The sequence below is a fragment of the Abramis brama genome, assembly GCF_963993115.1.
Source record: "Abramis brama genome assembly, chromosome: 2".
NCBI classification, from domain to species: Eukaryota; Metazoa; Chordata; class Actinopteri; order Cypriniformes; family Leuciscidae; genus Abramis; species Abramis brama.
Genome location: NC_139964.1, coordinates 55,845,275 through 55,989,453, shown reverse-complemented (window position 1 = coordinate 55,989,453; position 144,179 = coordinate 55,845,275). Strand labels below are relative to the sequence as shown.

The window sequence follows — 144,179 nt, the reverse complement described above, 5'->3', positions numbered from 1 at the left end:
ACCCAATGCGTATCTCGTCATTATCCATAAATAGAGAAAAGATGCTCCGGCTACTTTGACGCATGTATGGTGTGGGAGTGGCAAAAGTTATTTGTCACAATGAACAAGAAAGGTTGACATGGAGCACGCTGAACCTCGAACCTCCGGGAAATCACCCTTTTTAAAATAAATTCGGAAAAAACAGAATGCTAGAGGGCCAAAAGTTACATAGAGTGCCTTTAATAGTAGATACATTGGATTCCCATTCATTGTATCCATGTAACAATATTTCCAATGCATCAAACAAATAACATGAATGTTTGCTTTTTCTGGTGTAGATTGCTGGTCCTCAAAAGTTGTCATCCACCTATATCATCTACATTTAAGGAGAGACATTTACCATCTTCAACAAGCCTAAAGACACTCCTTGGCAACTAACTGAAATAAGTTTAAGTACTAAAAGTACTAAAACTGAAAGAAATCAAAATCAGAAATATTTGAATGAAAACCACTATAAAATGACAAAAGCACATAACAAAATGACTCATGCTAAAAAATACAAAAGTAGAGGCTAATTTAAAATATGCTACCATAATTGTATAAATAATACTAGCACTGAAAATTATGCAACCTTCAGAAACAGTTTCTGAATGAATCAGTAAATTGATCTGAATTATTCTTTTTGATAAACTCATTCAAAAGATTCAAGGCACGAGGTATAGAAGAATGCAATGCGAACAAAATATTGTACCATGAAATGGGTGATTTTCGATCACAGTAATGATCCATATCACATTATACTGTTGTAATCCAAATCTGTAAAGCTGCTCTGAAATGATGTGTGTCGTGAAAAGCTCTAAACCTGATAGTGTTGAGTGTACAGTATTCATTCAGCCAGACAGTGACATTTAGATCTACAAGGTCATGTTATAAAGGCCAGATATCACTGAAGGCATCCGGAATGATACCATTTTGAACAGCCAGTAAATAAGTCTTTACCCTTTGCTGTCAGGAATGCTTACATGGATGCTGGTTTAAATCTGGTCTGCATCATATCTCAGTCCCATTCTCCTCTTGCAAATCAATTTTGCTGGCTCTCTACACTATCCGATAAAGGCAAAAAACTCATAAATAACGTTAAAAAAAAGATATATTTTATGAGCTTTGCCGGAGGGCTTAAAAGCTGAATAGAAACACAGCCTTATATGCTATTCACTACTGTATTAAATCCGCTGTAAATCCACAAGGCAGACATTAGCATCTAACAGCTTGTGAAAAGCAGAGTTGTTTGTTATTCATGCATGAAATGAATTTCACACGGGTTCAAACCTTTGCTAAATTTGCAGATGTGCATAATTGAGAATTTAACATGCTAATTGACGCCTACTATCATTCATGGGTTCATTTCAGAGTCTTTTCTCAGCAGATGGGAAAGTTTGTTACCTACTGACTCAGACTGATCGATCTTTACTGTCAATGCCTTCATCCGCTGTGTCTCATTCAATAGGAAGGTACAAAAAGTGCTGCGAGAACATCGATTCTGACCCCATCTCAAAGAAACAAAGGAAAAGGCTCATGTCTTGGGTTGCTTTCCCACGCACACTGATGGATGCGCTGATATGTGAACTGCCTGAAACCTCTGTGACATTCATTCACTGTAACAAATGTGCATACAGTGCACAGTTGGATTTTCAGAAGATTATGATATTTTGAATATATATGCATACTGTATATAGCAATTAAATGTTACTGTGTGCAATTTGCATATATTAAGACAAAAAAAAAAAAATAGAATTCATAATTCTGTTACCGGTGACAAATTTATTGTCGAAGTGGGTTTTCATGATATTCAGCAAGTCAATCGGCTTCAACGAGGCGACTGTCATTTAAACAATCATTCAAATGTTTTCAAATGCAAATTTCTGTCTTTACGTTTCCAACTTTTTAATGTGAAAAATTACTCTTAACCCTCGGGTGCTCTTCGGTCATTTTTGACAGAAAAGTATAACGCTTTGGTTTTTAAGAATTTTTTACTTCATCAGAATGGTACAAAACATGGTAAAAGTTTTGGCACTTGGTATGTAAACGCACAAGAAAATATATATATAATGGACATGATTCAAAAAGGTTAAACTGTCCTGAAAAAAATAGTCACACTTGTACTCCTCAAGGTCAAAAATGGCCGCACTGGAAATGAATGGAAAACATATTACTGGTACTGCGCCCAAACAAAATCTTACAGAAAGCTCATTTTATTTTATCATTATTTTTGAGATAAGGGAAAGAGTAAGGAAATCCACTTAGAATCAAGCTAAATAAATCAAATACCAGAGATTTTTGCCTTTTTTTTTTTTCTTTTTTTTTTGCAATCTGGTTTTTGCCAGTTACAATTATTTTGAGTAATTCTAGCTCTCATTGAATGTTGAATAGGCAGGCTGCAAGAGGCTTCACTGCAGAGTGAGTTAATTAGTTTTGAGTTGCCAGCGAACACGGAGGAAATGCACACCCAAAACACACCTTGTTTATTGTCTTGGCTCATCGTCTGTGAAACATTAGCATAAATGTTATTTTCCATTCCTCTCTCAAACCGATCTGTGCTTGAAAATTTCTGTTCCTAACAGCCCGTCTTATTGTGTTTCAGTGTCTCAGAAGGGAAGCCTCTTTGATTTGAATCAGGTATAAATAAATTAAAAATCTTCAGATGGAGTATAACTAGCTAAAGTTTGTGTGGATTTATTGTTTACTCATACATACTTAAAGTTCAGCACATAACTCTGGGAATGATGCCTCATTCTGTGCTGACAACTTCATTGTAAAAAAAATACATATTTTTCAAAAGTTATAAATTAAAGGTTTTTGGAGAACATTTTACAAGAAAATACTATTTAATTATTTCTACCTCAAAATTTCATGTTTTACTGTTTCTTTGTAATTATTTGTGAAATTTACAAGCAGTGTCTGAGTGTAAATTGTTTCAAACTAAACCCTACACTTGTTTTCAGTGTTGGTGAAGAGATGTGTTTCACCCTTTTGTTAAAGGGTGAAAAAAATCCTGTAGACTTACATTAAAGGAGTGACCTAAGAGACCAGAATATATAACACTGCAGGAAAAATCCAAATTTTTAGACCTGTTGTTCAAACTGCAAGTTATATATGGTTTATTCAAGTTCATGTGTTCATGTTCTGATCATACTGTTTGCTTTGCTCACACAACTCTGCAGTGGTTGTCACTGAAATACACAAAAAATATGTTTTCATGCTCAGACTGAAAATGGATTTGAGTCAATTAGGCTAAAATAAAATGTACATGAGACTTGAAAGGCTTTTTACACTTGGACCACTATGAAATCACATAGCAAAATGTTTAAATGCTGAGAAACTCAGAAATTTTACTTAATCCATGGATCTCCAATTTGACCTCTGTCATTCTGTCATTTTGTGACAGAAAGACTCATGTTTTGGAGAGATAACTGTGTCTCTTTTATCTCTGGTTTTGAGTCTTATTGAATCTATCAAGTAGGAAGAAGAATTAATAATGCATTTAGCTTTGGGGAGCCTCTGGGCCTGTCACTCTATGACAAATGAGGACTGTTCACCCATGACACGTGAAGATGCGGATAATATAATGCAAGTTACTGCTAAAAGCATGTTGAGCTCCTTTTACTATTTATCTTCTGTCATCAGGCTCATTCTGTGGAAAGAGAAATAATGTCATAGCTGAAGGAATCCAATTGATGGGGAATTTGTAAAAGAAAAAGAAAAAAAACTGACTGATGTACCCATAATAACCATAAAAAAGGAATATAATATGAAAGTGTGATACTCTGTGACTTTTCATGCAAAAATGCTTACTTGAGTGTGACCAATGGCTTCATAAACATCTTCCTCCAAGGAAGATATGAGGCCCTTTTTTATGAAATTTCTTGTGGGTTTGACATCAAGTGACCAAAGCAAAATGAAGATCATTTCCACACAGTGGAAGCGCTTGCTTTGCAGTGTCATCTTTCAGGAAAATTGATGAAACGGCACTAAACTCTGTTTTTTTTATGCCAAAATTGGTTCTTTCAATAGCTAAAGTCTATTGCTCTTTTGCCCATGAGACTGAATGGGGTGTTTTAAAATCATTGAGGGGATGGTGCTTTTGAGATCACAGACCACTCTCGCTCGCTCTCACGGGCAGCATGCTATACGTGGCTTGTGTTTAAAGATGGCTCATAAAGTGTTGAAACTGTGATAATGGAAACTGCCTCTGGCTGGCATTTTGACAAACAAGTGTTATTAAAGAAATGGTTTTATCAATGTGTTTACCACTTACAGTCCTCAGCCTCATAACTTGCATGTTGAGGTGACTCAAGTGCTAAATGTGTTTGCTTTCGTCGTCTTCTTTCTCCTTCTTCTTCTAACATGATGGAAATAAAAGGGTCATCCTTAACCATTACAAAATCATACTTGTAAACAGACTCATGCTTTGATCTTCAGGGGAAAACTTTTTAAGATCTGTCAGTGTCCATTGCATCATTACCTTTATTTGCTCACCATTCCAAAACTGAATGACATTCTTTTTCTTTGGAACACAAAGAAAATATTAAGACTATTTTCCATGTCAATTTATTTACAATACTGTACGTACCCCCCAGATTTAAGCTTCAACAAAAAAGGGGGTGCAAAAGCAGAAGTAGCATAAAAATAATCCATATGACTCTGTTTCTTCTGAAACTATTGCTTTGTATAAGAAAATCGAGTCATTGTTCGCTGAAATTACTGAACCCGAGAACCGGATCCTATTCGTGAGCAAATTGTTCAAGCTGGGGCTGCGTTTAAGTCCAATTTTTTATGATCTTCCCTCTCTAACTTCCCTCCGTCTCGTTCACTCAGATCTACTGTAGGTCATTGCTTACATGTTTAAATGGAACACCCTAAGCCCTTGCAGATTTAATATTTACAGTTTTCTTTCTTTATGAATTTGTTTTATACACCATTCTATGAATGCTTGGGATGTTAGAGAAAATATATATATAAAAAATACAATACATTAAACTATAACTGTGTAAAAAATTGTCAGCTGAAGCTACAAGTATTATGTGGTTAAATGTCAAAATAACTGGTGGATATCACGATTTTATGTCTGTTTCTCATACAAAAGCTATGGCTTAAAAAAAACTTGTTTTTAACCTTGAGCACTTCAGTTCATTGTAACTGTACAATGAATAGAGTATGTAAAACAGTCTTCACATTTCTTTACATTTAAGTTGGGTTTTGTGGAAGATTGTGGAAGTCATGCAGGTTTGGAACAACGTGAGTGATTATTAAATTATGTGTGAACTATCCCTTTGGTGATGTATATATGAATTAAATGGCTTGAACAAAGTGAATTATTTTGTTCATCGGGAATTGATTGGATCTTTGTGGTTTGCTATTGCTGTGATCTCATGTGAGTGACAGGTTGTCCTACTCTTGCGCCGAAAAACACGTCATCAGAGATGACGGACGGATCTTTTGTGACAAATACTGCAATATTCCATGAACATTTTTTTATTTGATTTAATAGTGACTTTTAATGAAGACGAGCATATTATATGCATGTTGCCTGTTTTCTTTGATGCCATATGAGGCCTGTGATCATTCGCTGTTGTGATATGACAGGAAAGCTCTTTGGGGAGTTGGTCAGTGGGGTCTCTGACTGCTTCCTTTCTACCAGTGTGTCTTGTCAGTAAAGTGAGTGACGGTTTGTTTTGACATGTCTCCTGTGAAAGGGCCATGGCATATCGATATGTCGCATTTCAGTCTTGACTTGATGGAATGACAGCCTTGCTATTTCTGTGCATGTGTGTGTAAGGAAGATGGTTCAGATGTGGATTGTGTGATGGTTGCTCGGTCAATAGTGACTGACAGACCGACTGCCCCCAAGGAAAAGGTTGCGGTTGACTGTACCTGCTGCTAGTTAGTCCAAAAAATAGACTGCCGTCTTTCAGCAGAGGTCAAGGACCAGTGGTTAAAAGCACAGGGCAGAGTTGAGCCAGTGCGCATGACAATGCATCTTGTTCAGCATCTCTGTGCACAAACATTTTACATGTACATCACACATTAAAGCAACACTAAAGAACTTTTCCTCTTCGGTCGCCCTAAAGGTTTGAAGCGGAATTGTCCATTACCGCTGTCGTAAATAATTTAGCCTACCGCAGCCTACTGTCGCACGCACGCTCGCTGTTTATCTAGCACCGGCTTTAGAATGAACGATGTCCACAGACAAGGTAGTCTGTTGCATGATTTTATGAAAGTATGATGTATTGCGACATCAGAAACGAAGAAAAACAAAATAATGACTATTGTAACGCTTGCCGTAAAGCAAGTCAAATTTGTAGTTTCTTATGTCTCATTCGAAATACAGAAACGCAACCCGATCTGGCAAACTTGCATAGTGCGGTTATAGCAGATATAGGGCCGCAAAGCGAATGCAGAAGTGCCTTTCACCCTGTTACGACTTGATGAACCACTGAAACGATTTTGGAAACATTATTTTAAGGTAAAACAAAGTTCTTTAGTGTTGCTTTAACCCACACTTGTGGTCTTGGCCACTTGAGAGCATGTGCGCGCAACTGGAAGTAAGTGCACAAGATTGTCCCAGGTCGGAAAAATGCCAAAGCTTAGTGCCCTAAACGCACACTGAATCCACACTATTGGTAATACCACTTTGTGCTCTGAAATCATCAGAATTTAAGGAAAACCTTCCAGTGCAAGTTAGGATAATCAGTAAGTACAGTTGTGGTCAGAATTATTGGTACCCCTGGTAAATATGATCAAAGATGGTTGTAAAAATAAATCTGCATTGTTTATACTTTTGAACTTTCATTATAAAAATTCACAAAAATCTAACCTTTCATTGAAGTACAAGAATTGAAAGTGGAGGGAAAATCACATTATGAAATAAATGTTTTACTAAAAACATGTTGGCCATAATTATTGGCACCCTTTTATTAGATACTTTTTGCAACGTCATTTTGCCAAGATAACAGCTCTGAGTTTTCTGCTATAATGCCGGCTGAGTTTGGAGAACACCTGACAAGAGATCAGAGACCATTCCTCCATACAGAATCTCTCCAGATCCTTCAGATTCCCAGATCCATGTTGGTGTTTCTTCTCTTCATTTCACTCCACTCATCAGGTCAGGGAACTGGGATGGTCAAGACAAAAGCTTCATTTTGTGTTCAGTGACACATTTTTGTGTTGATTTTGATGTTTGTTTTGGATCATTGTCCTGATAGAAGATCCATCCACGGCCCATTATAAGATTTCTAGCAGAGGCCGTCAGGTTTTGATTTTTTATCTGTTGGTATTTGCTAGAATCCATGATACCATGTATCTGAACAAGATTTCCAGGACCTCCAGCAAAAAAATAGGCCCACGACATTAAAGATCCAGCAGTATATTTACAGTGGGCATGGGGTACTTTTTATCCCTGTTTGCACCAAACCAGTCTGGTGCGTTTGCTGCCAAAAAGCTCTTTTTTAGTTTCATCTGACTATAGAACCGGTCCCTTTTAAAGTTCCAGTCATGTCTGACAACTGAATATGCTGTTTTTGGATGAGCGAGGAGGATTTTTCTTGAAACCCTCCCAAACAACATGTGGTGATGTAGGGGTATATATATATATATATATATATATATATATATATATACACACACTGAACAGAATTATAAATGCAACACTTTTGTTTTTGCCCCCATTTTTCATGAGCTGAACTCAAAGATCTAAGACTTTTTCTATGTACACAAAAGGCCTATTTCTATCAAATATTGTTCACAAATCTGTCTAAATCTGTGTTAGTGAGCACTTCTCCTTTACCGAGATAATCCATCCACCTCACAGGTGTGGCATATCAAGATGCTGATTAGACAGCATGATTATTGCACAGGTGTGCCTTAGGCTGGCCACAATAAAAGGCCACTCTAAAATGTGCAGTTTTATCACACGCCATAATGCCACAGATGTTGCAAGTTTTGAGGGAGCGTGCAATTGGCATGCTGACTGCAGGAATGTCCACCAGAGCTGTTGCCCGTGAATTGAATGTTCATTTCTCTACCATAAGCCATCTCCAAAGGCGTTTCAGAGAATTTGGCAGTACATCCAATCGGCCTCACAGTCGCAGACCACGTGTAACCACACCAGCCCAGGACCTCGACATCCAGCATCTTCACCTCCAAGATTGTCTGAGACCAGCCACCCGGACAGCTGCTGCAACAATCGGTTTGCATAACCAAAGAATTTCTGCACAAACTGTCAGAAACCGTCTCAGGGAAGCTCATCTGCATGCTCGTCGTCCTCATCGGGGTCTCGACCTGACTGCAGTTCGTCGTCGTAACCGACTTGAGTGGGCAAATGCTCACATTCGCTGGCGTCTGGCACTTTGGAGAGGTGTTCTCTTCACGGATGAATCCTGTTTTTCACTGTACAGGGCAGATGGCAGACAGCGTGTATTGCGTTGTGCGGGTGAGCGGTTTGCTGATGTCAACGCTGTAGATCTCTCTTATTTTTTTATTTTTTTAGGCTTTCTGACCCAGAGTCTCAACTAATCTCTGCAATTCTCCATCTGTGATCCTTGGAGAGTTTTTGGCCACTCAGACAATATAGACACAGACAGATTCGTAACATCTTCAGTTGATTGGAACTTCTTAATTATTGCTCTGATGGTGGAAATGGGAATTTTCAATGTAAAAAATGTGTAAATAAAGTTCTGTAAAAAAAAAAATGTAATCAAAAGGTCTTTACACTTGCGGAAAACTTGAACTTTGGAACACAGAGAATTCTAAAACTTATTTGCATGAGCTTGCATTTCCAATCTCCTAAGTCAGTAGAATGAGGAGTGTAGTGTAACCGCTCCTTATTCCGGATTCATCAACAAAGCCCACACAGCTGTTTGGAATTTTTAACCATCTTTTCTGTGTATATAAGTGTGCAATTTATATAAATACGACCATGTGGCATATTTTGCATGATGGAATCATGCCCTAATGCAAGTGAACAGTCCCAAAACTTTTATCAGATGATAAGAAACAAAATCTAGTCTAAAAGACTAAAGGCATTCCAGGTGAAATTCAACCCATCTATATAAGTCCATGCACTTCATTTGAAACCTGACAGGTTGTTGATAAACCAATTCAAAATGCCAGCCTCTTCTTAACTTCTAATCATCCTTAACTTCTAATCATCCCACTCTCCTGCCTCAGTTGTCGTGGCTTTAAATTAAAGAAAAACACAAACCCCATTATCTGATTACAGTACAGAACATCAGCCTCATGTATGCTAATGAGGGAGAGAATTAGTGGAGTTGTGAAGTCTATTACAGTAGAGTGACACTGCTCTTCATTCGGATAAAGTTAGCTCATTAGCACAACTTCAAAGAGCTTTGATGTACAAAATAGCAATCACTAAAATCTAAAGCAGAAGAAAATCACCTTTTTTAAAACATACATACACACTTAAAGACCACACACACGTGTGCGTGTGTGTGTGTGTGTGTGTGTGTGTGTTTAAGGTGAGAGTCTATCGGATGTGTGTGTTTAAGGTGAGAGTCTATCGGATGGTGATACATCTCTGTCAGTGATTTCACATTAGAGGGAAGTAGAGGTGAACACCCTGTGACTGGATATGGCCTTTACTCCTCCAACACACTGAACATAGCTTGACAACATTCTTTCACCAGCTTTACAGCTGTGTCAGATTGCATTGCTTGAAGCTTTGCTTATTTTTAGAGCGAACCATTGTTAGACATTTTTAATGACCTTCCCACCCACATGAGCATTATAATTCTGCAACCATATTGTCATTAAAGAGTACTGTATTTGTGTGTGTGTTCTCGATATCCATCTTTTTCTCCAGCTGTGTTTGGAAAGGAATATGGAAAACACTGTAAACTGCACAGTATGCACTTTATACTGAATTGTTAGTTTTTTTTTCTTGAAACAGTATTATGCTAATAATTTTAGACAGCAGTACAATGTATTATCTCATTAAAGTGCGTACTGTATACTATTTTAAAAGTATTTAGTAAAACAGTATGAATTATGCAATGCTACAAATGTCAAATTACACGTTAATCACGTGATCTCTGTGTTTGAGGGGAGGTATACAGCCATGATTTATCAAATAAAAATATTGCTATTTTCAAAAACACATTAAAATAATTTGTTAACAATGCTAATGATAATGCAAAGGTAAAACTAAATATGCTAATAATACTATTTTGAGTTTTTTTAAAAGTTGTGATAAGTCAAAATTGTTCATATTGTTCAAAAACAACATTTATGCTAATATTACCTGCCTGTAATCCAGCAAGCGCCATCCAGATATTATCTTGGGAATATAAATTATTAAAAAAATAATAATAATTCAAACACACATACACACACTTACACACACACACACACCTCAGCTGACTCCAGTTCCGATTCATTCATCACACTGTAAATGGAAGTTCAAGTCGAGTGCTTTGCACACTTCTGGTGTTTAAAATAAATCTTTTTTACCAGCATATCATAACTCAAAATGGCCTGTTAAAGGGTTAAAGAGACACAATACATATATACATTTGAAATGTCGGATTTAAGATGTTACATCTTGTAGAATAGAAAGACTAGGGATAGAAAGACTGTAAAAAGCTCTTTCCATAGTGCCAGTCATCACACACATAGACAAAATGTCAGTAAGAGAAGATCATAATGAACTCTCAGTCAAATCTTTTAAACCTATTAAAGACTGATTTATAAAGTGTTTACCACAGGTCTTTAGTATGCCACCTAATATCAGAGAGATCATAAAAGACAAGGTGCACTGATGAAAGTATGATCTATTTCGGAATCATGCTCCTCATTAACTGCTCTGAGACGTTATAGCCGTCCTGATCTTTCCATAATTCTCCAATTAGCATAATCATACAATACATCAGTGAATATGTGGCAGGGGGAATTGATTTCCTTCTAATTGCATATTGTGTAAGGAAGTTGTTTGGTTTTCATTGCTCTTCAACCGAAGGAAGGAGGAACTACTCCGAGGAAGCAGGGATGAATTATAGATTATAGCTCTTTTCATATGGTGCGCTGGTTATTGGCCGTTGAAGATGCAAGGGAGTTGCCAGTCATGTCTGGTGACGCTGTGGATCTCTCTAATGGCAAAAGACTAGCTTCACTAAAACCACTCAGAAACACACAATGTGTCAGAATTTAATGTCAAAGACAGAATTTTCTGCTGGCATAGTGTGAAAAGGGTCTGCCATCCAGCGAAATCTCTTAGGAGGTGTCACATGCTCGAATTTAATACACCTTAAGTTTGCATTTCTCCGAAATTCTGTTTGCAAATATGCTGTCACAACAGAAAGTGTCCCACTGAAAACATTTGCCGTGGCCTCCTCCCCACATTATCCGCCTTTTCCATTTCCATTAATTCTGTTGCCTCGGCTGGAATCAGTTTAGCCCTGCTCTTATGAAATTTCCAAACCTCTGAGGTGAGGAGGTTTTCTCAGATCTAGAGCCATTTCCTCAGATCTGGAGGCATTAATGTCAGATGACATGCCAGTGATGGCTGCAAGAAGAGAGATTTGTCACTTTGGGAGCCACTATATGGCATCACATATGTACAGAAAAATGGAAAGAATTGGTACTGAATGTCAAGAGAACTTCTTTTATGTTCTACTAAAACCAAGGACGCCAACACGTAACAGAAAGAGAAAGAGACAGCACAAAAGAACATGGTCAATGCAATAGCCTTGCATCAAATACTAATATATTCTTGAGATGTATTTCACATTTTAAAATAAAATTAGTATTAAAGCTTATGAGTTAACATTTCTCTCCCTCGACTTTCCTGATCTACATTTTTCATGGCTGGTTGCCAAGACAAGAGAGATAAGGCGAGGATTTAAGCAAAGACGGTGTACTTTAATAATCCATACAAAAGACTAATTCTGGGTACACACTACAAGATTTTAGCCCTTCTTTTGTGTGTTTGGCTGTGAAATGTAGTTTGTAGACCAGACAGAGTTGTCAGCAATTCTTCCTTTTGAAATATTGTGTAATGTGTGACCCCCTGTCACCGATCTGTCATGCAATATATGCACACAACAGCAACTATTGGCACCCCAGACAGTCGTGTAGTGTGAGAAGAAAAGCAGTCCGACAACTTTGAAAATCATGTAGTGTTTTCCGGCATAAGGCACTCAGGAATACAGACAGGAGCCCAAAAAAACACAAAAAAAAACACCATAAACAATGAAAACAGACAGAACCAAACAGGATATTATAAAAACACAAGATAATGAGGTGTAAAACAAGGCACAGGTGGGACGGTTCAATCAGCCAATAAGTAATGGTTGGGAACCAACCAAGTACACAGGGACTAAACACAGGTAAAGAAAATAAACTCAAAGAACCAAAACACAGAAAATATGTAAAAATCAGTGTTCTATATAAAAATAACATGAATAAATGTAAAACAATAAATCAAAAATCAATAAGTTTGAAGTAGTTTGCCTGACCATGTCATGACAATTGTAGCTGTTGAATGTAGCCATGTAGAATACAATCTACATTCTAGAATAATTGCTTTATTTCTTTATTTTAATATTGGGTTTTTTTGTATTTGTATTATGTGGGGTTTTTTTTTTTTTTTTTTTTTTTTTTTTTTACAAAGCAACACAGCATAACCTTTCAGCAAATTACTACTTCTACAAGGGGCATGAAAGCATCTATTAAGTGATTTTTTTTAGTGACCTTCATATTTGTGCTAAGGAATTTGTCTAAGGCTGATCATGATTTTAAGCTTTTATTAGACTTACTAGATCAACACAGCATCTTAAGTCTGCCTGCTGCATGTTCCATTACATCTCCAATGTAAATGTTCATTTTTTTCTCAAACCTTTCTTTGTCACGCTAATATTTTTTTTTATGCTTTGAAGCCGCTTCAGAAAGATCTTATCTAACATCTTCCCAGTGTAGATTCCCAGCCAGCCTCTGAAACAGCAGTTCTTTTTCATGTGTCTGCAGACTGCGATTTGTCTTTTCAGGTTTCTTTTTCTAGTTTCCCCCTGAAGCCGTACCGTTCACTGACTCTATCTTTCCCGGTCACGAGGCATTCGAGCTTAAAGTGCACAAATGATTTCTTTTTTTAATTTAATCAATGGTTATTAGTCACCAACTGTTACTTCCTCTTCTGCCGAATGATTCAAGCCGGGAATAGTTTTCTTAACTCTGGGAAAATGGTAGCATGGCTCATGAAGTTGGAACCCACTAAGAGTAATTGAAACAAACCAGGAAAGGTAAACACAGAAGTAAAAGTGATTAATGATGCTTCTGGAGCGGCGCACTATCCATTTTTCTCACCGGTACGGGAGACCTTCGCCCCAAGAGAGAGCTATTGCAACGTTAAGGTATGGCTGAACGCTGTTAGAGAGTTTTAGCTCATTGCTCAATTTCATTCACACTGATATCACTTCAACAGAGAGTCCACAGGAGATATATGGTGGCCATTGTAATGACCCTCGGAGGTCACAATGTTGCATTTTCTTCTTGGTTCGATTCGCTTTCACAAGACATCACTTCAAAGCTCACCAAAATATTTTGATTCAAGTCACATGTGAGTAAACTATCCTCTCATTGGTCAGAGTACTATCTTTTGGGACTCTGTTCATATAGCGTCATCTATTAAGATGTATTGACAAGTTAGCTCTATACAGGCTTTTTATGGATTTATTTGTGGCTTTCGTAACACGTAATGTAGCATATATATATATATATATATATATGTTTGGGTCAAATATGTATATGTATACAGGTGCTGGTCATAAAATTAGAATATCATCAAAAAGTTGATTTATTTCAAGAATTCAACTTAACAGGTGAAACTAATATATTATATAGACTCATTACATGCAAAGTGAGATATTTCAAGCCTTTATTTGTTATAATTTTGATGATTATGGCTTACAGCTTATGAAACCCACGAAATCAAAATCCCAGAAAATTAGAATATTACATGAAATCACACAGTAATTACACAGTGATACCATGGTCATTGAACCAGGTTTTGGTTCTTTTGGCAGTGTGGGCAGGTGCAAATCCTGCTGGAAAATGAAGGAAGCATGAAGTGCTCTGAAAATGTCCCGGTAGACGGCTGCGTTGACTCTGGATTTAATAAAGCACAGTGGACCAAAGTCCTCTTTTCTGATGAGAGCAAATTTTGCATCTCATTTGGAAACCAAGGTCCCAGAGTCTGGAGGAAGAATGGAGAGGCACACAATCCAAGATGCTTGAAGTCCAGTGTGAAGTTTCCACAGTCTGTGTTGGTTTGGGGAGCCATGTCATCGGCTGGTGTTGGTCCACTGTGCTGTCCACTCAACGCAGCCGTCTACCAGGACATTTCCAGAGCACTTCATGCTTCCTTCAGCAGACAAGCTTTATGGAGATGCTGACTTCATTTTCCAGCAGGATTTGCACCTGCCCACACTGCCAAAATATCCCAAACCTGGTTCAGTGACCATGGTATCACTGTGTAATTACTGTGTGATTTCATGTAATATTCTAATTTTCTGGGATTTTGATTTCGTGGGTTTCATAAGCTGTAAGCCATAATCATCAAAATTATAACAAATAAAGGCTTGAAATATCTCACTTTGCATGTAATGAGTCTATATAATATATTAGTTTCACCTGTTAAGTTGAATTCTTGAAATAAATCAACTTTTTGATGATATTCTAATTTTATGACCAGCACCTGTATATATATATATATATATATATATATATATATATATATATATATATATATATATATACATATACATATTTGACCCAAACATATATACATTTTTCAATGACAGAAACATACTCTAATCTAAGATGTGAATTTGTGAGTTTTAAGGCAAAATCTAAATATGCAAAGTCAGGAGGAAAGGCTTTGTGTGTGTTGTGCACTTTTTCTAATATAACCTCTGAATTTTAATGTGATTTACTTGGCAGACCAAACTTTTTTTATATATTATTGACAAACACTGTACACAGTGTTTTAGTACATACTCTGCTGTTTATGATATCTGTAGTCTGTGAAAAATATTATAAGATTGTAAAGGCCTGGAGCAATGCTAGTGTTGTGCTGCATTTGCAGACTTGATTTACTAATAGTATGTTTTTGAAAAATGTATTTCATTTGAACAAAACTTTAATTGACTACGTTGTGCAGGGAATCCATTATGTACCTACTTTATATTCATGTGTGGTGTCTTTGAGGATGGGCATCTATTATCTTTAACCTCTAAAACTTATAGTTTGAATACAGTCAAAGAATAATAAATTAAAATATGAGTAAAGGTAACCATACTTTTTCTTTCATCTTCTACATTTTTGTAAACAATTTGTACCTACTGTGAAGAATATGAATGTGTGTTCAATCGATACTAAAATAAAAAAGTAATATTCCATTTTAGTATTGTAATAGCTGCCAGATTACACTAATAATATTTTATTGATTCACCAGAGGACACATTTTCTAGAATTTACCTTTAAGCAATATGAAGTCCAGTTTCTGTTGAGACCCTTTCAGATTCTCAAAGCTTGTGTTGGAGAGAAATTAAGATGTCTTGATTAAAGAGAGCTCAAGCTATCAGAATGATTCTCGGTTACTTTTCTTGCACCACGGCACATAACACACTTACTGGAAAGGAAGTAATACCTTCATTTTCAGGGTCCCATGCACACGGATTCTCACACGGAAATGATACACGCTTGAGAAAGGCTTGTTCCGGGTCCTGAAGGCTGATGTATCTACCAAGCATGACACCAAACAACAGATTTAATCTCTGCCTAGGGCTAGCATTTTATTTATATCTCAATGGGAACATCTTACAATACACTGGCAGTGCTAAAACCAATGTGCTTTGCCATTGCATGGTCATTGTGCATTGACAAACCAGTCACTGATTCTTGAAATATGGGCTGTTTGGAATTTTTACTGTACCTGCCATTAGTTCTGAAAAAATGTTTCTTAAATAGATAGTTCACTTAAAAAAAATGACAATTCTTTCATCATTTACTCACCCTCATGTCATTAAAAACCTGTATGCATTTATGTATGCAAGTCAGGGGTGTCCAATGTTGTATTCCTTCAAAACTATCTTTTGACATAGTGAATGACTTGAGAGTGAATAAATTATGAAAGTATTTGCAACGGTCGAACTATCTGTTTATATATTGGCCTCTGCATACTGTGGGTTTATGAAATAAGTGACTACACACTATTTCTTTCTATGCAGCCTATTTCTAATATGACATAGAATAAAGCTTGAAACTGAAGAGCTTTAATAAAACAACGAAGACCACCATTCCAGTTCCAGAAGTGTTGAAAAATCCGATACGACTCATTCAAAGCTGATCTTTGTTTGAAAGAATAAACTTAGCAAAACTTTGAAATGAAACCTTGGAGATTTCAGCTCTTGGCTTAGTGAAAAATCCGACACGTTTTATCATGCACTTCATTACAAGAGTCACTTTCACAAAGTGAACAATTTTCAGAGAATCAGAATTAGCAGTCGTTTCTGAACACCTCTTTTAAGCTATAGTTAATATGCTAAATATAACATACATGCACTTGCATTCGGGCATATTAATACTTTTGTAAAATATGTTTTTTTTTTTTTAACTACTGTATATTTCTAATGTGCATGCTACATTATTTGGAAATCATCTTTATACCCCAGGCACTGATTGCATATTAAAATTTTGTGTGTGTTTTGCATGCATGGCGTCGAAAGAAACACGTCAAAAATGTGTTAGGCAAGTCTTTTTTATGCATGCTCTTAACATGACCGACCGTCTGGCTGACCTGAAAACAGCTTTGCTTTGTCTGTCGTAACGGTGAAGGTTATGACTTGTGGGACCCGATCGCTGATCGGTGCCAACAGGCAATATCTACACAGGGGTTCTGTTGTAAGAGAGATGTCCATATGCTGAGCCATATGGGAGCTTGAAAAGAGCTCTGTAATTCAGAGCGAACATGTCTGGGCTCTTCCCTGTGAAACCGTCTATTTTTAAACCACATGACTAACTGATTCTAATTCAGACTGCCAGAAACAAAACAGAGTTTTGTTATTAGCCAATAAACTGAGGAGTTTAAGCTTGGTTTTCCTGGATGTGAACTGACTGGTGTGCATCTGGGGAACGTGACGTATTATTCACTAAGGTCATAATGGGGTTTTTGTGAACATATGTCATCATGCTAGTCCCAATGTGCTTTAGTTTTCTCTAGCTATATATGTGAATGGAGGCTCTACTGGAATCTCCTATGACATCCATTAAGCTGCAACTCAGCACAGATTCAGGAACGTATGCTCTCTCTACCAAAAGGATCCTTTTGAGAAGAGCAAACATTTGTGACACTTTGAAAAGCCAGCAAACCCTTCCTTTAGGATTGCAAGACAGCTTTGCTCAGAGGCTCCAGTTTGGATGTAACATGTGTGAGGGAGATAAGTAGCCCACAGAGCTTGAATATATGAAAGACATTCTCTAACATATCACTACTTACCAGATTACTTTTTAAAAATAGTTTTCAAAATACCCTACAGTGCCTTGAAATGCTTCCAATGTTTTCTGGCATTAGATTTGCCACCCACATTAGGTTTCAAAGCACTCTCAGTCTCTGTAAACTGTGAATTCCAATTTTGACCATGCTTGATCATTACTAGCCTAAACAGTTACACTCTTTTTCTTTTTGATTAGATCCATAGTCATCACAGATATACTCGCTTGGATTCTGTTCCCTGAGACCCTCTGGAGAAGGTGAAAGTCTTCCCACCACACACACTTGAGCACAAAGTCCAGCATTGCATTTGTATGTGTTTGTTTTGTATAATCCAACACAATCTCTTGGCAATTCATAACTATTTTACATTTTGGCGAATTGGTGGCTAAATCATATTCGTACATTTTCATACAATCTGCCTACGCCCCAGTGACAGTTATGTTTAGGGATGGAGTCAGGGGTGGACCCTCATACGTTTCCGTACAAACTTGTCAAAAATCTTATTTTTAGGGGATTTTACGGTACTGAATTATATTTATGAAATAGTTATAATCCATTTATTACCTTTTAGTAACTTTTTGAGCATAGACCTGAAAATGAAATTTCCAACTTAAACTGTCGTAAATGCTTTGGAGCACAGACTTAAGTTTGCTCTTTTTTTGAAAGAAGACTCTTGGCAGATTATTGCTGTTTAAGATTATAGACGTTTAAGTTTATCATTATAAAAAAATGCATAAAATACTATTTTTGAATTTTCCAAAACATGTTTTACTGTGAGAAAATCAAAGCCATGAATCTAAACAAGTTGAATGAGCTTTTCAGGCCCATTTAACCTTTTTGAATTATGTCAATGTTTTGTGTGTGTGTGTGTGTGTGTGTGTGTGTGTGTGTGTGTGTGTGTGTGTGTGTGTGTGTGTGTGTGTGTGTGTGTGTGTGTGTGTGTGTGTTTAATAAACATCCAACAGGATATACAGACAAACACAAAATGAGACCCGACAAACAGTGAAGGTGAGGAACTAATATACACATGGTGATGAACTAAGTGACAAAAAACTGTGATGAAGATTAGTGTCCATGGAAACAGATGAGTGGTGGGAAAATTCAAACAAAGGAAAACATGTGATGAATGAAAATAAAGTAAGAGTCCATGAAAACGAAACTAACAAACACATACCATTCCAATGAAGTTAAACAAATGTAAAAATCCAAAACAAAACTTTCAGTCAAAAATGACCGGACAGCACCAGAGGGTTAAATATATCGATTAATTAGGAGATATTCCTAAATATATTAATTTTTCAAAATTATATTTTCTTGAGAATATTGGTTTAATTGATAATTGTTTCATTTAATTTACATTATCTTATTATTATTTTTTTAGTTTTTTTTTTAAAGTTTTTTTAGGAATGTCCCCTTTAAAGCAGGTTCCTTAATGACATCATCCTCCAAGATGTGACATCATTTGATGTCACAAACATCAGTAGCCGCGTTTCCACTGCCAAGTATTAGCAATGAATTTGATGTTTGAAGTCTGTGATGTTTTGTAGTTTTAGTTGGTTTGTCCCACTCTAAAACACTTCACCATTTTAGATTTTCATCATCATATTTCTGTAAGTCTTCTATACCCTTTTATTGAAAATTATTTAAAGCAAAACACATGCATATTCAGTTTTTTTATTTTTTTATTAGAAAGTTCAAAAGGTACTGCATAACAGGAATAACCCTGATCATGCATGATTTATTAGTCCATGATTCCTCAAACATATCTTGAAACACTTCATAAAAAACGTGGAGGATAATGGCAATATTTCATTCACAATTACATCCACAGGGACTGAGCTCATTACTGTTAATCATTTTCTGGTAAGGGGGCTGTCATGGAAACTCAGGAATAATGGAAGTCAGAATATTAAGCCACTCAGTTCACACTCCATGTGAGGGTCAACAACCACTAGACGTCCACAATGTAGCACCATCATCTGTTCGCTCGCATTCCAACATGCACTAATTACTTGAAATTTCAGTTTTAAAATGAATTCCCAGCTGTTATGATGAGGCAAGGACGAAGCAGAGAGAGAATCCATACGCAAAACTAATTTAATGAAACAAACAGGAACTCAGAACTCAGGACAGGAACATGGAAACAGCTACAACAACCGACAAACAACAACTGAAGCACAGAGGTTTATATACACAGGCAAACAAGCTAAACAAGATAACAAGGGGGTGTGGTTAATCAGAAACACCTGGGGAGACTAATAAACAAGAAAAACTACAAAGGACTACAAAACATGGCACAGGACAGGAAATAACAAAAGTCCACACAAGACAAGGGAAAAACAGGACAGGAATCATGACACCAGCAGTGGAATAAATTATTATGTTCAAGCCCTGAGAAGGCTAAGAATGAACTCAACAAGGATGAATGGTAGATGGATTATCAATGTAATTTATTTTCCTTCGTTTTGTTGAGCCCTACTTTCTTTGGCGCGAGTTTATTTGAGTGACTAGGGAGTTCTTTCCTCCCGGTTTGACTGTTTTTTTATTTTATTTATTTTATTTTGATTTACTTTCTACTTTGTTTTCTGTTCTGTGTATCATATTTTAAGAGTGCGAGTGACTAAGGGAGTTTTTATCCCGTTTTTTTTATTTATTTTTTTTTTTTATCGAACGTTTGATCCATTTGCTGTTGTTTTCTGAAGTTTTTACTCTATTAATAAAAATGTATTCATGGGGAAACCATGTCTCCAACCATTTATTTGTTTATAACAAACCTGTGTGCATTGAGTAGATAAAAGCCTGTGGCTTATAGTGAGTTCCTGGGCTGTAAGTTCCTAGGTGGCGTAATTGACATAAAAAAATTCAATTCTTTTCAATTATTTCTTTAGATTAAGTTGACTCCTGTCCTGAATAGTTAGTTCTTCCAATGTTTCATTATCAGATTTGCGCTTGGATTGATATGGTAAAATTGACGCCATTGTTACTGTTTGTTACTTTGACGATGTAACAATCGTTGAGGTCTGAGGAAGCCTCCTGAGGTTCAGTTATAGTGATGGGCATTTAGCTTCCAACAAGCGCTGTAAGTGGTAGACCAAGCAGAGTAGGCTGGTGGAAAGGAGAGATTTAGAGAGACTGATTCATCCGAGTCGTTTGAGAATCAATTAAAAATGTGGTGATGTGCAACCTAACCTTAACCTTTACCTAACAAGTATTTTTATATATTTATTTATTTATTGGCTGTTAGGGGCTCAAGATTTTTTGTACTAATGTAACCCTTCCGGTTCTACTTGCACCGTTCCAAGCAGGATTCGAACTGGCATCTTCTGCACTGGAGGAGCACATGCTAACTAGCGCACCTCTTGAGGCCAGGGGAGTGAGGTTTACTCGCACAACTCTTACTAGCTGGCCTCTGTTACACTCACCCCCCTAAACCTCACTCCCATCCTGTTCTACTCACACCGCTTCGAGCAGGACCAGCGAACCAGCATCTCCAGCATAGGATGCGGGCATGCTAACAAGTACGCTAAAGACAACAGCCTATAGTGTCAGTCGCTAGTGTGCCTCTTGAGGCCAGGGGAGTGAGGTTTACTCGCACAGCTCCTACTAGCTGGCCTCCGTTACACTAACAGGTTCATCAACTTCCTTAATGGAATCCCTATGTTAATGCATGGCAAATTTAGTGTGAATTGGTGGAACAGAAGGCAGTGCTGTTGCTTCTGTTTGTCTTCAGTGTTGAATTATCACATTCCATATAGACACTGACACTGATGAACTCCTGACATAGGTTGTATCTCAGTTTGTCTAATTATAATATCCAATCAGCAGCATGTGTGAGTGATGGCAGGGTGGAAGTACTGAGATATATTAGAGCTAGACTACATAAATCACATGTGTACACATTCATTCAAAGTCATACAACAGCACATACAACATCTGGAGGAGTTTTTTGCCAGACACATAGCATCTCTCTTCAATTTGCCTCTAATCTCCCATTGTTTCCTCTGCCTCTCTCTCTTTTTTTCTTGCATTCCAATTCTACATTAACTTGATCTCTCCATCTTTTTGTCTAAATCTGTTGCTGTAAATGGTGACATTTGTGCTAATTCTATGTTTTTATTAATAACCATTCTCTTTGGTTAGTTAGTTAGTTTCTGTTTAGTTACCAAAATTTCAAGAAATATATTTTCCCACCCAAGTACTAGGGATATAACAGCCATTTAAAAGCTCAGCTTACTTTTCTTGTAAAAACATAATCAAAATTGAAGACACCATGGTGACCCTGTACATGTGATCAATTTTATTTCCAGCCAACTTGAGTGAGACAGTTATGCAATGATGTTTGATAATGGCGATTTAATAGTTTGCAGCAGAACACAAAAAAAATGATGCGCAACAAATTTTTTTTTCTTGTGGGAAAACTATAAGAATTATTATTATTATTATTATTATTATTATTATTATTTAAATTACCTTTTTATTTAAATGAACTTTTGTTATGCTCATATGACAAGAAATGTAATTTTAAAAATATTATTGATCAACTAGTATTATATATATTTTCAGATTCTTAAACAATTACCTACACGATATTTACAGCCTTGCTAATGTAGTTATTTATTGTTACTGTTCACTAATTACTAGTTTGCTAATTTTCCTAGTAAGAGTAAGCTTTCTTATGAGATATCAGAATTTTTTTTTTTTTTTTAAATGACCAACTTTTGTTATGCTCAGATGACTAGAAGCATCATATTAAAACAAATTGTGTCAACGATTGATTGATTGATTAGTTAACTATTTGCTACTAATTACTTATTTAATTAATTAAATAACACAACGCATCTCCACAACGCAATTACCCTCGGATTCGGCGAAGGAAGGCCGACCATCGTTATCTGCGCTCGCTTCGCAGATCGTCTCAAGTTCAACGAGAATCTCCACAGCTCAGGATGGCGCTAGCCAATGCTCGCTCCCTGGTCAATAAAACTTTTATCTGCAACGACTTCATCGTTTCAAATGATCTGGAATTCTTTTTTGTGACTGAGTCATGGGTAAAATCAGGTAACCTAAGTCCTTTCTCTGAACTAGTGCCCCCTAACTTTTTTAATACCCCTCATCTTACAGGTCGAGGAGGAGGTCTTGTGATGGTTTACTGCTGACTACCGCTAGTCCTACAAGCTTTGAGGTTCAATTGACTCATTTGAATTCCTCTAATTCTGTATTGATCATTTTAATCTACCGACCACCAGCATCGAATAATTTTATTGAAGAATTTGCTGACTTTTTGGGGGACATTCTGACTAAATACGATTGTATTTTAATTGTGGGTGATTTCAATATTCATGTCTGTTGTGCCACCAATGTCTTAGCAAAGGATTTTTTAAACCTCATATCTTCACTAAACTTTGTACAATGGGTAAACGGTCCCACTCACTGTCTTGGTCATGCATTAGATTTGATATTGACTTTTGTTTTATCTGTTGCTGATGTTGTCACTAGTCTTCTTGTAATGACACAATCTTGTAATGCATTTTCTAATATGTATCTGGAAGAATATCAACCTCTTACGAGTGTTGATGGTCAAGTGCAACTGTTCAATAGTAGATGCTGTAATATTTTAGATGTTATTGCACCTCGAAAGCTTGTTAATCGGAAATGCAAATCCCAACCATGGATAAACAATGATCTTCGGGAACTTAGACAGCAATGTCATCAGTTTGAACGAAAGTGGAAGAAGAATGGGCTTCAGGTATCATATTAAATACTGAAGGCCTCTTTGCATAATTTTCAAAAGGCTGCCAAGATTGCAAAGGTGAAATATTTATCGGACCTCATAGCCAAAAATCCTTACTGTTCTAGAATTTTATTTTCAAAGATAGATTCTCCGATGCAGATATTTCCAGAGGTTTCATTTTCACTATGTGAAAACTTCCTTAAGTATTTCCTAGATAAAGTTAAAAATGCACGGGTTCAATTATCTACAATATCAAATTCTATTTCAGACCCCATGTTATCCACTACTCAATGGAGACGTGTAAAGAAATCGCTCTAAAATTAAAAACCACCTTTTCTCCCCTCAATGTTTTGCCCTCACAATTTGTAAAACAAATTTTTGACACCATTGGTCCTAATCTAGTAATGATAATAAACAACTGTCTTTTGACAGGGACAGTTCCAGATTGCTTTAAATTAGCTTCAGTGCCACCAATCCTAAAGAAGCCTTTGCCTGATCCTGCAGTTTACTCAAATTTTCGACCAATCTCCAACCTGCCGTTTTTATCAAAAATTCTAGAAAAAAAAATGTATTTATGCAGCTACAAAATTATTTGAATAGTAATGGTATTTCAGATATTTTTCAGTCTGGTTTTAAAACCTTGCACAGCACAGAGACTGCCCTTTTGAAAGTTTTTAATGACATTAAAATGTCCACTGATGCTGGTAATACCATGGCTTTAATGATGTTAGATCTCAGCTCTGCGTTTGATTTTGTTGATCACAGTATCCTGCAGTCTCACTTGGAGCAATACATCGGTATAAGAGGCACTGTACTCGACTGGTTTTGGTCCTTCCTGTCCAACAGAAGATTCTCTGTAAATATAGGGAAGCATTCTTCTTCTGTAGCATATGTTATATGTGGTGTCCCTCAGGGTTCAACTTTAGCACCGTTGCTGTTTTCTCTGTGCATGTTACCCATGGGTTCTATATTTAGAAGATTTGGTGTTTCGTATCATTGCTATGCCGATGACACGCAGCTTTATATACCATTTAAGCGCAATGACAGGTCTGCCATAAATCAATTGATGGACTGTCTTGATTTGAAAGCATGGCTAAACAATAACTTTTTCCATTTGAATGATGACAAAACTTAAATTGTCCTGTTTGGGCCTACCAAGAAAACTGATTTGAGCAATGTTGACTTGGGTTCTCTCACTTCATATCGTTCTTTTGTTGCAATGAATCTGGGTTTTACACTGGATAGTGGCCTAAAATTGAACAAACAAATTAATACAGTTGTCAGTTCCAGTTTTTACCACCTCTGAAGATTAGCGAAAGTTAAACCATTCCTAAGCAGGAAGAGTTTTGAGATCGTAATTCATGCTTTTATTTCATCATGGCTTGATTACTGTAATTCACTATATCAAGGGCTGCCTGTTTCATCTATTCATCGACTTCAACAGGTCCAAAATGCAGCTGCACATCACGCCTATTCTACGTTCACTGCACTGGCTATTCAGTATCGTATTGAATTTAAAGTTTTGCTGTTTGTGTATAAAGCGTCAAACAATATCGCTCCTCAATACCTTACTGAGTTGGTTACGGAACACAAACCAGTCAGATTGCTCAGATCACAGACCAATCATCTACTACGAGTACCCAGATCCAGACTGAAATGCAGAGGTGACAGAGCCTTTGCAGTAGCTGGCCCAGGTTATGGAACAAATTGCCATCATCTATCAAAACAGCATCCACAGTGTCTGAGTTTAGAAGTCTTTTAAAAACCTATTTGTACTCTTGTGCGTTTAATGTCTTGTGAATGTTTATTTTTATTTTGGGGATGGATCTAGATATTTCTTGTACAGCACTTTGGTCAACTAAGGTTGTTTTAAATGTGCTTTATAAATGAATTAAACTTGAACTTGAAACTTATTTAGCTGTCTCTGCATATTAAGCTGTGATAGAAAATGGTGGGCATCGGAGCATCGGCTTTAAACACTATTGTTTGACCTTAAAATCTCCCTTTTCTCTTTTCTCAGCTAGGAACAGTTGCAAACTAAGTCACTCATACAGGTAAGCTGATTTCTGTTCCAGTCTTGCATCAATTTGAAGCAGAATTACCTGCTTTCATCTAAACAATGGCTGACCGAGCGGAAAGGGACAGTAGTGTTTGGGAAACAGGTCATTATTTTTCCAATTTCGTTTGGTTTCCTTAGTGGTGCATAAATTACACTCTACAGCTTCAACAGCTTCTGTCCCTGACACAACTAACCTATTCAGGTAACGCACACATTTGTAGAAAGCTCAGGCTGATGCAGAGTGAAGAGGTCATGGTTTAAGTGCAGAACCTTTAAGTGTTAGATTGCAATCTTCATTAATCCCTGAGTGCTGGAAAGTCTACTAAGAGTCCACAGCTTTTCCTTGAGGAAAGATTGGGCCAGTGCGTATCTGGCCTTTTCAGTTAATGAGGGCCTTTCTCTCTCTTTCTCACTCTCTCGCTTTAGGAGGCATCTTTCATGTGGAACAAGATGGAGTGAATTTTACTTAGCTTTCCATTGTGCTCTGTTTCAGACAGCCTCTGGGCTCTTTGGCTTGTTTGCATCCTGCTCTCTTCTGTCATCAGCCTGCAGCTAAAGCACATAGCTGCTGGTGCCAATTGATTTTCTATGTCGTTTGTATTGAGAGTCTTCTACATAATTTATTTTGTAGCATTGTGATATGTCATTGCAGTGGATAAAATGAGTTTGAGTCTGTATTTCTTTCCACTACATATCCTAGGAAATGAATTCCTCTGATTGTTTGCAGTGTTTTGTACTTTATTTTGAAGATGAATGTGTTTAAGACTATTTATTTTGCCGGATCTGATCAGGGAGTGTGTGCGACTACAAATGTGTGTTTACTTTTTAATTGCCTTTTTTTCCAGCCAACCTCCATCTTGTCTCGCTGGTGCCATTAAGGAATCATTCTGCAGTTAAACATCCTCAGAGACCAGATTCTCATCTTCCACCTATCCGGTTTTTAGACTCTAAATCTAGCCTCTAAGCCCCTGAAATCATCACCAGAGACCCCCTGCAGCATAATACCCTTTCATTCACACCTCCCTAGTGTCAGTGAGTTTATGGTCTATCCATAATCTCTTGCATTATGTCTTGTATAAAGCATGGAAGAGATTATGAGTAAAATTCATGTAGCATGACATGCTACATCTGTTTCAGAATTGTTCTATCCATATCTGCACATTCATTAAAACATGAATGCATTTTTGTATCTTTTGCTAAACATTACTAAACATTAAAAAAAATCACATAACTTAAAGTTGTTGTGACTAAATAGAAATATTCAAATTTGTTGAATAGGAACATCGCAGATGTAAAGTTAATTATGCTTATGCTCATTTCAACAAATGATGAACATTTTGATACTATTTTTACCTTATTTCATTGATTTAAAATAGATTTTTTTGGATTCCTTTCGAGTGGAACTCCACGCTGCGTCATGACGTTGTGACACTATGGGAACACCCCTGCGTGAGCCAGTGTTTGCAGCACTTGTGGGAAATGCCAATTATGATTGGCTACAGCGTGGCCAGGTGATGTAGCATCAACATGTCACCGAGACCATAGATAGACACCAGAAACACATGTCGCCATCTTCTTTGTCTTCAGGAAGCCATTGGTTTGCAGGCCCGGGGTGGGTAATCGGGAGAATCGGGAGAATTCCCGGTGGGCCGCTTCACTTTTGGGCCGGTCGAGGATTTATTTATTTTTATTTATTTTTTACATTTGTCACGTTAGTTATATTAGGCTACACACGTTCCGCATTCTGACACCGCAGCGCACAGCCTCTGCATGGGTTGTACCATGAGAGGGAGTTCTCCCCTCCCCTCCCATAGAGTTGGTTGGGTCCATAGCCCGTCTTTTCCAAAACGTTTTCTCAGGTAGGCTACCGCGGCACCGCCGGCGCCTACCGATAGCTGGGCCGGCCCTATGGCGGCAAATTAATGACAAAATTAACGGAGCGCACAACTGATGCTTGGCGCGCGCAGTAAATGACATTCGCGAGAGGATAACAGATCCACAAGCGAGGAAACGGGAACTCGCGAGCTCATTCAACCCTGCGCGCGCGCATGACATCTCCTCTGCACGCAATACAAGCCCTCCCGCGCGCATGATCATTCCCCACGCTCGTGATCTCCTGCTTTTGCTCGCTCGAACACTTTTATTTTTGGCAGTCGATGGGCGGGACTTACTGTTTTAATAACCTCAAATGTCATTAGGTATCACTTTTTTTATAAAAAAAGCATTATTTTTGAATATTTTTGAATACAAATAAATCTGTAAACATTAGTTCAATATTCCTCTTTGTGGAAGAGTGGGATACATTTCAAATTCTTTCTTTCTTTCTTTCTTTCTTTCTTTCTTTCTTTCTTTCTTTCTTTCTTTCTTTCTTACTTTCTTTCTTTCTGCTTTTGTTAATTTATCAACCTATCCTTGTGGAATAGTGGAACATTTTTTGTTAACTTCTCAGCTTAAGTGAATTATTATTTAACCTTTACATTATTTGTTGAACCATGTTATTAATAAAAACTACACAATGGTAAGAGCTGAACTGTTGCTTCATTTATCCAATTTGGAAAAAGTGCTCATTTGGAATTCCACCATGGAAAAAGAGGGCCGGTCTTGGGCCTGAAACTCCCGAAAAGTGGCCCCACTCCGGCCCTGTTGGTTTGTGTGTGTGAGGGAACTCTGTGTCCCTGTGTGTTAGGAGTTTATTTAAAAGAAAAACAAAAGAAGTTTGTCTACTGTCTGTGTTTGAAAGAGAAAAGAATTACAACCAGTGTATTCAGCCATGCTCTCTTTACATCACCAGATATGACGAACATGATGTTTGTGTCATCTGTTTGGGAGCGGAGCATGCTTGATCGGCTCTTGGGGAGCTGATTACCCTCATTGTGAGAAGCTCACTTTGAGCTCTGCTCCTCTCTGGCTCTCTTCACGAGCAATGGGAGTCAGGTGTCTGCACCCTGTGGCTCAGGTCCCGCTTCTGCCTCTGCGACGCGGCTTCATGGGGTCTCCAAGGGCCGCGTTCTGGATTCGAAAGCTCACTTAGCGATTTCTTCCGATCCGGACTAGGACCTACTTTTTATTACCACGGGTTCTGAAGAGATCGGTGGTGATCAAATTGCCACGAGTGACACTCGCACGACATTGAAATTAGATTTTTCATCTAATGAGTTGTTAGAAATGGTGACTTGCACTGTAGACAAACTAGGGTTACAATGGCCAGAGGAGAAGAAAGAAGTAAAGAAAACCAAATTAGATTATCCCTTTCTTTCTTTCTAGTGGGGCAAGTCATCAGCCTCACAGAGATCTGCCATTCTTTCTGGACCTCCATGCTGAGGCATTGAGGCCCTGAGTAGAAAATACTTGGCTCAAGTCCATGTTCCATTAATGTGAAATTACGCCTCCATCGTGGGGCTTGGGGAATATGGGTATGCCATGGGCCAAAGAGACACTCGCGAGTTGTCCCCTATGGCAGCTACATCTTTAAAGGAACCCACACTGCCTTTGAGGCCTTGCTGAGTGACATCCGGCCTTGTGGGCAAAGCACACGTGTCAGGCTGTTGCGTCGTTGCACACTATAGCCATTCTCCAAGTGTACCAGGCTGACCTGCTCAATGACTTGGACTCTGGTGAGGCTACTGACCGTTCCGTTGGCCATGCTATGGCTGCTGTCATTGCCATGGAGTGGGGTACCCGCAGTTAGATCAAAAAGCAATATCAAAGTGTATTCAGGCACTCGCCTCCCTTCAGCTGGTCAGGCACTCCTGCCTCAACGAATCTCTGATGATCGAAGTTTGGTAGTTTCCAGCCACTATGCTGTTTCAGGGCCCCGGACAATGTTCCTCCCTGTTGCAAGTCGAAGTCGAGAAACTAACTCCTCTTTCAGAACATTTGGCAGCGTGGAAACTTCTTCCAAATTTATCTCAGTGGGTTCTGCATACAATCAAAAATGGTTACAGAATTCAGTTAGGCTTTTGACCTCCTTGATTCAATGGAGTGCATCCCACTCTTGTGAAGCGGGATCAAGCTCTATTCTTAGTACAGGAGCAGCATTCTCTGTTGGCGAAAGGGGCCATAGAATATATTACATTTCCCTTAACCCTTTTAAACCGGGTATGTCATCGCCGACACATCCAACCAAGCTGTATTCATGTTACCATAACTCTTCAACCGTTTGCACTATCAAAATAATTGTAATTGCTCCAGACAGTAGACAGTATGTACTTTTCTGCAATATATGGCATATTACAGTACTTTACTTGGAGAAGGTTCATGTTTGAGCCTATTTACCAAACACATCCTCTTATTATTTGCATTTGATGGTTTACCCCAGGTTTGTCTCCAATTGGTAACTATTCTTAGACCATGGGTTTTGTGCTTGTCCATACTTCACAACCTGATTGGTCAGGCATGCCTTCAGTATGTCAACATGGGTATTAACGTTCCCATAGCGTCACAACGTCATGACGCAGCATGGAGTTCCACTTGAAAGGGAATGTCTCAGGTTATGTATGTTTCTGTAAATGTTTCTTCCATACTTCATGCAATGGCTGAAAACATATTCCTTCAGAAAATTACAATCTGGTGACGCATGTTTCTGGCATCTATTTAGGGTCTTTGGTGACGTGATGATACGTTTCCCACACATACTTCAGACACCGGCTCACGCAGGGGCATTCCCATAGCGTCACAACATCATGACACATCGTCTCAAGTTTTTACGTGACAAGTTTTTACGTTTTTCATTCAATTAGAAATGAACTTTACTTGTGCATTTAAATATATTCCAAAGAAGTGGTTGTGCATTAATGAATGCAAGCCTGAACAAAATTGTCATGGCACCTCGATAAACCAGCTAAACCCCTGCCATAAAGGGAGTTTGTTATCAGTTTCTACATGATGTTGCAGTCTCTCTGTGATAATGAGTTAGCAGGCGATGATGTTTACTCTCATTAAGTTAGTGAGCGTGTGTATGAATCTCTGCAGGAGACAGGTGAAGCAGATGGCGGTGGCTGTTGGTGATGGTGATTGGTGGACGAGGGAATCAGAACCCTCCTCCCTGAGCCTGCCTCTGAAACCAGTTGGAACACCAAATAATAGGAGACGACCAGGGAGAGGACAACTGTATACCATCTCAATTATAGAACAGGTCATTACAAACTTCAGACTGCACTTATTATACACAAATCAGTAGCACTTCAACATCAAGTAACTATGTAGCTATTTAAAACTGTAACTGTATTTTATGTATAGGCAGATCATTATAAGACTATGTCTTTATTTATCTGTGACCATGGGAAGGTGGTATAGATGCAGATTTCATGTGGTGCTGTCATGCTAAGTTACAGGATGTTCCTTCTGCTGCCTGAGGTTTAGTTTTTTTTCAAGGTCACAATGGGTATAATTCAGGAATCACGCCTTGCAGTGTTTAAACTTTCAACCTTGATCTTCAGGGACCAGCCCGGATTGTTATGAAGCATTCCAAGTGGTCCTCAAATAGATTCTGATTTTAAAAAAAGTTTAAAAACAGTTTAACAGTTTTTTTTCTTTTTAGTTTTATAATATACAGTACTGTTTCCACAAAACATATTAAGCAGCCCTCTCTTCGGACAGCACGCCAAATTCGCATATTTTATACTATATATGATTATATGTAAGTGTGAACTCGTGAAATGAGCAATCTCTTCACAGTGGATGGAGGCACATTAAATTCCACATTAAAATATGGAACGTGAAACAAGAAAACCCAGGATTCTGTTTACCTGGGGTTTAGAATGGCCAAGGGTTAACTGCAAGTGAAAAAATACAGGGTTTTTTGTTTTTTTATCAAATCTTGTGCTCTGACTACCTTGCTAACAAAAATATGTTGAAAGAACTTTTTGCTAACGTTTCGATTAAGTATAATGAAAACATTATTTCTAAATGCTCTCTGAATGTTCAAAACGTTCCAACAAAACTATCGTTTTGCAACCATTATGGGAGTGTTACTTTTGAATGTTCTCTGAATATTCTGAAACAAGTAGCAACATTTAAAAAACGTTCGACGAACGTCCAACTAAAACATTTCAGAAAAAAAAGTTCCATGAACAATATAAATAATGTTTTTGTGCTAACGTTTTGAAACATTATTTCAAGACCAGATAACTTTGAACAAATGTTCTATTAATGTTACTGGAACAACATCTATTCTTTGAGAGAACATTGACAGAACGTTAGCCAAAGCTCTGAGAACGTTCCCTGTTAGCTGGGTAGATTCTTAACATTCAACAAGCAATTAGAAAATAAAGCAGATGAACACAAGAAAACATCCTGCATGCATAAAAGAGGTTTAACTTTTTTTAAACCGATCCTCAAGACAGCTGTGTTTTGAATCAACTGTTGGTGAACACAAGAATGCGTCCTGTGTAAACGGCCCCTTTATAAGGTTCTTGTGCAAGAACAGTGCTGTTGTACAGAGTTTAGCCCATAATAAATCTTCCCTGTGAGTCTGCACTCCATTAGATCGGTCTCTTACAAAAGAGCTTGCCACTCTCTTGAGAAAACTAATCTAATTTTCAGATCAAAATATATTTAATCTATGAGTGAGTCTGGTATGAAGGAAGTCATTAGTCTTCTGTTCCTCATTATTCAAACGCATATCCGATGTACAAAATCTAATGCATTTCGAATAGATATTCCTAATTGATGCTGGAAGCTTTAGACATAATCAGGATCAGTTTTCTACAGTCATTTACTGTCACTCAAGCCTTTCATCATTCAGATGTGTCTTCATCTCATAAGAATGTCATCCTCACAGCAATTGACAGCACCTGAAACCCTTCCATAGCTCTTTTCAGCGTGAGATTTATTTGAACAAATTAAGGCAATCACCATTTGATTCCCAGTTCGCATGCCATATTTTCCTCCATGTCCTCAAATGTCACCCCTCCCACTTTGAAACCTCAGAAATACTGTAAAGTTAATTCACTTTGTATAATCAGGGTGATAAAAATGTATAAGGAATAGGCTGAACTCTTGAACTCGTTCTCTTTGCAGTGGACGGAGGCACATTAAATTCCACAGAAACTTTGCCACCTCAGCAAAACACTTCACGGTAACTCAATGTGTGTCTGCTCATCATGTTGGGGAAGAATAGGCAGGAGTGAAGAGTAATCTTAGATAAACTGAAGGTAATGTGTCTACACTAAAAGCTAAAAGAATTGACGCTACTAACTTAAAGTGACCATGATATTTTTTTAATGAAATATTTCAGTATAGGCTATATTATAAATTATCTGTGCATATAATTATTAAAAAAATGTAATTCATGTGCCCTCGTAATCGTTAATCAAAATAACTTCCCCCCTCTCTCTCAATGACATCTCTTCTCTGATGATGTGTTTACTGGTGCAACCTGTCACTCACATGAGATCACAGCAATAGGTGTGTTCGACTTGAAGCTGCACTGTGCAGACCTATAGGTGTATGATATCAAAGTACCACTAGAACGATTCGAAAGCATATTATGGAGCCGTCTGCTCTCTAATAGCTCTCGCAGAGTCTCGCGGTACTTTGATGTCATACACCGATTAGCTTCAAGCTGAAGACATCTAGTATAAAATGACAAATTAATTCCTGATGGACAAAATCAAATCGCACCCAACATTTTTTTTTTTTTTTTTTTTTTCTCGAGAAGCCGTTTTACTCGAATATACATCACAAGGAAGAAAAGACTATCACAACTTATGTTGTAATGTTTCATTATTCAACGTCCAGTAGCGTGATGGTCCATTGTTGTGCACGCCTCTTTACAGCCAAACAAGCCTGATCTAATGTAGCCTACTCTTCCTATAAAAGTCTTGTCACTCTCTCATTTAGATTTCTGTAAAATAATAATAATAATAATCTTTTTCGGTTTATTCGAATGATTCAGTGATTCATTCATTGATTTATTGATTTATGTTCGACGGCCATCAACTGCAAGTTAGGCTACATCGTTACGCCAGTAGGTGGCGCCAAGCGACTGTATTATGAGTGGGTTATTAAATCGTTAGATTCTTTCAAACGACATGGACGAATTCAGAAATGGGGAAAGTGAAACTCCACTTCTGTGCATGTGTTGCTAACTGTTTTGGCTGCGTGGAAATCTTGTATTTGATGGAGCAAAAAAAGACCAAGTATTGGAAAAATGTAAGTCACTCAGTAGTCAGTAGGATGTGTTGTTGTTTGAATAGGCTTGTACACTTTAAATATGTTGTTGTTATGTCTGGGCTTCTTCACGTTTGTGATATTCGGAACAATAGCGCTCTTGAAAGTGTGATACTCGTAAAGTTATATATTTTTAAATGTTATTGTAGCCTACATTTAAAAAGTTTCAATGTAACCTGCTTCTTTTTGTTAGCAACTTGTAGTTGAACTAATGTTTAGTTAGAAACCCTAACGTTTTCAGAAGATCTTGCTTATTTTCAAATTATGATGACCATGAATTACCTATTCAAACAAGAATGCACCGATACAAACTGTCCATTGCCTGCTAGACAAGGTGCACAGAAATAAACACACATCTGTTTGTGTTGAGGGTAACAGGCAGGTTGACTGAGTGTATCCTAGTGGTTTATTGACATTGAGCCAAACCTCCCACCCAGCTTGAGAGCGATGGAAAGCAATTTCACCTCTCTCATTCTCATTCTCAGGTGATGCATTTGTTGTAGAGTGATTATGTTCACTCTGAGGTGGCGTCCATTTTCCCAGCAAACTGTAATCAATAGAGATGACTGGTTTCTCGCAGTCAGGGATGCTTCGGTCTTCTTGCTCTCATCTGGCTTTTAGTGGAGCACTGTGATCCTCATGATAAATACCTGTTATGAGTGAGGAGCAGGCCCAGTTGAAATATGTGGACTTTGATTGCATTTTCTGTGCAAGTATTAAAGTGAAATTTGTGGTAATATGTGTTAAATGGAGCTAAAAAGGTAGCTGAAAGAACAATCAGATTAGCAAAATATTTATTAAATGAACATTCAGTAGTTTTATGAATGACGGTAATTCCGAAATCTTTGGTGCTTTCTCTGGAATTTTCTAGGTGCAAATTCCACATGGGCCTGGTGATGAGCAGAGGAAATGAGAAAGCATGTGAAATACAATTAGGTGTGTGTGTTTGGTAAATTCTAAACATAACAAAATAAAATAATCATGTTAGCAGAAATTTTAATGAACAGAATAAATTAAAAAGAGGTAAAACAGAAAAGCAGAGCAGAGAATTATCATGCTTAAAATGTTTGTTTTTTTTGTCACAATTTAGAGAGCAGCGAGTTTCCTCCAGCCTTTGATTAGATCAAATAAAAATTGCATTTAAAGGCAGCATGAAACAGAAATTGTGATTTATCTTTTCTTCTCTAGAGTGAAATAGCTTCACAAACGAGAAAAAATGTAGGGCGGTTTTATCCATTGGGAATTTATTGGATCGTTTGGATCTGTGTTGTTTGCTAATTGCTTCAGTCACATGAGTGAGAGGTTACGAGGGCACATGAATTAAAAAAAAAAAAAAAGATGTGCACAGATAAATCATTAACAACCCCATTTCCAGAAAAGTTGGGACATTTTGTAAAATTTAGTAAAATCAAGAATCTGTGATTTGTCAGGCCTAATTCTCTTTTACCTTTATTTAACTGTCAAAAGTACAAAGAAAAGATTTTCATTGTTTTCACTGACCAACTTGATTGTATTTTGTAAATATATTCAAATTTGGATTTTGATGGCTGCAACAGACTCCAAAAAGTTGGAACAGAGGCATGTTTACCACTGTGTCACATTACTATTCCTTTTAATTACACTTTTGAATCATTTGTGAATTGAACAATGATTCTAAATGTTGCAGTTTTGCTTGTGATTTTTTTTCCAATCTCGCCTGATACAAGACAGCTGTTCAATAGTCTGTGGTCATCGTTGTCTGATTCTATTTTTCATGATGTGCCATACATTTTCAATAAGAGACCGATATGGACTGCAGACAAGCCAGTCAGGAATATCCCTTCTATGGCGTAGAGTGTCTAGAAACCACTCTGATGTTGCAGATGCAGAATGAGGCCTGGCATTGTCTTGCTTCCCAGAAAAGTTGTCATCTTTGATGACATTTCTCTGTACAATCCCAATATAGGCCTCCACGTCAATGGTACCTTCTCACATATGCAAGTCACCCATGCAAAGACAGACATTTGCACCTGGATGGTCCCTTTCATCTTTGGAACTGAGAACTCAATGTCTGTTTTTCCCAAAAACAAGCTGAAACATGGACTCATCTGACCACAGCACACATTTCCACTGTCTTTTGGACCATCTGAGATGAGCTCGGGCCCAGGCATCACGTGCACCTGCGCAATATCATAGCCTATGATTTCCGAAACTAGTGATGTCATCACAAGCACTTTTGAGGAATATGCAACATAATTTAGACAATTGTTTTTGTCATATGTAGGCCCTATTATAATAACAGACACTAACGTTATCATTTCAGCCGCTCTGTGCAGCTCAGCTTCGCGGCTGAGACATGAATAGTTTTTAAAAAATAAAAAATAAAAAAAATGCTGCCACACTGCCGATGTCTTTGTTGACATGGTAGAAGAGGACTGACTATGAATTAAACGCTCTCACAATTAAATAATATTTCGCAAACCTTCTAGTAGCCTACTTTCTTCAGTCTGTCTCTCTTCTCCGGTGGGTTGGGCTAATCCAAAAGAAGTGAAAACAAGGGGGGTGTTCTGAAGACAGACTGTTACCTGGGAAACAGGGGTGCTCTGAAAACACCCCCATTAGCAATTAGTGCTTTCCACCTGATGAAATGAACGCGTCAACGCGGCAAAACTGATGAAATGAACGTGGCAAAAAATTGACCAATCAGAATTTTGGTCGAGCCAGAACGTATCGACCAAATAATCGACTAGGAGATTACAGCCCTAGTAGCATGATGGTTTCTCATGCAAAGCCATCTGAGGGCTCGAAGGTCACACATGTTCAACAGAGGTTCCTGCCTTGCCCTACACGGACTGAGATTTCTCTGGATTCTCTGAATCTGTTCAGAATATTATGGTAGATGGTGAAAAACCTAAATACTTTGCAATCTTACATTGAGATTTTTTAATTGTTTAACAATTCTCTCATGAAATTTGGCACAATGTGATGAGACATGACCCATCTTAGCTTGCAAAGACTGAACCTTTGGTGGATGTTCCTTTTATACCCAATCACAATACCCTCACCTATTACCAATTCACCTGCTTATTGTTGACGGTTTCAAAACCGTTTCACTGGGATATTCTGTAATCTTTTCACGTTTATTTTGCCTCCCTCCCAACTTTTTTGGAGTGTGTTGCAGCCATCAAAATCAGAATTTGTTTAATGTACAAAATACAATTAATTTGTCTCAAGACGAGAAGTTCAAGATCAAGAGAAGACATGATAGACTCTTTATATATATATTTGGGTAAATGGGATAAAAATTATTTTCTTTTTTTTATTCACTCGGTTTAGAACAACACAGTAAATGATGACTGAATTTTCCTCCCTATCTCTACTATCCCTTAATACATGCTAATAATACAGACATGTTTCCATCTACGTATTTGTTTCTAAGTGTATTTTTGTTTAAAAGAAAGTTGGAGTGAGTAGCAGATTGTAAATGAAGTGAGAGAGTTGGGAGGCGATACAGGTTGTATTTGGAAGACAGGAAGGATGTGAGCGAAAATGGCAAGAAGAGAGAGATGGAATGAGTTCATTAGTAACGGAACAAAGATTCTGCAGTTTGAGCAGAAATTCAATGAGGAAATAAGAAGGGAAAAGTAATACACAGAATGACTGTCTTTGTCCAATTACAGACTGAAACAACATGCACAGATTTGCATTTAAATAATTTATCAGTGTTCTGATTCCGATTAATTTGTGTAATGACTTTTAAAATTATACCTGCATCTAATTAAGGGGACCTATTATGCCCCTTTTTACAAGATGTAATTTAAGTCTCAGGTGTCCCCAGAATGTGTCTGAACTTTCAGCTCAAAAAATACCCCATATGCCATGTTGTAAATGCCCATTTTTGAGTGGAAAGGAAACATGCTGTTTTCATGAATATATCTTTAAATGCAAATAAGCTGTTGCTCCCTACCCTGCTTTCCAGAAGAGGTTAGAACCATTACAGCTTGTGCCTCAGACACTCTGCCAAAAACTTCTGTTTGGTTTTGATTATCATCTTTATCGCGGTCACCGGTCACACTCACATGACATTGCAGTTCTTCATCATCCTGAAAGTTTATTATCTGCATGTGTTTTTAAGCCATATCAGTCTTAACTTCTGATGTGGTTTTCTGAGCGCACACATCCGAAGCACACGCCCAGAAAGCTAGATGTCAGACGGCGCGTCCCGTGAGAAATAAACGAAGTTCTCTTTCACGTCTTATTGCGCTTAAACTGTCAAATACACACAAGGTTATGTCAAAAACACACAAAATTCACATAAACACAGACGGTTTTGTCTATGAACGTAAACAGCAAGTAAAGAAGTCGCTTGTGAATACACCCTGCCGACACACATTTATGTTCAAACACCATGCAAAAGTGAATTTTGCATAATAGGTCCCTTTTAAGTCTTGATAATGTTAGAATTATTTCAATATCTCTCAATGCTTTCTACAACTAAACTCTTAATCTCTTCAGCTCTGAATGAACATGTATGTTTGTTCGTGTGTTTAGAGTATCGAGTATCATGGTTAGAGGTCGATGGATTTGTTTTGGCTGAGCAAAGCTGACACATAAATAGGAGTAACCTGATAGTGTTTTTTTTTCTCTGAAGAGCTAATATATATGTGCGTGCATGTGCATGTGCCCTCAGGCCTGACATTCTTTGCCCCTCAGCCATTACTCAGTAAATGAGTGTGTGAGCAAAGCTCTCAAACCTTTAACTCTACCATTAACACGCACGCACAAACACGTGTACGTACACACAAACTCATCCTGCACTTATTCTGATCAATGATATTGGGCAAGAGAGTGGTCTTAAGAGAGACAGAAAGATACAGAGCGAGATACGGAGATAATGGTCTTTCGAAAATGACTTTATTGCCTTTGAATGATGATTTTAATCTCTGGCTTTAAGGGTACTATTAAGACTATTACAACTCATCACATACCTTCACAGAGACCCCATTTAGTGTGGATACTGATTGATATAGATTCTGTTATGGTTGCATATACCGTCTGTCTGTATTGACCACGTCTGCAAGCACATCATTTTCCAATTCACAGCACAAGGCTTCAATTCTGGTCAAGCTTTTATTCTAGATTATATTTTGAATTTTACGAAGCTGTTGAGATACACTATACCATTCAGAAGTTTGGGGTCGGTAAGATTTTTTTACTGTTATGCTCTACAAGGATGCATGCCTTTAGTCAAATATACTGTAAAAACTGTAATATTGTGTGAAAATATATATAAAAAAAAATTAAAATGTTAAAATAGAAATTCATAATTTATTTATTAATGTGATGGAAAAGTCGTCAGTGTTACATGATCCATGAAATCTTTCCAATATGCTGATTTGGTGCTTAAGAAAAATCAGTGTTGATGTGTTTTAATGCTTAAAATTTGTGTAGATCTTTTTTTAGGATTTTTGATGAACAGAAAGGTCAAAGGAACAGCATTTATTGCATTTCTTGTGTTTTTAAACATTTGTTAAACAAGTTTACGTATAGCATTTCTATATTATTTCTATTAATGTTTAAGATACTGAGGCTATATAGACTGAATTATATATTAGGCTGAAATTCTGCACAGTAATGTAATAAACTCATGAATTATCTTTCAAGCACAAGAGTGTGACGAATTGCAAAATGTAGGCTATATTGTTTATTTTAATGCTTGGAAAATGTTAGTAAAAATGTTGTCTCCTTCTTGCTCCAAAAATGTTTCTGCCAAATTTTGACTTGCCAGTTATATTTATTTAAATATCACCTAGAATGCACAGAAAGTCGAATTACAGTGGATATAGCTGCCAAATACAAATCGGAATATGGTATATACCTGATTGCCAGTTTATTATGTAATCGGGGTGTTTTTTACAGGTAGCTTAATGTGAACATGACCGTGATGTGGTTAATATCAGAATATTCTTGTTACTAAAAACAGGCAGTGTGTTATAGACTGGTGAACAAGATCCAGAACACATGTTAGTGGGCAGGTATGCTGTTCTTTTCAGCAGGGAAGTGTACTGTAAGTTGTTTTGGTAAAAAAAAAAAAAAAAAAAGTTATGGTAAAATTGTTATTTGTTTAGTATATCAGCTGCAAAGAACTGTATTATCTCAACAATTGTGTTTGGAGTATTTGTCATTTCACCTTCTCTTGCCTTTGATTGTGTCCATTCCTTTCTATCCTGCAGCGCTTGGAATCCACCACAGCAAAATTACCCAAACGTCTTGCCTCTCCATGCCCTGGAGGCAGTTTGTTCTTGCCCAGCACCGACTGCTTTGATGGGTGTTTCAAAGGCCAGTGGGAATGAGCCAGATGTCCGCAATGCTGGAATCTCTCAGTGGTCTCCTTGCCGATCCACTTTCCTGTGGTTCTGCTCACTGCACGAACACCTACCACTCTCCGCCTGTCAGCTGTGGTGTGGTCACACTCGGCCTTCTCTCCTCATTAGATTTCATGCCAGCTCATTGCTCTCGTGTTATAACGTTAGCTAATTTATGTTGACCTGGGGGTTGTTGACTTTCAGACTCCCTATTTTGCCACCGGGTCATTTGATTACACGCTACTTTCTGTTTCCAGGTCATTAGATTAAGGTATGTCAACACATCAGAGCCGCACTGTAATATCTTTCCCGGCTAATACGATCTTCACAACTCCATCAGCTACCGCTCAGCGCACTTCTCTTTACTCCTGGAATTCTGCCACATTCGATCATCATTTCCTGTTTGTTCACATTGTAGGTTTAGGTGATTCAATTTGGGTAAGATGGATATTCCCACTTGATATCTATGACTGACCATGTAGCGCTTTCTTGTCAGATGCTTGGAAGATGATTTATAAAGAAATAAAATGACAAATAATGCTAGAATTTGTAATATATAATGTAGCATGTTTTATATGCAGTACTTTTCTTGTGTTTTTAAACATTTGGAACAAGTTTTAATATAGATTTTCTAAATTATTTATGTTCATTTTTAAGACATAGACTGAGGCTGGTTTGGTTTCTGATTTCTGTACTCATGCACTCCACTTGTATTTACTTTGCACCAGCAATTGCCCAGGGTGCCAGACACTAGAGGGCGTCGCACCATGACGAGCATGAGCGTATCAAACTTGTGAAGAACTATCTGCGATCGTTATCGCGCAACCAAATAAATGACACATTAGTAATCTGATTGGCGGCTCAATCGGACTGAAAAGCCTTCATGTAAACACCAGAGCGCTGGATTGTATACCCCTGGCCCTGCTTTGCACCACTAAAAGAAAAATAATCAAGTGCTTTCACCATAAGCAAACCCAGGGTCTGGGGAATGACTTTAGCACCAAGCTGGATTTGTGGATAAGACCAGTGGATTTCCGTGTTGCTTATTTGGATTCTAGGAAATAAAGGGCTCTGGTATGCGGCATTCCAGTCAGATATCCCCAACTTTCAACCTTATTTCATTACATCTGCACAGGAGATGAAATTAAACAACATGGTTAGCTTTACTGGAGTGTAAATTAAAAATGATTATTACTGTAAACATCTGTAATTAGTTGTAATGTTCGTGTGACCTCATAAACTCGTATTTCTGCAAAACTGTAATTGTGGATTTACAAGTCTGAAGTCACAAGTGGTGTTCTATTGCACTTTTTTTCGAGTTGGAAGTTGGTCCCAATTCACATACTTATGCACTATTCTATGCCATTTTGTAGTGCACTGTAAATAGTGTGAGAAATACTGTAAATTGTTATTTTTCAAGATTATTGGAGTACAAGAAAATACTATTTCAGCATTGGGGCTATCAGGCACTATTCAAACACTAGGTGCTAGAGTATATAGTGCATATTAAAGATACGTTCAGGCTACAAGTAAAAGTGGCCTAAATAATTGTTTTGTGTGACTTTTCACATTCAACTCTGAATGAATTTTTCTGTTCCCTTTCGCAAGGGAACTCCCGCTGCGTCGATACTCGACACTTTAGGGAATGCCTTCGGCATGATGCGTCTGAAGTCTGTAGTGGAACTACTCCAATCTTGATTGGCGCTGTGTCTTTCGTCACTCGTGACGTTGCATGTGACGGTGATCCGGAAGCTATAAAAGGACACCGGAACATAGTGCATCCCAGTGCATCAGGTCCCGCGTCTGTCGAGGCAGCGCGCCGCTTTTATGCATGGGATTCGCACGTGGGGCTGGCATATAATACTGAGACGGTTGCGACCCTTTCTCAGTGTTTATTAACCGAGTTTGATCTCAAGTTTGGATCTCAAGGTACTGGAGCAACCTCCGAGGGGGTTCAGATTCAAGATACCGACTGTCAGTCAGACCAGCTCCGAGGACTGGTCTGTCGTGATAGATCCACAAGCTCCTTAACTCCTCGTTCCCTTCTAACCCCATCACAGGAAGTTTCCGAGATCCGCTTCTGGGGGAAAAGCGCATCAGTTCCAGACTCTTCCATTCGGCCTAGCATTGTATCCCCGCACCTCCTCGGAATGCATGGTCACTGTCCTAGCTCCATGGAGTCTTCAGGGCATCCTCATTCCCGTCCATTGACTACTAGAGCAGACGGTTCAACACCGAGGTGTTGTTCTGAGTCTCGTGAGGTGCTCAGGAATATGGCTCAGAGTCTAGGAAAAATCACTAGTTCCTCTTCAGAGAAACCGATTCCTGGGGGCAGTGTAGGTTATAGTCACGATGCAGGCACAATTGTCTCCAGCTCAGACATTCACCTTCCTGACCATAGTCATGAATATCAAGCTAGGCCAGGCCACCACTATATGACCTTATCAAAGAGTGGGCTCGCTGGCAGCAGTGTTCAAGATACTATTCTTTGGCCTGCTGTATGTGGGGGTCCTGTAGTAGTGGCTCAGGACCAATGGGTTTTTCCCGAGAGGGAACCCACTCCGCATGACCAGAGTTACGCGCATATGCCCTCGTTTTCTGATCATGGAGAGGAAGTTATGGTTTCTGCTCCTAGAACCTGTGTTGGAAACACAGGGTCTGAGGAGATTTCAGAGAGGCCATCAGGTTCTATTTTTGACAGACAATACGTCGGTGGTCTCTCTGATCAAAGAGGGGGCAGTCATCCTGTCGAGGCAGGGGCTGCGGCCTGGGGATTTCAAACTCCACCTCAAGTTGGCTTTAGCCGGGATGGAGGTCGGTTTGTCGGAGGTGGTCCCGTTTCCCCTTCATGCGGACGGCCACCTTCCGTGCCACCTCTCCCGTGCTCTTCCAGCTCCGCTGGGTCTGGATATCATGATACAGACATGGTTGAGGCCATGTCTTTGTATGTTTTCCCCGATTGTTCTGCCCCCAGGGGTTCTAGAGTGCAAAAGGGTTCTGCAGTACGGGATCAGCTCCTCAGTCCGAGGTCGTGATATTTCACCCTTGGCTGAAGCCCAAGAAGCTGCTGGATTGGCCCCTGAGGGGGACCAATTCACAAATTCTGGTCTCTCAACCGAGGTTGTTGAGACCATTCTAAACTTTAGGGCCCCCCCCACGAGGAAATTTTCCATTTAAATGCATAAAGTTTTCATTTCATGGTGCAGAGAACGTCAGTTGGACCCAGTTAACTGCCCAGTGGCTTCAGTGCTGGAGTTCCTCCAGAATCGTTTCTCTGACGGGCTCTCCCCGTCCATGCTTAGGGTCTATGTGGCGGCTATATCAGCCTTCCACACGCCTTTAACGGTGGGCACTCTGGGGACACACCCACTCATAATTCGTTTCCTTCGTGGAGCCAGGAGGATGAGGCCTGCCATCCAGCCTAGGGTCCCCATGTCGGACCTGGCAGTGGTCCTCGAAGGGTTATCCCTGGCACCCTTCGAATCCCTGGATAAGGTGTCTAAGAAATTTTTATCCTTTAAGGTAGCCTTCTTGCTTGCTATTACTTCCCTGAAACGAGTTTGCGACCTGCAGGCGCTATCTGTGGCTCCCTCTTGCCTCGAGTTCGCTCCTGGCAGAGTGAGAGCCATTCTCCACCCTAGACCTGGCTACGTGCCTAAGGTGCCCACGAATGTGGCACGGTCTATAATCCTTCAGGCCTTTCATCCTCCACCGCATGTGTCAGCTGATCAAGCTAAACTACACTTGTTATGCCCGGTCTGGGCTCTTGAGGCCTATGCACATAGGACCTCGGGCTGGAGGAAGTCGGACCAGCTGTTTGTGTGTTTTGGGTTATCCAAGAAGGGCTCCCCGGTCTCCAAACAGACTATTAGCAAGTGGATAGTAGAGGCTATTTCTTCAGCTTACGAGGTGCGCAATCTGCCTTCACCTCTCCTGATAAAAGCCCACTCAACTAGAGGAGTGGCATCCTCTAGAGCTTTGCTAGCTGGGGTTTCTCTTTAAGAGGTCTGTGATGCCGCTGGCTGGGCCTTCCCACACACCTTCATAAAACATTACAGTCTGGATCTCCCCTCTACACCAGGTTCACAAGTTCTCATGTCTTGAGTGTGCCAAATTGCTTCACACCAGGGTGGGGTCTCTCAGTATGACAGCGTGGGTATTCGTTCCCCAAAGTGTCAAGTATTTACGCAGCGGGAGTTCCCTTGCGAAAGGGAACGTCTCGGGTTACTATTGTAACCCTCGTTCCCTGAGTAGGGAATGAGACGCTGCGTCCCTCGGCCACACTTTTCGCGCTCCTGAGAACGACTTTCTTCGACCCTTCAAAAGCTGACGTGGCTATGTTCCAGTGTCCTTTTATAGCTTCCGGATCACCGTCACATTCAACGTCACGAGTGACGAAAGACAGCACCAATCAAGATTGGAGTAGTTCCACTACAGACTTCAGACGCATCATGCCGAAGGCATTCCCAAAAGTGTTGAGTATCGACGCACTGTCTAATAGTACAATAGTAACCCGAGACGTTTTCTGAACAACACTGTTCACACACAGCACAAACCACATGGAATCTGATCTTTTCGATTCTGATTTGGGCCACTGTCATATGTGGTCCTAAATCAGAAACAGGTCTGATGTTTTGCAATGCGACCTTAGTCTGAAAAGTCATATCGGAATTCATGCAACTTTTACGTCACTCTAGATCAACATTCGCCACAGTTCTGCGCTCTTTGGTCATCAGTGAATATGGAAGATGGCAGTGAAGTTAGTCAGAGAAGGGACAGTGAGCTGTTAAGGCCCGTTCACACCAAGAACGATAACTAACTCTAACTATATTAGGGTCCACACAAACGTTAACTTTTTTCCAGGCTGCAGTTTTGTCATCTGTCATGTTAAATACTCTAGATATTTAGAGCAGGATGGATTCTGATTGGCTGTCAATGTTTATATCGTTTTTCAGATATAAAAAGTCGTTCTGAACGTGATTCAAAGGATATCATTCCTCTGCATCATTACTGTTCGTTACTGTGTCGTAATCGACTCTGCTATTCTTTTATATTGAGAATGATTTTTAATATATCTTTATTGTTATAGTTATCGTCCTTGGTGTGAATTGGCCTTTATACTCACAAGCAAAACTTGGAAAAACTTTGCTCTCCGTCCATCCTCGTCTGTGCCCTTATCATTTGTGCACAAGTTTGCTGGTTTCTGCGGCCCGTCACCTTATAAATAAACACGTAAATGCCGATTGCAGTAACCTCTGCAACCCTCTACAATGCAAGTAAATTTCACACTAGGCTGTTATGTCATGCATGTATTACGTGTACAGTCTTTAGGCGCATAGTGTTTCTTTACAAAGTAACATCGCCAACTACTGGCCTGGCATTCATAATACAACGTTTTTAGCCATTTTGTTGTCTGTACGTGAAAAACTCAAAGGAAAAACTTTTCTGTTTTTAGTACATCGTTGTTGTGTAAACGTACCCTAAGTGAAATTAAACTTATTTAATGGGCTTCAGTATTCACATATTCAGGATAAACAGAAACCGGAAAGAATGTAACTCATAGACATAGTCAGAAGACAGTCGAAAGAAGAAGCATAGAGCAACTGTGTTTGGTAAACTTAACTTGCATTTGGTTTTTAAATTTTAAGTCTATTAATACACACTTTTACTCTCTCTATTCTATGATATGATGGTGTAAAATAGCTTTTGTGTGGCACTGCACCAGTCAGTCTTATTGACAGAAATAGCCTTGGCATCTCTTTGAGTCAAACTCATTTAAATTGTAAAAAGAACAACTAATGCAATGATAAAATATGTGCATTTTCTCAGACCTTTTTTTCTCAAGGCCATCCAGCAAACTGTTATACCATAGAAGCTATAAAAGAAATGAGTTATAAATACTTAAAATGAAATTCATTCAGTATGAACAGCAGAGCTGTCAACAACATCATGAGCTGCCAGTTTTGAATTGTTAGCTTTTGAGCTCATATTATATAACTAAATAACCAACTTTACCTTTACTATATCCAGAGTTTCTTAGAGTGCGGTCATTAGCATTGCATTGCACGAAGCTAGTTTCCACAGACCTCTGTATAAATAAGTGGAAGAAAGAGTCATGCCCTCTAAGCGGTCAGGAACAGTCACCCCACATTATGCCACAAATTACACTGATTGTGTGTGAAATCTGCCACCCGTAATGAAGCCGGTTAAAATGTGATAAAAACGATCAACTGTTTGTGTTGTAACTGAATAGATCGTGTTGCCACAGTAGGTGGCTGATTAAAATGACTGACTGACCAGTCCCTTAAATGAGATGCCATTTTCCCAATAAAGGTGGCTGAGATGAGGTATTTCATTAGCTGTTTACACAATGAAAAAGATAACTTGATTATTTTTTTTTATTATTATTATTTTTTACAAATTGTGTGAATTGTATCACATCAAAAGTTTTAAAAAGTCAAAAGAGCAGATATTTATTTGACCTTAGCAACAGGATAGTATAGGTCACAAATCAATATCAACCTATTTTCAATTTTTCTATATATTTTTTATACAAAGTATGCTCATGTAGAAACCTTACAGTGTGTAAAGGCGTCTCTTGCTCTGTAACTTTTAATTCAACTACTTTCCAAAACTTAATAGAAACATGTATACTTTCCTCCCCGTAGCCATAAAACTGTCAAAAGTGCTTTCCGAATCAAGAACAACCACCATGTTGCGTGAAATATTGTTCCTTGGAGCCTTGCCTAATGTGCTTGTGCAATTTCAAACTTCGAGAAACTTTTGTGATCGAATTTTACTTCCAAATCATAATCCCACGCCGAAGAACCACGTTAGGGTTGTTTTGAGTCTCGGAGCATCGCAGTGTGACCGCCGCAACTATATCACATATACAGCTTTCATGTTGGAACATGAAAATCTCTTGGCTCCTGCAGATGCATATGCAAAAGCAATGCCACATCCTCCTACCCAACCCCGTAAGAGCAGGGCATAAAGGCATCATTTCAGAAGGGGGAGGATGTTTAAAAAAAAAAAAAAAAAAAAACGGAAGCAATTTTTGTTTGAAGAAGCCAGCCCAGGAGATTTAAAGAGGTAAAGCTTCCTGGCTTCTCCATTATAATGTCTAGGGATTGAGAGGGTATTCTTTTTTTTTCTGTTTAAAGCTCGAATGGGAGTGAAGTGCATCCCGGTCTGTTTTATATGTATGATTCTTCAGTCACCTGTATTTAAGACACACATGTGAGAGGAGACTGCCCCAGTGCTCACTGGGACTGTTGTCATTCTTTCATCTTCTCGTCTATGACTCTCTCTCTCTCTCTCTCTCTCTCTCTCTCTCTCTCTCTCTCTCTCTCTCTCTCTCTCTCTCTCTCTCTCTCTCTCTCCTCTTCTACATCACTGTTTTTCTAATTCTTTTTCCTATTATTTGGTTCACTGGGCCTTTAGATGAATACATCTATTTGGAAGTAACTCTCGCAGATACGCCTGTGGTTTTCACTCGCACAAAACAATATCTTTCAAAATGACTGTGGCAAGTTCGGTCCATGATTCATGATTCAGTTCCTCCTTTCATGCTCATGGTACGCTGGCAGGGTTTTCACCCACTTGACTTCTGCCCTGTGTATTAATCACATACGCTTCATTTTCAGTATAATGGTGCCACCTACCTCCAAATAAAGAAACTGAATGGCACTTTTCATGAGTAGGGTACAAAATTGTTGAAACAGATGTTTTTTTATCTTAAAAAAAAACGTTGATTGTCAACCTCAGAAGCTGTTTTATTTTCTGTTCATATTAAATTAGGTTTAATTTATTATACTTATTTAATTATTAATTTTTTTTCTAGCAATAAAAATTAAACAACAACATTTATAAAATAAAATGACTACAAAGCCACGTCTCAGACAGCACGCAAATATTGAATTCTCTTTTAAGTCTTGCGCTTGAACGGACAAATTCACACAAAAATTGCCAACATGCCCAGGCTAGGCAAGTATCCTAGTAAACATAGTAGGTTATGTCTGGTGGACGTTGTGGACGTAAACAGTCGAGAAAGACAACGCATGTGTATATCAGTGTACTCGATCAGTGCATTATTTTTAAAGTGACAGCAGCCTAAAATCCCTGCTGTCTGTGTTTTAAATGTTCATCAAACAACAAAAGACATGGAAACCACTCGCTGCTTTTGATTGAATAGATTTTGTAACTTTAATAATGATTAATCTTTATTTAATTTGCATACAGTGAAGATTATATGCAATTTTGTTTTACATTTGATTACTTTATTCAATTTAAAGCACTGTTTATTTTATTTGTATCTTTGCTATATTGTATTTCACTGTGCTGTTGCTTGTAGTTTGATTTTTTTTTTTTTTTTTCACTGAACATACCGAACCGTACCAAAATCATGTCCTAAAAGCCTGATAACTGCCCCTAATATGCTTACATATAGATACACACAAGCCTCAAAAGGATCTTCTAACAAATATAGAACCTAAATGTATGTGAATGAGTGTTTTTTTCATAAATTATATTTGGGAGTTTAAAGTTATAGGCTGCATTTGTCAGTTGACTGCACAGTGCTGATAATTCCATACAGCTGGCTGAAAGGCTAAAAATGATTTTCATTTTAAAATGTTGATAGTAGGCTACTTTGTGTATATGATAAGCAACATAAATATAATATTTAGTGTTAGGTTCACAATAAGATCGTGTTATCACTCTGAAGAATGTTCAGTCCAAAAAAATGTTATCCAACCGCCGCAGACCTCAGAAACTCCAACTCCTTTTTTAAATGATTTTTCGTTCAACACATTGCGAATGCTAACATTACTGCAAGGGCTTGCTTTGGTTTGTTCTGTACCATTTGAGTTTCACGTCCCATTGAGGATGTCAGCACATGCCACATTTGATGAGTGTCTTAAGATGTACAGTACCTTTTTTAAAAGTTTAGGGTTGGTTAAAAAAAAAAAAAAAATTTTTTTGAAAGGAATATCTTCTGCTCAGGCTGCATTTATTTGATAAAAAATACAGTAAAAACAGTAGTATTGTGAAATATATTACTATATAAAATAACTTATTTTCAAAACACTTTACAATATATTACTTAATCTGTTCATCTTTATTAGTTGCTGATGCAATCTTTAATGAATGGTTTGTTTCTTCATGAGCCATACATTAACTCATAATTATCTGTGCATTAGTTAAGCATGAATTAATGCATAGTGCACCCGTGTTGTAAAGTGTTTTTTAAAATTTTAAAATGCTGATTTGGTACACAAGAAACATTTATTATTATCATCAATGCTGACAGTTGTGCTTCTTGAAGACTGTGCTATCAAGTTTTGTGACTAAATTGTTTCAATGCACGTTTAATTAGGTCTAATTAGGTTATTTGGTCAAATTTCTTCAGTGTACTACTATAGCTGTTCAGACAGCTAATTCTCCTTGTAAAACATTTTTCACCGTCTCTGTCTTATGCACTCCGGAAGTTTCATAGTTTTATCCCGGATGTGTACAGCAAGCTGTGAACCTGCCTTCCTGCACACTTGGACTTGACTACAATATACTGTTCTAGAGATGAGGTGAGGACTTCCATTGAGGAGATAGAGAGGAAGAGAGTGAGAGTAGCAGGCTGTTTTCACAGCACCATCTGTCTCTTGTCAGAAACCCTTCGATCGTCTACTGTGCTCACATACAACCTTCACTACAGGCAGAGAGAGAGAGACTCTGCTGCCATGCAAGATAAATGTCTTTTTCTTGAGCTACTGTGACCCACTTGAAGGTAATCACTTTCCCCACCATCTCTGCCTGTTTCTTGTTTGTGATGAAAACATTTAATCATCACAGTTGTTGTAAAGAGAGGTGTCAGCGATCTAACACGTCAACCAGCACTGAACTGTAGAGAATGACACAAAAGCATCTTATGTGCTACATGTAAACAAAACATTTTTTTTTTTTTTTTTTCTGTGCAAAGGAAGCAGTGTGGGAAGAAAAGTTCAGAAAGCTCAAGGAAACTCTTGACATTACTCAATGAAAGAGACACACATGTGAACCTGTTGTTCAAAAAGGAGAAGCCAAGCTGTCACTGTAACCCCGGAGTACTTTTTATTATTTCTTTATTTTTTTAGCCTCTGTATTAATATTAATTATTTAATATTTGTTATATAACAGCCAGTGAGGCGAATTTAGAAAGAGAAAAGGATATGAATATTCTAACTTGAAAGGTTGAGACTGTGAGTGTGCAAAGTCAGCCATAATGGATGTACTACTGTACAAAAAATAACTAAATATCAGTGCTACAAAGTTGTTGTTGTTATTATTATTATATTATTATTATTTTACATTTACACCTTATGCTTACAACTATTATCCAGTGGTATAAGAAAATAGCCTACATTTAAATTAAAATGCTAAAACAGTTCATTTTAAAATGTACACAAATAATTCTCAAAGATAAATTTAACAGTTTAGTAAATGGGTTATTTTTGTGCAATTTGTGTTGTTTGCCATTTACATAATTTCTTGTAAAGCATTGTAAAGCAGTCTTGTTTAGTTTTTGTTGCTGGTAGTCTTATTCTAGTCTTATTTTACACAATATTGGCTTACAAGTTTATATAATATTAACATTTCTATAATATAATGTCATATAATATATATATATATATAAAAAAAATTTTTTTTTTATATTTTTACAAAACTGTGCACAGAAAAAAATATATAAGTATTATGTATCAAGAAAAGCAAAAGGTGGATGGGCAAAATTGCTGTTAGCCCTTCCAGCCTCAGACTTTTCATTTTTTGCATTATCAGTCCTGAGGCAGGTTAAATATTTAATAATTTATCTTGCTTTCTGTGTCTATATATCTCTTTTTGTGGTGTATGTATTCTGTAACTCCTGTCACTAACAGATAGCTCCTTTGCGTGTGACTCATTTGGGAGATAAGACTTCCCAACTTGATGATCTTGACAGCAAGACAGAGAGACAGACACTGGATCAATATTACCTGTGAAACTGTAGTATTGGTTTTCACATGGCTCCATAACACTAGTCTGGCTACAGATTCCCTGTAGGATTTGTAACAAGTCCCAAGCTGTGTGTCCTATCCTGTCCCAGACAGACATTGATTGACAGACATTGTTACTGTGTTAGCACTGTGTCTGATCTTAGTGGCAGTATTCTCACAGACTCCTGTACATCTTTAATATTTTATACTTTTTTACCCTCCCTTTCTCAGCTGCCAAGAACACATTTAGTATTCGCTCACATTTATCTTTTAAACCATCTGAGCGTGTGTGTGTGTGTGTGTGTGTGTCTATGTTTGATGTAAGGTGCCTTCTTCCATTTTCATAGTTGCAACGCATGCACTAATGTGAATGCCATGTATTTAAGCCCACTGGCAACTATAGTTGCCACAGTGTATAGTTGCCATTTTCCTTTTGTAAGTATTTTTCTAGATCTTATCCATGTTTTATATCTCAATGACATGCAAGCAAACAACCAAATAAAGGATTTCAAGAAAAGAAAAAAAGGTTTTCACATCATTCCTGTCACATGAGGCTGTCAACTTCCTACACCTATTTCCAGGAAGCATGGCGAAGGCAAACTCTCCCAAAGAAAGGTCATTTTAATGTTACTAATAAGTATTTTTTGTTGACATATACATAATCATGAAGGTCTCTAGAATCATCCAAACAAAACAAATCTTACAAGAGATCTATAGTTTTAAGATCTTAAAGGTTCAAGCGGCAACTATAGTTGCCGGTGGGCAAATGCCTTGTACTGTAAGTACATATATCATGGGGAAATTGGGTATACTGTGATAATAGATTAATAAATCAAGGTTATTTGGTCTTGTTTAGTGTATAAACATAACTTAACCATTTAAATGGCATCTCTACTGTACAGAAATTGTCTGTATACACTGTTATTTATTCATTTTTAATTTTTTATATATATATAGATGTAATTTTTTCTTCATTCTATTTATTTTTATTTATTTATTTTCATTTAACTTTTTGATACACAGTGCCCTGTTATGGCTGCACTTTGTTCTGCACTATGTTCCACCCCTTGTGCGCTGTTCGTTTGCGGTTTACAGTCGGGCTGTTTGGGGTCTCCAGAGACCCCAGGCAACAAAATGTAATTTTGTAACAAAATAATATATATATTTTTTAAACAAATGTAATTTTACTCAGTTTATTACTCCACATTTGGACATTTTTACTCCACAAACTAAAAAATAAATAAAAAAATAATGTAAAATTCACTTTATAAAAGACCCACATTTCTATCTTTCATTCATGGGGATAACATGGATAATTTGACATGGTTAAGTGTAATATTTTTGCCCATCTTTTGAAAAAATGTAAAATGTTTTAAAAGTAAAATATTATCACTTTAACCTGTAGATGGCTGCAGAGCTCCACTATCTGCTATTTGACTAACTAAATTACATCTTTTCACAAGTTTGTTTCCAGTTGGATTCATATCTACATATTAAGAAATCACAATTATAACAATAAAAGTTACTTTTTGTCAAGCTTTAGCAGTTTTTCAAAAATGTTACATAATGTTACAGCACACAAGGGTTAAGACAAATGGATTTGTTGTTTGTTGTGTTTTCATATTAGAGAGATATAAGCTAGATGCAGCTTTTTTGGGTTTGCATCGAATGTTCTTTGACTTTTATACATAATTCATTTGTTTATGAATAAAGATTGATCTGTTGAAAGCAGTTATTTTGAGTTAGATGCCAAATGTTCTCCTCCTATTCAAATTTGACATTGAGGGGATGCATACAACATATTTGCCCACCGGCAAATTCAAATACGATTTTCAAGAAAAGAAAAGAAGAAAAAACCTGGGGAAAATAAATGCAGAACATGTTCACATAGGACACTATTAACACGACTATATGCATGAAACCATTCAGAAAAATTTGGGCACAAATGGGTCAAATCTGGCATGAACAACATGTCAAGTTGCAATTCCACCTCCACAAAAGAAGCAAAAGGCCAAGAGAGTTTGTAAATGTGTATGTGAGAGAGAATGTGAGATATGCGCAATACAACTATATAAAACTTTACAATAAGGTAGCATTGTTAACATTAATTTATGCATAAACTGACAATGAGTAATACATTTTTTACAGCATTTATCAACCTTTGTTAATGTTAATAACTCCATGTCCATGTTAGTTTACAGTGCAGTAACAAATTTTAACAGATACAACTCTGATCTTAAAAATGTACTAGCAAATGCTGAGATTAATTTATATTGTTCATTTTTCATCTGTCATACATAAATCTTTACTTGTGTGTTGTCCCAGTTTCCTCAGTTGCATTAGTTGCTGATTTGTTGATTAATTAGTCCCACCTGTCCCTTGTTATCTTCCTCATTGTTCTGTGTATTTATACACCTCTTTAGTTCACTCCTGTCTGTTCTTGTCATTGTTTAAGTTGGTCAGCCAAATCCTTCTCTCACCTTGACTTAACCGACCATGACAGAAGAACAAACCAACATATGGATCTACCAAAAGTACAAGTCCTCTTCCTCACGCAGGGGGACTGCACCCTCGTGGAGCACATACACGAGTACTTAGATCTGTCATGCATGGTTCACTACCCGGTGAACTCCCTCTGTGCATTCTTCTTGGCAGGGCTGAATGCACAGACCAAAGCAAGCCTCGAGACAACTACTTTCCACCTGGGGGTGAAAAGGAGGAGGATCTCAGAGCCCCTTGATTCAAGTCTGTTGGTCCCAAGTCCGGGAGTCCCCAGTCCAGTGGGCCCAGAGATTGAACTCATTGATCTACACACCCTGGAAATGACTCCCACCCATGTGCCCAGCCTCAAACTCCCTCTTGCTCAGCTTGTCCCATCCAGCCTTTTGGACTTTCTGGTTCCTAACAGTTCCCTGGCCCTTCCCCCTGTGCTGATCCTGTGCATCTCGGGCTTCCCGTCCTCAGCTCAGCTGAGGTGCTCGGCCTGTCGACCCATCGGCTCCACCATGGTTAGTCTTCTCTCAGGCTCAGGAATCACCCTGGTTTTACCACAGACTTCCGAGTCTCCGCCTCATCCCTACACCCCTTAGGCTCCATTGAGCTCCTTCTTACCTCCGGCTCCTCCTTCGTCCTCACTTCCACCGTGTCGGCTTCAGCCTTCCGAGCGCCCAACTCCACCTTGGTTCCCCAACCCTACGGCTTGGCCCTCCAGACCAGTGGCGTCACCCCAGGTCTTCGCCCCTTCGGATCCACCTGGGTCTCCACCTCTCCTGGCTTCGCCTCAGTCAGACAATTCCCCTTTGTTCTGCCCTGACCCACTACCGAGACTCCACCCTGTCTCCTCCCTCCATCAGCTTCGCCATGGTCATCTCCTCCACAGCTGGCCTTGTGGTGGTCTGATCCTTTGTGGACTCTTCCTTCGAATTTTTTCCATGATTCTTTCCTCTGCTAGTCTCGCCATGGACTATGCCACCTGGGGGTCCTGGCCCTCCTTCCCACACCCTGCCCCCTGCTATGTGTACAGCAGGGACCAAGGAAACGCTATTCTGCTGCTGTTCAATATGCGCCACCTACTGTCAGAGAGTGAATTTGCTTTTTCATTCAGGCCGTTTGCTACTTTTGTTTTGTGCAGGAATGTTTTATGTAGTATAATTCCACAAATCTTAAATCAGACCATTCTGTTTTTGCTTTAAATCTTGAAATTATACAATCTAATTTAAATTAAAAACAACTGCACGTTACATGTATGTAGCATCTATGTTTGGATCGCGATTAAAATGCAGTGGTTGCCTCTTATTTCAAATGGCTACAGATATTTTTTTTAAGGCTGGTTTGACCTGTAATAGAGCAAATAAACAAGAAAAAAAATCAGCAACCACTATTGCAATCAGCCAATTTGCTTGCCAAAATTTGGCAATCGGAATCGGCCATGAAAAATCATGATACTTACTAATGTAGTTAACAAATGAAACCTTATTATAAAGTGTTACCAATACAATTAGATGCATTGTTTAGTCCATAACTGTTTCACAGAAGATACTTTCTTACTAAAACATTTAATAAAATAAAAATGTTTTAACTTTATACCTATTGTTATTATTCATAATTGGTTTTTTTTAAATATTTGATATTTAATCATGTTATATTCACTGTATCCCCTTGTGTAATGCATGTGTTTTTTTTGCCTTTGGATATTTTTCTTTATTTTTCATTAGAAAAATTTCCTATAGCAGCTATAATTTGTCAAATCCTATTTATATCCAATAAAGTTCCAATTTTAATATCACAAAGGCTTCAGTTCAGCTTTTTCCACAGGCGGGATCTTGCTCAAAGTAAAATTGGGTAGCCTGACAGCAACACCTTTCATTACAGGAAAGCCAGGTGCACGTAGTGAGGTATTAAAAAAATCCCTGTGACCCTGGCAGACAATGTGACCCCTTAAGGGTGCGAGACAACCTTCATCACATCAGGTGATGAGGTTGCCGCATAAAAGTGCTGAGTCGGGTAACACTGATGCATTATGGGGGTGTTGGCAGGCGGCACACGTATAGAGCGGGCATTAATATTGTATTGGGGTTGAAAGTGCCCCCTACCCCAAACTTCAGATGGAAATGTGAATGCCCATGCAGTATAGAAGTCATTGACTCTAGGTGAAGAAGCATTTAATGCTGTATATAGTCTTCTTAGATCTGCCTCACTGAGGTAAAACAGCTGAAAAAGTATGCAAACACAATTTTACACATGAATTATTTAATTTTATTATTCACATAATTTGGGTGATTGTGGGGATTGCATCTGTTGTGGTAATGTGGAAATTGGTTTAATGGTTGTGTTTAACTTTGTCAAAATGTCCCCACAAGTATTCAAGTATATTAAAACCAGTAAATTGTGATCTTGTGGGGACATTATTTGGTCAAACAAGCTTATAAATCATACATGATTATCTTTTTTGAAAATCTAAAATAGCAGAACGTTTTCTGTGATGGGTAGGTTTAGGGGTAGAGTTAGTGTAAAGGGAGAGAATATACAGTTTGTACAGTATAAAAACCATTATGTCTATGGAGAGTCCCCACAAAGATAGTAATCCAGAGGATTGTGAGCGTGTGCGTGCGTGCGTGCGTGCGTGTGTGTGTGTGTGTGTGTTTTTGAGGTACAATGCTGCCCTCTGTTGATGTAATGACATAATTACGGTTTACGGTTGTTTCAAGCTTCAGAAATTTGCACAGCTCACAGCCTCCTGAAAGGGCAGATCCAGTGGCAGATGTATCTAAAAGTGACTGTTTCTTGCTTTACAAGCCATTCATAGGCAGCAGATTTATTTCCCTTCATCCTGCGCTGCATTCATTACTAGGACTTTATTTTTATCAAACCACCAGATGGCAACAAAGTCCTTCCAAATAACCTTTTTTTGTAATCTGTACATCATTTTTGTATTTGCTATTTCATCAACTTTGTTATAAAAATTATTTTACCTATAGTCTATAATAAGCTGTTTAATTACATTTAATTCCTATTAAGATGCCTCGTATACACTGTAGTGTGACAATGGCCCTTTCAACAGCTTTGTCAAGAGTCAAATGTAAAAGGCCTGTGTGTGTGTACTTGTTTAACATGCATTGTGAGGACCAAATGTTGCACTGTGGGGAGCAGCCCCACTAGGGAATTGGATTAATAAACATACTAAATTATACTTATTGGAAGATGTAAAAATGCAAAAAGTTTTCTGCAATGAGTAGGGTTAGGGTTAAGGGATAGAAATACAGTTTGTACAGTATAAAAATCATCATGTCTATGGAGAGTCCCAAAAAAGACAGTGAAATCTAACGTGTGTGTGTATTAGGGCTGTCAGTTAAGCTTTTAAACCATTCAAGCGTGTTAAGACGCAAAAAACTCTGTACTGTACCGCTTTGAATCAGCTCTCTGTGAAAGAAAAAAAAAAAAAAAAAAAACGAAACTTGTGCACAGAATGCGCCTTCAGTTATCTTTCGCGCTTGAATGAACAAAAACACACAAAATAATGTCAAAATTCCAGTTTTGTCAAGTATCCTCGTAAACAGTCTTAAATAAGTTAAAAAGAGTTAAATGAACGTAAAGAGTTGTGAGAAAATAAGATGTCGGGTGTGTCAGGTTTTAAAGTGACAGCAGGGTTAGGGTGTGTTCACACTTGACATGTTTGGTTTGATTTTTCTCGTCATAGTCACGATGTTGCTCATCACAGTTCGGTAAAGGCATCAGAACCGTGTTTCCTCGCAACATATCTTCGTTGTGTGTGTGACGGAGGGATTCCTGCCACTGTTTTGACTCCTTTACACATTTTATAAGCTCTTCGAGTTCTCAGCTGGTAAAAATACCATCAAATGTTGGTTACGCATATACAACAAGCGCATTTATCCCAGCACACAGCATTGTTTTGGATGTGTAAAGTTACGTCTCGAAATATACTATACTAATTAGGTTGTGAACGTGTCCCTATGCCTTTAGGTCCGATATCTTTAGGTTCTGTGTTAAAAATGCCAATGTGAATGCTAAGCGGACCAGGACTAATTTTTTTTTTTTTTGGTCCGTACCAAACAAACCAAGCGAACCGAACAACGAGTGTGAACTGAATAACTTTTGTAGCTTTAATAAGGATTAATATATATTCAATTTATAATGTATACAGTGAAGACTAATTATTTGACTGATGTTAGAGCTACCTGAAAATCTTAAAGCACTGTTTACAATTACATGGGTCAAAAAAATAACTTTGTTTGCGCATTTTAGCAGGGCAGATATATGTAAATTATAATGCTGATAATGATATAACTACAGTTAGCTGTTGCTTCAGGCTTCAGTCCTGAAATTGCACAGGCCAAAGCCTCTTTAAAAGGCAGATCCAGTTAGTGTCTAAAAGTGACTGTATCTTGCTTTACAAGCCATTTATCAGCAACAGATGTACGGTAAGAAAGGGGTTGTGGGAAACATTTGTTTTTAAAAAAAAATGCATGTGTATATGAGAATTTCTGTTTTCATTTCATGTTTCATGTAGTGTAGTTATGTTACACTAAACTTGCATACTATTTAGTAAGGACAGTAGGCCTATGCTGCCCCCTGCTGGTTTGGATGGTTACAAAGTATTCACTGTGATACTAACATTTAGTGGCACTATTGGGAATCATTCTTACATGTCCAAACAATGCTGACACAATTATTATGAATAATAATTTGTAATAACTTATAATATGACATTTATTTTGTCTTGTAAAACAAATATGCTAACAGTGCGACTATATCTCCTCCAACAGGAACAAATCAGTTCAACGTCTGATGAACATGGCTCTCATTATCTCTAAACCTGTCACAGAGTGCATGTCTATGGCAACATATCAAATTGCTGGGCAGGAAACCATATTACTGAGATGTAATGAGGCAGCATGGGTCACGGAAAGGAGTGGTTGGAGTGTGAAATGGGAGGAATGAGAGAGGAGAAGGACATGGGTATTAGGTAGGTCTTTCCCCTCTCATTTACTGTTCAGTAATTGACAGGAAGTGCAGAACAATGGCCTATTTTAGAAAGGTGTCTGACCTGTTCTCAACTTACTTGCAATATACAAAAACTCTCTAACATGAACACATACAAACACCCAAAGAAAGTGTCTTTTTTTTCTCAGTATGAAAGACCAAACTGTTCAGAGCTGGAAAAGGTAAAGGCATTAATCTTCATAATGGAGTAAGACAGGCAAGGGTAATACAGACAGAAAGATTCATCTCTGACAGACAGTGTGGTCATCATTATCTTACCTTTAATGGTGTTGTACCTCTGTATTTTTGTCTATGAACTTTTTTTTTTGTTGTTGTTTTTTTGCTATCTATTTTTGAAAGACTGTGAATAAAACTTTTTTCTTTAACTTTACCATATGGAAAAATTGAAATTTTGTGTCAAATCGTAGTTTTATAACAATTACTTGAACATTGTAATATAATACTGTAATAAGGGATCCACTGGAGGCAAGTTGTAAATGAGAACCCAAGTGCAGTTTATTTGAAACAAAACAAAACAAAACATGAAACAAAAATATGACGTGGCATGAACATGAAACTTACACTACAGCAGAACTACAGGAAACAATACTTGACAAAGACACATGGCAAACATGAGGGCTTAAATACACAGACTAATGACAAAACAAGGGACACCTGTGAACAATGATCAGACAATTAACCAATGACAAGACATGGCAGGATCACATGACAAACAGGGAATCACATGACAGACATGGAAACAAGACATGACACAGAAACATGACAAGAACAAACCCAAAACGTGACAAATATTGAAGGAAAGATATTGAAAAATTGAGGAGTACAATGACATGTACCTACCTGTATTTATCATTTTTAGTAGTGCTGTTCTGTTTAAATTGATTATTTAAAAAGGATATGAAACATGACTGATGCAAGGGAATGAAGAAGAGAAAGAAGGGGGGATTTTTAAAAATGCATCCCATATTGGTTAATTTATTGGTTGGTACTGAATATTTATGTAGCCTATATGCTTATTTTCTCTATTTTTACATTTAATCACTAACAACATAAAAACACTGATAATTTAATTGTAATCTGTAGCAAATCTCATAATGAGTATTCATTTTTCATACTGGACACTATAATGTTGTGATTTACTTGTGGAATTTAACATGATTAATTTTAGTTTATTTTTAATTTATTTAGACAAAATAGTATTGCTTTTTGGTGTCCTGTCAGAATTTGAATATGTGCTGCCAATTGTGAATTCTAATGAAGAAATATCTTCATGGCATATTAGCGAGGAAGAAATTAAACCAGATTTTCATAATGATCTTTAAAATTGATCAATTTAGATGAATTGTGATTGAGCAGTCAAAGGTAATCCAGAATTGCTTTAAAAGGATATATGCCCAAAACATATTTGGGAATGATTTTTCTATATTTTTGTTGTTTCTTTTCACCCTTTTTTCTTGTTTTGTCCATCAAATGACTCAAGTTTTCTTCAAAATATCTTTTTGTTCCACCGAAGAAAGAAAGGAATACAGGTGTACAGGAATGACATTGTGGTGAGTAATTTTTTTCTTCTTCTTTTTTTCTTTTTTTTCTTCAAATTTTAATTTTCAAAAATTAATTAGATTAATTTGTTTAAATCACTTGCATGGTCTTTTTCTCTCTTATTCTTCCTCTGTCTCCCTCAGTCTTTTATCCAATGTCCCTAATCATCATAACTGTTATCTAATGATGTCACGCTCCTCATTCTGTCATTCTCTCACCCAGTCCTTCCCTGCCTAATTGATTTCTATCGCTTGACCTCAAGACAATAAAACAAATCCAATATACAGGCACCTCCTCTGACAGCCATATGCCACCCATTGGAGGTCAGAGCTGTTCTTGTGAGCTAACACGCATTCTGTCCGTGTTCCCAGGCTCAATGAGGGGCCTCACTGCAGCCCAGTGCTCAGGCTAGGACAATAACTGCTCCTGAGGGACATATCAAGGGCGGGAGTCTCCTGGCCCACCCAGTAAATCAGACCTTACTGTACAATATGCTGGGGAGGAACAGGAAATGTCTGCGAGGGTTTGCAGAGGTACGTGTTCACAGGAGGCGAATGAGGAGTCAAGGTCTGCTGAAGAGGAAAGGAATGGCTGGGTTAAAGTCACCATGACATCAAAATTGGCAGTTCCTATTTTTTTTTTTTTATGGAATATTGCAGGTTTATCATCAATTATTTATCAGTGTACGTCATTATTATAATTTTTTTAATTCATGTGCCTATGTAATTTTTAATCAGACAACCTGTCACTCACATGAGATCACAGCAATAGCAAACCGTAACCATCCAATCAATTCCTGATGACGTACAAAATCAAGTCACAACCTAAATTTTTTCTTGTTCAAGAAGCCATTTCAGTCAGATATACTGTACATCACAAAAGGTAAGAAAATACTATTGTGACTTCCGTTTCATGCCGACTTTAGAGAATTAGTTCAGCTAAACCTTAAAATTATGTGACTTAATTTTATTCTGAGGAACATAAAAGTAGTAATTTGTAGTGCAAATAGATTTACCGTTTACTGCACTTTGATATTCTTAGTTTTTTACCTAAGTGATTAATGAGTCAGAAGTCTCACACATTTAAAGAAAATACTTTTTTACTTCCACATTGCAAAATAAAGTCCAGTAAGTCTGGAGGCAAAACACATCTTGCTCAATTGATCATTGCTGTTATATAAAATAAAAAAATAAAAAAAAATAAAAAAAAAAAAAGTTTGTTAATTGAAATAAAGTGGAAATATAAATAATAGATGGAAAACTTAACAAAAAATTGCCATTGGAACTAATTGGTATAAAATAAGTTTAAGTTAAATTACTACAATAGACAAATTAAAACTAAATCAAAATATAAAAAAGAGAAAATAATGACAAAGCATAAAAAGTAAACTAAATATTAAATGAAAACTGAAAATATGAACAGTTACATTTAAAATGTTTAAAAATACTGTACTGGTATATAAATTATACTAAAAGAACATTGCCATTGATGATATTGATGATTCAAAAGTAGCCAATCCTTTTTGCTAGCGACATATGAATTTATATTGTAATTTAATATATTTTTAAAAGCATTATATTATATTATATTATATTATATTATATTATATTATATTATATTATATTATATTATATTATATTATATATTAGTAATCATTTTGACCTGTGTTTTGGTATTTTTAATATAAAAAATATATATATATATAATTTTTTTTATCTGTAAAAAAAAAAAAAAAATTCCCATACCTTTCAGGTAGGCTACATGTTCTTGTGGTATCTTCAGCCAATCAGCAATGGCATCTAACAGCTGAACTGAGAACTCAAATTGAGCATCTATGAGGAAAGATAGCAAAATTAAGTGGAATGTAGGAATTTACACCTTACAGAGCAGAAAATGTATGTGACATCAGGAGCAGACGGCCAGAATGTGAATGCGAATGCAAGTAAGTGCAAGTGTATTAGGCTGTTTTCACACTGTGAAATACTGCAGTGGATCAGCAGATGTCTTTCTTCAGATTTGTCCCTGAAGAGTTCCAAGCTCTCATCCTCTGTCTCACATGTACACACTCTCACGCACACACTTACAAACGCTCACAGGACTCCTCATTGGAAATCATTGGCATTGATCCAGCCTGATCAATATAGACACAGATATACTGCCGCTCAAAAGGTTTTACTAATACACTCTATGCCAGCCATGACCTGCACACACACACACACTGTTAGTGCACTCACCTAGTGTGTTTATACCAGGGGCTTTCTTGTCCCAGGAGGCTAGAAATGACTTGGTTTTAATAAATAGTGTGTTAATATAAATTAAGTATTGTTTGCTAGTTGATAGTCTAATCTTTATCAGGCCAACGACCACTTGCTTAATAGAGCGATGGAGCTGGCAACACCATTAATCATTGTATAAAACTGAATTGCATTACATTCATATTTTACAGTACCATTCAAAAGTTTGCGGTCAGTAAGACTTTTTTTTTAAAGAAAGTAATACTTTTATGCAGCAAGGATGCATATTCATCAAAGAATCTTTTTTTTAAAAAAACATTAATTGGCGTTTGTGACCCTGGACCACAAAACCAGTCACATGGGTCAGTTTTTGGAAATTGAGATTTATACATCATCTGAGAACTTAATAAATAAACTTTCCATTTATGTATGTTTTGTTAGGATATGACAATATTTGGTTGAGATACAACTATTTGAAAATCTGGAATCTGAGGGTGCAAAAAAATCAAAACATTGAGAAAATCTCCTTTAAAGTTGTGCATTTATGTTCGCGATTGTGCGGCATTCACTCACAAAAATAAATGTTTTATATATTTACGGTAGGAAATTTACAAAATATCTTCACGGAACATGATCTTTACTTAATATCCTATTGATTTTTGGCATAAAAGAAAATCGATAATTTTGACCCATACAATGTATTGTTGGCTATTGCCACAAATATACCCGTGCGACTTGTGACTGGTTTTGTGATCCAGGGTCACAAATGTAATGCTACACAACTGTTTTCAATATTTCAATACAAAAATGTTTCTTAAACACCAAATCAGCATATTAGAATAATTTCTGAAGGATCATGTGGCACTGAAGACTGGATTAAAGGGATAGTTAGCCCAAAAATGAAAATTCTGTCATTTATTACTCACCCTCATATTGTTCCAAACCCTTAAGACTTTCATTCCTTTTCGGAACACAATTGAAGATATTTTCTATTTTTTTACGCTTCAAAAAGTTCATAAAGAGATCATAAAACTAATCCATATGAACTGAGTGGTTTAGTCCAAATTTTCTGAAGAGACACGATTGCTTTATATGATGAAGAGATTTAATTTAGGCTTTTATTTACATATAAATATTCATCAGCAAACACATCAGTTGTGGTAAACGGAAGCTCAAACATTTTTGCTTGACGTGTGAGAACCAATGAGGTTCATTCTCGTGTTACGCAGCACGTTTGAGCTTCTGCGAGAACCAATGAGGTTCATTCTCGTGTTACGCAGCACGTTTGAGCTTCAGCAAGAACCAATGAGGTTTATTCTCGTGTTACGCAGCACGTTTGAGCTTCCGCAAGAACCAATGAGGTTCATTCTCGTGTTACGCAGCACGTTTGAGCTTCAGCAAGAACCAATGAGGTTCATTCTCGTGTTACGCAGCACGTTTGAGCTTCAGCAAGAACCAATGAGGTTCATTCTCGTGTTACGCAGCACGTTTGAGCTTCAGCAAGAACCAATGAGGTTTATTCTCGTGTTACGCAGCACGTTTGAGCTTCCGCAAGAACCAATGAGGTTCATTCTCGTGTTACGCAGCACGTTTGAGCTTCCGCAAGAACCAATGAGGTTCATTCTCGTGTTACGCAGCACGTTTGAGCTTCCGCAAGAACCAATGAGGTTTATTCTCGTGTTACGCAGCACATTTGAGCTTCAGCAAGAACCAATGAGGTTCATTCTCATGTTACGCAGCACGTTTGAGCTTCCGCGAGAACCAATGAGGTTTGTCCTCGTGCATCAAGCAGTTTTGGTTGAGCTTCTGTTTATGTTCACTGATCAATGCTTCAATGTGAATAAAAGCCAAATTTCTCTTAAACACAATTATTTAAAAAATAAGATGAAATAATGCAGGCTGACAGCTTTAACAGAAGCAAATACATTTGGTTAACAACCTCGTTACTCACAGAAGGGCTGTCTTTAAAGGGTTAGTTCACCCAAAAAGGAAAATTTTCCCATAATTCACTCACCCTCAAGCCATCCTAGGTGTATATGACTCTTCTTTCAGCCAAACACAAATATTAAAACATATCCTGGCTCTTCCAAGCTTTATAATGGGAGTGAATGGTACCTTTGATTTTGAAGTGCAAAAAGTACATTCATCCATCATAAAAGTAATCCATATGGCTCCAGTGGCTTAATAAAGGCCTTCTGAAGTGAAGCGATGTGTTTTTTTAAAAAAAATATCCATATTTATAACTTTATAAACTATAACCACTGGCTTCCGATAACCGCCATTTGCAAGTCTAGTTCCGGCGGAAGAGTGACCTCTGACCCGACGTATGAACGCTAATAGACAGCTTTCTCCAGGTATTGTGAAGTACCTTGGTTTATAACCACAATCTACTATTCCCACTTGAACCCACAGCGTGGCAGCACTGAGCTCCAGTTCAGTGTGTGTGTGTGTGTGTGTGTGAGATCCTCTGACAGAGATTTACATCTCTAGTTCATCTGTTTGTATCTCGCATCAAAGAGCCTCATCATGTTGGCCTGCGGGAGAGGGAGATTACCAGCATGCAAGTGTGTAAGAGCGAGCGAGAGAAAATCACTAGCCTGTGGCTAAAAGCAAGCCTCTTTGGTAATGACAATCCACAACTTCCATTTCTATTCTGAGTCATAATGTGTGTAAGTGAGCGTCTGTGTCCCTGTTCATCTGTATGTCTGTGATATGGGTGTGCGTGTGTGGTGACGGCTATAGCCAGGTGGGTGGGCAGTCGAGGCTCTCTGAGAACACACTCAGCCCAGCTGTTGATGTGATCCTGGCTCTCTTTGAAGTGCGGCTATCACCCGCCCCTGTGCACACCCTCATCCACACACACATACACACACTCACCGGAGAAACTTCCAGACCTCTCCATGTCAGTCAAAGCACTAATAGCTGTTTTGACTTTATGTGCAGGTTTGCGTGTGTATGCATGTGTTTCGGTGTGTTTCTGTGAATTTGTGAGTCACATTTCAGTGTAAAGGATTAATTAGCACAGGTTTTTTTTTTTTTTTACACTTTAGTTTTGGGTCCAATTCTCACTATTTACTAGTTGCTTATTAGCATGCATGTTGCTAGGATATTGGCTTTATAAAGGATACATATAAAGCACATATTTATGCTTCATTCTGTATGACCATATTCTACATCCCTTAATCCAGCCCAGTTCCTACCCAATACCTAAACTTAACAATCACCTTACTAACTATTAATAAGCAATAATTAGGAGTTTATTGAGGCAAAAGTCGTAGTTAATAGCTAGTTAATTGTGAGAATTGAACCCCAAACTAAACTGTGTCCTTTTTTTTTTTTTTTTTTTTTTTTGGACTAAATTAATATAGTCTAAAGTTTGCAAAGTGAGATATTTTCAAGGTATCTTCAAGATATTACCAAACTAATTTTCTGGATTGCAAATTTCATTATCCTCAGATTATCTGCATTCATTTTATAGTAATTACAGTATAAAATGGTCTTTATACATGAAAATATATCTTTGCCTTTTTATTTTAGGAAAGGGATTTTTCACAAGAGGACCAAAGTTTTTTGAGTTTCCTTGGCATGGATTTGGTATTAAACTTTGGTAAGTAACTCATCTGCTGAAAATCATACTGACCACAAACTTTTGAAAAGTAGTAAATGTATGATGTACATTTATAAATGTACAAAACTATATGGAAGTATTTTTTTTTTATTTTTTTTTTCACAAAGCCCCTAACTCAAGTTTGAAAACCCCTGGTCTAATTTGATCAACAATCTGTTTGGAGTTACATTGTGACTCTTATCCATGGGTGGGATATGTTCAGGTCAGTGGGTTGTGTGTGTGTGTAGTCTGTGTTTCCATTCTTGTTGCTTTATGTATGCATGCATGTTTTGTGCACATAATTGCGCCCTTAGTGTGTCTTATTCCCATCAACTGTATCTACTGCTGAAATCTCTCCATACCTTCTAAGCATTAGTGTCTTATCGTGTTACCATGCACTTCCCAAAACTCTCTTATCTCCCCCTCTAATTCGGCACTAGCAATGCATGCTAATGTAGCTTTAAAAAGCTCTTCTCTGAGCCGACATGATACCTGGCCTTACCTGGGCCCCCCGGCTCCCATCTGCCAGTGGTTCCCAGCCTTCGTAACCCCGGTGAAGAGGCCTTTTGTTGGGTCGATAAACCCGTCATTGTCTCCCGTTCCTCTGATTTGCGAACCACCAGAGCTATCAGCATTCAGTCGCCCCTCATCATCCACAACAACGAGGGTTCCCTTGTTGCCTCTACTTCTTTTTCACATTTACCTATTCCCTCAATAGCTCTTAGTCTAACAGAAAGTGATGATGAGATGGAAGGGTAAGGAGGGAAGGAGAGAAATATTTCTGGCACAGGCCTTACAATAAGTATCAATGGCATTCCATGGTAGTCCAAGGTAATTCATTATCATAGTTCTTTAAAATATAAATCAAATGTATTTTTTTCACAGTTTTATCATCAACGAGGTAGAAATCGCACATATGATCACATAGAAAAGTAATAGCACACCTCTCATCAACAAACTGCGCAATTTGAGGTATCATTCATTGCTATAGCTCAAATATGCGAGTTATGCATATTTGCACAGTTGAAAGATTAAACTGGGTAAAAGATTTCAACGAACCTATAATCGTAAGTATGAGCAATATATTAACTCTTTCATCTTTGCCTGAAATAGACAAGATTTTCACGAAATAGATAAATGACACAACGCTTCCCGCCATTGACAAGTTATTCCTGTAATTCAGCTTTTTATTTGAAATGTTTTTTGATGAAACTTGCCCTCATTCAAGTGTTAATAAATAAAATGAAGCTAGAATGAATTCTTTCTTTTAATATATTCTCCATTTACATATTCATACAACAAAATATTCTGGGGACCATGAAAGTTTTGTGAATATGATCAAAAATGCTGGCACTGGCTGTCAACTTAAAAATAAAATGCTGGCGGTGAAAGAGTTAATAGTGATGATTTATAGCCAAAATAGTTAGTTGTGGAATGGATGGTTGGTGTAAAAAGTAGGCCGATGATTATGCTTGGGATCGAGAGCCAAAGCTCTAGTTTGCTCTTAGTTTGCTTTAGTTTGCCATTGACTAGCTTTTACAATGCTGAGGAATTGTGAGAAGTTGTTGCCACTACTATGTTAGTTCTTTATAGCATGCAGGTGGCACCAGGAACACTTCAAAAAGAATACATTCTTCTCTCTTGACTTTGAATTTCACATCGCAACAACTTGGGAAATGAGTTTTGTAAGAATGTGCAACCTTGGCTTTCTTAGATCTCGCTTTTGCTCGCTATTGACTTGCAATTTAAATTCCTCACTTGAACAAATAACAGAATCTTTGCTAAATTCCCTCTCATGGCCTTTATTGGCTTTAATTCACTGGTTCTCAACTGGTAGGTTGTGACCCAAAATTGGGTCACAGGTCTGTTCCTGTTTTGGGTTGTGTTAGTAAAAACATAAAATGCAACTCACTGTATAAACACAATATAGTAACAAATATTACATAGGCATATATTTTAAAAGGTAGGAGGAAACATTTCCAATATCTGTTGTTGTATTTCTGTCAAATATTTTGATATTTTGGTGCAAATTCAGTTCATGGTAATATTAATACATTTCCATGTTTTTTTTTTTTAGCTTTTTAGTTCATTTTTATTTCCATATAATTGTTTAATTATAAGCTAAATTATTAACATGACAGGCTGTTATTTTCTTATTTAGCATTGTGTCATGTTAAAGATTTTATATTGAACAAGCTTCATGATATTTAGATAAAAATGCGGTTCATGTTAAATATTATTAAATGTCCATGTTTTTTGGCATTTGTGTTTACTTTTGTATGATTTGGGTCACCACTTGATTGTAAAATCAATTGTAAAATTAACCACAGCTTAAATTTTTTAGCTGTCTTTTTCAGTCTTTTAAGAATTTGGTAATTCATTCTCAAAATCAAACTCACTTTTATTTTGCACCTTCTTTTGACCTCAAAATCCCCTGTTGATGTCATTGCAAGGTCAAAATTCACAACGCATCACAGCCCCATCGAACTTTGTGATCCCAATACTTCAAAGCGAATAAATCCATACGGGTAACCAAGACTGATCGCTTTCGGCATATCACCCATATGCCTACTCCTGGAGAAGCCCCATTGGGCATAGACTGTCAGTAAGACAGATGTGTTTAACAATCTTTCTCTTTTGTGAGTGACTAGTACACTAATGTTTAGAGGACATTTGACATTGTCTGAGGCTTGCTCACTCAGCATTATAGTTACTGGGCTGAACAGGTTCTGCTCATAGGGATGTTGCACACGGGACGTCTCTCAAGAGTGTGTCAGATTGGTGTGTATGCCCTTGGGTGACTGTTATTGATAGATGCCTTGTCCAAAGAAATTAAATATTAATGATTTCAAATTGGAAATGCATGCATGTGTGTTTTCAGCTGATGAATTTCTTGTTACCTACACAAAGCCGTCCCCACCCACCAGAAGCATCTACTAATTTCCATCAGCGTGCCGTGTACTTTTGTATCTTTCCATTAGAGCGGCTTTGTATGTAGTACAAGATATACATATTCCCTTGTTCTGCTCATCCTCAGGCTTTGATTTATGTGTGTGTTTAAATTGAGATCTTTAAAAGCACTATGTGTGTGTCATTACGGTTTGTTTTAAGATCTGCAGCTCTCCAGGGCACCAGGAATTTCCCTTAGACACTAATGTATTTCCTTCTCTCTCTCTCTCTCTCTCTCTCTCTCTCTCTCTCTCTCTCTCTCTCTCTCTTCCACTGAATGTGTGTACTGGCATGGCAGTTTGGCAGGCTGCTGTCTTCTTGTATCTGTTTGCAGTGTGATTTGTTTGTGTCTGTGTGCCCAAGTGCGCGTACATGTGTATAAGATTCTCGCAACATGCCGAGGCCACGCCGAGGAATGTTATGCGTTCGACTCAATAACACACAGTCTCACACACAGAAAGATGACATCATTGCTTCTCTGAGATGAAAATGTGTGATTTTTCTCCATTGTTTGAATGCTTGATCTTCTTGAGTAGTTCACTTAGTTCGACCTGTGGCAAACAGTCTGGTAACCATTGCCCATTGGACAGGAAAAGACCACTTGATTGACATGGAAAGTGGCCAACCAGAGTTTTTATGTGTGTAACAAGGTTAGTTGATAAGGTTGAGGAGGAGGCGGGAACCAAAGAACATTTCACAAACCTGTAATATCAAAATAAACAAACACAAAACGAAAGTAAAGCGGCAGCCCCTCAAGGATGACTGCAGCATAAAAACATAATGAAAACACAACATAAATGTCCCGGCCTGGTCTTCTCTCGTCCTTCACTGTCACTCCTCCTTTTATCCTCCCAAAACTCCTCTGTGAGATACAAGGCCGGTATGGCATGCAGGTGACGCTTATTAGCAGACCAGCCCTGCTTGCCATAGTGTGCTTTTAGGGGCAGGGTTGTCTGAAAGAGATGGTACCACAATTAAACTGGCACAAAAAAAGGCATGCACAGATGTTTAACTGATACAGACAATTATTTTCAAGTTATGGCCAATCAGCGATAAATAGCCAATATTTATTAGTATTCTACACTGTTTTGTCAATATAAGTTACAAATAAAACACTAAAATTAGTGTTAAATGTATTATTATTGGCGTTATTAAAGATCAACTTTAAAGGGGCTATATGTAAGAATTTATTTAATAAAATTCTTCCCCGACTTCCTAGATTGTCTATGAAAGCCTTTAGACTGATTTTTATATGAAAGGTTCAGGCCGTTTTTGCCGGGAAAATCTAAAGGATGTGACATTTACGCGCACTCCTGAGAGCCTCTCTTCCATTCTTTTATGCTTAAACAATCTTCAGGATAATGCCAAAAGAGCCATTCTGTACTGGAATGTCAATGTGTCATTCAAAGAAGAGGGATTAATTAAAACTATATTCTCACATAGCTAGATCTATATAGTCTATAGCAGGGCTTAATTTGAGCCGGAACACGCCGGAACATGTTCTGTCACCTCCGACATTGGATCCGGAACCTTTTTTATTGGATCCGGCACCTCCTGTGTCACTAAAATGAATTGCCTAAATGAAAAAAATAAAATTACTGTTTGTGTAGTGTTCAATGTTTGTGACACATGACTTAAGCGCTTGTTGTACTAGTTGAGATTGCTGTTAGCCTCTATCGTTTCACTCAGGGGAAAAATGTCAAAAAGACAGAAAAGTTTGCTTAACTTTTTCAAATACGCTGGCCAGTCAGATCCCAAACAAGCAAAAATCGTTTCCGCTGATCAAGAAGGAGACCACGGTGGACACAGCAGTAGTATCGACATAATATCTCGTTATTTCGACATAATAAGGGGACATTCTAATCTGCGTTAAGCCACATTAAGCGTTCTTATAATGGTTTTCTATGGGAGGAAAATGCTTAACGTGTAAATGCGTTCATATTCTGGGCTCATATGATTTTTTGTACATAGCATAGCCTACTTTGTTATGATTTTATTATCATAATGATTAATAAATGCACGCACAATTATCCGTGAACTTGATTTGAACAAATGCCTTTCAACTTGTGTGTGCAAAATTCAGAATTAAATGAATGTGCAGCAATTGTTGTTTTTTTCCATTTATGTTGATTTATGAAAAGTGAACAGCACGACCGAGTAAGATAGGATGCGCAATATGAGACATGGAGCGGGTCAGACATGATTTTGACCACTTCATCAAGTTGTTTTGTAGAAAGCCTTTCTTTAAAGTGAATTTCGTTTTGTATAAATTGTATCTTAATTTTAATCAATTTTTCATCAACCAATTGCCTGGATTTAATGAATAAGAAACAAATATAACAGACAATCATGGAGGCGCCCGCGCGGTCACTTGCATTGTACGTGAACTGGAGCACATCCTAACTTAACGAAACTCAGTGTATGCCTCACACAGACATGAAAAATACATCAAATACACAAAGCTTGAAATGTCTTTAAACGAAATAATTCAAAACGAAAAAAGAAAAAGGCTACTCTCTGATTATGTAATCCATTAGGCCTATTTATGTGCATTTCTCTATAGGCGCATTCACACGGAGATGGCGATCGTCAACTTCATCTTTGCAGCCGAGTGACACTGTCAGAGAAAACACTTGTTTATTAATTAAAATCAATACAAGCGTCACCGGATTTACAAATGCACGCACACATATTATGTCGAAATAACGAGATATTGTGTTGAAATAACATTATTATTAATAATAATATCTTTTAGAATATTTGATTGAATGCTGAATGTTGCGCTTGTTCAATTTAATAAAATTAAAACTTTAATTGTGATCATTAACATAACTGAATATTAAATATTTAGTGGCCAAGTTTTGCGCAGCTCCCCCCGTCAATGATCTAGCACCCCCTCAGCACATGCGTTAAAAATTATCTGGCGCTGTCCCTGCAGAGAAGCTACGTAGGCAGTGTAATTTTTTTTGTTTGTTGTTGTTCCGTTACCTCCAACCCCCGTTTTGAGTCGCCGGATCCACCCCCCCTCTGCGCTCCGGGACCTCCCACTTTACAAATTAAGCACTGGTCTATAGTGTCAAATATATACTTTAAAATCAAACTAACATAACAGTGTAATTTTAAATTACCTCATCTGTCGACACAATGCCAGTGAATTGCAGAGCTTGTGCAGTCGTATTTACATCGCTATGATCAGATGCTTTCTTAACTGCTGTTTTCTCACCTCTGTTATATTTTTATTTTGTTATGAGAGGAAAATGTGCAGCACATATTACATATTCAAATAAAAGTCGCTCTCAGCTCTCAGCGCTCTCCTGAAAGCAGCCGGTTTGGCTGTTGGTTTGGGGGTGATAGCCAGAAGACAAGCTCACAGAAACTGCAAGAAGATAAAAGAAGGCTTCCCAGACACGAGAGGTGAATTGTGAGCCTCCATCCGACACAATGTATTTTGGTAACCCAAAGTTACGAAAGACGTTATGAAAAAGGGCCTCGGCAGTTTCCATGGCAGTGGGTAAGCTTTTGAATGGGATGAGTTTGCAGGCTTTGGAGAAGCGGTCGACAGCTACTAGGATGCAGGTGTTTTCATCGGATGGAGGTAGGTCAGTGACAAAGTCTATTCCCAGGTGAGACCATGGATGGTGAGCAATGGGTAGAGGATGGAGCTTGCCTTCCGGTAGGTGTCTGTGTTTTGGAGATGGCACAGATAGGACATCCTCGAATGAAGCATTGGACATCCACCAGTAGCGTTCACGGAGGAGCCTTGAGGGTTACACGCAGGTTAGATGGAACGTAAGTGTGCCCCTCAGGACCACCCGACAGAGCAGGCTCTTCTCTGGTAGCGGCTGTGATCTGGTCATTAAGAGACCATTGGATCGGACTCACGAAGAAGTGTTCTTTCAACTGGGTGAAGGCTTTTTTGGCAGCTGAACTCCAGGAAGGAGACTTGGGCCATTACGGAGTGATGGGCGTGATGGGCGAAGCAATTAGGCTGAAGTTGGTGATGAACTTTCTATAAAAGTAAGCGAACCCCAGAAAACGTTGCAGCTCCTTAATGAAAGAGGGCTGAGGTCAGTTCTTTAACGCAGTTAACCAGGAGGTGGACGAATGGGCGGTGAAACATGCACTTCTCCAGCTTAAGGTAGAGTTGGTGATCTCTAAGGCGTTGAATGACCTGCGCAATGTGATGGTGATGTTCATACAGGTTACGGGAATTGATCAGGATATCATCAGTGTAGATGATGACAAATCTTTGGTGCATGTCTCAGAATTCCTTGTTCATGAAGCCTTGGAAGAATGAAGGTGAGTTAGCTAGCCCGTACGGCATGACCCCTGTATTCATAGTGCCCAGAAGTTGTGATGAAGGCTGTCTTCCACTCGCCTCCCTTACGAATACGGATCACTGTGCTGGTCCAGCTTGGAGAAGATGCAAGCACCTCTCAGTTGTTACAGGGCAGATGGAACCAGGGGCAGAGGATAACGGTACTTGACTGTTTTTTTCTTTGAGGGCTCTGTAATCGATGCACAACCTCAAGTCTCTGTCCTTCTTTGCAACAAAGAAGAAGCTTGAAGTGGGTGATTGGATGAAATCTTGTTTAAGAGCTTCCTCAATGTATTAATTTATGGCCTGTGTCTCTGGGATTGAAAGAGGGTAGATTCTACCTTTGGGCAGTGTGGCATCAGGTACCAGCTCGATGGCACATTTCCATGGCCGATGAGGTGGAAGTTTAGTAGCCAGCTGTTTACTGAAAAATGCCCTGTATTCTTTTGGCACCCTCACGGTGGACTGCACTTCTGGACTTTCAATAGTGGCGGAGTGGAGATCAACAGTGGATTCAGGAGGTTGATATGAAGGATCTTTCTGAGGAAGATGTATAGAATGATCGGAACAGAACTCACTCCACTTGGAAACTTCTCCAGTGGACCAACAAACAATAGGTGGATGGATCTGCAGCCAGGGGCTGTAGAGCCTTCTATCACCAGAAACAAGATCTCCTGCCTATGCAGGTCTCCAAAACTGAGCGTGACGGGTGGTGTACAGAGTTATGACTCCTCGACCAAGCAGCTTACCCAGAATAGAATGGATGCTCAAGGTTTGAGAACAGGAGAGTTTCTTGATGCGGAGATGTTTGAGAAGTTCCTTTGAGATTAAATTCCCAGCTGAGCCTGAGTCGATGAGAACTTGAGCTAGAAGGGAACATTGAGGAGTAGTCATTGACAATGGTGTGCGTTTCAATGTAGAGATGGTTAAGGGAAATTGGACAGCACTCACCATTGCCCGAGGAGGACAGACAGTCTGGGATGAGATGATCTTTAGAGCCATGGTATAAACACAGATTGTTGTGGATACGTCATTATTACTCAGTTTGGGTAAAATGGAATAAATCAACCTGCATAGGTTCGCTAGGTAGTGCTGCTGGAGCGGCTGATGGTAGAAATGAATAGGATTGCAGCAGTGGTGAGTCCAGTTGGCATGCTGAAATGCATTGAGCAACACGAATGGATCGTTGAATCAGATTTTCTAGTCCCATGGTGTCATAAAAAAATCGCCATTTGAAGCCTTAAATCTGGGGAAAGACCTTGACGAAAAGCAGTAATTACCTTGACAGAAGTGATAGAGTTGATCGTGGATCGAGGTATGGTGACTGGTCTGACTAAACACTTCCTTAAAGTGTGCGACAAAGCTGTCAAGAGAGCGATTGAGTAGGAGCGAATATTGTAGGAGAAATCCACTGCAATCCTCCACCGCTCCAGAGAAGGTCGCTGGTTGGGCCATGGGACTGAATGATGTGACTACTGCCAAAGGTGTGGCAGGTTAGTATTCTGGTGATTGGGAACGAGTAGGTGGAGCTGAAGACCTGGTGCTGATTGTGTGTTGGTTGAATCTGTGACAGTGTGCTCGAGTGTGAGCACAAGCAATAAGTTGCTGGCTGCAGTTCACTTCACTAATAACAAGGGTTTATGAATTCTAGGCCCTTTAAGTAAGCATTATATGACTGTAAAGGTAGTCTGAATGTAAAAATAGATAATGAGCATGAACAATTTATTATCCAACATCGACCAGATAAATGAAAAATAAATACATATTGGCCTATAACCAATCTGCAATATAGTTCATCCCTTGAAAAACATTTATAAAAAATTCAAATACTGTAAACATTGTCAAAAAATGTATATAGACTTTAAAAATTAAGTGATTATTTCTTTCTTAATTGTTCACCCAAAAATGACAATTCTGTCATAGTTTACTCACCCTTATGTCATTCTAAACTCATAAGACTTTCAGTCATCTTTAGAATACAAATGAAGATATTTTTTATATTTTTGTCCAGCCGGTGAAAGATACCACATACTGAATCAATGATCTCTCACAAGCAAGCACGTTTGAACTTCCATTTACCATTGATGTGCTTTATGTATTTGTGTTGATATGTGCATAAAAAGCTAATTTAAATCTGTTCATCATACTGCATAAAGCAATCATGTATCTTCAGAAGGCTAGGATTAAACCACTCGATTCATATGGATTACTTTTACAAAAAAAAATGTGTACATTTTCTATGCATCAAAGTTATGGTTACATGGACTTTCCATGAATTGAAAAAAATAAGCTAATATAAAAAAGTATCTTTATTGTTGTTCCAAAGATAAACAAAAGTCCTTTGGGTTTGGAACGTCATGATAATGAGTAAATTATGACAGAATAAAAAAAAATGTTTTGGTAAACTGTTCCTTAAACATAATTAATCACGATTAAAAATATGCGCACTTACTCCTCAAAGAAATGTAAAGTCAGTCAATCAGAATAAATCAGTGTTATGCATCAGATGGTCAGTGAACTGAATGTGGGTGTGCCGTCTAAAGCTGAGACCTCTGCGTACTTCACTTCAAAAACTGTCTGTGTATCTCTGTGGTCTCTCAATATCGCTGTCCTTTTTTCTCATCTCTATTTTGATCTTTCTTTTCTTAACCCCATCTTTTGGTCTTTGTCTCCCTAGAGTTCTGTATCTCTCTCTCACCCGCATCCTGTCACCTCTTCACTGCTTGTCTGTCTCGGCGGCCGCATCTCTCTTTGATATCCGAGACCAGCGAGTCTCCTGCACAAACAAAGGCCTTCTTTGTGTGTTTGTATGTGTGTATTGGCAGCTCTGTCCTTCTGTCTGTTTGTCTGCTAGTGAGGTCCAAACCCATGCTGTGACGTAGTGGTCCAGAATCGCTGTGTAATCTCTAGGCTGCATGGGAGAGCTGCTACCGAATGAGATTGGGATCTGGAAGCACGGAGTCTGAGCATAGAGAGAGCGTAGGAGGTCAGACCACACCACTGTGTCTGTGGGTTTGTGTGTGGTATGATATAAAAAAGCTATATTGTTTTGTAAGTCTCCGACTGACTGGCAGTGGCATACTGAGATTCAGAACATGCAGAACATTTGATATAGGTAATGACATCAAACTCATTATAAAGAATGTAATTTAGCACTAATAGAGGATGTTTTGGGTTGCAGCTCCTCAGCAAAACCAACGTGTGTGTGTGTGTGTGTGTGTGTGTGTCAGCCAGACAGAGTGAACTTTTCTGTGAAGTTCGCTTTAACAAACTGTTTCTCACTGCCACAATGAACAATAAAACGAACTTAGTTTTAGCCTTATTTTGTTTGAAATTACATCACAATTCGTTATTTGATTTCGATTAAAGTATAAAAAAAAATAACTTACTGACCCCAAGCTCTTGAATGTGGTAGCATTTAATATGTACATATATGTTTAAATATATATATATATATTATTCAGCAAGGACACATTGGTCGAAAGTAACTCTAATGTAAATCTAATTATGATTGTGCTAAAGTTGATACCTCAATACTGAAAATGAATGTTATTAAGTACGAAAGACCTACATTTGAGCAATTTAAATTTCCTTTAGGCTCATGCTACTCAGAACGACAGAATAGTCGATAGGTGTTCAACCTCCCCAGTGTGTGAATGATGCAGAGTGAGAGGAGGAAAAACACATTGCTTTGATTGTCTTGTTTGATCTGATGCAGTTTCACAAGGTTCACACAAGCTTGCTCTCTCTCTCTCTCTCTCTCTCTCTCTCTCTCTCTCTCTCTCTCTCTCTCTCTCTCTCTATCTCTATCACACACACACACACACACAGAGACACACTTGCTCTTCCCCGAGGCTAAAGGTTGTGCAGGGTGGAGTTGGAGTAGTCGTGCTCAGCTGTTTGCTTCCTCCCAGATAGACATGTTTGTTTTCACACAGCAGGGCTCGGTATGAAAAGACCTGTACTTGTCATAGCAAATATAACATTTATCCAGTCTGCCCTTGCTCAAACACACACACGCACACACAGGTACTCACACATGCCAGCACACAAGCACACTCTCGCACTTTGTTTTCTCCTGGTAGTTTGAGTCCAGGGATGTACAGCGGGATCTAAAAGTCTGAGTGTGCATTGAAAATCTGAGATTCTAGGTCTATAAATAAACAGAACATTTCAAACTATTTATTGGTTCTGAGTAAATTACCGTGTAGAATCCTTTGTATAGACGGTTCAATGTTCTTGCTTCTGTTGAAGCACAAGATGCTCAAGCCAAAAACGAATTCTCGAATTCATGTTAATATTTCAGTGAAACTTAAAAGTCTATGACTGAATCATTATTGCTGTGATTATTATGTTTCTAGCCTGTTATATGTTTGGCAACAGTTCTTCTAACCCTAATTGATGGAGTGTGTAGCTTTTCATTTCTTAAACAACCATGTAGGAAGACACATCATGGCCATATTCCAGGATGACAAAGCCAAGATTCATCAGGCTCAAATTGTGAAAGAATGGTTGAGAGGGAGCATGAAGAATTATTTTCACACATGCAATGGCACCTTAAATTCATTGAAAGTCTTTGGAATTTGCTGGAGGAGACTTTACATAGTGATTGACTCTTGCATTCACAATACAAGATCTTGACCAAAAATGTATGCACCTCACAACATTTAATTCCATCAAGATGTGCATACATTTTTGGTCAATTTGCAAGTAATGCAGCACTATTGGTATTAGTGTTATTAATATAATGTATAAAATGTATTTAAATATGTATGTGTATTTTACATTTGCTAATATTACAGATTTTCTCACTTGCTAAAACACTAAAACCCATTGGCTGAACAAAGTTCTCAGTTGCCTGAACTCATTTAGCTAATTGTGCAGTCTGTTGTCAATACCTTAAACCATTTCACATGGTAAAACACAATTTGCAGATCTCACTTAGACTTTTCAGCAAAACTCTAAGCACATTATGCACTCTAATGCACATGTCATCAATACTGGTAAACACAAGAGGCAATAATCACATACAAATAGAGAACACACATCACTGAATGAACACAACCACTCAAAATTGATTTAACCTGTTTCAAAAGATGTGACACAACCAATATAAGCCAGTTCAGAGAGCAAACAGGTTGTTGAAGGTGGGAAGGAGAAAGTCTGAGAATGGATAGAAGAAACAATGTGAGAGGACGAGGACGAGTGCGTATGCGAGGTGGGCGAAGAGAAGGAGGAGGAGGGCAAGAAAGAGGAAGAGGGGGAGGAGGGCAAGAAAGGAGGAGGGACAATATTGCTTGTGATGTCGACAAAGTGCTCTGGCCTGGCCTGACCCAGCCCAAAGACAAGAAGAAGCACATTGATCACATGTTTACTCCTTTGATTTTTGTTCCTTTTAGTATTGTATACTGTAGTACAGTGCACTGTAGGCTGTATACTGTACAATGAACAAATTGTATGGACCTGAACATTGTGCTTTCCATTTGTTAACAGCACTGACTGCTCAATAGATTTTGACTGGTTGCAGGTTCATATCAACAAAGAACAAGAATTACAGTATCACAGAGACAAAGGACAAGTTTGTGAGATGCAGGGTACAGTACTATAAAAATAGGGGTACAAGGAGGAGGAAGAACACACAAAAAAAAATTGCAAAGAGCAAAGCAGAGTAGTCATTTCTGATCATTTTTGAGCTACTATGATAGAACATGTTTTCGTTCATCAAAAGACAATGACGGAGATTAAAAATGTACTTCTCCCTGAGAACTATATGTTTCGAACAATGTGTTTTCTGTTTTTTGGTGTATTGTTTACTGACTGCTTGATAGTGTATATCATTTTGATCACTTTGTTTATGATTTGAGAGCAGTGTTTGATTTTGAACACAAGTAAAACTGTTTTGAGGCGAAAGTTTCATTTTGCAAGAGGAGACAGAGGTTTTGTAAATAGTGCTTGAAGATGAGGTTTTGTGTTTAATGTTTTCAGAAAATGGAGCAAGGTTTCAGAAATTGTGTTTTAGCAATTGAGAAAAACTGTAATTGCATATATCATGTAGAATTTTCAGTAGTCTCAGACTGTTGGACCCCACTATATTTACGTGAAACTGCGTTCATCGACGCCAAGTAATCACAAAAGTTACTTCTGTTCAGCAGTGTGTCATCTTTTGTGTGCGTGCTTGGGAGAACTATGGAGTGTGGAAGTTTCCTGTATGTTGAAAAAACAACAAAGTGCCACGTGCATCAGGTTTTCTCCACCTGGCTCTTTGCAATGCCTTTGGAATGAGATGACAACATCAAATAGGGATGGCCACTGCGTAGCTGTCAGGACAAGAGAATGGAAAGTGTGGCGCTCACTCAGGTTTGTGTGTGTTTGTGCAAGAAACGCACTGATGAGCTAATGGGGGTGTATGTATACAAAGTGTTTGTGATTCAGGATTTGTTTGCACCATTTTTCTATCAATCATTCTCATCATTGGTTGGGTTCAAGATATGTGACATGCAGAAACACAAGTGTGCACTCGCACACATTACACACACACACACACACGTGTGCAATCAGTGATATCTTTGTTGCTTATCACAAGATCTAATTGTGAGTGATCCTTGGTTTTCCCAACCAGGGAATTTCCTCTCCTTGCTGCGGCTTCTTTGTGTGTGTGTGTGTGTGTGTGTGTGTGTGGGGAGAGAGAGAGAGAGACTGTGTAGAAGTGGCTGCACGCCGCACCACCAGGTGCTTTTGAAGTGTGCACACACAAAACGCATAAAAATCTGAACCAGATAATGTTTGCTCTTCGACAGGTTACAGCAGCACCGTACGGTACATGTTGTTGCCCTCTGCACTCGCTGACACACACACACTTTTCTTAAGAAGTGATGACACACTATGGCAGGAGAGGAGGAAAGAAGAGATCGAGCCTTTCTTTTTCATTATTCCTTCCCAGAATGAGTTGTTTTTTCATGTCAGCCATCACTGTAACAACATTTACAGGATGTCCAGTCAAAAAGTATATTTTGTCCAGATTTTGCCCCATAGCCAATCCCAGTAATGTTAGATATTAAAGGTTCTGTAATTACCAGATGTGCGCCACAATTATTGTTGTGTCTTATAAAGTGAGAAAGAAAGCCATGGACAGGCAGAGTTACCTGTGTCAGTTCTCTTTACAGGCTTGCTGAGACTCGCCCTCCACCCCTTCTCCTCCTCTCGCTCGCTCACACACTCTCTGATTGTCTGATTGATCTCGACTCTGTCTGCGTGAGCTTTCAGTGCTGACTTTGGGACTGTCCACACAGGACATGTTCTTCAAAAACAGCTAGATGCAGCGCAGCAGTATAGAACAGAATGCTGGTGTCTCCATATGTTTTAATGTTATTTTTAAGCTGTAATTGTACGTTTAACGACACTGGACAAAAATGTATCAAGGTTTCTGCTAAAACATTAAGTGGCACAACAAGAAAGAAATGTTTCTTGAGCACCAAATCAGCAAATTAGAATGATTTTTGAAGGATCACGTGATACTGAAGACTGGAGTAATGATGCAAAACATCCAGCTTTGTCATTACAGGAATAAATAACTTTTTAAAATATTAAATAGAGAAAACGGCTATTTTAAATTGTAATAACATTATACAATATTACTGTTTTAACAGTATTTTTGATCAAATAAATGCAGCCTTGGTGAAAATAAGAGATAAAGTCTTATACGGACCCCAAACTTTTGAACTGTAGTGTGTAAAAACATATTATTGAACATTTGCATAGGGTTCTGGAGGGATCTACTGAAGCCTTTTTCAAAGATAAACTACTTACAATTTGACACACCATCTTAAAGGTGCATTATGTAACTTTTTTTCTTTTTTTCAAAATTAACAATTTAAATGAGTCAATATATCATCAATCCTTCTTCCAAAACAAGTTTTTGTCTTACCCTAATTCACTATGGTAAGCCAATTATAAGTGTTTATATTTTAGACTGAGTGGGATGCATTTCACGCGTGTCTCGTCATATCCATCAATGGCTGAGAGAGCTCAACACGCAGGAACTGAAAAAAAAAAAGCAAATAGAAAAAACACCAGCAAATTAAGAAAACACCTTCATCAGTTTGACAACACATGTTTGACTACAAATACTCACAATGCAACCAAATACAGAAACGCGCTGCAATGCACAAATGATCAGGATGTTAAAATAAACAAAAAAAACTCACCTTTGAGGTCACTGACAACACCACTGAAGAGTAGACATTGAACAATAAGCATGTCCCAGCCAGGTTCGTCACTTGTTTTGTGTTTTTAACCACTAGAGGGCCAAGAGTTACATAGTGTACCTTTTTTTTAAAAACATGGCGCTCATTGTGCAAGACGCTTAAAAAACTGCAATGTGATGTGTGCGCATTAGGGTTTTTGTCGCCTTTTCAGATTTGCTTTTTGATTCACTGAAGTGATAAAGTGCAGGTCAGCAGAAGTGGAATGATAAAGACTGGGTTAATAAAGAGGAGAAAGACAGAAATCGGAAAGAATTGGATTTGAATGTTTGAGTTCATTCTGAAATCCCTAACTTTTTATTGCAGACTTACTGGGTATATTGGTCCATCCATTCAATTTTGTGACAATACAGATTTTTTGAAACTGTCAAGTATAGTCCTTTTCAGGAGAAAAAATCTGTGGAGACCGAAGCAAAAGTCTCCATTTGCTCTCCATTTAATCTCATTTGGGTCCAGAAGAAACCACTGAGATGTTAAAACAATCCCATTTGTGATGTTTCTTTCCCGTGGGTACATGCATGTTTATGCGTGTGTGCAGGGGCAAAAACTCCTGAGTAGCATTGATCTGATAATTGAAAGGAGAGAGAAATTCTCATTTAGTTAAAATCGTTACACGTAATCAAAGCAAGATAGTCACATAGCAGTTTGTCTGCATGTTTGAGTTTGCCTAGAACTGTCACAAATACACAATTAAATTGACGTTTGAAGGATGTTTAGATGATATGCACAAAACGCAGAAGCACACTGTTAAAGGGAAACTACATACTCAGTCATATGTTTAAAAACATTTATAATGTGCATAGACTTACTTAATTGAACCCCAAGGGGAAACATGCTCAACTCATGCAATGTTACACACATCCATATTAGAGACACACTGCAGGAGCTCTGAAATCTGTGCAGCAGTGAAAGTGTACTGTCTGCAATCAATATATCCTTACAAGTCATCACTCAGTTGTGTGTGTGTGTGTGTGTGTGTGTGTGTGTGTGTGTGTGTGTGTGTGTGTGTGTGTGTGTGTGTGTGTGTGTGTGTGTGTGTGTGTGTGTGTGTGTGTAAGAGTGGGAGAAAGACAGAGAGAGAGAGAGATGAGTTCAATATTCTTCAGTCCCCCTCCACTCTAACTAATTACTTTGTGTGTGTGTGTGTGTGTGTGTGTGTGTGTGTGTGTGTGTGTGTGTGTGTGTGTGTGTGTGTGTGTGCATTTCAGAAGCTGAGACAGGTGCCTCAGGACACTTCTTATGAGACGGTTTATTCTGCTTTGTGAAAGCTTCAATATTTCAGGTTTTTTACTGTGGGGGACACAACAGAATATGAAAAAAGAACAGAGGTTGTTTATTTTGGTTAGTGTGCCCAAAATAAAAATGCTTTCCTCGGGTACTCATCCTCAAGTCTTTCCTAAATTAAATGACTTCCGTTCCTCCATGAAACACAAAAGAAGAAGTTTAGCAAAATGTTGACGCTGCTCTTTTCCAGTGGTGTCTTAGTGCTGATGAGCTCCAAAACTGTATGTATATTATTTAAAACTGTATTTATATTTTACTCATTTGTTGTATTTTTAGTCTTTTTGTTTCATTTTAAGTAGTTTTGTTATTTCATTTTGTCATTTTTATTAGTTATTTTTTTAATATTTCTGTTTAGATTTTATTTGTTTTTATTTCAGTTAAATGCTATACTTAAACTTTTATTTCAGTGAGTTGCAAGGCAACATTTCTAATATTTGTTTGTGTGTGTGGGGGGTGGGGGGTCATCTAACATTGTATTTTATTTTATTTCAGCTTTATTTTTAATAAAAAAATATTTAATATTCTTTTTAATTAAAACTTTTGCTGATCTTTTTTTGTACATGTCATATATTTTAGTGATTACCACTTCTTATTTTTGCAGATTTATTCAGACAATGGCATAACAGTTCGATTTTGAATTAATGATAAGTAATTTTCTTAACAAAAATAATCATATTTTAATATTTTTGCCTTGAAGATAAATTTAATCCGAAATATTTATTCATACAGTAATGGACATTTCATGTATCCAAAGAGAATGTAGTTTTAGTAAAAAAAAAAAAAATCACCACACTGCATGTATAGTCTTCTGAAACATACAATAACTTTTTCTGTGGTACAGACTGAACTCTTCCCCTCTTTTATAAAGAAAAAAAGATTTGAAACTATGAAGGTGAATAAATGATGACTGAATTTTCATTTTTGGATGAATTTTCCCTTTAAACAAACATGTAGACGGCAGTAGAATGGTACACTTTACATTCTTCTTGGCACTTCCTTTTTCTCCTCCTCAGCTGAAGCGTTTTATCTCATTAAGAATGGAAGAGTGAACTGTAGGCCAAATCTGCTGCATTGACACAAGGCATGTTCTCAATAAGACATGCAAATTAGAGGATGGTCTTTTGGGAGCGTGCTGTCAATCAAACTGAACCCCGAGGCAGCACTCAATCTGTCTCTCTCTCTCCCTCTCTCTCTCTCCTCCCTAAGCTTAAAGAGAAGTCCAGGATGGGGAGCACAGACTTAGTCTTCCTCATCCATCATGCTAAAACTGGCACTGTCACAGCCAACTTCCTCTGTTAGGATAAATTAAGCTGTATGTGTAAATATTTTGAATTTATCTTCACGCTTTCTTGAGTTTTTTTTTTTTTTTTAATTACTAATCATTAATATAGCTGAAGCAAAATATATTAAATATGAACAGCAAAATGCATGGGGACAAAATATCCCAAATCCTTGAAAACATTTTTTTTTTTCATTCATCATGATGTTTTTTTTGTTGAAAATGTTAAAATACATAAAGTTTTATGTGATGGGTAGTTTTAGGGTTTGGGGATAGAATATACAGTTTGTACAGTATAAAAAGCTATGGAAAGTTCCCATAAAACATGGAAATTCAATGTGTGTGTGTGTGTGTGTGTGTGTGTGTGTGTGTACACTAGGTGAATTAGTGGTTCAGCTAATTTCATCTTATAAAGGCACAAACAGTGATTATGTTAACATTGAACATAACTGCACTTATAATGAGTGTGTCAACCTCAAACATCTACACACGTGGTGGCAGAAAGAGGAACACACTCATTACTTACATTTTTTCACTTTCCCTCTTTAATCTGTACAGTCTCAGAAGACATTATTATAGCTCAAGTGTCTATCTATCTATCTATCTATCTATCTATCTATCTATCTATCTATCTATCTGTTTTTGTCTGTTTTTACTGTCACTTATTTATTTATGTATTTTACTTTATTTATTTATTTTACTTTTAGTAATTTTAGATGCCTTTAGTTTTTTAATTTATATTTGAACACAATATACATTGAACCTGAAGCAAACTTGTGCTTACAAACTTCAAATGTTAAATCAATCAGCTGTAAAGAAAAAGAAAAAAAGCTTGTTTTTTTTCTGCATTGTAAGTGGCAACATAAGCTAGACTTTAAGTTAAGCAGACCAAGAAATGTTCACTATAAAAAAATAAAAAAATCTGTTTACAAGTGTAAAAAGGACCTAGCAGAACAACAATACCCTCAAGCATCCAAAATCTGACACTTCTCTCATTCCCATCATCAGTGGCATGTGTGTGTGTGTGTGTGTATATATATGTCTGAGTGTGTATGTGTGTCGGGACAGTTACAACACATGTGTTGTTCTAAGACAGGTGTTGAAGTGAGTGATCTTTCACCTGCATGTCTTTGTGGCTCAGGTAAAAACTGCACAGGTGTTCATGCGGCAAGTCAAAGGTACAAAGGTGTACACACACGCATACACACACACAGAGAGATATGTGACTACATAGATCTCTCTCTCTCTCTCTCTCTCTCTCTCTCTCTCTGAGGTGAAAAATAATGAAAATGAGATCTGTCGATCTGGCCACATCAACCTCACCACATCCTTAGCTGTAGCAGTGTTTCTGCTTTGGGGAAAACCCGTGTGTGTGTGTGTGTGTGTGTGTGTGTGTGTGTGTGTGTGTGTGTGTGTGTGTGTGTGTGTGTGTGTGTGTTGTGTGCAGGGCAGGCCGACTGACTCTCAGTTAGGAGAACCCCTGGCTCATCATCACAGAGATTTGGAGATCACACAACTTACAGAGCTTGCTGATATGCCTACGCACACAAATAGACGTATCATCCCACCCTCCAAACCCCCCCAAAAGGGGAAAAGACGCACAGTTCAGACACTCCTACCCTACATAATGTCAGTTATGTAAGCTGTAAAGTTCTGCTGTGAACTTTTACACAGGACAAAATCTCTCCTTTTATTTCTCTATTTGTCTGCTGCTACTCAACGTTTAAAGAACAATGTTGAGGTACACTGTAAAACATGGTAACCTGTAATTTTTTACCTAAAAGGGATAGTTTTAATTCTGTAATGATTTATTCACCATCATATCATTTTTTTTTCAGTGTACTGTAAGAAAATTCACATTTGATTTACAATTTGATTTGAGATCATGTTAAAGGACAATTCCGGTGAAAAATGAACCTAGGGGTAATTAACACATGGTTACCGAGTCGATCGTTCCTTGGGATGCGTTTTCATGAAAATCGAATGTAAAGAGTTTTATCTCTAAAAACAGATTAGCTTATAACGCTAGTATATGGGGCACAGAGTAAGTAAAAGTAAATCGCTAGTTAATGCCACTAACAAGGCTCAAAATAGCCTCACACTAACACGGTAGCATAATGAGGGTCCCTACATGCAAACCGAAGCATTGAGAACTTTGTAAGTGTAGGCTATTTTGAGCCTTGTTAGTGGCATTAACTAGCGATTTACTTTTACTTACTCTGTGCCCCATATACTAGCGTTATAAGCTAATCTGTTTTTAGAGATAAAACTCTTTACATTCGATTTTCATGAAAACGCATCCCAGGGAACAATCGACTCGGTAACCATGTGTTAATTACCCCTAGGTTCATTTTTCACCGGAATTTTCCTTTAATAGATGTTAGTAACAGAACTAGTGTCGTTTGAATCCGCAGATTTTGATATATAACATCCACGTTAACTTATGATTTCATTCTACATGTTATACAAACATGAAATATCTTGACTTAGCAGATGGAATGGGTTGGAACATTACTTTATATTGTACTTATAATAGATCCAATAAAGATTATAGGCTACATTTGCCACATGTAATACTGTTGCATTTTTTTTTTTTTTACACTGCCATTCAAAAGTTTAGGGTTTGTAAAATAAGTATCTTATGCTCATACCAAGGCTGCATTTATTTGATCAAAAATACAGTAAAAACAGCAATATTGTGAAATATTATTATATTATTATATGATGGAAAAGCTGATTTTTTAGCATCATTACTCCAGTCGATCCTTCAGAAATCATTCTAATATGCTGATTTGTTGCTCAAGAAACATTTCTTCTAATTATTATCAGTTAACAGTTTTGCTGCCTAATAAATAGAAAAGAACAGCATTTATTTGAAAAAGACATATTTTGTAACATAATATATGCCGCAGAAACATTTGATCAAATTTAAAGTCCTTGCTGAATAAAACTATTATTTTCTTCTTTTTAAAAAAAAATCATACCGAGCCCATTTTTTACAGTAAGATATTTTTTTCTATATGCTGTTTGAGTTCAAATGAGTCAAATATTTAAAATGAACATAACTTTAGCACTCCCGCTGACCCTGTTTAGTGACACTAATGCGCTTGTATTTGACACTTTTTTACACAATTTTGATATGTGGTAGATTTGTTGCATTTAAATGTGCAAAAAAAGTGTAACAACACTCACCATCTCCCCTATTTCTCTGTAGTGTGACCGAGAACCCTCATACCAGTGTTATTTTGGAAACGCATGTGCATGCCTCTCCCTTTACATTACTTAAAAAGGATAATTTCCTTCCTTAAACACACATACAGTCACCTCACTCTCACAGACAGCCAGGTTGACAGGCAGCCAGCTCATCGAATGTCATCAAAGCTCATGAATCACAACCATAAGGGGGGATAGGAAGTGAAAAGCATCAAACAGAAAGCAACAGATGAGAAAAACACTTGCCAGTCAGTAATTGTGGTTTTTCAGACCGCACGTGACTGTGTCTGTCTTGAAATGACCTCATGCTTCCTAAGAAAACTTCCACCTGCACTGGCTGCAAATGTATATCCCACAATCCCACGTTCTACAACAGCTTTTTTTAATCCTAGTGCATGGCTTTCAAAAGACACTTAGCAAAAGAAAAGGCCACTTTGTAGAGGGCAGCCCAAGGTGTCACTTGAGAAGGTTGCCGTAGGAAGAGAAGGGGAGGGGAAATTGTTTTTAGGTCATTGTGTTTTAATGTTAGCATTGTACTGCCTTTTTAACAGAGGCTGTCAGGGAACGCAGGGAATTTAGTGAAATGGAAAGATCCTGACACATTTGTTTTGCAAATCGTATTATCGTGACTTACATGCATGTGTACTGTTTAGCATAAACATTTAGGCTTTTAAGCGATTAAAAGCTTATTTGATTTCATTTCACCCAACAGGATCGATGAAGATCAGACAGACACCTGCTGTCCCTGTTTACGTTTCCCTAAAAGTCTACCTTTTTTTTTTTTTTTTCTTACTCCAAATAGAAATTCAATAACCATTCACCTCTGACAGGTGACCTTATGTTTCTACTGAAAAGACAGACACAACAAAATGCAATCATTTGAACTGTTTTAATTCCCCAGTGAATTCTGGAACATTCTCAGGCTCTTAAGGATCTGGTTTAATGACATGAGAGATACACAAAAAAAAAGCAACAAAAAAAAAAAAAGCGGGGGACACCATGGTGGACCACATACAACCGAAAATTAACAACTCATAAGAAAATACTTTCTTCAGTAGTTCTGTCTCTAGAAGTCGTGTCTCTATAGCGGTAGAAAATAAAGCTCTCGTGACCTCCTGTTACATCTTGCATATATTCTTGTAAAAATATACTTTCAAAATAAATAAATATATAAAATAAATATCTCGAAAAAAACATAAATTAAAGGACCTAAAGAGAAATGTTCGGAGGAGTTTGTCTCCTGCTTGTCCATGCCAGTGTTTGGAAGAGTATGAAATCTCCATGAAAAACATTTCGCAGAATTCCTTCAGAAGCCTTGTAGAATCTTCAGTAGCAAATGTCCATTATTCTCTGGCACGAGGTCCACCAGTGATAATTTGCCCTCTTTTAATCCAAAATCCCTACATATAGCAGGTGAATGGATCCAAAGCAGTGTTCTGTTCTTCAGGAACTATCCAGAGTCCAGACATTTGGTTCCTGCCACTGCAATCGAGGGCTTTCAATCTCCTGCTATTGCTCCAACCGTGGCCGCAGAAGAGGGCCTCTTTTCCCCCCCGTCTGCACTGCTTTCTCCTGAGACAGGTCTGTCTGGGGGGGATAAAGAGCATGCAGGTGCTTTTTTTGGGTTTGAGTTTGAGGTTCAGTGGTTTCAGCTGTGACCTAGTATCTCCTTGTAGAGCTCAGGAACGCGCTCTGGATCCACAGGCCGCGGCAAGAAATGCGTGAAGCGCTGGTGCCTCCGAGAGCGGGCTCCATCCCGAGACGTTCCGTCTTTGTTGAGGGCTACGTAATAATGGGCTCCTCGCTCGCCGTGTCGATACAGGTTAGAAGAGTAAGTGTTGTACCAGTTCTCCTCAAACTGCTCCCTGAACACACACTCCGCCGTCAGCTTTTCCTAAGAGAAAGAGAGGGGAAAGCAAGGGTTAACCACACTGCATAATAAGTTCAAACAGAAGGATAAACTGTGTCCAAAGGCTATTTGAAATTGCACCATAAATCACACTCTCGATTTAGCACGAGCAGGCTATGAATGAAATTAATTGTTGCATTACTCAACACAGAAACACACTATATTCATGCTATACTTACAGATCCGTACAGTTCACCCTTGCTGTTCATTCCCAGATACAATCCGCTATCCACACCACGGATGCTCACCATCCCCACAGCGAGGCTAATGAATTCCAATATACCTGCGAGAAAAGCACAGCTGTTAGTTCTCAGTTGAGACAGCAGGACAAGCACCTGCAATAGTGGCATCAATCTGCCCTATACTTAATTCATGACGTCTTTCACGCTTAATCACTGTGTTTTGCTATATTATAATGAACATTATTCAAAAACAGTATGACCATGAAAATAATAATATCATCACATTTTACATTACAGTAGAGTGCAGTTACATAGGAAGAGATTGACCAACAGTCAGCATCATGATGCATTTTTTCAAAAATAACAATTATCAGAATTTTAACCATTAAAATAATCATTATCAGTCCTGGTCAATTTCTATACTCAAATACGTAATATGCAGTCTAAAAATACAGTGTTGCATGATTGTTGTTGTTATTATTATAGGCTAGTAATTTATTACAGTGACATGCAATATTTGTAGGCAGCATTGAATATATTAATGAAACAACAATAAATAGCACTTACCAAATCTGCTGTGGTCTTTTCTCGTGCCTTGCACCGAACCGTCCGGTAATATCTCGAGGTGGAAGCCGGTCCTGCAGTAAAGCTGCCGCCGACGGAGGATCCCTTTCAGATGCGTCAGGTCCGGTGAAGTGCTGCGTGACAGGCGCTCGGCGGAGATGATGTGCTCGTTCACCAGAGCACCGGAGTCCCCGGGGGGCGTGAGGACGAAATGAGACCCGTGCGCAAAGCTCTCCAAGCCGTGAGAGAAGCTGCCCACCAGCTCACCGACTGCACCCATCACCGACAGTCGAAGAAAAGTTGCCGTGAGGAGAGCCCCTGTGGTTTCTCTTTCCCTAGTGTTTTGCGCAGTCACTGCTTGCGGCTTTGACAGTCAATGCGTGTTTACATCCGATTCTCTCTCTCTCTGTCTCTCTCTCTCTCTCTCTCTTGCTCTCTCCCTCTCGGTTTAGCACATGCTCTCTCGACCTTCCAGGCTACTCCCCTTTGCTCCGGTCCCCTGTGTATCCAATACTCTCTCTTACGCACTCCAGCACACAAGCTTATGCGGCTTCTCTCCTCTTGTGCTCTCTGGATGTGACTGGCTCTGTACTGAAACACCAGCCTAAATATGGCCCTTATGTAAATGCCCTCTTGACATATGCTAATGGATCCCTTTATAGATGACTGTTTGAAACATAACTCCTTGATCGTTTGATCCTCTTCTTCTGTCTTCTTTGATGATCGGTTTCATCTGCATCCACGCGTTTAATCCATTGATGGATTATGATAAAAGTGCAGAAAGCAACATTGTGGAGATCAGTGCGCAAATCTTTGCAACGAGGAAAAGAAAAGTGCAGCTGGATGGTGAAGAGGGATGCGCACTGTGTACCGATCCGTTCCGTTCCCCGGGGTTTACGCGCACTGACGCGCTCTGGCGAATCTCTAGTGTGAAGCAGGTGGAAGCCAAGGAGGAAAAAGGAAAAGAAAGGGGGCGGTGCTCGAGAGAGAACGAGAGGGAGAGGGAGAGAGAGACAAGACTTCAAGGTGTGTAGTTATATGTGTGTGCGTTGTGCGTTAGTAATGATGCCAAAAAGTCTCTTGTTCTTGATTAGCGACTTGGTTTATGCCATTATACTTGGGTTTAAACTTACGCTTAATCGATAGCCAGGTGTAAATCTATATGACCTATAAAATGTGCATGTAACTGCCTTTAAAAGAATAAAGAAGGAAAAGTCAAAACAACCTGCACATCTGTGCGAACGCCATCACTGCACTGTTAACTCTGACTGATGTGCCTTTGAACAGTTCCAGCATAACATGAGTTGAGATGAAGTATCAAAGATATCAAAGATCAAAGATTCATTACGCACAAAAGAAGGGTCATTAACACAAAGGAAACGAACTGTTTGATGGCAAATCGTTGATACTATGAGTGATTGATATAGAAATTTTCCAGCCCAACAGCTAAGAACATGCCTCAAAGTAGATATTACATGAAAGATTACTTAGGTATGGACCTGGTGTTGCCTTGTTCATTTAAAACAAGATGCGCGCTCAATCAACTGCTCTTACAAGTTCTCCGAAGACCCATCAAAGTCAGTTTATAAGTCAATTTATTATATTTTAAGTCGTGGTTTATTATACAATATAACATTAATAAAGGCAACCGGCTATAATAATAATAGTAATATCATATAGTAGCTATATTATTTTAGTATAGCCTATTATATAGTATACTATCTACTATATAATAGTATAGTGTAGGGTAGGCCTATATAAGGCTATAGGTTTAATATATATATATATATATATATATATAGGCCTACATACATTCATACATACATATAGGCTACATATAGCCTATATATATACATATAGGCTATATATATATATATATATACACTAATCATAGAATCATTGAAACATTTAAGTGCCAAACCCCTTCTTTGCTATCTCTCAGGAGAATAGATCACGTCCACAGTAGGTGATTTATCAACGGTTCTCTCAAGGGACAAGTTCTCCCACGTCGTTCCCCTTAGCTCATTAGTATTTATGATCTCCAAAAATACCTTAAACCAAAATCAATGTGGTCAGCTAGAGCAGGATCAATCCACAGCCGCAGTGGATCGATCACTTGCAATAGAGATGTCAGTTATGTGCCAGATTTCGTGGTGACATTGACAGTTTGCTTGCATGGGTAAACAAAAACACGTCATCATAGGAGTTTGGCGTTTTTCATAAAAGCTATAATCTCTGGTGAGACCTTTGAGTTACATCTGCGCGGAATGGGTTTTTTAATGCCGCTCCCGCCAAAAATATTTTTTAAAATATGTTTCACCCGAAACTTTCGCTTTTTGTCCCGTTCCCGCCCGCAAAAGCCCGTAGGAATGGTGTAGTCTACGTGGATTCAGTCCAGGTGTTGTGCCGAATTTCGACTCCCTGCCAAATTATTACCCCCCTCGTTGAAGTCAGTACCTGATTGCCTAATCCTAACCCCACCCCTAATCGTAACCCCTTCCCCACAACTAATCCTAAACCTACCAATACTAGGGGGTAATAATTTGGCGGGGGTCAAAATTCGGCACAACACCTGGTCCGGTTAGACTCTGCCTCGTTCTGGTGTAGGCTTCTTTTTTTCAATTTCCACACACGACGGTTCAGATAGGTTATCGAGTGCCAGACTTCTGCGTGCTGTATTAGATAATTATATTTTGCGGGAGCCACGAGTCATTAATTTCTCTCGCTTTCCGCGCACCCTCCCGCATCCGCGCTCAGCAATTCAACACTTGTCCCGTTAATCACTCTGTTGCGTCGGGTTCCGATTGCAGACCTCTGCTTGAGTCGTAGACCTACAGATGTGCAAAGCAGATGTGCGCATATTTGACATCAATGACTGTACAGTGAAGTGTCAAAACTTTGATTTGCATAAGTAGAACTATGTGCGAATAGATCTTAATGTTGTCTGAATATGAGAAGGTTGAAAAAAAGTCTAAATAAGGGATTTTCTAGATGTACAATGTATGAATTATCAGTAGACTTCTGAAATTAATTTCTGTCACTGAGGTACATTTTGCAGTGAGCATGCCTACATCTGTTGAGGTTGGTCTCGCGCAATAATCTTTTTTTTTTTTTTTGCCGCCCCATTGCCACTAAACTAAAGTTTAAACAAAACACTAATTTTTATGTTATTCGTTTATATGATGTTTATTTGTTAATTTGTTATATGTTAATCTATAATAATAGCCTATAACAAAACTAAAATTTCTTGTAGCCTACTTATGTTATGTCGACCTACCAAACGAAAAGCGCGGCAGTTGCTATGGTTACCTCATCAGGCAAAGGATACGTGTTTAGCACGCACTGTACTCTGACTAACATGTAATAACTATAACTTTATTTGAAACGTTTCATTTATGTAAAAAGAACACCCCGACCTTTTGTTTAAAATTCTTGTGGGGGGTTCAAGCCTTAATTTGAGACGTCCTAGTAATCAGACTTAGGCTATATGCGTTGGCAACCCTTTTATTATATACATAACATTTTCATTATATAAGTTTATATTACATTACATACGTTTACGACCAGAGCACAAATGTCATATTGGACTTGCTGCTGCTCTGTTCTAGATGATCCCGGTGAGGGAGCAGCACATGATCTCGCGATGAATGAATGAGAATTCGAGAATCTTGCACAAATTCTGTCACACCAACAACAATGGCCGCTGTGCGCAGACTAGGAGGCTTATTTAGGAGTTTGCCGTCATCTCCAAGGAATGCTCTTTTTCGTTCTCCGGTGAAGGATAGCCGATGTAAGGGAGCAGCAGTTGCTCTGGGTGTTGCGGCCGGAGGAGCGGTGTTGTATTATTATTATTCAGAAATGTGCGGATTCAGAGGGAGAAAAGCCCCGAAAAACGGAACGGGCTGTCGGGCTCTGCTGCCTTCACTTCCCGCTGTAGCCGCAAAGGAGAAGGTATGACTGTTCTCACAGTGCCACGTAACTGTTTCCTATTAGTGTTTTTTTCCTGGCAAGGGTTTTTCATTGTCAAGTCTATGCTGTGCAACTGCTTGTGGGACATCATGGAATTGGATTTTCATGCTGTAGAGTTTTGTGAATTGTTTTGCTTGATCAAACAAACATTCATAATTCTTCGAGACTATGACAATGCGCATTTGTGTGATGCTGCAGCAGGAAGAAGAAGGGCGCTTTCCCCAGTCATGGTGCTGAAATGACTGCGCACAACAGTCACTGTTTCAGATCTCAGATCCGAGCGTTACGGTTGGTTAAAGCAGCTATGAACCTGTGCTGTATCATAGAGGCCTGTCAAACAGTACCCTATCAGAAACGAGCTGTCATATCTAAGCACAGAATTCTTTGGCACGTGCATATAAACATATTTTTGGGATTTTTGTACCTTTGGCAGACGGTTAGATCTGGTTTCCAAGGGGTGACATATGTTTTGGTCTGACTGTTCCCCTTAGTAACTAAATGTTTTCTTGTTTGGGCTGGAAATGTTGCATAAGTCCTTCCCTTGTGTGAGTGGGTTACCACCTTGCTTGTGTGTGTGTGTGTGTGTGTATATATGTGTATATATAATTTATTCATGTGATGGCAAAGCTGAATTTTCAGCATCATTACTCCAGTCTTCAATGTCACATGATCCTTCAGAAATCATTATAATATGCTGATTTGGTAATCAGGTAACATTATTTTTATGATCAATGCTGCTTCATACTTTTTTTCAAATGTTGATAATTTTTTCAGGAATCTTTGATGAATAGAAAGTGTAATGAACAGCATTTATTGCATTTATTAACTCAATTTATTAAAAAAATGGCTGTAAAAAATAAATCTGCATTGTTTATCCTTTTGAAAAAAAATTCACAAAAATCTAACCTTTCATTGAAGGAAAAGAATTGAAAGTGGAGGGGAAATCACATTATGAAATAAATGTTTTTCTCTAAAACACGTTGGCCAGAATTATTGGCACCCCTAGAATTTTTTATGAGTAAAATATCTATGAAGTATATTCCCATTATTATTTACCTTTTTTAGCACACCAGGGTGACTAGGAACATGAAATTGTCTAGCTATGACTTCTTGTTTCACAGGAGTTTAAATATGGGGAAACACAAAGGTGTTCGCTCGTCTAAAACAAACTCATATTCAGTTGTCAGACACGACTCGATCTTCAAAAGGGACCGGATTCTATGGTCAGATGAAACTTAAAAAAGAGCTTTTTGGCAGCAAAGCCACCAGATGGGTTTGGTGCAAACAGGGATAACAAGTACCCCATACCCACGGTTAATATACAATATACCGCTGGATCTTTAATGTTGTGGGCCTATTTTTTTGCTGGAGGTCCTGGACATCTTGTTCAGATACATGGTATCATGGATTCTAGCAAATACCAACAGATAAAAAATCTGTTAGAAATCTTATAATGGGCCGTGGTTGGATCTTCCATCAGGACAACAATCCAAAACAAACATCAAAATCAACACAAAAATGTGTTATGGAGCACAAAATGAAGCTTCTGCCATGACCATCCCAGTTCCCAGACCTGATGAGTGGAGTGAACTGAAGAGGTGAAGCACCAACATGGATCTGGGAATCTGAAGGATCTGGAGAGATTCTGTATGGAGGAATGGTCTCTGATTGTTCTCCAAACTCATCAGGCATTATAGGAGAAAACTCAGAGCTGTTATCTTGGCAAAAGGAGATTGCAAAAAGTATTTAATAAAAGGGTGCCAATATTTGTGGCCAACGTGTTTTGGAGAAAAACATTTATTCTATAATGTGATTTCCCCCACACTTTCAATTATTTTACTTCAATGAAAGGTTAGATTTTTGCAAATTGTTTTGAATGAAAGATCAAAAGGATAAACAATGCAGATTTACTTTTGATAAGATGTTAACACATTTGTGTTTTGCTTGTCATTGGTTCTTGCAGGCTCCGCTGTTTGATTTTGACGAAGGTGACGTGTACATGTCGTCTCATGAGCATCGTTTCCGTCTCTTCAGCTCAGTGGAGTATGAGGGACAGCTGTACATGACTCCGCAGAACTTCATCGAGTCGGTCACCATGAGTGAGCCCCGCAGTGAGTAACATATGCTCCATCTAAACTCAGAGTTATACTTCATTTAAACTTCTGTAGGAACAGCAGCAGATTGCAAAGCTCTTTACTGTAAAATCTGCTTAATTTGCCTTACTTTAAAAAGCATGCAAAATGTTTGCTTTGTTTCACAGATAGGGCTTAGATTAAACCAGGATTAGGCCTTAGTTAAATTTGGACATTTAAGTAACTTTTTTTTAAATGTGCCTTAGAAAAAACATAACTGGTGTGCATCTTGAGAGAAAAATAAGATATGTCAGTGCAAGTTGCTTTCAGTTAAGACAGCTCCAGCATGCATTTTCGCCTTGTCTGTGAAACCGGGTAACAGTATTGATACCATGGTCTGGGTGAATACTCGATTCTGATTGGCTGCAGGTTGTCCATTAAAAAGTGATAGAGGACACCTAGTAAATAAACCTTCAGGTGTAACCAGGGAAACCAAGTTATTGTTTGTAAAAACTTTAGATTTCGATTGTAAAACTAATTAAAATATAAACTAATGTTTTAAAAATGTGTTATTTGGCAAGTGACCATGGTATAAGCGGGTTAATGCCCTTCGAGGTGTCCATTGTCAAGTATAAATGGACTGCGCTGCACTTCGGATGTTTAGATAGAGATGTTTAGATCTCCCTGTTTTACTTATTTAAATAAGATTAAAAAAAGAACAATCATATTGTTATTTAAGGAAAATATGACTAGCTTCTTTTCCCCAAGTACTTCATAGTTCACATAATATAATTAGGACAGCAGTGTGAATTAAATGTTTTGTTGTCGTGCCTTAATCTAATAGTGTGCTAATTAATAGACATTAGTAATGAAAGTTAGTGGGTCTTAATGGGCCGGATCAAAGCTATGAGCCAAAGAGAAGAGAGCCACAGCAGTGCTTACTTAGCTGTTAATCTCTACTGTTGTTTTGTCTTTGAAGTGCATATCTTGATGGAATAAATACAATAAATGTCATAATGTTCCAGACATACCAGGCGTTAATCTTATATAAAAAGAGCATGACATCCATTAATGCTACACCTGCAAAAGTTTATTGTTTGTCCTTGCTTCATGTCGTGACAAAGGTTGAGCATAGAGTTGCACGATTGATCATTAAAAGATCGTGATTTTGATTCCAACACTCATGCCATCTTATTCCTAAATGACAACGATTTGCCTCTGTCTATTAAACCTTTGGACAAGCACGATCACAGCGGAACATTCAAGTCTGCCGCTGACCCAGAGAGAGCAGTTGTCATGTTTAGATATGAAACAGCTTCTCAAACAGTCTTTTCAACCATTATTTCTGTTACAATAAGTAATATGGACCCTTTTCACATTTCCAGAGTTCCAAGTGTTAATTTTTTTTTGTCATTAAGTTCCAAGGTGATATAACATAACAACATATAGCGTAATAAATGTGTATAAAAGTTAAAAACTTTACTAGATTTGTGATGTAATAACTGTGGAAACGCCTCCTCAAATAGAGTATATAGAATCACCTTTTGAAAGTAACTTGACGTTTCAAAAAAGGTTTGTATCAATGACATCGTTTCAGCAGTAGGTGGCTACAAGTGACCGTTGGAAATGTATTTGTCATTGAATCATTGATTCAGAATGGCTGATTAGCATGAATAGCAGAAGGGAGGTGTGATTCTAATGTGATATGGATCATTTGTAAATGTAGTTGTTTTGTTTCTATGTTTGCAACAATGACATATGTTCATCATACATAAATGAAGACACAATCAGGATAGCAGTTGCATTATGTCAGATTATGCTGTATGCTCTTGGCACATGAAGCAAAGCCTGTGGGACAAACTGACCTTGAGCCTCCAGCAGAGCTCCATAGGGCTGCTTGGCTGGTTGCTATGAGAGAGAACAGGACTGTGTAGCCCAGCTCTGTTCCTGTACACTAACTGTAAATGAACCCTCTCTCTGCAAAAAACAAAACAAAACACAATTTAAAAACCTTTAATTGCAGGATTTTGTTGAGCAGAAAAATGCTACTCTGAAAACCATCTCATTGTTTTGTCTGATTGTTAAATGGCGTGAGACCCCTATCCTGATCTTATCTAACAGGCCACCCTCTTTCTGTTTCTTTTTGTTGCTCTCCATTCTTCTTAGTCAAAAAACCTTGGAGGTCCCTCAACAAACAGGTATGATAGCTCAGTTAAATTAGGCCTATTTATTATTTATCGATAATATTTAGGTTTGCATTTCATAGTGTATTTATGCATGCAAATAATGTACAGTCCAGAGATGTTTTTTTTTACACTGTATGTTTTGTCATGTTTTGTAGGAGCTGGAGAAGATCTTGTCTGACACTCCACCAGTTTGGAAAGGAACATCCAAGCTGTTCCGGAACTTTCGGGAACGAGGTGGGTTTTGAATTTCAGCTCATTAATAGAACTAAAACACTTTATTGGGGTCGTGTGCAAGTGTGTGTGTGTGTGTGTATGCAAACAAATATGGAAATTATTCATCAATCATCATTCTATCTCTCATAATATATACTGCCGCTCTAAAGTGTGGGGTCAATAATTCCATTCAGTGTCACATGATCCTTCAGAAATCATTCTAATATGCTGCTTTTCTGCTCAATAAATATTTCTTATTATCAGTTTTGAAAACGGTTGGGCTGCTTAACATTTTTATGGATTTTTTGGTTATTAGTTCAAAAGAACCTAATTTTATTTGAAATAGAAATATTTTGTAACACTGTCACAGTCATTACTGTCACTTTCGATGAATGTAATGCATCCTTGCTGAATAGAAGTATTAATTTCTTTAAAAATGTCTTCCTGATCCCAAACCTTTGAATGTTAGTGCATAATTATATTATGTAAATCTTGAAAAAAGAAGAAGAGAAGAAATCACATTTGATTTTCTTAGTAGTTCTGTTCTTAAAAGTACCATGGCATTACCATACTTTTTTTGCTTGTTTGTTTTTGACCATGATGTCATGACCTTCTTCGAACTATCTATTCATATACCATGTAAAGAACGTGGTATATGAATACAGTACTCAGTGTCGATGTACCTTGAAATTACCACCTAATAGACAGAAATGGGGCTAAAAAGGCTGTTTCTCAGTTTTGTGGCTGGTGTACAGAATAATATAAAGTTAAATCCAGTCTTTCAGAGTTTTTCTGAGTGATGCTGAATTGTCCTCGCCATTCCCGTCTCTCGTTCTCTTTCTTTCTTGTTCTCTCTCACTGGGTACCAGTCAAGCACCAGTTAAGCCTAGGCCTGAGGCTTTCACTTCCTGTGAGCACTCCTAAAAATAACTCGGTTCACTCTCTACGTCTCCCTCTCTCTTACTGTTTCCATTTCCTCCCTCTCATTCTCTCACTGGGACCAGTGCAACGTACAATCTCCAGGCAAAATACATGCTTTCTGACCAAAACGAAGAATAAAACATAAAAACAGAGTGCATGGCATTAATACATAAATAAATATTGTTGAAATAACTGCACGAGCGAGCAGTTTTTCAGCAGCACAGCCACAATTAAAGTATTTGCCTGTGGCGTACGCAACAGCACTTGCTCACACCACCAGCTAATTCCCAGTGGTGATAATTATACACACACACACACACACACAACCACTCCACCCTCTTACACTCCAGCAGGACTCTAAAAATAAACCTTCTGAATTCTGTTCTTCCTTGTAGTAATTGCAGTTTTTAAAATCCTCACCTTAAATTGGCGGTGGTACATTTATCTCGGTTTCACTGATGATGAGCCATGCATCCAGAAGGTGCCTGTGTGCCAGAAGCTTCAGCTTGACTCGGCATCTGATCTAAAGCTGTGGTAATGATAGCATGCAGAAGTTAATTGAGGAAGCTGTGCTAACGAGATCCGTGAATGTGCTCTGGTCTCCAAGGAGCAGTTTCTAAGAGAAAGCGAACACAGCGGACGTCATAGTGAAGAACTTGAAGGAAGCATGGGAAGTTCAAAAGTTGCAGGACAATCTTCAGTATGACTTTGAGAAATCCTTATATCAAGGAATTGAACACCAAGAACACTATTGATTGATTTATGAGTATGATTGTTTACTTAAAATTATGTATTAGCAAATACTGTTTGGGTTCCAAAATGTATTTATTTGATCATTTATTGGTTTGTTCGTTTATTTATTTTTTAGTTAGTTAGTTAGTTAGTTTAATTTTGAGTAATACATATTACTAATATGTAATAATATAATAATAATAATAAAATATTAATAATAATATTTATTTATTTATGTGTATGACTTTGTTTCCCCTTAAAATAAAACAGCAAACATGTTTTTTATTTTTTATTTATTGGTTTATTAATTTATTTATGAGTATGATTGTTTCCTTAAAATAATGTATTTTTCCTATAAAAATAGCACAATGGCCTGCATGTAAATTTTGCTTGAATTTACTTTACAACTGCAAATAGTAAAAAATAACTCTAAAACTAAAATATATGTATTTGGTCTTTAATATAAACTAACCATCCAGTCATGCAAATAATATGGCAAATAAATAGAAATAGAAAATCTTCCTTTTAAGAAATGAGAAAACGCATCCCATACCTTTAGTTTTTCATGTCATTTTCCCAAATTAAACAGTACGTTTGCAAAAATTCTGTCACTTGGCCAGCCAAATTAGACATGTACCAACATGAACAGGTTATGTGACATGTCCTCATCTTACTGTTGAACCTGGGATTAATATTTGATTTCAAGTTTTTTTTTTTGTTGTTGGGTCCATGTTAAATCTGGTTGAGAACCACTAATACAGACCGTATGAATAGCACTTTTGTGCATGTTTTTTTTATAACAAAAATGCTGCAAATATTTTCCATTACTGTTGATACGCATCCAGATCAGGAACCAGACCTTTCTCGAGAACGATCGGTATGCAAACCTTTAAAAGTATGTATCATCTCGTACAAACACATCAGATTTGGCATTTAAAGTCAATACACCTCACTAGGAGACAATCCATCCTTAAAATTGGGACTGTATTGAACAGGAATGAATGGAATGTAAAACAGCGCCTCTTCGTTTAAGGAGCCCTGCGCCAAAACAAAGATTTACTGCATATGTAAGCAGCATATAAACATTAACAAAATGTCTGCAGCTAAAAGCCTGGTTTTACTAGTTTAAAGCAGCTTTTAGACATCAATTAATCTGTTTTAGATCCCCAATGATAACATTTGACCCAGAGTCTTCAGGTCTAACCACAGTGAATTTGAAAGGAGTAGTTCACCTAAAATGAAAATGAAAAATCCATTATAAACCCTGTATTATTTTCCATAAAACATCTATTCCAGATGTTAAAATGTCAAAGTTTCTATTGAACATGAGTGCAAATGAGATTTGAGAGCTCTGGCAGAGTGAACGCTTGTCAGGGAATAAGTTCAGTTCCTTCTAAGGCAAATAAGTAAATATCCTCGAATCTTGTCTCTTTTGGCCCAAGTTGTCTTGCTCAGTGGACTTTGAAAGCCTCTGCATTGCTTGAGTGAGTGTGTGAGACTGCTGGGGTTGGGTTGAATTTTCAGTGTCAGGTTTTCCTCCCGAAGGCGCACAGGCAGTGTCCCGTAACACTCAGTCCACTCACCCTGAACTATCTGTATGCCTGCTACTGTCTCCATGTCCCCCTTCACACAGAAGCTGTGGAGAGAAACACACTCAGTGGAGGTGTAGGAAAACGTATCCCTTCTCTCTGCCCTCCCCCAGTGCCTTTACAGGACTTCCATCTTTCCATCAGCCCACCTTCGCTTTGTCTCTTTTTTGCCTTTCTTTTGACTCTCACTCTCTCTGTCCTCCGTACTCTACTTTGCCACTTTTCTCACGAGTCTAACAAAAGCAGGGACAGTTCCCTGTCTAAATGGGGCACATCTCCTTGTCCTGACGGATGCCTCTAGAACACCCTTATCCAAACAGAAGCCTTTGAACGCTACAGCCGGTCACTCACTGTGTCAAAGTCTTCAGCTTCAGTGTGTGGGCCAAACGCGGGGCAAATGTTGCCTAAATGTAGATGGACACTTTAGCTGAGAGGCACCTTTTTAGATGTTATCATCATGAAAGAGGGGATTACTTGTCCTGGCTTTTTTTTTTTTTTTGGAGCAGGAGAAGAAGGGAAAAGGGTATGGAAAACGACTCCATCTATCTCTAGAGGCCCCTAGCTTTGAAAATTCAGTAAACATTTTAATCCAAGCTTCAGATGAGCCGCCTCCTGAGTTTTCAGTTTAGACAAAGAGTAAAAAGAAAAAGGAGAGATTATAAAAAGGGAAGACGTGACCATTTGAAGGTTGTTAGTGTGTTACTGTACATTAGCAGAATGGATGTGACCCTTTGATATCCTTTTTCAGGCATCATCGCTTACACGGAGTATCTCTTTCTGCTCTGCATTCTGACAAGTGAGTATGACCTCTATCTCTCCATCTTTTCTCCCTCTTAACCTTTCATTCTTATCCCATGCTTTAGTTTGCTGTGCCTCTCTCTTTTGAAATCAGCACACTATGTATCCTATTTTAAACATGAATCAAGGATCGTTCTGGTCCATGGATGTTTTATGTCTATAGTGTGGCTCAGACTCAGACAAGGCCCACCCAGACTCTCACCCTCACCCAAAAAAGTTTCGCTAAAGCCACATTTTACTCACTGCACATTTATCAGTGTTTTAGACTTTGTGCCCGAGTACAGAGAGTTTGAGAGAGATTGCTATTTCTAAGCTCACAAGACTATATTCTCAGTTATATGTGTGTATATATATATCATTGAAATGTCAAATGTTTCTCATTCTTGTGTGTGTAGGCTATATATAAACATATATATGTATTTGTCTGGACAGCAGACCGCAATTTATGCCTATAATCATAAAAAAGCTTTAGTGCAAATTGAATTTTAATTTTTTTGTATTTAAAGTGTTAAGTTATCTCAGTTTTATCACCAGTTGTCGAATTTTGTCTGACTAACAAAATTCATTTGAATTCCCTAAAAATGTTCGTAATCAGAACCCCAGTTGGAACACTTAAAAATTCGAGTGAAATCGATAAAATTATTAAAAGTTGTAAAAAAAAAAGCGACAATTTTCGCTTATGCAAATATACAATTCCATATACATTTGTCATCTATCTAGAAACAAATTAGACAAATGTTGCACTTTACATTTATTAATGAATAGCATAGCCCAGGTAGTTTTCTGATGGGTGCATTTGACGGGAAATATTTCCGTTCAAATTAATATCTCAGACTTTAATATCTTGGCAAATCTGAGCACAGTTTGTTACATTGTTGAGATGAAACATTCATGTATGTGAATAGGGTCTTTTCCTCAAGATACAAATTTGAGAAGCAGAAAACTTCAACAAAAGTCTTCATTTGTTCTCCATGTACCGTTTAGGAGAAATAACTGAGATCTAATTTATGATTGTCCATTCGTACAGAGTTGTCTGACTAAGCTAGCGTCCAAAAGTAGCTGTGACACACAGTATAAACAGAAATGAACTGCCTAACATGTTCCCTCCTCTGCTGTTACTTGGGCAACATAACAAAGTGAAGGAGGCATGTGGCTCTTGATGGGTTGAAAAACACCTGAAGAGAGTGATGAAAGGAAAAGTGGTGAAAGCAAAAGTGTATTGGAAGTTCTTGGGGTGATAACAGGTTCTTACAAATGTGGGCCTCACCTCTGATCTGATCTCGGATTTAGCCACCTAGTGGTTAAATGTTTAATAATGATTAATTTTCCATTTCCAATAATGGTTTACCAGAGTAAATACATTTATGCGTAGTATTGTTTAATTATATTCATGGTATAGCATATTGTAATAAGTTAACATTCTTTTCACATCTATTCTTCAGAGCCTCATGCAGGCTTTAAGATTGCCTTTAACATGTTTGACGCTGACGGTAACCAGATGGTGGATAAACGGGAATTTCTTGTGGTGAGTGGATAGAGTGTAGATTCTGGCCTTAGAAGTTTGTTTTTAAACAATCGTCTTGGTTATTTAATCATTCGACTTTATTTATTTGCTCTATTTCTTTTAATAGTTGCAAGAAATCTTCCGAAAGAAAAATGAGAAGAAAGGAAGAAAGGGAGATGCAGAAAAATCTGCTCAACTGGTAAGTTGATATCAGGTTTTTTGTTTGTAATAATATTGTAATCTATTTTTAAGTTCCAGTTATCCCAAATTGTACATTTAAAGTTATAATCCTGTATAAAAATGAAAGCTTTACACATTTGCACATTTAATTTGGAATCGTACAAATCAAAAACTACTTAGATAAAGTTCCATATACATTTGTCATCTATCTAGAAACAAATGCTTTACAATAATTGTATAGCAGTAAGCAGTAAAAAGGTTATCACAACTTTTTACCTCACAATTCTGACTTTTTTCCACATTATTGCAAGTTTACATCTCGCAATTCTGGCTTTTTTTCTCAGAATTGCGTGATATAAACTTGCAATTGTGAGTCATAAAGTCAGAATTGCGTGATATGAAGCCTCAATTGCATGTTATAAAGCCAGAATTGCGAGTTTGTATCACAATTCTTACTTTATAACACACAATTGCAATTCCTCAGAATTGGACTTTACAGTTTACAGTTAGAAAGTCTGAATTGTGAGATATAAACTCGCAATTGTGAGGGAAAAAGTTGCAATTACCTTTTTAAATTGTGAGATTATATCGCAGAATTCTGAGGAAAAAGTCTGACTTGCGAGATGTGAACTCGCAATTAGGAGAAAAATAGTCTGAATTGCGAACAATTGTGCGATAAAGTCACAATTTCCCTGTTTGTTTAATTTTATTTATCTCATGGCGGAAACAAGCTTCCATACATTGCATATTTCTTTGTCTTTTCTCGCAAAGGGGTTTTTAGATGTTGAGTTATATGGCATAATAAAGTTACGTTTATTGTAGCAAATCAGTAGTGGTCAGTATTGTCTAAATGCCCCCCCTTCTTTTAAATTGATGAGCGGGACATATTATTGGAGAAGAGTTTAATCCAAAATCAGTTTTAGGGATTACTAGTATCTGTTTCTGTAGAGCCATGCAAACAAGAGGATTTCATGAGATCAACAGAAGTTCAAAGACTTGGGATATAGGCTCTGTCTTTCTCTGTTTACCACATTGTCTTTTTTTCCACATTACTGAGGATTCTTATTTAAAATGATGCCTCTTTTGTTATTCTTCTGTATAACGGGAAATGGATATTTTGCCATGACACAATACAACTTTTTATGTTTTGTGCCTTGGCAACCAGTATCAAGAGCAAACATGTATTTTTAAATGCTGCAAATAAATCAAACCTAACATTGGGAAATACGTTTTTCAGAATCACGTTTTTTGAGGTCACAAATGTTGTTTTTACTGAGAATATTGCCAAGACGTTTGGCTTATTTTGATTAATGTGCGTGTCCAGATGTCATTTTCTTTAGGCTCTTATTAGTTTCTAAGAAGAGAACATTACTGTGAAAAATTTACCTGTCATATAATTGTGTTTTAATTTGTAATTTGTTTCAAATGTCAGTTTCAGTGTTGGAGGTATAAGTAAAACATAACCACTAAGTAGAATTGCTGTTTGGCAACAACTTTGAGCTTATATGCATTGTGCTTTATTATAATCTAATTAAGATGCTTGTTTGTCAAATTACTATGGGATAAAAATGTTGCCAGTTTGTGAAAACTTAATCAGAGATATTGTTATTGTGTGAAGGATCATATACTTTGTGTAAAAATCTTTCAACATATCATTACTAAATTATATACTGTTCTGCATAAGATATAAATGGAGGAGTCACATCCATTCACACTCACTGAATTCAGCGCTCTTTGAAAGCACTTAGTGTGAAATACTGGTACTGTAACATGTAATTAGTGGTGTTTGCATCAGTATTTGTTTTGCTCGTACTTGGGGTTAGTAACATGAGCAAACCCCTAACCCTAAAGCCTCGTTCACACCGCTAACAACTTTGTCGCTGTATGACACAAGTCTCTGTACTGTGAAGATGCTTGTGGGCGTTCCTAATGCTGTCGCTCTAATGTTATTGGTAGACTGCACGTCTGGCCATATCTTTAGAAAATGCAATCACAAATGATATACAAAACTAAGATATCATTCTAATTTGACTAGGAATTAAACAAATTAAAAGTAGCATCTGCTGTTGGGAGAGTGTCGTGATATTAAGCAGTGCTCTGTGCGTTCAATCATTAACCAGGTTCACGATCGTTCAATCAATGAATTAAACTCAATCATACTGTCAAAAATTATTAAAACGTCATTTGAATTTATTAATCAACTATTTATTAATCAACTAACCCTATTAATCAACATAATTCAGGGGAAACTGTAATATGAACTGCAGCCGTGTTAAACTGCTCACTGCATCATATAATTAACACACATACACACACACATATAACACACATAGGGCCTAACGGTTCTCATCCGGGCCTGCTGGTACACTTACGGTTTCATTTTCCACTGTGGGGCTGATAACAGACACTCTTGGAATGTAATACAAAAGCGTTGGTCGTTGCCTTGGTAACACGAGAGTTTACAGACGATATGAGATGTAAATAGCGACCGCGTTATGAAGGATGATCAGATATTTCTTTTAATTGTATTATTCATTTGTGTTTTAAAGGGGTGGTTGAATATGATTTCACTTTTCTAACTTTAGTTAGTGTGTAATGTTGCTGTTTGAGCATAAACAACATCTGCAAAGTTATGACGCTCAAAGTTCAAAGCAAAGGGAGATATTTTATTTTAAAGAAAAAGCTTTTTAAGGGCTACAACAAACGGCTGGTAGGGACTACATGACATTCCTCCTGGGTTAGTGACATCACCAACCCTAAAATTTACATAAACCCCGCCCCCCGGAACACGATTTATAGATTATCAAGACAGAATATGCTAATTAATGACTATAAGATAACTACATATAAGCTACATAAATTCACCAACTAACCATTCAGAAATGTTGTATGTTGTCACTTCTTCTTGAGTCTCTCCATCTTTCTGACTTCGGTTTGAACATAAAAGGCTAAAAGTTTTTGAAATGTTCAGTGCATGTCTGTGTGAGGTAAAAGGACACAAGCTGTTGTAGCTCCGCCCCCTGTGCTGGGAGCAGCAGCTCATTTGCATTTAAAGGGACAGACACAAAAAAGGAGCATTTTTGCTCACCCTCAAAAAGTGATAACTTTAACATGCTATATAAAAATATCTGTGGGGTATTTTGAGCTAAAACTTAACATACACACTCAAAGACTTATTTTACATCTTTCGAAAAGCGCATTATACCACCCCTTTAAGTCTCTCAAATAGCACGCTAGAGAGAAACTGGTAGCCAGGCAACAGACAAGTGACCAATCTTGAGTTGCAACGTCACTTTAGGGATTCTACCGGTTAGACAACCGTGCTGAGAACGGTTTGTAATCGTGCCGTGCCGTACCAGGCTCAAGTGGAAACACAACCGGAACGTTTCTTTCCGTTCTAAGAACCGTTCGGCCCGACGGTGGAAAAGCGGCTAATGTATGAACTCACTGACTGCTGACAGTTTCTTTTTCACGCATCAATTTTAATTTGTGGTTACAGTCAGTATAAATCAGTGAAATCGATCCAAAACTCTGTCCGGTCTTGCCTGCTCTCGAGACGGTGTCTTCACTCCTATTGTTTGTCGCTCGCGAAATTTGCTTAAAGTTAAAAACTCTTGTCGTGTGTCACCAACGGTCACTGTCGCTTGTGTCGCCAAAAGTCGCCAACTCTCCATTGAAAATGAATGGAATCATGTCGCTTAGCTTCGTGTCGCTGGCGGTGTGAACGAGGCTTAAGTGTTAAACTTTAGTACGTAAAGCATAAACATTTGATACCTCAAATCATGCAGGTTGTCAAAGAAAAGTCATGTTATATCTAGGGATGCACCAATATTAAAATTCAGGCAGATAACAAAATGCCAATAATAAATGCATTAATAAATGTAAATTCTGATTTTACTGCCAGATGACAAATTGGGTTAAAAATCTGATTGGTGTGCATTGAACGAGGGACCCGAGCCTTATATTGGGGTCTTTTGACTTGGGTCATAAAGCCACCTCTTAGCAACACCCTAGCACTCAGAACTTAGCAACCGCAGAACAACGCCCTAACAACCAGCCACAACAACCTAGCATCATGATGGCGAGTATTGCAGAGGCAAGCACTGCTCACATTTTCTTCAGAAAATGTACAAGTTATATATGAGATGCTCAAAATCCCATATATATCTTAAAGAGTACAATTGGCCATCCTCTGTAAACTTCCTCTAGACTGTATTTGTTTTGCCTGCATTGGGTTCTTATCTCATTCACATGTCCAGTTTATCAAGGGCTGTCTGAGCGGGAGCCAGTCGTATTTCATCCCCTCTTGGAAGTGTGCCAACTGTCCTGTAGTTAAACCACTTCCTATTTTTTGCATGTTTAACCTGTGTCTTTGTCCATCTCTTCTTATGTGGTTCTCTCCTTCCTCTCCTCTTCCGCATGCTGTGACCTCTCCTCTCGTCTCTGTAGAGTATGCAGCTCTATGGATATCAGGTTGCACCCGTAAACAGCGTATGTATCACCCCCGGCCCTCTGACCTGTGAACTATAACCTCTGTGTGAATCTTGAAATCATGGAAGGAATGATGGGAGAATGAGAGAATGAAAATGAGGAGGGAGGTGGAGTGGACCTCAGAGGTCAGAGAGCATGTGGGTGTTTTGCCACAATCAGTCTAATTTCATTCTTATTGATTTTTTTTTTTTTCTTTAACCACAACGTGTCAGTTACAAACTTCATCAGTGGGCTATAAAGAACAGGTCTGGGTGGAGTTGTTGGTGTAAAATGTGTTTTCTATTGAGCCAGCTCTGGAGTCTTTCACATTCACTTACATTAAATCATTTAATTACATCTCTGTCCCTCACTCCCTCACTGACAACCGAAAGAAAGGAAAGATCACACATGAGATGTTGAGATTGTTTCTCCTAGCAGTGAGATTAAATGAACATAAAAATCAGATATTTCAACCCAAACATTTTTCAAGACCAAATTTTAAACACTACCATTCAACCATTCAGATTGGGGTCAGTAAGATAAAAGATAAAAGCTGTTCTAAAAGATTTCTATTCATTAAATAAAATGAAAAACCAGTTTTCTCAAATATATTAAGCAACACAGCTGTTTTGTTTTCAACATTGATAATAAGGTCATACTTTATGTTATGTGTCTTGGTAACACTTTATTTTACAGTGTGTTACACGTTACATGAAGATACTATATTAATTACTATAAATTGTGCTTAATTATATGGAACTAACCTTAAACCTAACCTAATCCTAACCCTATAGTAAGTACATGTAGTTAATTATTATTTAAGGGTCAATTAAGAGGTATTGGAAGGGTCGATAGTGTAATTATCGATGCAATTACTGAAATTAATTACAGCTGTAGTTACTTTCAGGTATTTCTTAAATACAAGTACAATGCAAAAACATGTATGTACACAATACCTGCATTGTATCAAATGATTCATTTAAATGTTAGTAAATAATAGTTAAAGACACTTAATATAAAGTGGGACCGATAAGAAATATTATTCAACCACCAATTCACCATATTACAATTTCTAAAGTAATGGCTGCTGAAAATTCAGCTTCATGGGAATAAATTATATGTACAAATATATTGAAATAGCAGTTATTTTCTGCTATTCTGCTATAATATTTCACTAATGTAACTGTTTTTACTGTATTACGGTTTAATAAAAATTAATTTAAAAATCTTATTTCTGCCTATTTTTATACTTTTCCTGAAACTATATTGGAAATATCTGAGACAAATTTGATGACACTGAAAAAGCTGAAAATATAAATGGGGACATGGCAAAAAGTTTGTTTTTTTTTTACAAAAAATTACACAAATTATTTTTAAATAGATTTTCTTATTTAATACATCCCTGAATGTCCCAGACTCACTTTAGTGGACAATTGTGTCCCCATACAAACAGATACGTCCACTTCACAATCAAACACATGGTCAACTCAAGTACAAACACAAACATCTATATAAGAGTTTCCATGAAAGCCTTCCTGAGCTGGTGGTCCTTTTTTCTGGTTATGTGATGTTTGGATAAAGCCACTCTGTATATCTGTGAATCACATACAGAATATTGAAAGAGAGTGACTGAGTGAAAGACCAGCATTGTCCATTAAAGTGGCTCCACAGGACTGATGAGAGAAATATATTTCCTGTTTTCCTTAACCTGATGTGTCACTTTTAGTCTCTCAGCCTCTGTATTCAATAAATCTGTACAGAATAACTGAGGATAAATCATTGAATTATTGAAAATGCACACACTGCCATGTTGTGAAGTGTGCATGCAGTCATTTTCAATTATTCGGCTGTTCAAAATCAATATTTTTGCTTACAACATGGTTAGTCCATGCATTTATCTAAAAAAAAAAAAAAAAAAAAAAAATTGGTAACACTTTACAGTAAGGTTCATTAGTTATCTACCTTAGTTAACATGAACTAAGAATGAACAATACTTCTTCAGCATTTATTAATCTAAGTTAATATTAATTATAACATTTACTAATACATTATTAAAATCAAAGGTTGTATTTGTTAACATTAGTTAATGCACTCTGAACTAACATGAACAAACAATGAACAGCTGTATTTTTATTAACTAATATTAACAAAGATTAATAAATACTGTAACAAATGTATTGCTCTTTGCTATGTTAGTTAATGTGTTAACTAATGAACCTTATTGTAAAGTGTTACCAAAATGTCATCCCCTTCCCCCCAAAAAATATTTATTATGCCAGTATACTTAAAACAGGTTGAGCCACTGTTATCGTTATATTTCAAAAGTATAAAAAAAAAAAAAAAAACATGAATTGATATGCATCTGTAAACAAACCTGAAACTATTCAAGCTATTCAATAGCTGTGCAGTTACAGAAAATAGACTCAACCAATCATAATCAAGAGTTCTGTTTTTGAATGATGACATGATGACCCTTTTGAACCATTTCACAGAATATTCTGTACCTGGTATATTTGCACACTATATCTGATATTTAAAACCTTCCAATCTTATACTGGGTACACACCAAAAGATTTTTTACATCTTATAAGATTTTCAAAATGTGATAGACCACAAACATGAGGACAAAAAATCCTAGATTTAAGCATTTTGCTCAGTGTGGTGTGCCATGATGTGACAAAGACAGCACACCACACACAAACAGATTTTCAACCAGAGTCTCGACTGTGAACACAGGAAATCTCGCAAAATCTCGCGAGACTTCAGAATAAGCGTGGCGGATGATATGCAGGAAGAAATTGCGATTGTTTTTGGAATGATTTTCACAGAAAACTCACGTGAAAAAAAAAACATTGTAGATTGTACCCACCATTATATATAACCTTTTATACAGGAATATATTCATTCTTGATTGTCTTTATTTATTCTTTATTGGATTTATTGTCTCTTTAGAAAAAGTTATTTAATCCCTCTATAGAACCTCACTGAACCCTTAACACTCAGCTTCCTGCAAGTGTGTGTGTGTGTGTGTGTGTGTGTGTGTGTGTGTGTGTGTGAGAATGACCGTGTCTTCCATCATCTCGCTTTCTGATTGGATATTGTTTTGTTTCACGTGATAATCTCCAGAACATGCGCGCATTTGTCCTCGGAGTTCCCCCCCATCAGGATTTCTGATCGTAAATATTAAACATGTTGAATATTTACGATTCGCGATCGGGGCGGCTCCGACGTTCTTCCGAGCAGGTTCGGACACTCTTAACACACCTCACACCAAGGGAAAATCTGATAAGATAATCTGTTGAACCATCAAGATAATCGGGACATAGCTAGGATTGTCGGAAGGGGGGAAATCGGCCCAAAATCAGTCCGATTATCTTTTGGTGTGTACCCAGCATTAGTTAATCTCCCAGATTATTGATCATTCACATTATATAACCTCATACAATTAGCATTTGGCTAACATCAACTAATCCCCCCTCCCAATCTTCATATTTCTTTCATACTAGTATATTTGATTGGTTTTAGTTGAAAGGACTGAGAGACCACCCGACACATCCTCTATTAAACCTTGTCTATATAAGCTAACATGATGACAGCTTTCCATCTCATGCTAACCCCTCTGCAGGTGCTAAAAAAAGAGAATCAGGAGTTTGTGCCCAGGAGCTACTGGGACATGCTGAGACGTGGCGCGAGCCAAGCCCTGTTTTCTGACCTGGCAGAGGTACAGCCATAGTCCTCTGTCCTCCTGTCTCATCCCATGTTTTTATTCGTCCCTAGCCATCCCTAACACAGTGCTCTCACCTGAAAAAGGTACATCGTAATTCTCATTCCTCCTTCCTGTTTCAGCATCACAACCCACCTTATCCACCTTAACCCGATAACATTGGTCATTGTTATTTAATGACCTGTGATTATCCTTCTGTTTATTTTTATTATTTTCATCCCTCTTTTTTTATGTATTTTATCAGCTGTTGATCTTCTAGTAAATCTGTTCCTGGTGCTTCATTCAAAAAAAATCTTTTTAAAATCAGTATCTTTGTCCTGTTTTCCACAAAAAAAACATCTGAACATCCTTTAGATACATTTGTTATAAAGTCACCCAAAAATTGTGAGATATATTGTTTTCAGAGAATATATCTTAGAAGATTAAAAGAATATAAGTAAATTTTTCAAGTTTGTTTCCGCATCAAAGTAAAAAAAGGCAAGAATTTGAGAAATAAAGCAAATCATAATTCATAATTACTGTTTTATGTTTTAGTCTAAAGCACAGTGTATATATATATGTATTTTAGTATATTTTATATATTTTAGATATATTTAATTTTAGTGTTATTTTAGTATTATGTATACTAATACTTATTAATATCTTGAACTACCTTTAAATTTTATACTTTAAGTTTCATGTGCTTTTGTAGTTTTTTATTATCTAATTATTATCTATTATTATTACTATTTAGGTTTAATTTATTTTAACTATAGTTCAGTTTTATGTCAGTGTGTGTGTGTGTGTGTGTGTGTGTATATATATATATCTTTATCAAAATCAAAAGGAAGTTATGATGTTTTACTGGAAAACAAGAAAAAGAAAGATTTAAAAATGAAGAATATGATTTTAATGTTGCAAAGAATTGCTGTATTCTTTTAATCAATGAATCATTTTTGTAATTTCAGCTTATCGATGTCTATATGTTCAGTTGTTGTTCTGCAATTTTGCGTGTGCAATATTTGTGTCGAATTGACTGTGACTAATACAAAATAATATTGCTCACAGCTGCGAGGCACATTAAAGGCTTTTGTTTGTACACCGATTCCGAATATGTCTGCTCATCCTGATGGTGTGTTTGTGTTCTGATGGCTAATAGAGGGCGTCTGTAGGAAGCAGTAGTTTGATGATTGTGGAGAGCTGTGTGCAGATGCCCTGTATTTACTTAGTCTGTTATTCACAATGAAAGGGTAATTTCAGCTTGGCTTCCTCAGATGACACAGCAGTTAGACAGGTCTGTTTGTCTGAGCTGACAACTGCAGGATACCAGACATTGTGTATCTGTGGGCTAAAGGGGGCATGCTAGCATGTGTGGAAGTGTGATTGGGGTTACTCATCTTAGAAGTCGACAGCAGTAATCACTGTTTTTACCGCTGTTTTTAGATCAAAGAGTAAAAGGCCTCGGGCCTTGTCTAAGTCATACTGTGGGCCTGGCTGTGGTGTTACATGTAATGATGACCTCACATTAATGGTTTCCTGTAACCACAGTGTTGTGATGTTACACTTCCAGCAGATTGATGACGAAATTGTCTAATGGGGAAAACAGCTATGTTTTAGATAAAGGAAAGGTATTCATTTATCAATCCATCAGTTTTAATCACATGCCTTTTTTATGGCCATATTTATGACCATCAGCAAAATAATGGTGGTGAATACAAAAACTCATGAGCAGAGATACCAACGGGAAAAAAAAGCTGTTTTTTTGTTTAAAAAAAAAAAAAGAGAGACAGAAGAAGAATGGATGTCCACACACTGGACTTGAGCTCCAGAAAAACCAAAACTTTAAAAACAAACAAACAAGTGAAACATTTCAATTTTTGGAATTGATCCATTCCAAGTCCCAGAAAACATTTTACAGATCTAAAGTTGGCACAGACTCCAACAAATCTATTTGCGGAGATTTATATATTTAACACAAAAATCCATCTCCATATATTGTCAGTATGGATTTGCACCATGTTGGTCATAAAATATATAATGCTCCTCCGTCCAACGCTTACAGCTGTTTCCAGCAGAGCTGCAACGTTACAGTATAAGAATTTGCACAAAAATTTAGCACATGCAAATGTTGGATGAAATAGTGTGTTTTGTTTTTAATTAGGTGGAACTGCTTTTTTCAAATATTTTCAGTATTTAATGAAATGTATGAGTATATTAGCTCCTGTGTATGTAGATGTATATGATGCTGCCTTTGAATTTAGCTAAAACAAGGTATTTTTAGTAAACACACTTTTTTTTTTGGAACATCCTTTTGTGAATATGGTTATTTTGTAAATAAAATAAATATGCTTTATTTATCGTAACTGTGACATATTTTATTTTATTATTTAAAATGGTATTTCACATTTGTTTTGTTTTGAAACAGGCTTCCATACCGTTGGGATCAAACAGTAACATTTCCACCCTATATTAATCCGGCCTACCAGAACAGCTTTACAACTTTGATTTATTTATTTGTTTGTTTGTTTGATTGAACATTGTGTTGAGACAACACCAAGTATGTGCAATATGTCTCTGAGACAATCTGGCTAATGAAACAGAATCATTCTTTCTCTCTTTATAACTTTCCTCTGATTGTATCTTCATGGATAGGATTTTAAGCTAGAGGTACAGCAGTGGCATGGACTTGCATTCTGGCTCGCTTCATTGCACAGAGGCCCGTAACCAGGGACAAAGAGCTGTTTGGAGTTTATGCCTGGTTTTACCTAGTTTCAGCATGATAGGCTCCTCTTGCAGATGAGGGTGAAGCATGGGTAGAGAAAAAAATACAACCTAATTCTGGCCTTGCACCTTTCAACCACCTTCTTCCAGTTTTTTTTTGGATGCCATGCCACTTTTTTTTGTTTGTTTAACTGGTGAATGAACGCCTTTTCCTGAGCTCCACTGAAAAAGCAATTTTGACACTTGTAAGATCACTCAAAATGATCTTCAACATTACTGTTGAGTTTTAAAAAACAGAAGATTCTTTCCAGAGAAGGAAAGGTGGGATCTGCTCACATGTGTGCATTTCTTTCACAGATCTCCACAGAAATGCATGGGATGTGATTGCGTTGTGTGTTTTTGCTGTCATGTCTTTGTTTATGTCCGATACCAGCTCAACCCCATTTACACCTGGTATTAATTTCCGATCACTATAAACAAATGGACTCCAAAAGATTTTGTGAATGGCTCTTTTAAACACCATTCAGGGGTAATTGAATATACCAGGTGTATACAGGGTCTCTGTATGTACACAACTGGCATGTTTGTGTGTCATTGCATATACATTTGTTTGTGTTTCTGTTTCAGTCTAATATACAGTCTTTATGCCATTCTCACCCACTAATGGCATATAGATCTGCATGTCTAACTCAGAACATGTCCTCTGTGGGCTAGGGGAGACAATATAAATGGATGCACACTTTCAGGCACTGGGTGGCTGGTACTCTGAATGGCCCGGCAAGCCTATAAAGGACTGCTTTCTTATTCCAAAAACAGCTGGATTTTTGTCATAGTTTCTTCTTTCTCGTTCTGCTCTCTTTACCTCCACTCCTCAATCGCAGCGTGCCGATGAGAACATGATGATTGACACCACTCTGCTTGTGCACTTCTTTGGCAAGAAGGGGAAGGCGGAGCTGACTTTTGATGACTTCTACAGGTATGACAACTTTTGTATAAAAAGCTCTAAAAACATGGCACTTATTCATCCACCAGACATGGAAAGATACATAAGAAATTATATCCATCGAGTATGTAGAAGGTAATGCTGAAGTTAATTAACAACTTATGATGTTAGTTAACAGGATGTGATGTGATAAAATGACAAAAACAATGTTTGGGGTTGGTAGGATGTTTTAAAGTTTTTTAAAAAGTCTCTAATGCTCACTAGGGCTGTGTTTATTTTTCTAACACAGTGGAACAGTAATAATGAGAAATATTGCAAATTAAAATAACTGTGTTCTGTTTTTAATAAATTAATTTATTCCTGTGATGGTAAAGCTGAATTTTCAGCATCATTACTCCAGTCTTCTGTGTCACATGATCCTTCATAAATCATTCCAATATGCTGATTTGCTGCTCAAGAAACATTTCTCATTAAGTTGAGAACAGTTGTGCTGTACTTAATAGTTTTGTGAAAACAGTGATACATTATTTTCAGCATTCTTGGATTAATAGAAAGTTAAAAAGAACAGCATTTATTTGAAATAGAAATCTTTACATTATCAGTTTAAAGCCACACCGTGTAACTTTTCAACCTTCATAATATATTTCCAAGACCCTTGTGATGGCACATCGACTTACAATAGGTTGAATGACACGTCTGCCATAGCCTGACGGGGTCTGTATCGCTTTTACTGGCACTATGTAACTTCGGGGTTCGGGTAGTAACCAGAGCACAAAAAGAACTACAAAATTCGACTGCTTTACGGCATACGTCACTTCCCCCACCACTTCGTCAAATTCGGACGTGAGCGTTTATATACCGTCTATGGACGTGAGATGCCAACCAGCGTTTGTTTTCGGCTTTCGTGCGTATGTTTTTGTCATGGGGGCTGTTGTGTTTAGACCTGACCACTTCATGCGTTTTCTCAGATCGGATAGCTATCCGATCGTGAAAAAACCAGGTGTAAATTCCCTCCGAAACGCATTCAAGACGCTCAAACCACTTCAGGAGGAGGTCTGAGACGCATTCCAGACGAAACTGAACAAGTGTAAATGCATCTGGTTGTTTAAACCACATATGTAAATTGTACTCCTCCCAAAAATGCTAAAAAATAAATAATAAAAAAACCGTGTGAGAGCGTGTTATAGGCTATATATTATTGCCAGATATGACGGTGGGGTGGAGGGGTATTTACGACAGTGCAAGTATTCCACAGCGACTCTAGGGGTCGCTGTTTGACAAAAACACAATTTCTCCACAGTGTCCCTTTAACTTTATCAATGTTTTGCTGTCACTTTTGTTCAATTTAATGCATTCTTGCTGAATAAAATTAATTAATTTCTTAATTTCTTTAAAAAAAATCTTACTGATCCAAAACTTATGAATATTAGTAAATGTAATATGTAATTTGTTATAAACAGTCACTATAAGTGACAGGACATTTTCTGGGGTGTAGCACATAGCCTTTTTTCTCACAGATATTGACGCAGATGAAAGAAAAATCCCATTGAAATACATAGAATTACATACAAAGGCATATTTAGGAACTCTAATATCATAAAGACACATGGCCATCATAGAAACCACCTGCAATACACCCTAGTAACAACATAGCAACATCCTGGCACACAGGCCCGACTCCAGCTGAGATGCAAGGTGGGCCGGAGGTGTTCTGTTAACAGTATCAAGTTTTATTTATTTATTTAATTTTTTTTGCAAAAAGAAAAATTAATTCCATTTTCATTTGTCCTCATAACAGATTTTGTAACAATTTTGTCATTTTTAGATTTTATAACAAAAGGGGCAGGTTTTGAAAGGGACTATTAGTAACCCAGCTATACTATTTTTAGAAGCACAAATTATTGTTTTATGCTTCTGTTTAGACAATTCTGTCACAAATTCAATAATACAATTTTGTTTAATGCTTCAAAATTAATATTACATGTCAAATATTACCATTATAAATTTATGTTTGAGGCAGGGAATAAAATGCTTCAAAAAACAAAAATTAATTATTTATTTAATACATTTTTGCAGAATGTAGTAAAAAAACGGAACAAACTCAGATTTTTAAGAAAGGAATAATTTATGATGAGCCATTGAATTATAAGAAAAGTAATGCATTATGTTTCTAATAATTCAGCGACACAGAGTAAGTTATTCCACGTATAGGCTATGGTTACCAAGCCTCAAGACACTGTTAATATGTTTTATTTCAAGACACTTGTCAGGTTTTTGTCCATCACTCTTGTGTGTAGGTCTAATTTCTTGCATCTCATCCCAAGCCTCCGTTGTTAAATCCAAAACGTCATTTTAGAGCTAGTAATGTAGGCTTGAACTATTGATATGCAGACTAATGCAGTTATTAGAATTTCCTGTCTCTCAAAAGTGTTTGGCAGCTGTGTCTCTACTAATAGCAAAGCTGTAAGTTTAACTGCTTCAAAAACAGCGGTGGTACCACCTCACTACTGAGAAATGACATGTTTTGCAGGTGTGAAACTATTTTATTGATAAAGTTGCAGGATAGTGCTTACAACAAGGATTCTGTGCGTGTGCAATTTCCATCTGTGTTTATGGGAGAGAGAAGTCATTTTGTGATAGGTTGTTATTTGGTGTGGGGCCATGGTGGGCCAAGCTCCTGATTGGATGGGCCAGGCCCACCCTGGCTCCCTTGTAGAGCAAAAAGCAAAGTTGTTTAAATTCCTTAATTCTTTAACTCTTTGTTCTTGTTCAACAAAGAGTTAAAGTTCTTTAATTGTTCTTTCAGATTCATGGATAACTTGCAAACTGAGATGTTGGAGATTGAGTTCCTGACCTATTCCAAAGGCATGACCACCATCAGTGAGGAGGATTTTGCGCGAATCTTGCTGCGCTACACTAACGTAGAGGATATCCGCAGCTATCTGGAGAATGTGCGGCAGTGCATACCAGATGAGAAGGTAATGAGTAACGTCACCTAGGCACTAACTTCATCTGAAAAGAAGGTGTAGGACAACTGTGACGCCCACCTCCCCCACGCTCACACTTTCACCCCTTTAACTGACCCATGTTACCCCTCCTCTCAACAGCTTTACATGTACAAGAAGGTTACTTGTTCAAATCTCAATCTCAAGTTCCACAAGGAAATGCATCATCTTAAAAATACTACAACAAATACATTTTGTCCACTCACATACATTTGTTCCATGTCTATAATTCTGTGATCCAGCCCCAAAATGCACACATTCCCACACTTTGAGTAGTCATTCACCCTTGAGTGTGACACTTGCATGTAAACTGCCGTTTAGTCTTATAGTCCCTCTATTCTCACCTCTCCACAACACATGCGACTAAACCCTTTTATGCTGCAGACATCCATCTTTCTTTATATTACCATGTTTATTTAAGAACCAAGTGTCAAACCCACACTTTGCAGTAAAATGGAACTGGACTTTCCCAGACTTGGTTGTTTTAATATCTTGTTTTTAAACATAATATCTCATGTTAAAATATCTTGACACAAATGTTATATTATGTGTCTCTTTGTTGCATGGTGCTATTATGCCAATTATATTAATTCTTGAAAAAAAAAAAAAAAAAAAAACAGGCTTTGTTCAAACTGCACATTAATCCGATCTTTAGGATTGACTGTTATTTTGTAAGTGATGAAATCTGATCCGTTTGTTCAGATACTGTCGTCAATGTCCAGTATATCTACACTGATTAGTGATTACTGTAGTAATGATGCATTTGCTACAGTAAGTAATACGAGTAAATTAGTAATATAAGCACTGGAGGTATAATTGTATTCCACGGATTAATAAATAAGCTGTCTAAAATCACTCACCGGTGAGTGGGTAAAAATGTGTGAATTCGAACAGTTATAGACCAATGATCCAGTGTGACAACTAAGACATATGACATGAGATATAATAATTGATTTTCCAACCATCTTTGAATGTGATTTGGATCAGGTTGGTAAAAAAATTATAATTTATTGTTGTTTGCAGATTACAAAAATTCGAAATGTATCTGAGATGGATACACCCCCAAAAAATGGATTTGTGCTACCTGTCTGAACAAGGCCAAAGACATTTGAAAAAGCATGCAAAACTTAATGAAAATAATCAGATTTTTGAATTGCTGTATGCAATTTGAATTGTAATGCTGTATTATGGCATGATTGCTGTTAAAATATATTAATATCTTTACTAACACAGAAATAATGATGATGGAGTCGGAGAAGGTATTGTTAAGTGCACAAGTTGCAGAGCAAGTTCCAGCTCTATTACAGTGTAAAAAAACTTCCTGTATTCTCTCTGTTATCTCTGTTTATCACACACTGGAAGAAACCAAAGGTTTGTCCTTGCCGGAGTGATCCGTCGCCCCGCAGTCCTTGATCAGATTGTGTTATGATTTGTTATTTGTATGTGTCATTTTGTGTTTCAATTGTTTTCCCTCTCTTTGATCTTGTGGTACATGTTCAAGAAAGTAAATTCACATTTACTTTCAACCAGCTAAAATTATCTTGTTCTGAGAGACCTTCCAACATTTTTACAAATTTATACTAAGATATACAGTGGCCCCCAAAAATTATTTGGTCACTTCATCCATACTTAAAATGAGGGAAACTACCGCAATATGTTTCTACCTACCTACCCTATCCTACCTGTCCTGTCTACCTATCTATCCTACCCTACCTACATGTCTACCTACCCACATAGCAACATTGTGACGTCCCAGACCCGGCCCACATCTGGCACATGTGGAATGATGATCTGGCCCACATGCAGCGTGGAATTGTTGAGATTCGTGTGCTGATTTCTGATATCTGTGTGCTCATGTTTGTTAAAAGATTTTAACTGATTGTTATAATACTGCTGGATCTCATGTTGCAGTAACACAGGGTTTGTAGTATGAATGTATTAATGGAACAACATTATTGTTAGATTCAAATCATCATTTTATGATGATTATAAAGCCATCAACAGGTAACCACCATCACCTGATCTCAGTTCACTTTAGCTTTCTTTGCTGCTGCAAATATGTTTAACAAACATACTGTCACAGCAGCCAAAAAAGACTAAAGCTATAATAAGAGTTAAGAGCCCAACTAATGGAAACACTAATCACTGTTATCGTAACTTCTAATGAAACACATTAGAGTTAAACCCTTGTTAATTCTCAATAAAAACTTTTGTAGACGTCTGACAGAAATGAAGCCAATCTGGCTAGTAATCAGTGAAGCTGGTAATGCTGTTTAATCCTCCTCTGCTGAGATCTTGAGAGATTTAACGTCTTCTTTTATCTTCAGTTGATTTCATCTAAGGCTGTGGCTGAAGTCAGTTGTAGTTCTTGTGTTTCTGCTTGTCTCTTTTTCTGTTCTCTTCTTTCCTTCAGTGATTCTGCTTGCTAGCAGGCTTATTAAGGCTGAGATGACTCAATATTTAATACACACAGATTTTGTGGCTCAGATAAGGTCCAGTTCTGGTTTATTTCTTTGCTCTTGGCTGACATGTGGCATTGCTATGGCCTGCTTGTGGCCCAGATCTGGCAAACATGAGTGAGCCACCCAAGGGCCGTCATTCTACGCTGCATGTGGGCCAGATCATCTTTTCACGTGTGCCAGATGTGGGCCGGATCCGGGACGTCAAAATGTTGCTATGTGGGTATACAACGTCCCTGTCCTGCCTACCTGCCTACATACCTACCTGTACACCTACCAACCTACCTACTAGTTTACCTACCTGCCCTACCTACCTACCTGTCTGCCTACGTACATGCCTGCCTTACCTACTTACCATACCATATCTACCTACCTGTCTGTCTAGTGCCTACCTACATGTCTACTTGTCTACATACCTGCCCTACCTACCCACCTACCAACCTACCAACCTGTCTACCTATGTACGTCTACCTACCTACCTTTCTGTGTACCCACCTGTATACTTACCTACTGTACGTCTACTTGTCTACCTACCTGTCTGCCTATGTACATGTCTACCCACCTACCCTACCCTTCCTTACCTTACCTGTCTACCTATCTGCCCTACCTACCTACTTGTCTGCCTACGTACGTCCACCAACCTACCTACCCTACCGTACCTACCTACCTGTCTGCATGCCTAACTACATGTAAACTTACTTGCCTACCAGTCTACCTGTCTATAGATCTGCTTGCATACCTACCTGTCTACCTACCTACTTGTCTACCTACCTTTCTGTCTATATATACCTACCTGTCTAGCTACCTATCCTACCTACCTCCATACCCATCTACCTATCTGTCAGTCTGTAATGTATATAAAGAAATCCCATTACTTTTTAAGTGAAGTGTCCAAATACTTTTTCAGCCATTGTATTTGTGTGGGTTCGGTGTGCATATGTGCTTGGGGCAAAGTTTGTGTTTGAAATCAGATTGTCATGCTGCCCCTCTATAGAGGGTCACCTGATGTAGGTTTCTCCATGCCTGACTGCTTTCTTTTAGCTCTTTCCCAGTCCCATCTGAGGGATCTGTTTGTGTTGAGGGTATCAGGTTTTGGGGCCCCTTTGAGCAGTTTGTACATTTGGCTAGAATGACTTCACCCCCTCTCGAATTCCCACAGAATAAACCCTAAACTCACTTGTATGGCATTTTATGGTTTTCCACCATGAGTACCAAGTCCTCAACACAATCAAACAAAAATTCAGCTTTAAACATCACAGAAATCCTGACCTCAAACCTAACTCTCAGTTAAACCTAATGTGTAACTAGAACTATGTTAAAAACTAGTTTTAAGGTTTACGTGGATTACCATAGCTGTGACAACCCTTTCCTGTGTTTGTTTAGGGTATTTTCTACCTCATTACCCTTTATCTTCTTCTTTATCCAAAAAAAGCAGGTCTGTGTTAATACATCTTGACACCCTCAGGTGAAAGATTTAATCATAGATTTGGTTTGACAGACAGGAGAATATACTGCAGGATTCAGTGCATTAAATTAAAAAAATTGAAAATTGTGCACCCTCATGTCATACTTGTATGACTTTCTTCTGTGGAACACAAAAAAATATATTTTGGATTTCAAAAATACGTTTCACAGAAGAAAGAAATGCAGGGCTCGAACGACATGAGGGTGAATAAATGCTTGCACAGATTTCATTTCTGGGTTTTTAATGTAAAACTTTTAAGTTTTAAATGTACACTATTGTTCGAAAGTTTGGGGTAAGTTGTTTTTTTGTTGTTTTTTTTTCTGAAAGAAATTAATACTTTTTATTATTAAGGACTCATTTAATTGATCAAAATTGCCTAAAGACATTTACATTGTTACAAACATTTCTATTTCAAATATTAAACTGTTTTCCGCATTGATAATAAATGTTTTCCTCAGCACCAAATCAGCGTATTAGAATGATTTTTGAAGGACCACGTGACACTGAAGACTGGAGTGATGATGCTGAAAATTCAGCTTTACCATCACAAGAAAATAATTACACTTTAAAATATATATTTGAAAAGAAAAAAAGTTATTATAAATTGTAATAATATTTTACAATATTTTCCTGCATTTTTGATCAAATAAATGCATTCTTGGTAAGCATAAGAGAAAATCTTACCGACCCCAAACTTTTGAGTGGTGTATTTAAGAGTTTCTTGGTGTTCTGATGCCAGTCAAATTGTAAGTTATCTCTTTGATTCCAGTCTATGATGTCATGCAGTTTGTTTTCGCTTCTCCGCATTCAGACAGGCTGACAATTTTATGACATTGTGCTGTAAAATGACTCATGCCTTTAATCGTTGCATGTATCATTGTATGCAGTGTGGCAGAGCACAAAGAACTGAACATTGACTGAACTGAACAGCAAACAAGCATGAGTGGCACAGAGTCTGATTTCTTTTGCATATACCAACATGTTGATTTCCTTCTGTCCGTCACTGCATTACCCGATTTGCTCGAGAATGAAATGACAACGCCGCTTGTGTATTCTGCGTGATGTCATGTGTCTTACAGATCCTCTTTGAAATGGAATGGAATGTAACGTCAGTTGATGGCAGCTCTGTCTGTTAGATTGGATGTCTCAGATTAAAAAGATTTCTGTTTCTTTTTGCTCATTTCTTTCTTTTCATGATCAGGGCATCACCTTCGAAGAGTTCAGGTCCTTCTTTCAGTTTCTCAATAACCTTGAAGACTTTGCCATCGCCATGCAGATGTACAACTTTGCTTGCCGTTCCATTGGACAAGGTGAATGCATTGGGATTCACAAATACTAGCATTTAACACGTATATAAAATACACAGTGGGATCCAAAAAGTCACGAGACCACATAGAAAATCTGGGATTTTTTTTTTTTTTTTTTTTTTTTTTTTTAGAAAACATTAAAACAAAGAAATTCAGACCCGTTTTTTAAATTCAACTTTTCATTTAGATTGTTATGCTGGATATTTTTTCTAATAAAAGCATTTTGATTGAAACATTTTTTCTCTTTATAGTTGTCTCACACTTTTTGGCCCCTCTGTAAGCTATAATTTTCCAAAACAAATTTTAATATTGGTTTGATATGTTATCTAACTTAAGTGTGGCTTAAGGGTCCACATACTTTACGTTCTACTCAAAATCTGTAGAGATTAAGAAAACTAAAAATGAGCTGATCATGTTTAATTAGAAACAAATTTGCACATAATTTACCAGCACATTGAGTGTTTGTTTGTTTTGTTTATCTTCTGAATGTGTCACTCTCCGTCCTCCAGATGAGTTCGCTCGGGCGGTGTATGTCGCTACAGGCCTTAAACTGACCCGTCACCTGGTTAACACCATTTTCAAGATATTTGATGTGGATCACGATGATCAGCTCAGTTACAAAGAGTTCATTGGTATAATGAAGGACCGTCTGCACCGTGGAGGCAGGGTAAGAAAGAGGTGTAGGGGAAAAAGAGGTACATCATTCTTTACCTTACTGAGTTAATTACATCAGTTAGATACATTCTGATGTTTTGAGTGTAATTCAGGGAGGTATGGATGGGCAGTATCACTGCGACTATAGTCCCATCTAGTGTTCAGTAGCTATGTCTGTACAATTAAACCTCCCTGTAGGGTTTTTTAATCAACATTTAGGCCTAGTTCCTAAATCCGCTGTCAAACGAGTATAACATTTTCTTCTGATATTGATCAATGCTAGCAGTGAATTTGTTTCTGCAGGATCATTTATTAATGAACATTTGTGATTTTTTTTAAAAGTTTTAAGAAGTTATTGTTTATAGTTAATAAAAATGAAAAAAATGCAGTTTTGTCAACTACTGAAGTAATGAATCATTCTCTCATTTTGTTTTTCTCCTAACTACAGGGCTATAAGGCTTTAGAGCGTTTCACTTCATTTAGATCATGTATGAAGAAGGAACTGGCAGGCAGATAAGTAACCAAACACACACACATACACACATATATATATATACACGCTACCACTACTGTTTAAAAGTTCAAGTACCAAGATTACCAAGAGTACCAACAAGTTGATTTTTTTTTATCTTAGATTATTAAAATGTTTTTAAAAAGTATCTTGAGCAAAATACAGTAAAAACATCAATATTATTAAAATAATATAGCTATTAAAAACTATTTCTATTTTATTATATTTTAAAATGTAAATTATTCCTGTGATGGTAAATCTGAATTTTCAGCATCATTACTCCACAACCTTTTATGGTTGTGCCACTTAATATTAACCTGCAAAAGAATAGCATTTATTTTAAATCTAAATTTTTTTGTAACAATGTAAAGGTCTTTACCATCACTTTTAGTCAATTTAATGCAACGTTGCTGAATAAAAGTATTAATTTATTTTTTAAATAAATAAATAAAATCTCAGTGGCCCCAAACTTTTGAACAATAGTGTGTGTATGTATATATATCTTACTGTCTGTGTTATAGCCTGCATGTTTTACTGGGAAATCTGATGATTTAATAAGTGAATGTTTTTAATTGGTTCCTTTCCATTTCCCCTTTGCACCAGGTGAACGAGGAATGTGGCTTTTATTTCTCAGAAGGAAACTGCTCTGGAAATGTTTGAGAGAGAAGGCATAGTGCTAGAGATTCCATCATGAGATCTACCTCATCCTCTGATGATCTTGAAACCTTGGGAAACTCGGATTGGGATAGTGTCCCTGCATTCAGCGCTCTGCTCTGCATGTTCTAGTATCTGCACATCTGCACGATCAAACTTTGTTCTGTAATCTGCTATTAATCTTGTTTGCATGTAACCTGGAGGACGACCTTGTAACTGAGTTTCAGTTGGTAGAAGTTCAATTTTTGTATGTTTTGAAGTTACTCAAATGTGTCCAGGCAGGGTAAAGAGATCATTTTCTTGCATTTTCAATGGAGATGTTTCAAGCAAGATGAGCTACTCATTATAGCCTTTTATTAATTATATTTATACTATATTGTACCTTGCATTTTTATTATGCCCATTACAAACAAAACTATTAATCATACTTATTTATCGCTGTTATCTGTCAGGATTGTTTAAATGCACCGAATTATACTGTGTGAAAAGGGTAATACTTTGTTATTTGTTATTGAAAGAGATTAGTTCATGTAGCAATAATGATCATTGCCTTAATATAAAAAAAGTATTATTTTTTTCTCATACAATTTATTTATTTTTGAACAGGTATGGCTGTACAAAGATTGTATAAGGTTGTCTTGCCATCTAAGGCAATTAACAGCACAGTCTAAGCACAATAAGACTGTAATTAAAGTACTTGACAAATAGACTTGAAATTCCATAACAATGTTATTCAAGTCAATAAATTGGTCCATATGCCTATGATGAAAACACTGTTCAAGATTGTCTCCAATGATTCTGCATGACCTATAGGCCTATATTAAAATTTAATGTAGGCTGTAGGCTACATAGGTCCTTATTCGAATATTATTTATTATATTTAATATTATTATACATAAATATATCAGAAATTGTCCTTTTTGAGACAAATATAAAGGTGAATAATTTCGATTTAAATCATCAAAATAATTCTGAAACTTAGCAAAGACAAAAAAAATCGATACATAAGAACAATTGAATGAACATTTATGTTTTCATTAAAGGTCTGATGACTTTCGTATGTTCCAATTATTTGCCCCTTGCGTGATTTATGAAACGTGCTGCTGACTGTATTTGGTTATTGAAGTTAGCTTAAAGACACATGTCTTAAGAATACAGCAAGTGTAGTTTTCAAAATTTTAACACATAAGCCTATAATATGTGACAAATAGAATATGCAATATGTGACATATTCAAAACAACTTTCATTTTTGACGGAACCTTTATACAGAGTGGGCGATTTCTCTCCGGACATTTGATAGTGATGTACCAATTCACGATTTAGAAGAAACAAATCAAATATGTTTATATTTATAATCATTGGTATTTTTATTTGTGTGTGTGTGTGGTGTGTGTGTGTATTACATTGTGTCCGAAAGTTTAAAATGCTTATATATTACGTTTTTATTGAGGAACACATATGCTCTCTCTTGATTGGTTGCTTTGTCACATGTTGTTTCCAGAGTTCGACGTGCATTATGGGTAACTGTATAGGTGACTATAATATACGTTCATTTATATTGTTTCTACTGTAAAAAATAAATAGTGTTTGATGGTATTTAAGTTAAATATGCAACCGAAACAATGAACAATGTTAAAAATTCTACTCGAATGTGGTTATGAATGTTGTTGTTTTTCTCATCGGTGATAATGGTGAGCACATGTATGTGGAAATATATGTCTCATTTCAACAGAGAAATTGTGTCTACTAGTTGAACACCGATATTAGTCAATATTTGTTTTAGTCACAAATAGTTGAAGTGTTAGTGATTATGGAAATACCAATGGTTTAGATGTTACTTTCCTAATCGCTGTTTCATGTACTGTGCGATTGACCAACAAATGAACACCGTCTGTGAGACACCTAGTGTCAGAAGAGACTCGAGTTGGGTTTTGCAATTTCAGGTTAAGACTATACTTTCAGGGATCATTTCTATAGTTTTTAACTTGGAAGTGCATTTCTAAAGTGACGAGTCTCCCAACCCACGATGAAGAGCTTTGATACTCTTTTCTGAGCGTGAATCGGGTGTAGAGTAATGATTTACTTCATAAGCTCTGCATCATTGATGAACGTTCCTTGCTGTTTTATGCAGTAAGGAGGAAAGGGGTATGATCAGAGTGGTTATTTTTTTATAAATGGTTGAAAATAGAAAAAATTCTCATTTTGAATTGAGGAGTAGAAAACTATAGTTAGTATGCTGTACATACTACTGTATGTTATTAAATACATTAAACATATAAGCTGAAGCATTAAACGTACAGTATGGGATTTTTTCTCCACTAGGGGTCGCTAACCTATGTACAATAACAAAGGCGTAGTTTGATGACGCAACATTTGCTAAGAATTATGGATCTTGTCATCAACGTCAAGCCGACCGATCTAATAATGTTTATTGGTGACTGAATACATCGATGCTTTTATCATGATTGTGATATGAAGCAGGTCAGGATTGCTAAGAGACAGCTATCAGCTCCACAAGCGACGCGAGTCCCGCGGATATAGATGGGTTTCCATTTCTCGAATTACCCATTATCCTCTGCGGCGCGCCGCCATGTTGTGTGTCAAAGCTTTCAGTAAGCCACTGGGAGACACGGCTCATTCACTGTGCTGCATTAATAGAAAGCCAGTTAATATAAAGTATTTTTGACTCTTTTGTGTTGAGATAACGATGACAAATTAAGAAGAAGAAAGTCTCTGGAAGCATACAATTATTTTGTTAGAATGTCCGAGTTAAAATTTTATGTGGTCGCATTTGTGCGAGTGCATGGTCATACACTACTCAGTTAAATTCACGCATGAATTCTCCTGCATTGAACTTGTTTTAGCGCCCGCCAAAGTGAATTTTTGTCCCGCCAAAGTCTTATTTGATCGGTGAGTAATGTAGATGAACTGGGTGCATGTTTAACTGAAAGAACGAGCAGATAGAGAGAGAGCCGGTCGCGCGCGCGCACTCTCTCTCTCTCTCTTCGGAGCCAGGCGAACATGTAAACAAGACTTCACCGTCTCCAAACTAAGCGCTGTCTTGCTCTCTCTCCCTCGTGGAAATGTTAGTCTGGAGCCCTGCATTGACGGTTCACATCGCTGTAGCCAGGCGGCTGATATCTGCACAGCCCTTATTATATGGTACATTTAGACTCAGTGTCAAGACAACACCATCTGGGTAAAACAACAACAACAACACAACGCTCCGAGCTAATTTAGTGTAACTTAGGAGAGAGATGGAGAGCAGAGGCACGGAGCGATGTGCTCGACCAGCTGATGTGGCCACAGAGAAAGTGATGAAGGTGGACAATCGTCAGAGTGTGCTTCTGCCCAGCCAACACCTCTCAAGGGCTGTGTCGATAGTAGCCGCCTGGGTACAGCGATTTGACAGCCGATTATAGCTAGCTAGCGCATTTAGCTAGCCCATCTTGGAAATGATTAGATAAAGTGTCACATCTCCAGAGCACAAAACCTCTAAATGTTCACAGGAGCAGCACTGAACATTAACTCAAGCCAAACGGAGAATAATCGTATGATTTTTATGTTCAGAATAATGCCGATTCAGGGTATTATCATGCTCCGTAACACAAACGCTTGACCCACTTGACACACAAGATGGCGCCGTAAGGAGTTGCGGGAGAAATGTGACGTCATCGGAAACCTATCTATAAAAGGAATATGGACATTTCATTCTACCGAACTACATGCAAGAGCGGAATTACAACTCACAGGTCAGTTTATTAGACAAATTAAACTTGTGAGGTAACGCAGCGCTGTTTCACTTGGTCTAACATTACACTATCACACTAAACTGCATTTGAATGTGTTGAAATGTATGTGTTAGTCTGTCTGTATGAGACTAGCAGTAAACTAGATCAACATTAGAATAACATACCGATCATATTCTGACATTTTATCATTGTTGAACTATATAACATCGATTAGTTTTATGTAAATGTGCTCACCTGTTTAATAAAGTACATGTAGGAGCGGTCGAAGTCTCGGACGTGGAGCTCTCGTTTGTATACTGTCTATGGGAGCTCTCGGCATCTCGAAAACGCCGCGCTGATATTGATTCTCGTTTTAGTTCTCCTTTTTTATCCAAAGTCTGCTTGCCATGGTCCATAATGTTTGAACGAAACAACAACAGCGTGCAAATAGACATTGCGAATTACAGTGGTCCACGTCTGTCGTCTTGGTTACTATCAGAGGGCTCTGGTTCATAACTCTGGTTACCATGGCAGCACGAGCGGAAACCAGGGACAACGCGGATATGACGCCATTGACTGCGACAAAACGGAAATAAAGAAACGTCCCGTGTCTTCGAATTAAATTAAAATTTCTCCTGGTTTGAAAGTTGTTGGAAACAGTCGGGATAATGTAAGTACACAACTAAAAAAAATATATAACATAGATATAGTGATTTTTGCTATTTTTAAAGCAAAAAAGTTACATATTGTGCCTTTAACGTAATGATATAGCTATTTTTTTATACATGCCCATCATCACTGATTTTTTTCTCCTAATATATAAAAAAAAAGTTTGCTTAATATTCACCTGACATTTAGTCAGTCTGTCTAATTTTGAACAGATTTAAGACAAAAAATCTCATTGTTTCAGAATTCAATGTCACTTCTCTCTGTGTCGTCCCTACCGTCTGTGAGACACCTAGTGTCAGAAGAGACTCGAACTGGGTTTTAGAATTGAAGGTTAAGACTATACTTTCAGGGATCATTTCTATAGTTTTTAACTTGGAAGTGCATTTCAAAAGTGACGAGTCTCCCAACCCACGATGAAGAGCTTTGATACTCTTTTCTGAGCGTGAATCGGGTGTAGAGTAATGATTTACTTCATAAGCTCTGCATCATTGATGAACGTTCCTTGCTGTATTATACAGTAAGGAGGAAAGGGGTATGAGCAGAGTGGTTATTTTAAGATGGTTAAAAATAGAAAAAAAATCTCCTTACGGTTTCAAATTTCTATAGAAAAAAAAATTATGTTATGAGGGTAGAATGATTTGTCTTGTACTGTATTAATTGACAAACTTTCCGAGTAGAAAACTATAGTTAGTATGCTGTTCATACTACTGTATGCTGTTAGTTAGATTAAATATATAATCTGAAGCATTAACATAATGATACAGCTATTTTTTACATACATGACTATCGTCACTGATTTTTTTTTCTCTTAATATAAAAAAAAGTTTGCTTAATATTCACCTGACATTTAATCAATCTGTCTAATTTTGATCAGATTTAAGACTAAAAATCCCAATGTTTCAAAATTCAATGTCACTTAGCTCTCTGTGTCGTCCCTACCGTCTGTGAGACACCTAGTGACAGAACAGAGACGAGCTGGGTTTTGCAATTAAAGGTTAAGATTATACTTTCAGGGATCATTTCTATAGTTTTTAACTTGGAAGTGCATTTCTAAAGTGACGAGTCTCCCAACCCACGATGAAGAGCTTTGATACTCTTTTCTGAGCGTGAATCGGGTGTAGAGTAATGATTTACTTCATAAGCTCTGCATCATTGATGAACGTTCCTTGCTGTACTAAACGGTGAGGAGGAAAGGGGTATGATCAGAGTGGTTTATATTGTGTTATAATAATAGATTCAGCATTTAATATAAAAAGGTAATTTTTAAAAAAACTTCAATTGGAAAGGACAGATATTTTTAAATAATGATTAAGTAGTGTTGAAAGCAGTAGTTAGTCTGCTGTAATTAAAATGTGTTATTGGTTTTAAACATTGACATTTTGAGACAATGAGACAATTCTTTTTTTATTTGTACGAGTTTTAATTTAGCTTTATTTTGTCGTTTTTCATGATGACGTTCATATATCTGTGCTTATGGTTTTAACTTTCTGTGCGGAAAGTAAAGTTATTGCAGTTGGTTAGATTACAAATAATCTGCAGCAATGGCATTTTATTGTTTTATTTTAACAGGAAACTGTTTTCTCAATATGCACATGGTTTTAATAAATATGCATATTTTATAAAGATTAAAGACTAAAAATACAAATGCACTCAAAAGTTTAACTTTTGAAATAAAAAAAAATAGCAACGATAATATCAACACAGTAAAATTTCAATTCTGTTTTATTTAACCAGTTCTGTTAAAATATTTTGACCTTGTAAAGCCTGACATTTTTTTTTTTTTTTTTTTTTTTAAATGCATATGTGTTTTATGTTTTGTATCATATTTGATACATCAGACTTTTAGGGCCTTATAGTGTGATATAGTGGGAATATGGAGCTCACACTCCACAGGGAAAAAATATATATATGCAATTTTTGTTCAAAGATGAAATTCTGATAGCTTGTAAATCAATGAGATCGATGACAACAGTATAGCAGGCTAGCAGTATAGCAAATATCAGTTGTCACTCTGTATCTCCCAATAATATGTGTCAGTTTTATGATCAAAACTCTGCAGTTTTAATTGTGAGGGGCTAAACATATAATCCACTGCCATAATGATGATTGAAAGATAAAGTGTTCCTTAAAGGCATGTTGTATCATTTGATACATTTTAACATGATTAGTATGAGCTATCAATTAGAGGGCAGAAAACATGTAGAAGATGTGCAAAACAGGTGGTCAAATTTTGATCATCGTTTCGTCCCTAAAGTGGCTAAGGGCATGAGGGCATAAATTATCAACATAATGTAAATAATGATAATTATAGATGTCTTAAAAAATCATGTATTCAATATGACAATAGGTTTTATATTTAAAATATAAATATTTTAAATATTTATTATATATTTTTTTATAGAGGTCAAACGCAGCACGTTTGAGCTTCCGCAAGAACCAATGAGGTTCATTCTCGTGTTACGCAGCACGTTTGAGCTTCAGCAAGAACCAATGAGGTTCATTCTCGTGTTACGCAGCACGTTTGAGCTTCAGCAAGAACCAATGAGGTTCATTCTCGTGTTACGCAGCACGTTTGAGCTTCAGCAAGAACCAATGAGGTTCATTCTCGTGTTACGCAGCACGTTTGAGCTTCCGCAAGAACCAATGAGATTCATTTTCGTGTTACGCAGCACGTTTGAGCTTCAGCAATAACCAGTGAGGATCATTCTCGTGTTACGTAGCACGTTTGAGCTTCCGCAAGAACCAATGAGGTTCATTCTCGTGTTACGCAGCACGTTTGAGCTTCAGCAAGAACCAATGAGGTTCATTCTCGTGTTACGCAGCACGTTTGAGCTTCAGCAATAACCAATGAGGTTCATTCTCGTGTTACGTAGCACGTTTGAGCTTCCGCAAGAACCAATGAGGTTCATTCTCGTGTTACGTAGCACGTTTGAGCTTCCGCAAGAACCAATGAGGTTCATTCTCGTGTTACGCAGCACGTTTGAGCTTCCGCAAGAACCAGTGAGGTTCATTCTCGTGTTACGCAGCACGTTTGAGCTTCCGCAAGAACCAGTGAGGTTCATTCTCGTGTTACTCAGCACGTTTGAGCTTCAGCAATAACCAATGAGGATCATTCTCGTGTTACGCAGCACGTTTGAGCTTCCGCAAGAACCAATGAGGTTCATTCTTGTGTTACGCAGCACGTTTGAGCTTCCGCAAGAACCAATGAGGATCATTCTCGTGTTACGCAGCACGTTTGAGCTTCCGCAAGAACCAATGAGGTTCATTCTCGTGTTACGCAGCACGTTTGAGCTTCCGCAAGAACCAATGAGGTTCATTCTCGTGTTACGCAGCACGTTTGAGCTTCCGCAAGAACCAATGAGGTTTATTCTCGTGTTACGCAGCACGTTTGAGCTTCCCCAAGAACCAATGAGGTTCATTCTCGTGTTACGCAGCACGTTTGAGCTTCAGCAAGAACCAATGAGGTTCATTTTCGTGTTACGCAGCACGTTTGAGCTTCAGCAATAACCAATGAGGATCATTCTCGTGTCACGCAGCACGTTTGAGCTTCCGCAAGAACCAATGAGGTTCATTCTCGTGTCACGCAGCACGTTTGAGCTTCAGCAATAACCAATGAGGTTCATTCTCGTGTTACGCAGCACGTTTGAGCTTCAGCAAGAACCAATGAGGTTCATTCTCGTGTTACGCAGCACGTTTGAGCTTCAGCAATAACCAATGAGGTTCATTCTCGTGTTACGCAGCACGTTTGAGCTTCCGCAAGAACCAATGAGGTTCATTCTCGTGTTACGCAGCACGTTTGAGCTTCAGCAAGAACAAATGAGGTTTATTCTTGCGCTAGACGTCTAGCAAGCTCAGTTGGGTTCCTGTTTGTTCGCTGATCAATGTTAAATCCTAAATTAAATCTGTTTATCATATAGTGTCTCCCTATAGCGATAAGAAAAGTGACATCTGAATTCTATAACAATGGGATTTTTAGTCTTAAATCTGTTAAAATTACACTCACCATGCTCATATATATAAGAAAATAACCACAACAATGTCAATGCTTCAAATTACGTGTTTAATCAAACCAATAACACATTTTAATTACAGCACACTAACTACTGCTTTCAACACTACTACAAATTCTTAATCATTATTTAAAAATATCTGTCCTTCCCAGTTAAACTTTCTTTAAAAACTCCCTTAATATATTAAACGCTGCATCTATTATAATAATATAATATATACCACTCTGATCATACCCCTTTCCTCCTTACCATAAATTACAGCAAGGAATGTTCATCAATGATGCAGAGCTTATGAAGTAAATCATTACGTTAATGCTTCAGATTATATGTTTAATCTAATTAACAGCATACAGTTTTATGTACAGCATACTAACTACAGTTTTTTACTCGGAAAGTTAGTCAATTATTAGGCTATAGTACAAGATGAATCAGTCGACTCTCATAACAGTTTTTTTTTTGTTGAAATACCTCAATCTGTAATGATAACTTTTTCTAATTTTAACAACTTCAAAAAACAACCACTCTGATCATACCCCTTTCCTCCTTACCATATAATACAGAAAGGAACGTTCATCAATGATGCAGAGTTTATGAAGTAAATCATTACTCTACACCCGATTCACACTCAGAAAAGAGTATCAAAGCTCTTCATCGTGGGTTGGGAGACTCGTCACTTTAGAAATGCACTTCCTAGTTAAAAACTATAGAAATGATCCCTGAAAGTATAGTCTTAACCTTCAATTCTAAAACCCAGTTCGAGTCTCTTCTGACACTAGGTGTCTCACAGACGGTAGGGACGACACAGAGAGAAATGACATTGAATTCTGAAACATTGGGATTTTTAGTCTTAAATCTGATCAAAATTAGACAGATTGATTAAATGTCAGGTGAATATTAAGCAAACTTTTTTTTGTATTAAGAGGAAAAAAAAAATCAGTGATGATAGTCATGTATGTAAAAAATAGCTATATCATTATGTTAATGCTTCAGATTATATATTTAATCTAATTAACAGCATACAGTAGTATGAACAGCATACTAACTATAGTTTTCTACTCGGAAAGTTTGTCAATTAATACAGTAAAAGACAAATCATCCTACCCTCATAACATAATTGTTTTTCTATAAATATTCGAATTCGTAAGGAGATTTTTTTTTCTATTTATAACCGTCTTAAAATAACCACTCTGATCATACCCCTTTCCTCCTTACTGTATGATACAGTAAGGAACGTTCATCAATGATGCAGAGCTTATGAAGTAAATCATTACTCTACACCCGATTCACGCTCAGAAAAAAGTATCAAAGCTCTTCATCGTGGGTTGGGAGACTCGTCACTTTAGAAATGCACTTCCAAGTTAAAAACTATAGAAATGATCCCTGAAAGTATAGTCTTAACCTGAAATTGCAAAACCCAGCTCGAGTCTCTTCTGTCACTAGGTGTCTCACAGACGGTAGGGACTCATCGCGAGGAAAAAAGTGACTTAAAAAACAATAACACCTTCATAATCTTAAATGCGCCAAAGACTTGTAGCTAAGATAACGCACTTGTTGATTAATGTCGCTTATAGTAAACGCAATTTTGCTAATCCAGTGATTAACGTTAGTTAAAGCGCTCGATACACTTAGCATGGTAACTTGTAAGAATGATTTCCCGACTGTTAGGGGCATGTCGTTGTATTGCTGTTCTCCTGTGTTGTGTAAAATAGTGATATAACGTTACAGTTATTCTATTGCGTAAAAAACTAATAATTCTCAGCAACATAATATGCTTTTAGACCCGTGTCTCTTTAAACTCCTCCCTGATGTGAGTGATGACGCGAGCAGCGCTAAACAGCTGACGTCACGCTCACACGGGTTGTTTTCTTGCGAGCCCGTGTACTTCTTAATCTCTAATACTGTTATTAAAACGAACAGGTCTTTTAGCGGCTATTTCATTGTTTCATTTAGGTTCCATATTCACTCATTTTAAACGGGTGTTAGGTCGCTAACATTAGTAAACAGTAGATAGGTTCGCAGCTAATGCTAATGGTGGCGTTGGGTATTTCTTGAATTTCTGTTTCATTTCGTCAGGCCTCTTAAAACTGACACCGCCGAGAGATTCAAGCGTTAGTTTGCGTTTTGGCAGTCGAGGATGAACTGGATTTTCCCTCTGTCCAAGGGCTCTGGATCGATCCCTCCTCTGAACAGTTTACAGAAACAAAGACAGAGACAGATCGAGTCTCTCAAAGCTGCTCACTCCAAGTAAGTCTCGCTCAATGGCTGTGTCCCAAACCTAGAGAGCTGAATACCTGGACAGCGTTTAGGTATTAAGACAGCAGGAGGAAGCTCGCTAGGATTTGAGTCAGCCAAAATGTCCTAACTTATACATCTAATGATTTCAGTATTTATAGCACGTGCTCGCTGGTCGGCTCGATGACATGAATCAGCCGGAATACCCTATGTATGTTGTTGTTGTGTTTTTGTGTGTGCGCGCGCGCGCGCGTTCTGGATGTGCCGTACATGTTTCAGATTAAAGTATTAGCTCTTCATTGTTTACTCCAGATCCCTTCTTACTCAACAAGACAGGTTCGTAAATTAGTGGCACGGTACACCCTGTATTGTTTCTTAACAGACTGATAGAGCCATTTTGTTCCTGAGAGGGTTTGACTTCCTTAGTTCTGACGAAGTGACATTTATTAGTTATTCAGGCCACAAGATCTGGGCCATTACGCAATGGCGAGATCATCAAAATTCATCTGAACAATCGATCTTTCAGTTTCGTAGAATGTAACTAATATGAAGCAGCCAGTCTTGATAAGTGAATTGTCAATTCTGCGCCAAGATACCAAGCGATTCGCACAATATTATTGATAGTTCCCAAACATGTTTCCCGGACTCCTCCATTGGTCTGCAAAAAAGATAACCCCGCCCCCAAATGACGTGATTGGCTGAGATTTACTAACAGGTGGAGGCCTGTTTTTGAGGGTATTTGTATGTGCAGTATTAAAATGGACAGTGCTTATTTTTTATGGAATATAGCAGTATTAATGATTGAACATCATCATCATTATTAGTATTTTTTAAATTAATGTTAACAAACGTGATCTTTGATCAAAATATCTTGCCGTCCCTCTTGCATTGACATCTCTTTTGATGCCTTTACCTGTCACTCACATGAAATCACAGGAATGCAATAGCAGATCACAGCAATAGCAAACCACAACGATCCAAACAATTCAACAAACTCAAGTCACAGCCTGCACACAACACAAGCCGTTTCGCTCGGATATATGTCACATATTCAGTCATATTGATCTGCCTTCATTGACACCATTATATGAGAACTGAACTGAATGGAGCTGGACAGTGACATGACTGTTTTCTCCAGAGCGGCTGTATAGATAAATGAACTAAATTAACAACTTTTTTTACAACAAAAATGAACCATCACTGAATTTACTTAAGCTGGACTATGACTCTGTTTTCTTCTAGATCTGCTGTACAGCCTAAACAGCCTTTGTTGCATTATTTATATTTACCTATTATCACTGTGAAGCTGCTTTGATACAATCTGTATTGTAAAAAGCGCTATATAAATAAAGGTGACTTGACTTGACAATAGGGAAGAAAATACTATCACATTGTCTGTTTCATGCTGACTTTATAAAACAAAAAATGGCCAAAAACATGTCTACTTATTTGTCTGACTTAATTCTGATGTCTCCATAGTCTTGCAGAAATTCAGAAGGATGTAGAGTACAGACTTCCTTTTACTATCAACACTTCAACTATTACTGTCAATATGTAAGTATAAACATGTATTTGGTTTTATTTATTTGCATTTACACATGGTTTTGAGTGTGGTTTCATATAAATTGACAATTGCTGTCATCCACAGCTTACTCCCACCACAGTTCCCTCAGGAGAAACCAGTGGTCAGTGTGTTTCCACCAGTAGGTCATCATTTAGTAGACGGTAATAATGGAACAATGGTTACCAGCCCACTCATAACTAACGTAAGTTATTTGTCATTTTATATGACTTGTGTGAAATCAGTCCTTCTGCACTGCATGTAAATGTTCTGATTTTCTACTCGGATTTCTTTTAGGTAAACATGAAATCAGTACTTATATAGCCTATGTTTACTTTCATTAATAAACATTCCTGGTCTTATGATTTGTCAGTGCACATTATTAAATTATTCAAATTGTCCAAACATTAATGCCATTTTTCACAATCCAATCAATACCTTTTGGATAAACTTCTCAAGTCAAATGCCTTTTTGTGTTCATTTTAAACTGCATAGCTATCTAAGTATGTATCATGCAACAGTAATGAAATTCTCTTTTTCTTTTCCCTTTTCACTAGTTTGGAATGCATTCAGATTTAGGGAAAGTTATTCAGAGTTTGCTAGATGAGTTCTGGAAAAGTCCTCCTGCCTTGATGTCAGATCCCAACTTTCCTTAGTGAGTTTGTTTTAATTTTTTTTACCATGTTACTACAAGTTAAATCATGTCTAATGCGGAAGATCTCTAATTTGTGCGTTTGTTGTTCTCTTTGTCTTGTGGCTCAGTATGTACAAACCATCTGGGATGCCTCCTTACCCAACTCAGAGCTTCCATTTTGTTCCTGCCTTCCAACCACAGGATGGTCAGCGGCCTATTGGCCCTGCCCCTGTGCCACATGCAGGGGCGGAGCCTCAACAAGCCCCTCCCCGACCAGCAGCACCAGCTTATGGACTCATCACAGACCTCCCTCTTCCTGTACCAACTGCTGATTCACAGGTACCTAACGGGCATTCAGTCCAAAATCAGCCAGTTGTGGCGCTTTTCCACTACACAGTACCAGCTCGGCTCGGCTCGACTCGACTCGACTCGGCTTTGTTTGGTTTTCCACTGTGTAAAAGTTGTACCTGTACCTGCTTCCAGGTACTTTTTTTCGTACCACCTCCGGCGAGGTTCTAAGCGGGCTGAGGCGAGCTGAGGCGATACTAAAATGTGACGTGAAATCACGGCAGACTGCTGATTGGTCAGAGAGAATCGTCACTATTCACTGCGTCATCATTGCACGCGCCAGACGCAGTATCCTGAATAAAAAACAGCAAAAACAAAAACAAAAACATCCAAAAACAGCATACACTCGATTTCCTCCATTGTCCTGTGTGTGTGGGTAGCGGGTGTGTCTCGCGCGTCTCGCGTAAAAGATTAAGTCACGGCAGTTTCCTGCGGCGTCGCTATGACGACCAGGTACTATTGTGGAGGTACTATCTGCAATGGAAAACGGAGCGAAAAGCGAGCCGAGCCGAGCCGAGCCGAGCTGAGTCGAGGCGAGGCGAGTCGAGTCGAGCTGGTACTGGTAATGGAAAAGCGCCATTGGTTTACTACTATTACATTCACTGTGTTTTGCACAACTACATCTAAATACACTTGCTCACATTGTGTGTGACGCTGAGTACTTGTGTTATGAACAATGAAAAAGACAACTTGCAATTTAAATAAAAATTCAAACCACATACATTTGTTGCTTGAATTAATTGTATAGAAATCATATTTTAAGTTAATTTAGGATGTTCAGACCACAATATTATGATTTGGGATGTTGTGAACAAATAAAATAGAAACTAGAGGTGTATCTAACTTAGAGGACATATTTCTGAGCCAATTTCCACCATGACATATAAAGTTGAAATTCTGAGATAAAAGACAGTCGGAAATATGAGATAAGATAAAATGTCAGAATAATTACTTTTTATCTTATCTATTATGATTTTTATATTATGTCGTAGTGTTTAATCATTTTTTTTTATCTCATAATTAAATTATGACAATGTTAATTACCCATATTAACAGGTTACAGTATCCGCACTGTTTGTATAAGCAGTGTAGTGCTGTGTAGCATAATTTTGCAAAAGATTGTAGATCATAATTGACATGAAAATTCGAAATTATGAGATAATACGTTGAAATCATGACACACCATGTCATAGTAAGTTTGAGATAAAATGTTGAAATTTTGACATACTAAGTCTGATGTAATTTTTTTTTAATTCAGATAAAATGTAAATTTTGACTTTTGTCAATTTAAATTTTTTTACTTATAATTATGACTTGTCATTTTTTATTTATTTTATCATATAATTGACTTAAAAAGTCGAAATCCATTTATTTATTTTTTAATTGAGATAAGATGCCAATTTTGACTTGTGTGCATTTTCATTTTTTTATCTTATAATTATGACTTGGCCATTTTTTATTTTGTATCATATAATTGACTTAAAAAGTCGGAAATTTAAAAAAATCTAAATTATGAGATAAGTCGAATTTATGACATTAAAAGGTAAAATTATGAGAAAGAAAACTAAGACATAAAATGTGCTTCCATAACTCATAGCACACTGAATTGTAACACTCAAAATGCACTATATCTTATTAATCAGCACAGTCTTTTGCAACATAGGCTTTTATGAAGCAACATTCAATAATGGAGGGCATTACTCGCCACTTTCTGTGTGGTGTGAAACAGGAATACACATAATTCAATTCACAATAACCTGTAAATTCTCACTCTTGTTGTTCTTCCATTGTAGTCAGGTCTGAATGGACACATATACAAGATGCCTGAAATCCCAGATACATTTCCAGAACTATCTGAGATGAGGTATGAAACTTCAGGACATTTGTTTTGTCTTGCATTTGTTTGTTCTGAGGATGAAGTTTACTGTACTAAAACATACACCAATTACTTTTGTCTATTCTTAAAACTACATATGAACATGACATTACTCACATTCTGTCGTCTTGTGTTTGTAATCCAGTGTTTCTCAACTGAAGGACATGAACGATGAAGATGACGTGCTGTTGGAGTTCTTCATGTGTCTGCCTCAGCTCAAACAAGTAACCTCTGACAAAGAGGAGCTGGTCAACAGCATTGTAGAGATGGCCAGTGAGTTTCCTGAGGGCACTGCCAATTACAAACCTCTACATCAATTTTAGACTAAAGTGGAATCAGTGGGATTTTACACAGATAACTTGAATCACCAAACTAGCCCTTAAAACTATAAACTCACACCTGTCACACATTTCATGTAGATCAGATCAGATCAGTGTTTTTGGTTCAGTTTTGCAAATAACAGAAGGAATATATTTTACTTTCAGAGAAAAACCTACAGCTTGAGCCTCAACTGGAGAGCAAGAGACAAGAGATGCTGTGTAAAGTACGTACTTTAACAAATGCTGTCACAAATACTTGGGTCCAAAAGTCTGATTTAATTTTTCAGTTAAATTTTTTCTTTTTTTTATTGTCAATGTTGATAATGTTATGGTATGAAAAGAGAAAAAAATGCAAAGTATAAGCATTCATTTCACAAGCTGTCTCAGACTTCTGGAGCTCAATGTACATCTACATCAAATCTTGTCACTGTCTTTCCTTTTCTGATGCTAACGATTATCTGGTGTGTTTTTGTTTTGTTTTTTGTGTAGTATGAACAGTTAACCCAGATGAAGTCGGTATTTGAAACCAAAATGCAAAGACAACATGAGCTCAGTGAGGTAAAACACACATGCAAAGATGGAAAAAATACTATTTTGCATTTATCATTTTGACACCTGATGTCATGTCCGTTGGACAAGGAGCTGGAAAATATAATATTCCAGTCTTCATGTGGTCTAATATTCAAAATATCAAACCTCAGGATTTTGCATACATGTGTTGTGTTTGTGGTTTTTCTGCCTCCATTTTGTGTTTTGCTTTCTCTTTTTTTTTATTTTGTATTTTGTATATATATATATACATATAAAAAAAAAAGTTGAAAATATATATTCACACACACACACAAATACACACCCGTTTTTGAAAGAAATGTCTTTTGCTCTCCAAGGCTGTATCATAAATACAGTAAAAACAGTAATATTTTGCAATACTATTACAATTTAAAATACCTATTTTTCTATTTTAATATACTTTAATATTATTCATGTGATGCCAAAGTTGATTTAGTGCTTATTTATTTAGATTTTTAATGGTTCTTCTGATTCTTCTTCTGAATCTTATTATTATCAATGTTGGAAACGATTTTTGCTGCTTTTAGATTTTTTTTTGCTGAAACCGTGATACATTTTTGTCAGGATTTTTTAATGAATAGAAAGTTCAATAGAATAGCATTTATTTGAAATAAAAATATTTTGTAACATTATAAATGTCTTCACTGTCACTTTGATCAATGTAATGTGTTATTTTTTTTTAAAATCATACTTACCCCCAAACTTTTGAATGGTACTCTATCACAGTTTCCTCAAAAATATTAAACAACACAGCTGTATTCAGCGCTGACAATAATAATAATGTAGACAAAAGTTGTCTCTTGAGCACCAAATCAGCATATTCTAATGATTTCTGAAGGCTCATGTGTCACTGAAGACTTGAGTAATGATGCTGAAAATTCAGCAGGGGTTTTTTTTATAGAAATGTTCATTTTCATATTCCTCCGCCAGAGCTGCAGTCTGAGCGCGCTGCAGGCCAGATTAAAGGTAGCGGCCCATCAGGCTGAAGAGGAGTCTGAGGAGACCGCGGAAAACTTTCTGGAAGGAAAGACCGAGATTGACGACTTCTTAGGCAACTTCATGGAAAAGAGAACGGTATTAAAGCAATATTCAGTATGAAACAACAAACAAATGTTTATAATATATATAATATAAACATTTGTTGTTTGTTTCATGCGTCTTCTATGCACCTCCAGTAGAAAGCTATAGGGAAATTGTACAGCACCACACAACAATTACATACAATTAATCATGCTGTTTTGATGAGCATAACTTTATACAACATTTCACGAGACTAGTGTGATGTTCACGAGACCTTTTGTTCTGCTCCAACTTCCTGTTACAAAAGGAAGTCAACACAGGAACACTTGTCAAGCCATTGCATTGCATCTTATCATAAGGTCTGATATGAAAACTTGTGTAAGATGATAATGATGTAACCTTCTGTTTCAGCTTTGCCATTGCAGAAGAGCCAAAGAGGAAAAGCTTCAGCAATGCATGAACACACATGGACAATTTCCCTCAACACATTAGATTGAATGTCCCAGTGCTCTTTCTATGGAGGAAGGTACGTTTCTCAGCAGATTGATTCACTTGTGGTGAGAACGTGTTCAACACTCAAGTTTATTAAAAACGTTCCATTCTATTCTTTATCGCAGGTTTGGGATCAATCTACCAGCAGACCGGTGGGCTTGAGACAAGCAGCACATCTTGTGGTCTACAGCCTTGATTGGGCAAACTTAGATACATATGACAAAAAGAGATTTCTGCATCTTTAATGAAATCAAAATGATTTTTGCACATGATTCCAAAAGTGTTACACTCACAATGATTGAGTAGACCAGATGCGAGTACGTCTGGATGTGCCCAGTCTGGCTGTGACCCAAAGGCAATCTGTCCTTAATAGTGTTCAGAAACAGCCGGAGTTCTAAGCTTATTAGTTGAGTTGATGATGTGACAAATGGGGTTGGGCCTTGTACGCACTTGAAAATGATTTTCAACAATGTTAATGCTGCCGTAAACGTACGACAAAAACTTACTGTATTTAATAATGTTGATAAAAAAAGCCTTTATTATAATTAGACATTGTGTTATATGTTTATTTAATTTGATAGGTAAATAAAACATTTAGAATAATCTCTGTTATGGCTTAAGTGTGGTTTTGCATCTTCAGTAACTTTAATGAAATTATACACTGGAGGTATATGCACAATACATCGGTTGTGAGGTTTATTAAATTCATAGATATTGGAAATTGAATTGGGCTTATTTCTCCTACTTTTAAATTGAGATTGTTTGCCTTAGGGCTCACTTAAAAACATCTTTAAAGGGATACTCCACTTTAAAATGAAAATTCTGTCATCATATACTCACCCTCATGTTGTTTCAATCCTTTATGAATTTCTTTCTTCTGCTGAACAGAAAGGAATATATTTAGAAGAATATCAGTAACCAGACAGTTTCTGGTCCCATTGACTTCCATAG

At 37.5% G+C, this 144,179-nt stretch overlaps 3 protein-coding genes across 12 annotated transcripts; 2 read left to right on the top strand and 1 right to left on the bottom strand.

The window, feature by feature from the left end:
• Positions 1-87,927: 87,927 nt before the first annotated feature.
• fgf20a (fibroblast growth factor 20a) lies at positions 87,928-90,077 on the bottom strand. The gene is made up of 3 exons (XM_084106992.1): positions 89,712-90,077; positions 89,142-89,245; positions 87,928-88,947 (listed from the first exon to the last, which is right to left on the bottom strand). Exons 1-3 carry the CDS (start codon positions 89,986-89,988, stop codon positions 88,702-88,704), a joined length of 627 nt encoding a protein of 208 aa, XP_083963118.1. The 5' UTR covers positions 89,989-90,077; the 3' UTR covers positions 87,928-88,701.
• A 3,290-nt stretch (positions 90,078-93,367) lies between these two features.
• Positions 93,368-126,532, top strand: micu3a (mitochondrial calcium uptake family, member 3a). Of its 10 annotated transcripts, none has more exons than XR_014604307.1 (15): positions 93,385-93,659; positions 95,641-95,788; positions 97,916-97,947; positions 98,091-98,169; positions 102,139-102,186; positions 103,631-103,713; positions 103,820-103,891; positions 108,322-108,363; positions 111,968-112,063; positions 115,648-115,742; positions 118,516-118,687; positions 123,840-123,948; positions 124,455-124,640; positions 125,048-125,116; positions 125,714-126,531. XR_014604307.1 is itself a non-coding variant. In XM_084101091.1 (15 exons), exons 1-14 carry the CDS (start codon positions 93,405-93,407, stop codon positions 125,114-125,116), a joined length of 1,458 nt encoding a protein of 485 aa, XP_083957217.1. In that variant the 5' UTR covers positions 93,385-93,404; the 3' UTR covers positions 125,714-126,531. The 10 variants fall into 10 exon arrangements, 6 of the variants coding, with proteins under 6 accessions (XP_083957219.1, XP_083957221.1, XP_083957220.1 ...); XR_014604308.1 differs by having other exon boundaries at positions 125,048-125,112; positions 125,711-125,778; XM_084101091.1 differs by having other exon boundaries at positions 124,455-124,612.
• A 9,452-nt stretch (positions 126,533-135,984) lies between these two features.
• vps37a (VPS37A subunit of ESCRT-I) lies at positions 135,985-143,831 on the top strand. Its single transcript, XM_084101210.1, has 12 exons — positions 135,985-136,419; positions 137,887-137,961; positions 138,056-138,173; positions 138,526-138,623; positions 138,731-138,941; positions 140,744-140,814; positions 140,972-141,099; positions 141,312-141,370; positions 141,636-141,704; positions 142,647-142,790; positions 143,148-143,262; positions 143,354-143,831. Exons 1-11 carry the CDS (start codon positions 136,310-136,312, stop codon positions 143,226-143,228), a joined length of 1,164 nt encoding a protein of 387 aa, XP_083957336.1. The 5' UTR covers positions 135,985-136,309; the 3' UTR covers positions 143,229-143,262; positions 143,354-143,831.
• The last annotated feature ends 348 nt before the right edge of the window (positions 143,832-144,179 follow it).

What these genes read in the sequence shown, in the direction of transcription:
- fgf20a (XM_084106992.1), bottom strand. Translation starts at nt 89,988, where the DNA reads ATGGGTGCAGTCGGTGAGCTGGTGGGCAGCTTCTCTCACGGCTTGGAG. An exon ending in AAAAGACCACAGCAGATTTG is followed by an intron (nt 89,246 to 89,711) that starts GTAAGTGCTATT and finishes CTTTTCTCGCAG; the next exon opens with GTATATTGGAATTCATTAGC. An exon ending in AGGGTGAACTGTACGGATCT is followed by an intron (nt 88,948 to 89,141) that starts GTAAGTATAGCA and finishes TCTTTCTCTTAG; the next exon opens with GAAAAGCTGACGGCGGAGTG.
- micu3a (XM_084101090.1), top strand. Translation starts at nt 93,405, where the DNA reads ATGGCCGCTGTGCGCAGACTAGGAGGCTTATTTAGGAGTTTGCCGTCA. An exon ending in CACCATGAGTGAGCCCCGCA is followed by an intron (nt 95,789 to 97,915) that starts GTGAGTAACATA and finishes CATTCTTCTTAG; the next exon opens with TCAAAAAACCTTGGAGGTCC. An exon ending in TGTTTTCTGACCTGGCAGAG is followed by an intron (nt 112,064 to 115,647) that starts GTACAGCCATAG and finishes CCTCAATCGCAG; the next exon opens with CGTGCCGATGAGAACATGAT.
- vps37a (XM_084101210.1), top strand. Translation starts at nt 136,310, where the DNA reads ATGAACTGGATTTTCCCTCTGTCCAAGGGCTCTGGATCGATCCCTCCT. An exon ending in GACAACATGAGCTCAGTGAG is followed by an intron (nt 141,705 to 142,646) that starts GTAAAACACACA and finishes TTCCTCCGCCAG; the next exon opens with AGCTGCAGTCTGAGCGCGCT. An exon ending in ACTTCATGGAAAAGAGAACG is followed by an intron (nt 142,791 to 143,147) that starts GTATTAAAGCAA and finishes CTTCTGTTTCAG; the next exon opens with CTTTGCCATTGCAGAAGAGC.